A 144,179-nucleotide genomic window follows, 5' to 3' on the forward strand; every position below is an offset into this window, starting at 1 on the left:
CTTTGAATCCAAAAAAGTGTGCATTTGGGGTGACAAAAGGAAAATTGTTGGGACATATAGTGTCAAAGGATGGTGTGAAAATAGATCTTGAAAGATTAGTTTCCACTTAAAAGGTCCCTAAGCCAAAGAATGTGAAGGGAATAGAATCATTCTTTGGGCAAGTCAATTTTCTAAGAAGGTTTGTTGCAAATTTTTTGAAATTAGCAGACCTATTTCCAAAATGCTCAAGAAGGGAGCCACTATTAATTGGGATGGTGAACCTTCACAAGCTTTTTAGGACATTAAAATTGCTACAAAAATGCTCTAGTCCTTAGGACCCCAGATTACACTAAGCCAATCCACATTTTTTCTTTTGCATCCTTCCATACTATGGCAATAGTCTTATTATAGAAGAATGAGGAGGGATATGAACAACCAATTGCATTCTTTAGTAAGTCCTTATAGCCTACTAAACTAAAGTATGAAATCAATGAGAAATAGGCTTATGAATTGGTAAAATCTATAAAAGCCTTTAGGTCTTATCTGGAAGGTTCCATTGTCATTGCATTTGTACCTAGTGTAGTTGTAAAAGATATTTTCTCTCAACATGAGGTGTCAAATAGATGGTGAAAATGGATCAAAAGGATCCAAGAATTTAACATTGATATCCAAATCACAAAATTGGTAAGAGGTCAAGGGCTAGGAAAGCTTATGGCTCAGCACAACTTGGATGCCAATTAGATAAATGTAGTAGGAGATGACCTGAGATTAGACTTATGCAATATGGATCACTGTGAATGGTATAACAATGCTATATATTATTTATAACACATGGAGGCTCCTTCCCATTTGATAGAAAATGAGAAAATAAGTACAAAATTATAAGCCATCAAATACATCATTGTTAGGAATGCTTTGTGGTGGAGAAATTTTGAGGGGGTGCTATTGAAATGCGTTGATCAAGAGAATTCAAAAGAGATATTGAATGAAATGCATGCTGGAGTCTATAGAGGACATTATATGGCCAAAATTACTACCCACAAAGTGATGAGAGATGGATTTTTATGGCCTTCCCTTTTTAAAGATGCTCAAGTATTTATTAGAAAGTGTGATGATTGCCAAAGATTTGTAGGAAAATTAAAATTTTCAGTAAATGCTCCAATAAAACTAGTTGAGTTCCAAGCACCATTCCAGAAATGGGGGATGAATTTTATAGGATAAATCTATCCTAAGTCTAGCATTGGTCATTCATGAATTCTAGTAGCTACTGACTATTTTACTAAGTGGGTGGAGGCTATTCCAACAAGGAATGCTATTAGCAAGGTTGTGAATAGTTTTCTTCTCAATAATCCAAATCTTGAAATGATATTATTGAGGAATTCAAATATGGTATAAAAGGTCAACATCTTCCCCTTATCATCCACAAGGAAATTGACAAGTTAAATCCACAAATAAAAGCGTGTTAAAAGTCATTAAAAGTACTCTAGAAGATAACAAGAAGGCTTAGGATTCTAAATTTCAGTTAGAAATATGGGTTGACAAAGAAACTATGAAGAAAGCCATAGGTGTAGCACCTTTTGACATTTTATATGATATCTAGGCAAGGATTCCTCAGAACTAATTACATTCAAATGTATGATGAGGACATTATTGATGATATGTAGGAAAGGTTGGATGAGTTAGTAGGGCTAACTAAGACTAGGAAGGAAGCTTCTCTTAGGAACCAAAAATTGCAATTACAAGTCAAAGCACTCTGTGATAGAAGAGTAGTGAGCAACAAATTTGAAATTGAAGACCTAGTACTCATGTGGAATGCTAGGATTGAGGATAAGGGAAAGCATGGGAAATTTGATCCTATATGGTTAGGTACCTATCTAATTGAAACCACATGGGGAGAAGACTCCTATATTATTAAGGATCTATCAGACAATATTCTAGAATTTCTAGTTCATGGATAGTTCTTGAAGAAGTATTTTTACTAAAATACTTGTTTCTTCCATGAATAGTAGTCTAGGGTTTTTCCTACACATTTTGTGAATTCTTTGTGTCTCTTGTATAGCCCTTGTATATATCTTTCTTTGTGTTCTTGCTCTCTTAGAGTTGGCAAAGAATTTTTTGGGTCAAGATTATGGTCTACTCTTCCTAGGGATTCTTAGCCCTCGTATGAATTTTACATATTCACCATCCTCGAATAGAACCATTGTTGGTCATGTTTTTACCTTGTGTTTTCCTTATCATGTTTTCCTATGAATGCCCCTAGTTCTTATATGCAAGTTACAGTTTGGTATTTTCAAAATTGATTAACCCTAAGAAAAACCCTAATTAAGGAAATATTTGTACCCTAAGCAAGCCCTTTAGGTCATATGTTTCACTTTTTAAATCGAGCAGGAAAACCATTTTGAAATAAAATATATTTTTTAGGAGCCTTGTAAAGAATTTTCATCTTTGTTTCATAAGTCTCTTGAAATGTTCCTTACCATCATATCTTTTAAAGATCTATGGTAGTCACATTGTCCTTATAAAAATTTACATGAAATTTAATACACACAACATAGAGACCAAGGGAGTTCTACACATGGGACCTAGTAATATATGCTTGATCATCCACACTATCAAATCTTTCTAGGATCAACTGTGGTCACTATGTCACCACTAGAAAATGAAAAGTTTTTACTAGTAGTGACATGAAGACTTCTTGCAAAAGTGAAATGCAGTGGGACCAAACCTAAAGATGGGCATCAGCATTTAGGTCTATGATAAATGAGCTTCATTAGCATTATGGAACATTAGGAGTGTCAGGTGTAGTAAATAAAGTATCATTATGAGAACATGCTTATTTCACAATGCTAGATTTCTTTGAAGTATATGGTGGTCACTATGTCACCATAAGAAATTGTGAGAACTTTTCCTATAATTACATGGAGACCTTCCATGAAATAAGAAGGTGGTGGGACCTAATTTTAAAAGATGGAACCATAGAAATTACTCATCATAAATAACCTTGCTAACATGTCAAGATGACATTATGTCATACATCACATGGAAACACACTTAGAAAAGGATATGTGTTGGTTGGCACCATCAAATCTTCCTAGATCTATGATGGGTGCCATGTTTCTATGGAAACTTTCTTGACTTTTAGTGAATGCAACATGGAAACGAAAGGAAATTTAGAAGGACCAACCAAAATTGAAATAAAATACTCATGAAATGTACATCTTCAAATCAAAGATTCATGAATTATGGTCACTATGTCACATGCATGAGTTGCTCGATTTTTATGCATAATGACATAGCGAGAGTGTGACACATGTCCTCAAGCACTAGTGGCTCTAGAATAGGTTTCCAATAGTGGAAGGAAAGGCTTATATGGAGAAATTTGATTGTTTGACTACCAACCTAGCTAATTGAAATTGAGTCATCAACAATCTTACTCCTGGATTGAATCAAATTTTTTGAAATCGATAGTTTACTTTCAAATTTAGAAGGTGATGACACCATGTGTTCCTTACAGTCCATTTATGGAAATTAAAGCTCCCTGTGCAAAGTGGAACCATAAATATATTGCAGGATTTCACTAAGTTATTCTTTATGCCAACAAATTTTAGAATTCCAGAGAGCTAAGAGCTATTGAAGAATTCTTCCTTGTGTGATTGAATTGTGAAAGAATTTCCAGTATCCACAGTGTGTTGAAGACTTGTAGTCAAAGAGCGACAAACATCCAAGTAAGTATCTAAAAATCCATTAGATAGTAAAGAATTCTAGTAGTTAGCATCATTAGTAGGTATGCCTCCAAAGAAATGTTTTTGGGGAAAGGTAGATTATGCAAGTAGAAATATCCATGATGAATTTCTTGAACAATTTCCTAAATCCATGATTGAGTTAGCCCATATTAAAAAGTTAATTCCTATGAACCCTAGGCTCAAAATTGTAGATGGCTTGTATGACAAAGGGAATTAGATTAGGGATGCTACCACTTCCAAAATAGGGATTTTTCTTTTTAAGAAGTGGTTTTTAGAAAGAAAACTATTTTCTCTCTATGGGAATATCTAGAATTTTGATTTGGGAAAACTAATGTTCCCTGGTGTTTTCATGGATACTAACCTACTCATAGCCATTGATAAGAATTATGACCCAGTAGTTAGGATAGTAAGAAGGTTAGATGGGGAGTGCCTAATAGGCATAAGTGCTAAAGAAGTTCAAAAGATTTTTGGATTGGAGCCACTCTCAAATTACCATGAGACCATTGAGTTGCCAGGATTAGAAAAGAAATACTTATCTAAGAGGGATAAGGTTAGGCAAGGTGCACTAAGGGTACACTTAGGTTCAATTGGAAATTTTCCAATGGTCACAAAATCTACTAAAGAGCCCTTTAAAAAGGAATTTTTCACTTATAGGGCCATAGAAATATATATGACTTTGTGTGGGGTTTTTGGCAAGGATGAACATAATTTTATGCCAATAAAATTTATGTATATGATGACTCAAATTTCTTCTTTTGGTGTGGATATTATTTTTTATTTTGTATCCTATATAGCAGAAGAGATCCACATAGGATTAGTTGGAATTGAAAAAGACAAGGTGGAAAATAATTTTGGCCATTATTTTCCATTAATACAAATGTTCTTGTTTAAGGGGGTAACATATTTTGAAAAGGAGATGGTCTTGAAGTAGGAGCATGAAGGAGAAGATTTTCTAGTCTAGTCGTGGAGTGTAGACATGTCCAAGGATGTAGAGGAGGCTAGTTTTGTCAGATTTCATAGGTATTTTGCATCTAGGTTAAGGTGCCTCATATTAAGGGACAATCGTAGAATCCCCAAAGTGCCAATGGATTTTATCAGGCCTATGGATAATCCTTCTGATTTGAAAGTGTCCCACAATTGTGCTAATATCATACCTGACTTTATTTCTACAGTCTTTAGGGTATATGGTTTTCAAGGGACTCCTCATGTATTGCCCTTCCAAGTACCTCTTAAGGTAGGGATAGTTGAAATGCTATGTCAAATAGGTGGGATGGAAGAGACTTAGTTGGTGGGTAGGTCTGAGGCTCACTTTTCTCCACTTGTACCATAGCTCACCATTTTGTTATCACTAAGGGTGGTTGGGTATTTTTGTATAAATTTTTGGATCAATAGAGGATGGTTTTATCTCACCCCTATTTTTGTGATAATAAAGGATTTTTTTATATGTTTAGATGAAGACCTAAAGTTGGCTCAAAAAACCATGAAACCTACTTCCCTCAAGCTATAATAAGGAATGAGATCTCTCTACAAGAGCAGGAAATTAAAAAAGGAAAAGTGGATAGTTTACTTTAGAGTTTTTATTCATTAATGTTTTTTATAATAACTATAAGCCTCTAAGGATGCAAAAATAGAGCCAAATATGTTGAATAAACTAATGACCACTTTTCCTAAAATTATGGAGGTCATGAATGAAATGAAGCAATTCTTTATTAATTCTTTTCCTAAAAAGGCTAGAGAAGTTATGAGGAGGTTATCATTTACTCCTATAGTGAGATTAGGGTAGTTAATTATTAAAAAGAGACCTAGTTATAGTGTGATTCAAAATAACAAGGCCAATATAGATAAGGGGAAAAAATAATGGGATCAGTGAATGTTGTCCTTGAGGAGAGACTAGATGAGCCCACGCCCAAGAGGCAAAGAGTGGAAAAAGAACAAGAACCTCAAATTAAGGAATATTCACCCACATAGTCCCCATTATAAATAGGAGATGAAAATATCACTAGGGAGCAAGTGGAACAATTTGGATTCCAAGGGAGAGTCTTCATTACTGTAATAGAATTAGGGGAAGGAAATCCTCAAGAACCTCTAATGCCAAGTGTTGAGTTAATAGTGGCAAACTATAAAGGATAGGAGTTGGACCCTATGATGGAATAGGCCATCAATGAATTTATCTATGATGATAATTTTGTCAAATCTAGAGCCTTTTACCAATTTTCCTGGAGGAAAAACATTGAAATGTTTGAAGAAAGATGTAATAATTTGAAAATGGAGCATCTAACAATGGAGGAGGTAGATTTTCAAAATCAAATAAAAGAAGAGATGATGCAAGAATTCAAGAGCTTAACCCCTTAAGAAGAGAGACAAATGATAAAAGAATCTAGGGTTTTTTTACTACCTAATTGGGATATTGCAAATGCTACGATTTTCAATTCTATTGCAAATAAATTGAGTACAGAGGAAAAGGGAAAGAAATAATTGAAAGGTGCTAAGTTTAGTGAGGATAATGATGCATTTTTCATTTGGTCAATGAGAAAATGATTTAGGGCTAGCTCTTCCTAGGTTGATGACATTGGCTTGACTAATAACCTAATTGTAAAGAGAGTCAAAGAAACTATCACTAAAGAGGAGACAAAGCTTGGTGTTGGATCAGCCAACCTCACCTTAGCCATGGCCCAAAGAGACAAGAGAGAAAGACTAGATTTGGAAGAAAAGTATGAGAAAGTTTTGGTTGCATACAATAAAGAAGTTCAAAAGAGGATTGAACTTGAGAATAAAGTTATGGGATGATATAGTAGGCCAAGAATCACATATCCTCACCCAGCATTGGAGCATTTTAAATCCACTCCTCTTATATAAATCATAGATACACCACAAAGGCCATAGTATTATACTATGAAAGACTTTGAAGAAGAAGAGAGTAAGTTGTGGGCAAATCATGTAGAATTAGAAGTTCAATATGAGGATAGGTTGAGGGGAGCTATCATGAATTTAGTAAATAAAAATGATTTTCCATCCTTCTATGACCAGCTCACAAAGGTATTAAATACATGGGAAGAGCTAAAAGTAGGCGATGTTGCTCTTAAGCCAATTGTCAACAAATGGATTAGAAGAAATAAATATGTTACTCTTCTATGTTTTTCTATTATTTTTTCATCTCATGGGCATATAGAGAAAGTTTATGATTTAAGAAATGATATGTCAAATTTTGATGATGAATGAGTTGCATTGCAAAGGAGAATCATAGGCTATCTTGACAAGTATAAGAGTGTCAATTTTGAATTGTTTCCACATGTTATAGACAAAAAGGATAAGCTGAAATATAAAGATGAATGGGCCCCAAATAAACAAGCCCAAAATCCCCTTCAAAATAATCAATGAAATAAACTCTATGAGGTGTAGCATGAAATGAAGCACCAGAATCTAAAACCTATAAATCACCAACACTTTCTAAAGATAGAAGCAAAGCATCCTCTTCAGATTTGTTAACTACCACATTTGCCTCCTTGTCTCCATTTGGTTTATCTCCTTCATTTTTCTTTCAAGTCCAAAAATATTTCTTTTTATGCCTTCATTTCCCATAGTACCAATAGTCATTTGGTCCTCTCAATTGAGACCTCCTCCCTTTTGAATTTCCTCTTGATTTCCCATGATTTATGGAATTACTTCCTCTCTCAGTCATTTTGCCTCAACTTTGTACATTCAAAACACTTCCTGATGTAGATCCACCTGAGGATTTCCTACAAGTTTCCTCACTCAAAATAACACCAATCACATCATCATATTTTAGGGTACTAGACCCAAGAATAGAATTACTCACAGCCATTACCAAGCGATTCTAGCTTTCAGGCAAAGAACACAAAATCAAGAGAGCGCTAATTTCTTCATCAAAATTGATACCAATAGAAGATAACTGACTATTAATAGTATTAAACTCATTTAAATGATCTACAATAGATCCACCTTCTATCATTTCCATATTAAATAAATGCTTCATTAGAAATACCTTGTTTGAAGTGGAGCACTTTTCATATAGTTTTGCTAGGGTTTATATCAACTCTTTTATTGTCTTTTTTTTTTTTTTAATATTAAATGAAACCAATTGTGCCAAGCATAATCAAATACTTCCAAGTGCATTTCTATCCAAGAGATCCCAATCATCATTTGACATAGATCCTCAATTCTAGGTTTTTCCTTCCAACGACTTCCACAAATCCTTCTGATAAAGATAGTCTTCCATTGTATCTTCCGGCGCTAAAATTTCTACCTACTATACCTATCAACCCTTAGCTTACCCTTGTCTAACATTTCTCCCACTCAACCATGAGACTTCCACTCAATCGTGAGACTTTCTTGCAAAGGATAACTAAGAAAACAACCTTGCTCTAATACCACTTGTTAGGATTAAACCATAGATAGAAATAGCAATTACATGAAAATATAAACAATATCATAAAATAATAGATCACACAAAAAAGAACACAAGACACCAAGATTTAATGTGGTTCACCCAATCCTTGGTCTACATCCACCAAATAACAAGTTTGATATTATTACAATGCAGTGATTACAACCTAATTACAATTTGTAATTCCTTACAAATCAATACTGCCACAAGAACCAATTTTTTCATCACCACACTTAAAAATTCCCTAACCCTAAGCCATTTTATACAAGTATTTTTTCCACTTTAGGGTTACAACATGTCAGCCATAAATTGGTGAATACTAGCCACAACTTTAGTGGTGAATTGATAAATAGTAACAAATTTTTTTTTGGGTAATGCCCTAAACCTCAAAGAATTTATGAAGTATGTATAGTACTTCCCTATTCAATCACTAAAAACTAACAATGCTCTAGCTCAATTGTTTCCTTCTCATTTGTGTTCATTTCTACTCCTCCCTCAATAGTGTCATTATGATCATCTTCTTCATCATCCTTCACTTCAATGGGTGTTTGTTTTCCTTCCTTAACTATAGTCAACCCATAAGTGAGTCTCCATATGTGTGTGGAATTCTTGACTATGTCCTCAATATTGTTTTGCAAAATGTTGAAGGCTTTGTATTTAAGTGTAAACCTAACTGCATACTTCTTTACAACCTAATCAATTTGTGCCTTAGTAAGTTCAGGCATCACTTGGGCATGTGGTCTCCCTAATTTGTCTTTCCAAGTTTAGACAAGAGTGCATTTTTTTCTCAACAATGTCACATAAATTCATTGGCATTGAGTTGGAAATCTCTAGTAGAGTTGTCTTGAATTTTTCCATCATAGCATATATGGCTTCTTCCACATGATTTTTTTCTAATTTAACTAAATTATCAAAATCAACATGTGTAAATCCTAATAAGTCTACATTATTCTTAACATTTTCACATAAATTTTCTAAGTTTGAAAGAGGATTATGACTCACCACCCTAAATTGGTTGATTTCATCTAGCTCTGTTTTCTCTTCATTAGACTTGGCTTGTGCCACATACTTCCTTCTTGGCCTTTTTGGCACTTGACCTCCTTGTTCTATTGGTTTGGACTTTTCTTTGGCCTTTTGAGCTATTGCATGTGTACTGGCCCTTGTAGTAGGTGTAGTGGGATTGGCCTAACTTGTCTTAGCTACCTTTTTAGCTTTAGTTACTAGTTGGAACTTAGCCTTCCTCTTGTTTGTCTCGACAGGAGTAGGTGCTTCCTTGAATTCTTCTCCCTCAGAACCTTCAGTTATTTTAGTCTCTTCATCTTCTTGCTAATATTTACCCATACCCTATGTTAATGCAAGAGGTGCTTGTGCTTGGGTTTCTTCTTCCTCTTCATCCTCTTCTTCTTCTTCTTCTTCCTCTTCCTCATCACCCTCTCCAAATTTAGCTTTCAACTTCTTAACCATCTTCTCCTTTTTCTTCAGAATAGAGGCAATCTTCAATTCCATTATGTTTTTGGATTTAGTTATTTCATAATTTATAAATATCTTTGCACTTTCATTTACCTCTTCTAATAGTAAAGTAGTAATGGTTGCAGAGGCTTTATCCACATTTATTTCATAACCTAAGGGTCTCAACCATCTCGACCTTGGTGTAGCAGTTTGTAAAAAAGTGTAGTCGGCATCCACAAGAAAATATACATCATCATAGTGTTTCTTTACTAGCAACACAGGTATTTTAAACCTTTTCTTCATTGACTATTTGAAATCTTCAAAGTAGCTATTCATTACAGATTCAAAGTTCTCACCTAACTATTCAATATATTCACCAATCTACATTGCTAATGACCTATTGGTTTTCCATGCAACTATTCCAAATGTTGGAAAAGTGTTTTGCACATAAAAGAATATGCATATTAATATGGAACCAAATTTTCGTTGTGCACTCCTTGTCTTTTTAATTGCTCCAAGGTTCTCCATCAATTTTTGTAATTGTAGGTCTGTTAGATCATATTATGATCTTTCTTAACAATTTTATATCCAACATCCATAGCTATACAAGGCACACTATTCAATCTACTAGATTGATAGAACTTATGTGATATAACCCTTATAGCAAAGTCTATTAGAGGATTAGTGATTGTGTCAATTTTCATGCCTCTCTTGTTCAATACAGCTCCAATATTTTTCTCAATTACCTCATTTGAATCACTTCTCATTGTCTTAGGCCAATCTAGGGTTGGGTAACTAGTAACCATATGGATTATCCTCCTATTTATCTTGAAAGATCCATTATCCAGCCATAGTGAACCATCATGAATTTGGCTAAGCACTATCCTAATCCTCTTTGTCCTAAACCCATTTGGAAAATCTAGGGCTCATGTTAATCCCTTTTTCTCTACAATTTTGAATTCTTCCTTCAGTACACTATTATCATAGAGTTTTTTGTGTGCTTCTCTAATTTCCATATCCCTAATGCTACCAATCTTATAGTTATAGGATTTTCTTACATCTTGTACCATCAAAATGTTCGATGGAATCATTGACAATGCACCAGAAGGGTCTTTCTTATAAGAACTATTAAGAATAGCTTTGAAAATTGGCTGCTTAACTATTTTACTCACAAATTGAACATTCAAAACTTCCTTTCCTCTACATTCTTCAAACTTGATGCCATAATAAGAAACTAGGGTTTACAAAAATTTTAACTGCATAGCTTGACTATTGATAAATATTGTATAAAATTTGATGAAATGGAGTAGGATTGCTGCTAAAATCTTCTACAACTAATTTGGATGTATTTCTAGATTTCCTTTTGCTCTTCTCACTCTTTCTCAAATTAGAAATGATGAGAAAATGATCTAAAAATGATCAAATACCTTTTGAAAACCTTGCAATTAATGTTGAATGCTTACATAGCTATAAGCTTGACATAAACCAACTTTAGGCTCATTGAACAACCATTAACATTTCTATCATTCGACAATCATTATGAGCTCAACATCAACTTAACCAATCTATTAGCTCGATATCTTCTAGCATTCCACTTGGCACATACAAAAAAAAATTCATGCTCAATAGTAACATGAAAAAATTAGAGATTTATCTTGGATTCATACTAACATCTCGCATATTTATTCATCCTAATGTAACATTTTTAGTACTAAATCCTTTGGAACTAATATATGATATAACCTTTGAATGTTAGTCCCACATACCTCTTGACTACCTAGTTTGCAGAGGTGTGATCACTTGACCAATTTGGTGAAGTGATCCCTTCTCCATTTGATGTGCTAATATCATCTTTCTTTTTCCATGTCTTATTTATCTCATCTTTGATGTGTTAAACATATACCTTGCCTTTTCCTTTATCAAATTCACAACTTGACACTTTTGATCTTGTTGGACAATATTTACTTATGTAACTAGTCTTCAAATAGCTAAAACATGTGGTTTGACTCAACCAACTTTGGTAGTTATCACTAAAGTGTGTCCTAATACAATTCTTAGGAATATTTCCATATTCTTGACAATAATGATAGTTATATCTTGTGTTATAATCCTTGTTGTAAGAGTTTCCATTGTTCCTTATACCTTTATTTTCATGTTTGATGACTGCATGGGTTTGGTTCTACACTCAAAATCTCTATGTCCATACTTTTGACAATTGTAGCAATATCCTTCAAATCTCTATGTGTTCATGGTCTTGGTTCTGCATTCATGTGCTTGATGACCTTTCTTTTTACACTTATGGCAGTGAACCATGTGCTTAGGCTCGATATTCTATTTTGTAGTCTTTCTTCTGCATACATTAGTAGTATGTCCTTTCTTACCAAAATTATGACAAGTAGGTTTGGAGTTATTACCTTTGTTGTTCCTTTCTTCTGCACTTTTGAATGATTCTCCTTCTTCAATTTTTGTGAATCCCAATCTATATGTATTATTATTGGACCTAATGGATCTCAAAAATTACTCAAAGTATTTGATGGCTTCATTTGTTTTGTTAAAACTTTTAGTAGATTCTTTTTCCCTCTTTAGGTCACTTTGTAATTGCTTATTCTAAAATTTTAATGTAGTTATCCCTATGTACTTGACATTCAATTCATAGTTGGCATTCATCATTTGACTTAGAGTATCCAATTGCATGTTGGAAATCCTAGTTAGCTCTATTGACTTCTCTTTTAGTCTATTGCTTAGAGTTCTTTTGTCTTCTTCAATCATGGCTTTGTATTCCATAGCTTTCTTCTTTTATTCAATCACCTCACATAGCAGTCTGGCTTGTGATTCTTGTTGTAACTTGAGATTTCTAATTTCCTCAATGTGGATTCTATTCCTTTCCATCAGATCTACAACTATTGCATCAAATTCATTTGATTCTCTATCTACAAATAGCTTGGTAGTGTCAATCTCTTTGAATTTTGTGTCATTCTCTATGATAGTAATTTCTTTCCTTCACTTGAAAGACTTCTTTAGTTTTTCTCTTGCTTCATCTAGTTGATGTAGAAAAAGTTGTATCTCAATTCCTTGATTCTCAATAATCTTTCCCCACTTCTACACTTCCATTTCGTGATCTTTCCTCAAAGATACAAAGCTTTCTTTCAGAGAACAAGGCTTTGATACCAATTATTAGAATTATAATAGGAAATATACACTTCTAAAGAAGGAAGGGGTAAATTAGTAGTTTAAACTAAGACCCATAAAAATTTCACCACACATCCATTCCATGCATTCAATGAGTAAACTAAAACAACATGTAAATCATGTAAATCTAATGCAATCACACATATATGACAACATATATGATTACCTAGAAACCCTCTAATGAGAAGGTAAAAACAGGGGTGGGCTGACACCCACAAATCTTCACTATTATAGTAATAAAGTGTGTCCAATGAATGTTACAATGTTTTGGTCATAAAACATGATCTACCCCATTAAAGGCTCACAAACACTATTAGGTCTCACCTTGTTAGAGGATTTCAACACCTTGTTCGAAGTGTGCTTGGTTAAAGGACTTTAACTTACAATTAAGTAAGCACCCTATTAGAGGATTTCATATAGCTTTTTAGGACTACTCTATTAAGAGATTTTGATTTAAATCACTATTAAAATGTCTCAGCATTGATCTTGTGGTAAGCACTTGATTGTGTGATAACAGATCACCTCTAAAATGATGTATCTTTGATACTTCTTAATCTAGTTTCTCTTTTTTGTATCCTTTTCTTTCCTCTATTCTACTCTAACTAATTCTGCAATGCAATCTCACTTCATAAGTTCTAAGCCATGATGAATGTTGTGTTTGTTCATGCAAACTATTCTCTTCACTCCTTCAACATTCTTAGAAAGTTTAGCATTTTTCCTCCTTAAGAAGACTTTAGTGACTTAGGGTTAGGTACAAATCTATGATTGAGATTCATCCAATTTTTCACTTAATCCTTCCCATTTTCTAACTGGATACATGTAATTGAATAGGGAATTCAACTATAGATTCATCCTTACCTTCAAAATATAAAAAATCAATCTTGAGTTGGCTCAAAAATGGTTTACATAGTTGTTTGTGCATTTACAAACAATTATGTCAAAATTGTTTCACTTGGCATTTGAAGTCTCTGATGCTCAACATTCACTAATCTTTATACTCTAACTCAACATGTATAATGGTCATCATCCACTATTTAATCTACTTCTAAATCACTCGTCACTTGAGTGACTCGACACATGAGTGGCTTGGTACTCACTATGACTCAACATGCTCTATAATATTCATGTTGTGCTTAACATGTACTACTTGTTTGGCATGAACTAAGTAAGTAACTTAAGTTTTGACACTCATTTCTCAAAACCAATCTAAGATCAATATGTAAACCTTAAACAAAGTTAGGTCATAGTAGAGCTCACTTAAAAAGAGTAAAATTTTTGAGTTTCTTGTCCTAGGTGGTTTTTTTTTCCTTTACAAGGTTTCTATGTTAAAAGTTTTGGTGTCAAATGTATGATTATTGTTTTGTTGCAAGTTGATTTATATGTTATGTTCATTTTACTACAACTCAATAACAACTCATTTACTGGTTAATAATAGTTAAGTTTTATTACTATCAATTGGTTACAATAAACCAATGATTACAACATTTGACATAAAAAGATTGAGTGATTTAATTGTGAATTTGAATGTGTACACTGAGTGATTTCTTTCGATGATTATGAAGTTATTTTGGTATTGATATTGTTTGAAGGGCCTATAAGACAATTGAACATAATTGATTCATTTTCCCTCTTAGCTATCTAAGAAATTATCATATCATTATTAAGCATAATATGGAGAGATAAAATCTTTAAGACTTGCTAATGATATTTGGAATGCTTTACATTAAATATTTAAAGGTGATGAACATGATAAGAAGGCTAGATTGAAATTATGGATATGTATATTAGAAATAGGTAATACTAAGAGTTGGGGGGTTTTAATCAATATTTTACAAACATTATCCAAAAACTAGATATTGTTAATTGCCTTTTAACTTGCATATGAAAGTAAACCAAGAATATTGAACAATAAGAATAGCCATGTGCAAAGAGAACTCATAAAACCATATTTTGTTAACTGGTAAAACCTTTTCCAAGGGAAAACCTTGGTGGATATGACACCCATTAAATGACCACTAAACAAAAGTATCATGTTAAGGATGTTGACCCTGCTAGGAGTCTATTACATACATATAGTGTCTTGGTCCTTATTAGAGGACTAGGCCCTATTAAAAGTTTTAACTTTATTAGGAGTTGTCCCAACTTTATTAGGAGTTCATATATAAAATTGAAAAATGTATGCAAGATGATCCCACTACCCAAACTCACAATTATACAATGCAATCCTTTATACAAAAGAGATAGATATAAAAAAATCTCTTTACAATGTTGATTACTTCAATAACTGATCTTTCCTTTTCTTCTCTTTGCATACCTCTAGTCACACATTATAATTTACATCAATATAATTTTCATATGATTTTTCATATCACTTATCATATTTACATGTTCACACTTTACTTCACATATTACAAACTTTCCTTTACACCTTTACATTTTACAAGATCGGTCTAGTCAGCCTTCAAGCATTCACACACTTGGAAAAATAGAAAATTAATTCTTTCTCTCTTAGGGTTAAAATCTAGGATTTCATCCCTAATAATTTAAGTAATTATTTTGTAACCAAAATAATTCCTTAACCTATAATTCACACTTTTTTGTTATACTTTGTTCTGCATGTACACTACCTTTATTGGTTTTTTATTCATAACTCATTCTATACTAACCATAATGACTTATGCACATACATATGTCATCCTAAAAATGTAAAATATTTGTAACCAAATGCACATGTTCCAATGATAACTCTGTCATCCATACACATCAAAACTATCTCTACTCTCCTAGATAACTAGTACATACTTAGACAATTTTCCATGTCTAACTATGGAATCTTGATCTATAAATAGTGCCTTCTTTATACAAGGTATATGTCTCCATAAATGACAACATTGAGATTATACCAACTAATCCTACTTAACCATATTGCTAGTAATCTCCCCCTTTGGCATTAATTACAACATATGGGAAAATTGGCTAAGTACCAAAATATTGTTAAAAACGTTTCTTCAAAATTTGGTCATTACATTTATAACCATCTCTTCTTATATCTCCTATTAAAATCTTTTTCATATTTACACCTTTTCTATAAACATCACACATTTTATACAATTTTCCTATATTCCTTCTCATTTTACATCAATGATAAAGGTGTCAAAATTTATATAGAACTCAAAACTATAGGTCTTTATCTCTACATTTAGGTGGATATGTATGAAATGTAGTCATCAAGACTTTCTTTCAAATTCTTCAGGTTCTTCTCCCATGTGTCCTTTAATCCCTTAGAAATAGTGAGTAAAGCTCACAAGCCATAAGGTGCAATTTCTATTACATTTAAGTCTAAATATACAAATATTTTAAAGGATGTCTTTATTTTTAGACAATCCTCTACTTGCTACTTGAGTGTACTAATATTCAATGATAAATTTTCTCTTAGAAATGAAAACCTCTTTGCTATCCTTTCTCTATTTAATTATATGAGAGTTGTCTCATCATAATTCTTTCTTATCATACCTTCAATGTCTTCAATTTTGATGCTTGGCAATTGAAGATGATCTACTAATGCTTTTACTTCATCATGCTTCCTATGCAGCTCATCATCACTATCCTTTATGAAATTAAATAACATAGCACATTTGGCATACAATGTCTTCCCTTCTTTCTTACATCTCCTTATCTGCTTGATTCATGTATCAAGAAATCCTAGATCATTCTTAATGTTTTGAGCATCATGCTTGACTTGGGCTTGGATAGATAAAATACCTCACATGCTAGTGAATTCAACATCAAATGCTTGAATCACTACCTTTGATCTATCCTCTAGATCTAGTTCTAACATTCTCACCATAAGTGTGCTTTATAACTTTTTAGTTATATCCATATGAGTTTTTTGTTCATATTTATTATCTTTCTTAGAGATGATATCATCTATGTTTTATTATCATCATCTAATCCTATTTATGTTGTAATGGTAAGGGGTATCCTAGATGAGCTAGGTATACTTAGCTTCTTTTCTTCTTAGTTTCCTAATTTTCTTCCTCCTCTTTAATTTTCTTCTCTTCTTCTTCTTTTTCTTTTCTTTTTAGATATTTTTATTCTTTCTTCTTTTTCTCTTCTTCTTCTTCTTCCTTCTTCTTCTTCTCACCCTCTTCTTTCTATACCTCTAATTCTACAATAAAATCTACATATTTGGGAATGTTGGAATGATTCAATAAGTCTTTCTATAATTTTTCCTTTACATCAAGTATTTAAGAATAGGAGTATCCATTCTAAATCCACACATTCATCACATATTAAGTGGCCTCTTAGAAAAAATCTTATGATAGACTTAGCTATCTATCCTTGGTGATCACATCTTTCCCACATTCCATTCTCTCCACTAAATGAAAAGCTTAGAACATGAAAATATTTTAAAATGAAAATATGAATGGCTAGGAGTATTTGAATCTCTTTTTATGTTTAATTTCATTACTTATTCCTCATCATGTGTTCATGATGGAATACATTTACCAAATACTACAACAAAGTCATCATTAAAACATGTTACTAACTATATTGGAGGGCAATTGAAGCATCATTCCATGACCTTGTATTTCAGTGACCCAAGAATAAATTTCTTTGATAGACATTGGGATAAATCAATAATAGCCTTTGATGTGTTTTTCTCATATTTGACCTTGTTTGATGATTTCAACCAATATATATGGCCCTTGTTTTATGCATAATTAGGCAAGGAAGGTGATTCAATGAGTGTAATGTCAAGTGTTTGAATAGTCAATCTTGGCCATTTACTTGTCATTTAACTTACTCAAACTAAAACAATCCATTCATCTTCCTTTTGAACTCAGGATCCATCCTAGCGATAAGGATCAAAGAATAGATCTATTCATGTCAAAAAAAATAAAACCTGCTTCAAAGGCAAAACCACTTTGGATATGTATATCATACAAACATTATTGATATGTGCTCCATAGTATATCTAAATTCCTTCTTTAGTTTACTTTATAAATAAAGTAACCTATCCAATTTAAAATTAATTAGCAACATGTACCCATGAAATAGTTGTAATGATTAAAGTCATCACAATCTCCTTTCTTAAAAACACTTAAATCTCCATTATTTGATGAATTTAACAAAAATCAGTCAGGTCCAAAAGTAGGCCCCACTTTAAAAAATCAAATTCAAACACCTGATATCTTGGAGATGTCCTAAGTGATCTTTCTAAACTGATTGAATTTACTTTGATCGCTCATTCATCATTTATAACTCATTTACACCTTTTTGGGAACTATGATTTTTTAGCCAAGAAGTGTCTAAACCAGCCTTAAAAACTAATAAAATTGAACAACATGACCCTAATACTTGGTAAAAATATGTTGTGTTACACACTCTTTCACCCCATCATATTTTATCTATTAATGCAATTCTAGTCAAAAGTTATTAATTCTCAAAGTCACCTCCTCCAAACTACCCTATATTCAAACATGTTAGAAACATAAAAGTGCATTTAGTTTTTCCCTTGAAAAAAGGACAAATAGTCACTTGTGGGTATAAAATCTAGGACATTGGTTTATTGTCACATCGAAAGTATAAGTCTACAATTTAGGCTCATGAAGAATAAGTAGGCCAATTTGGAAAGTGTGCAAAGTTTTCCTTTAAGAATTAGAAAACTGGGTATAGTGATAAATAAAGTTTTTTACAAATGGAAAGGACCTTGGAAACTGTATAGATAGATTCATCAAAAATCACAAACTAGAATACAATGATACAAGAGGTTTGGCTCATATTTCATGGATTCAGAGTTATAATGTCCCAAATGGGCCTTCCATTCATTCTACACATTAAATAACCAAAAAAAACTTAGAAATTACATTTGGAATTGTGTTTGAAAACTAGTCAAATAGATTCATCATAAGATAAAATCTAAAACTTAAAACATCTCTGGCCCCTAGAATGAAATTCAAAAATAATTCTATCAATAGGGTCAACTAGCTCAAAATTATAACTTGTCAAATAGGGCTTTCCAAAATTCTAAACAAAATGCATTAACATGGCAACATTGAACAACTAACTTTGTGGGGTTCAAAACCTGGTCAAAACATATCAAAACAACTTGAAATTTGAAACATTGGTTTTTTGATATTATTACTAGACACTCCCAAAGTGGTGACTCATGATACTTAATTGGCTGAAAAATATTCAAATACAAACTAGGCTTTCTATCACTTTTTGGCATTTGGGCATAATCCAAATTTGTGAAATGCTTAAAATGACACTTCACATAATCGTTTAGAATGACAACTTGTCATTATAAAACAAATGCATATGCTAAAATAAATTTGTGGAAAAACTATATCATAGGACTCAAAATAAAAGTTGGGTACATATGCATGAAAAACTCTTATATGGATCTATTTAGCAAAGATTCTCAACATGTTACTCAAAATCAACTTGCAATTTTGAGTCCCATTAGTGGTTCTTTCTAGGGATGCATATCCCTTATGGACATGGAAATAATTCAAATCTCTTGAAGAAGTAGACCACTCTAAAATTTCTCTTGAATAACTTTATTAAAAGCAAGAAAACTAATTCTAACTATACAAATGATGACCTCGGGCCACCGAAACTTCAACAAAACTTCTTACCTCTATCATAAAGCTGATTTTCATTTCTTTCTTCCTTAGGAAAGCTAAAAGTATCACTCTCATCAATTTTACCAAAAACATTAGCATTCTTAATTATCTCACTTGGAAAAAAAAAAATCATTCTTCTCACTTTCATAGTGGACATACAAAATAGACACAACTTCAACATAATGTTCATTATGAAGGTATAAATCAACATGTTCATAAAAATTAGAAATACAATGAATATTTTCTTCATTGAAAATCTCATACATGTTATCTAGCTGAAAAGAGAAGGACTCATACTCAACTTGATGAGGAAAATCACACGTACCTTGAATTTGTATATCTTTATGTGTAATCAAATGAAATCTAAGCAATCAATTAGATTTTCATTCACAAATATCATCCATATCAAAGCCTAAGAGAACTTCAAGGTTTTCCAATGTGTCTTCACAATCAAACAACTAATTAGTATTCATATGAGATAATTCACCCTTAAACTTATCATAAGGTATTGGATAACCCTCAATAATAATTTCAATAAATACTACATCATCAAGTTCACATATGCAACATGCTCATCAACATTATTGTCACATCTAGAAGGCAAGCAATCTGATTTCTCATAGCAATATGATAATGTGTCACCATTGAAATCTAGTTCAACCAAATTTGAAACTTCAATGTGTTCCTCAAAAAGTGGGTTAATCACTCCATGTAATACTCCTTTATAAACATTTTCACAAATAATGGGTTGATCATTATCACAATAATCATCATATAAAACATTATTAGACACTTTAAACTCATTACCCATTCTATCTTTTTAATATATAAAGAAAAAGAAGAACTACATGAAGATTCATTTTGTATTTCATCATCAAATATATAGTGTCCATATCCATGTTCTTTTCATTATCTTGTTTAGGATAATCTATATGCAAAGACCATTATTCATCCTTAAACTCATCACCATATGCTACAACTTCATCATTCAATACAGACCCACTTACCAACTTTTCATTCTAATGTTCAGATTTAAATTTATAAGAAACACATTTACTTATTATTTCTTTATCTTCACATTTTGAAGAAAAATCACTCACAAGATCTTCACAATCAAATTGATTTGTATGATGTAAAATTTGAAACTCATTTTCATTTTCAAATTTGGAAAAAAGGCCCATACATTCACTTATAAATGAACATTCACTTTCACCATTTCTTTCTTCTTCCCATGTTTCATCTACCTCATATGAGGACACATCAACACCATACTATTCATCTCTCTTATTTGCATAATAAGCTTCAACACTTCTTCATTTGACTATGAAATATGTGTTGCAACTTCATGATTAGCAACATTATCAACATAATCAACATGATATTAGATCTTTTCTTGAAGAAACTATAGATTTAGATATCTTCAACATTAGAAACTCTTACATAGCACTTCACACAACTAGTGAGTCATTTAAAATTTTCTTCTACCCTTCTCTAAGAAAACAACCAAGCTCCAACCTGCTTCCTTCCTATTGTTACTTGATCACAAAATACCTCATAACATGCACTGGTATAGAGATATTAAATTAGAGTTACCACTCATACATAGTGAGAATGAACCTTGAAGAACTTGAAACAAGATACAAGATGCTCCAAAAGTACAACAAGTAAAGAAAATCTAATCTCATAACATTCTTGGAATTTGATAATCTTGAAAAGGTTTAGACATCACAATTGTTGACTCTTAGATCTACACCAACACTTTGCACATAGCTAAATTGATTGATGATGAACTTACTTTGATTTTAGTACACAATTTACATCCAACTCTCAAAGCTACTCCTACCATAGATAAGGAAAATCCCTAGTAGAGTCACCAATTTTTGTTGGCTCTTGATTTAACAATTTTTGAATAACCCAATGATAATAATGAATATCTCTAGGGTGTAGCTGATTTTCATGTTCAACACACCTATTTAGACATAGAGGCCAGCTATAAGGCTAAACTCCTTCTCTTTCTTCAAGCTTTGTAAGACCTAGGTGAGTAGACCTTAGATTATATTATGTGACAAGTGTAAAAACCATATATTTGAATCTATATAAAGTATATGAAAACCCCAAGTTATTCTATACTTATGCAATAATTAAGGCATTAAACAACTAATAAGATGACCAATGCATTCAAAAGCTAAGTGAGGGTTAACCTTTTTAGCTCTTCAAAATGAAAGGAAAAATACATTGATTATAAATGGATATCAACATAGCCCACAAATGAAGTAATAAGAAAAAATGGTTGATCCTTTAACTAATCAATGCCTTATCTATTGGAAATTATATAAATGACAAACATATGTCAAGGATATCAATGTTATATCACATACATCAAGATATCATATCTATCCATTCACCTTGTGAATCAGACATCTGTGCTCAAAATGAATCTCATACTGATAATATCCTTCTCATGAAACCTGTGACCCTATTAGGATAAGTAAGCATTTACTTGATTCCTTAAATCAAGAAAAAATCCTATCAATACATTAAACTTTAAGGAGTTGCAACTGGATTTAATCTCTTTATTCATGAGCCAAAAAACATTGTAGAACACATAGATAGAGACAAGAATCAAAGTGAAACTAAAAATACTTTACTATTATTTACTCATTTCCTTAAAAAAAAATATTAAAGATGCATGAAAACAAATCATGAAATAACTAATAGATTAGAACTTTCACTAAAAATGCCATTAGTGCTTCTCATACAAGATAAAATACTAAGGACATGGAAGCACAACTGAGCTCTTCTGAATAGACTAGAACCAACCAACCCAATAAAAGAGAAAAGAAAAGAATAACTATGTAATGCCCTGCTAGGGAACCCAAAAGAAATTAACCTAAAGTTTAACTAAGTTTGCCAAACATTTTTTTAAAGATAAAGATAATAAGAAACAAAAAATAATATAGTAGATAATTAAGCATTTTTAATTATTACTAGTGGCATATGATATAATTTTATACTATTTAAATGGATTTGTACTTGTGATTATTCTTTGATGTGGTTATGTTGTGTATTGGATTTAGTATTAAATAAACTTTTACATATGATTCAACATCAAAAAACCTTAAGAGATGTAATTGATTTATGATGTTTTTATGTATGTGAGTTATTGCTTCCATTGTATTATATATATTATTTTTTATTATCTTTTAGAGGAAAAATATGTTTGAAAAAATTAGTGAAACTATAGGTTAATTTCTTTTGGGTTCTCTAACGAGGCATTGCATCTAGTATTAGAGCCCAAGTTTCTACATTGGGAGCTTTGGGTATATTGGAACGCTACTAGTATCTTTTGCAACTTGAACAATTTAGACTTTAGACTTGACTCTTGAAACACAAAACAAGAAGAAACTTGTATGACTATTGAGTTGTATTTTAGACACATTTTCTTGTGATTGAGCTTTAAGGTGGTATGCCTTTGTTGACCTTGTGAGCATTTTTGTTGTTCTTGCTTGGGTATTTTTAGTGGAGTCTTATCCTCCTATAGGGGGAAAGGGTCCAATGGGACCCACATAGTGAGTGCTTTAGTTTTATCTTTCTTGTATGATTTTAGGAGTAAGCCTAAGTCTAGGGGGAGTGGATGCAATGCCTCGCCCTAGTTTAGTTTCATCTTTCTTATAGGCTTCCAAGACTAAGCCTAAGTCTAGTGGGAGTAGATGTAATGCCTACCCCTAGTTGACTTTTCTTGTCATATTGTCATATTCTTTTAGGCCTATTCTATGGTTATGTTTTATGATTAGCGGCACTTGATTACATGATTTGATTAAATTTTATTTCACACTTAGTTGATTTATGTGATGAATTACTTATTTATTTCATGTGTTTAGGATTAATTTGATGATTCATTTAGTGATTTTAGCTATTTCATGATGTTGGTTAGAGGAATGATTTATATGTAGCTTCTATGGTTACTTACCCCATACTTGCATGTGTATGGTGTATTTCTTTGTTTTACTTTATGGTCTTGATGTTCCTATTATGCTTTAGGGAAAGAGTCATAGTCACCTACTAGTCAAGATCTACATGATGTACCACTTATCACCATTCCTATTTAGTTTAGAAAATATGTGTATGTACATGCTTGGATTTTATGTATATTGCAAGTACCAAGGATTGACTTCTTTGAATTGCTAGGATGAGCGTACCCTATCGCAATATCTCAATGGTATAAGTGGGGAGACAATTCTTGAGTCCAAATCTTGACCTAAACTAATTGTCCTAGAAAGTAGGACAAGTATCTAAGTTGTTTACCTATCCCAATTCATCAAGTGATGTGAACTTGTGATTTTAACCTAGGAGTTTGATTATGTTTTTTTGTCTTTAGTTGAGTTGTTATTTTTAGTCTTGTGGGCCTGTTGTAATTTGTGTTATAATTAAATCAAGTTAAAAGGGTATTTAATTATTTAAATTAATGGAAAGTTTATAAAGAAAATTCAATATTCAATTATATATAATTAACTAAGAAATTAATTAAATAAAGGAATTAAATTTAAAGATTTTATTAAAGTTTTAATTTTGGCTTATTTATTTATTTAATTTAATACTGATTTATTTAGGAGTTTTATTTTAATTAATAAACTCTAAATAATATTATTAGTTAAATTAAAAAATTATATTTAAAACATCTCATGATTTAATAAGAGAGAGAAAACATTAATTTAATAAAGTTATTTTAATTAAATTACCAAACATTGTGCATGAAATTAAAATATAATAAAATAATAAAGGAAAAGGGTTTTCACCTGATTACAAAATCAAAGCCTTGATTTGGGGGAAAAACTCTTTATCAGGAAATTAGAGTTGATTTCTCCACACAGAGGTTTGGAGGAGCTAATTTTTGAAGATGGTTTTTGAGAGAGAAGAAATTTTTTGCATGTTTTATATGTTTGTTATTTAGCATTAGATCTAGGTAGGATTTCATGAGTTTTTTGTAGTAGCTCTTGCATTGAAAATATTCATCTTCTTCATGTCTATTGTGTTTTTGTTTTCAAAATTCCTTTTTGTTGAAACCCTTGTATGTGATTTTATCATTCTTCATTTGAGAAACCTTTGTATATGAATTGAGAATCTGAAACCCTTGTTGTGATTCTATTATTTTTCATTTCCAAATCATCTGTAAACAAATGAAGATTGAAACCCTTGTGTATGAATTTGATTACTCTTCATTTTCAAAAAAAAACTTTTTAAATAAATTGAAATTAGAAACCCTTGTTTGCTATTTTGGAGATTCATCTTTGGAATTGTTAAAATTGGGATGAAGGTTTGGAAAAGATATCAAGATTTGACTTGTAAAATTGGATTAGTTATACATAATTTTTCTATCAAATATGTATTGGAAATTTATTGAATTTTTTTAATAAAATAATACAATTACCAAAGTAATTGGTGATTGCATTATTAAATAGTAAGAAAATTAACCAAATATTAGAGGGAGCCTAGTTTATGAATAGTTTTGTTTCATATAAAAAAATTAAAATTTTTAATTTAATTGTGAGTGGGAGGTGGGCCACCATACCCCACCTCCCCTTCTCTCCTATTTTCCTCCATGTCCAAGATGGGTTTTGCTGCTATGCATGAAATACAATCTGTTGTGGCAACAAAAGGTACTATTGTTGGTGCATCAATACTCTGTTGCAACAATTTGTAGGTAGGTCGATGGGCCTTTAAACATGTTAAGTATAATTTTTAAAAAAAAAATTAAAGTTGTTAATTAATAAATATTTTATAGATAGTTTTTAATATATTTAAATTTATTAAATTTTAAATAATTTAATAAATGTTTTTATCATAGTTATTGTTAATTAATTTAATTAATATAATTTATTAATTATAATAATATTATTGGTGATTATTATTTTATTAATAGATAATTACATAATAATAATTTAATAATTTTTGGTTGAATTTTAATAATATTTAATTGAAGTCTTTAATTAATTAATTATTAAAATGTATTTGTATAGTAAATTGTGATTTGTGAATTAGGGAAAAGTTGGTAAAATTGGGTTTTGCTTGATGGGACAATTTTATATGAAAATGATTATTGTACTAGGGAAATGTTACTATTTGAAAACCTTGGTAAATATTATACTTTGTAAAGATAAAAATTGTTATGTATATGTTTATTAAATCTTTTGTTTTAATAATGTATTGAACTATAAAACAATGTTTAAACAACTTTATATGAATTGTTGAATCATCTAAGATTCTAGTGAACTTAGAAACCTTAATGTACATGGCAACTAGAGAAATGGAAACTAAAACACTGATTGAGATTGAAAATATTATCAACTATAATATTTGGAAATGAAAAGGAAAACTTGGAAACCTTTAGTGAAAATTGAAATTTAGTGTTTTCAAAACCTAATGAATTATGAAACCTACTTTTGTATGTACTTTATGTGATGTGTGATTTATGGATGTTGTGTTTTGGGGTTGACTTAGTTCTTTGACCAGCTAGAATATTTACTAGAGGCTTGGGGAGTTTGTTCTATGGTAATGTTATGTATTCGATCTTTTATACCTAGCCATTGTGATATAGTCACATGTCTTGTATGATGAGTTTGATCTATTGGTTGTTATTGCTTTCCAATTTTTTTGTGTGGAACTAAGGTGAATGGTGTGACTTTTCTATTATAACCTTTGAGTCTTTGATCAGTTGTCTTTGGATTGCTTTCAAGTTGCTTGTATAGAACTGAGGTGATCATGCGATTTCATGGGTTGGTATATATGTACTTGATTTTGGATTAGTTCTATTAGGATTATTGTATTGATGAAATCTATGATTTTGATCAGTGATATTTCATTACTTTCTAGCTACTTGTTTAGAATTTATGTGTGGTTTATGGTCAAATGAGACCTTCTACTTTTGCTGAGCTTAGGGTAGATTATTTTTATGTAATGTTGGGAAGTGGCTTGCAATGGAGGTTAGAGCCCTAAAGAGGTTTCCTAAGTAACCCACTGTAGGTTTTTTTAATATGTGATAACATTTCATTAAATGGGTAAACTACTAGGGTAAACTACTAGGGTAAACTTAGAGTTGACTCATTAGTATGCCTTGTTTGTATGAAAGGATACTAATGCTACATAGCAACAATAGAGGGTTAGAGTCTGATGAGGGTACCAGCGTAACCTTAGAGTTGGCTCATGCGATGACACTTGCCCACTTAGTAGATTTCCTACGTGTCTATGTTGCCTCTAGAATTAGATGATACTTGTGTCTTGGTACCCTTTGAGGTAGTTTTCTTTTAGGTGTTTCCTTAACCTAAATGTTGGTTTTGACTTGTGTTTGATATTTGTATGGGACTTGACTTTATCTCCTTAGTGTGGCAAGAGTGGGTCCTTTAGATTCCATGAGCTCACGAAGTTGTGAATTTTTCTTTTACCATTCAGATCTAACCATTGGATGTCATTGCTAGATGTACCTATTTAGTTGATCCTTTCTTTCTAATCTTATAATCCTTTTGGATGGTTATATGTTGTTATATTGTACTTGATTTGTCATAGATCATATGAGATGATATTGTACTTGATTTGTCATAGATCATATTGTACTATATTTGATCTTATCATATGTTATGACTTGTATAATGTGTTGGTGTTTTGAAACTACTGAACAAAAAAATGCTCAATATCAAATTGATATTTCTCACACAACCTAAGGATTAGCCAATTCTTATTAAAAATTACATGTGCAAACCACTTGCACCTAACTTCAACAAAACCAAGGATGGTTTTCTACTCTTTAGGCTTTGTAAAACTAGGTTGGGTATACCCAAGAGATGATTCAAAGCTAGAAGCTACTCTATGAGAATTATTATAGTTTCATTTTGATTCTCATCTCATATCCTCAAATACATGTATGATTCTGACATTTTGAATAAACACATCCCATTGAGTAGATTTGGTCAAAATTCTTCTATAGATTTGCAAGTGTTCTCAGCAATAGTGGCTAATTAACGCTAAAACATTCCATGAAAACAAGTGTTGACCATCTTTTGAAATCTTAAAGAAAATTAAATTAAAGCTGGTTGTGATTTTAGGTTTGATTTTTCTTCATAGTATACCTATCAATAGACTAAATTGATTTTGATCAGTGCCTATTCCATCGAGATTCAACGTCTACTCCAATTTGTAGATTTAATCTATTGCCTTACAACAAATATTATCAACAATTCTCACTAAAGTTCATTCTTATAGACATCCTTTCTATTACCATGAAAATCCCATCAAATTCATCAAGAGCATTTACTTAATTCATTAAATTAATAGCAATAATGAATTGACATACAACCTAAATGAATTGCATTCAATTGAGCAAGCTTGACTAACACAATCTCAAAATAACCAGGTAACAACAAAGGAGAAAAAATTCAATAAAAACTGATACGGGAACAACACAAAATTTGTATTAATTTTCCTTCAGAATTGTATACAATTGCAGTAAACTCAAAATGACCTTAGAAAGAGACACAAAGATCATTCCATATTGATGCATTCTTAGAAAATATGTAGAGAAAATACATTATAAATATTTTTCTCACAGACTGGACTGAAAACATCCTAAGTATAATATTAAAACACATTTAAAATAGGACCATTCTCTAGCCCTGGAATCTCACTTATATAATGTGAGATGTAACAAGCTTGAGGCATAGAGAACTGATAGGTGTCTATTACAAGAGATATTTACAAAAAGAAAAAATTGTGATTAATAAAAATATTTGTACATCAGACATTCCTTTTGTGGGTCCTTTTCTGTTACATCTTTTTATATTGTTGATTTCCTGATTGGTTGCTATTCTAAATCCTCGACATATGCAGCTACTAGAATTTCCAGTGATGTGTTAGGCTTTGATTCATCTAGCTTCATCTCCACTCTAGCATTTTCATTCATATCATCATGTGTTACCAAGGTGATAGTTACTCCTGATTCTATGTTTGTTACGTCATCTAACTGATCCATTACATCTTTAGCATAAGATGACTACCCTTCTTCTTTTCAAGGTGATGATGGAAGTGGATTGATGATTTGTGATTCATCTTCATGCATTTCATCATCATCACTTTCAACCTCTTCTAGTTGCTCACTAGAAGCAATATCCACAATCCACTTGTCATAAAGTGCATCATCTAGCCAGTCAAAATGCAGAACATCTTGTTGTTTCTTGATAACATATTCTACTTCCTTGTCAATATAAAAAAATTCTTGTTTCAAATAATCAAACAATATTTGGGCTTTCACTATCTCCTTGGTTGTGGTAGCTCACCATGCATGCCTTATTTCATTGATAATTTTATTCATCCTTAGACAAAATAAATCATCAAGTTCCTTAGCCCATTCATCTTTTTTTTTTCAAATTATTTCTTCTATCTAGGACATTAGGAAACAAACTAAAGTTTTAGCTGCTATATTTGTTCAAATAGCCAACTATTATTCTCTATAGATGAATTCTCTTATTATAAAAATAAAAAAGATCAGAAACAATATCAAAAGTCTTTTCAATTTGATCATATGAGACTTTTATGACAGAATACCATAAAAATGTTATTTCTTTCCTCCTTACCCACTTATTCACAATAGCCTTCAGAGCCTCATCACTTGCTTTCAGTTCTTCCCAAATGCTTATCACTTTGGACAACTGATCATAAACTAATGGCCATTCAATTTTTTCCCTCAAATATGTGAGAGCCTTTCTTAATTTATCTTCATATTTTACATTCAACTCTACATGTAAGGCCCACAACTTTCCCTTTTCTTCTTCAATGTTTTCAGCAATGTAATATTGTGGCCTCTATGGGGTATCTAGCATCTCTATAAGAGGAGCAGATTTAAAAGGCTCCACTAGGGGATGGGGATATGTTATTATTGGTCTTGTAGATCTCCTCATCACTTTATTCTTAGGTTCAATCCTCTATTGAAATTCTTTATTGTCAGCTTCAAAAATTGTTTCAAACTTACTTTGTAACTCAAACATGGCCGACTCTTCCTTTTTAGTAGTGGCCAAAACAAATTGAGACGAGTCTAGGTATCAACCACTCTTCTTACAACTATGTTTCCCATAAAAATAGAATCATCTAGTTTTGATGATGTGGCTCTTGAACCCTTCCTTAAAGACCATATAACTAGAGTAGCTTGGTCTTCACTGAATGCAGTACTTATGAATTCCTTCTCGTTTGGATCCTTGATGTCCAACTTATTTGAAATAGAATTAAAAATCAATGCATCTACAATATCCCAATTGGGTAACAATAAATTTTTTGAAGCCTTTACCATTTGCCTCCCCTATTCAAGGGTTAATTTTTGGAAATATTGAATCAATTTTTCCTTTATTTGATTTTTAAGCGCTCCCTCCTCTAGCTCAGGATGCTCTGTCCTCAACTTATTGCATATTTCTTCAAATTTTATCATGGTAGCTCTCCATGCAAATTAGGAGAAAGCCCTAGATTTAACAACATTATCATCTAATAAAAAATGTTGACTTGCTTGTTCCAACATAGGGTCTAATTCCCTACCTCTTTCATCTACAACTATCAACTCAAAACTTGGCATGCAGGCTCCTGGGGATCTCCTTCATCTATTTTTTATTGTGTAACAAAAACTACCCCTTGGGATCCCAATTGTTCAATTTGTTCTTCAGTAAGATGCTCCTCCTCAATTCTCATAGGGGTCTATGAGGGTGAATATTCCTCAACATGAGAATCCTCTTCTCTTATTATCTTTCACCTTTTAAGGGAGGGCTCAGGAGGCCTATCTTCCAAGACATCACTAGTGGACTCAATTATTTGTTTGCCTTTGTCCACAGTGGTCTTTTTATTTTCAATAATAGTATACCTTGGTCTTTTCTAGATAGTGAATTGACCTACCCCTATATTGGGAGTAAAACCAAATATTCTCATTACTTCCCTAGCCTTATCTAGGTAAAATCTAATAAAGAATTACTTTTTTTCATTCTTTGTTTCCATTATTTCAGGAAAAGTATTCATAATTTTATTTATCTTATCTACATTTGTAACTGCATTGTCCAAAGGACTATAATTTGCATCAAAATAATGAATGAAATCAAATACTTTGGAGAAGACTCTCCACTTTTCCTTTCTAATCTCTTACTCATGTAAGGAGTATTCATTCCTTATTAGATCTTCAAGAAAATGGAATTCATGCTCAATTTTACCAAGCTTAATTTTGTGTCTCAAAGCCAAATGATAAAATCCCTCAGAATCACAAAAACAAGGGTGAACAATAGCCATCTTATAAGTATCCAAAATATTTTTCAGAGAAAGCCAACCCCCTTTTGTGATAAAAAAATGATAGGGCACTATACAAGTGGGGAAGATTGACCCTCTTGATCTTTTTGAAAAAAATGTTTCCTCCACTCCTCCCAACTGCCACAAAAACTCACTTACTCCTACCTTCAAGGGCACTTGGTAAGGTAGTACATGAGAACTCTCTTTAAAATCATAAATTCTAAACATAGTAGAAACATAGTATGTAATGATATCTCCCCAATTGTGCGAAACTTTCAAACCACTAGGACTATCCATAGGCCTAATGAGATTCAGTAGTGCGTTGGGGATTCTCGGATTGTCACTCAATATGAGGCATCTCAACTTGGAAGCAAAATACCTATCAAACCTGACAAAGCTAGCACTCTTTGCATCCCAAGTAATATCTACACTCCATAATTGGACTAGTAGTGCTTCTCCATTTTCTTCTCTATTTAATTCCATTTCTTTACCAAAATATGTACCTCCCTTAAACAAAAACATGTGCATCAACAAAGAATAATGGCCAAAAGTTTTTTCCACCTTGCCCTTAGCAATCCCCATTAGTCCATTGTGAATGTCCTCAGCTAAGTAAGAAGCAAAATAAAAAATTATGTCAACACCAAAAGATGAAATTTGAGTAACCATATACATGAAATCCATAAGCATAAACTCCTCTTCATCTCTCCCAAAGGCTTTGCACAGGGTCCAATGTATCTCTACAACCCTAGTATTGAAGTATGCCCCTTTGAAAGGTTCCCTAGAAGCTACTATTATTTATGGTAAAGTTCCTATTTTACCTATATGTTCCTTCAATGCACCTTGCCTAATGGTATCTTTCTTGGACATGTATTCCTTTTCTATCCCTTTCAAATCAATGGGCACATGATAATCAATTAGAGGCCCTAAACCAAAAACTTCCCTAATTTCATTTGGGCTGAATGTAATTAGTACCTAACCATCAATTCTTCATACTACTCTAATGGCTTGGTCATAGTTCTTTGCCATAGCTTCAAGAAGATCATAATCCATAAAAACACTAAGAACCACTAGTTTCCCTAAATCAAAGTTCTAGTTATTGGCATGTGGGGCAAAAAGGTTCCTCTCTAAAAACCATTTCTTAAAAAAATCCAAACTAGTTTGAGAGGTATTAGCATCCCAAACCTAATTCCCTTTGTCATATAATCCATCTTCTATTCTCAACCTAGGGTTTGACGAAGTAAGCTTTTTAACTTGTACAGTTTCAATAGTGGAATTAGGGAGGAACTCAAGTAAATCATCATGGACATTCATATCCAAATAATTCTCCTGACCAAAAAATACCTTCTTTGGAGGCAATTTTTTATTGTAATTTATAGAACTAAGACACTATAGAGATTATAGTATAATTACTTACTTGAGTCTTGGCTCATTTCTTTCTGTAATCCTACAATATCTTTGTCAATAATGCAATTCTACTTCACGCTCTTGTCAAACTTAACACAATCTTCTCAATAATGGCTTTTGGTTAGGAAAAGGCTTGAAATCTTTGTTCATGTGAGATGGAACTGAGAAAATCTTCTATATTATACTCTATTTTTCTTCTGCATGCAAAGATTTCATTCCTCATAAATGCATAGAGTGGTACCACCTTCTACGTTCAAATTTACACCGTTGATTTTTGAAAAATCCTACAATTTGAGGATGCAGGAAATGATGACTCATGTTCCACTTGAAATGTTGGTAGTCAACCCAATGAAATTTTTCCAGGTGTATAGTTCCTTCATTGTTGGCATTTCAGTCTAGACCCAATGATGACTAAGGACACTTGTCATTGAGTCACTACCTTGCTATACATAAAGAGTAAGCCCCTTGCTATAGTGAGGTAGCGATGATCATTGATTCTACATTGATCATGCGGAGGACATTTGATGTATTACTTAAGAGAAATATGGTGGTCCCTTAGTCGCCATGTCACTATACATATCATTCAAGCAACTTACCATAGTGAGATAGCGATGATTGTAAATTTGAAATTGATCTAAGGGTGAGGAAACTACATGACATGCATAAGATGTGGTGGGTCGCCTGGTCACTATGTTGCATAGAGTAAAAGGTGCATATCTTTCCATGGCAAGGTAGTGACAATCATTGATCTAAGCTTGATCAAACGATCATAATCTTTCATATGTTTTATGAATGGGGTGTGGGTCCAGATTGTTGATGATGTGAGAAAACCCTATGTAGCTAGCATATAAATCCATACTTTAATCCTAATCATATTGTCATGTTGCTTAGGTCCCACCATGTGTTTTTTTCTTAGCTAGGCACTTTGTCACTACAGTGAGATGCATAACTTTCATAATAGTGACATAGCAACCTCCAGTGCCTTCACTTTTCCTGATGCATACATGTATCCCACTAGATGCCATCATGTCCAAAAATCTATATAACTAATATCTAATTGAGCATGTTTCTAGGACCCACCTTCTAAAAATGTTTCTACAGTATTACTTTCTATCAAGGTGTTATGTCGCTAATGCTGAAGATCACAAATTTCCCAACAGTGACATCATAACCAATAAAAAAAAATTGATTTCTACTAATGCCTTTTGTACTTCACTGCTCTAATCCCTTTTCCAATTCTGATAGGTCTGACATGAAAAATGTGACCAAATACTTTTGACATAATACAATATCTTATCACTAAAATTCCATTTTACAACACTGCCCTTCAAATTTTTGGTATTCACTATGTCGCATAGGGCAACATACTTGCATCTTTTGATAGTGACAATGTGACTATCGTTTATCTTACATTGACCAAACGACATACATTAAGAAGGAAAAAGGTCATACGGGGGCATGGAAGCTTTGAAATTCTCAACGAATATTCATATTTTTAAAAAAAGGTTTGCACCCAAATGACATTAAAAACAAAATGACTATAAAAATGACAACCTTTTCCAAAATTTTTGACCTTTGTTGGTTGAAATTGTGACCAAGATCCCTTAATCTTCTACAGTTGTGCCATACCATGGATAGTAGAATTGACCAACCTTTGTCGAAATGTGTGACCCTTGTTGGTCAAAATTGTGACCAATACCCCTTAATTTTCTACGATGGTACCATACATTCGATGAAAAAGGGAGGACATGTTTGTCTAAATTGAGACCAATGCTTGGTAAAAATTTAGATAGGCTGTGCCAATTATTGCAAAAGCTTTGCTCTCATAGGAGCCTTCTAAATTGCACAAAATTTGATTCTAAAACATAATTGCATAGTGTGAGCCTCATGGTATCATGCACATTTCTACCTCCACACCATTTTTTCATTCATCACATGATTTATTTCATACAAAACAATGGGAAGGAGGAAGAAATGTGCATGATATCCTAAGTCTCCACTAAGCATTTATGATTTACAATCAAATTTTGTGCAGTTTAAAAGGCTCATATGAGAGAAAAGCTTTTGCAATAATTGGCACAACCTGTTTATTAGACCAAATCCTCTTAAAGAAGAATTTGTAATTGCAATAAAAGAAGTTGAGTTTGGATGCATCAAGCACATTTAAAATCTTTTTTTTGGGACTATATTTTCTTACACTCTAAAATGAAAGCACTTCAGAAATAATCAACATTTATTTTATCCAATGTTTGTAACATAATGTGCCCACCACTTCTTAAAAAAATACAAACTAGTTTGAGAGGTATTAGCATCCCAGACCCAATTCCCTTTGTCATATAATCCATCTGCTATTCTCAACCTAGGGTTTGATGAAGTAAGCTTTTTAACTTGTATAGTTTCAATAGTGGATTTAGGGAGCAACTCAAGCAAATCATCGTGGACATTCCTATCCAAATAATTCTCTTGACCAAAAAATACCTTCTTTGGAGGCATTTTTTATTGTAATTTATAGAACTAAGACACTATAGAGATTATAGTATAATTACTTACTTGAGTCTTGACTCGTTCCTTTCTATAATCCTACAATATCTTTGTCAATAATGGAATTCTATTTCACGCTCTTGTCAAACTTAACACAATCTTCTCAATAATGGCTTCCGCTCAGGAAAAGGCTTGAAATCTTTGTTTGTGTTAGATGGAACTAAGAAAATATTCTGTATTATACTCTATTTTTATTTTGCATGCAAATCTTTCATTCCTCATTAATGCACTGAGTGGCACCACCTTCTATGTTCAAATTTACACCATTGATTTTTGAAAAATCCTACGATTGAGGGATGCAGGCAAAGATGTCTCATGTTCCACTTGACATGTTGGCAGTTAACCCAATGAGATTTTATGGATTACTTAAGAGAAATATGGTGATGATTGTAGATTTGAAATTGATCTGAGGGTGAGGAAACTACATGACATGCATAAGATGTGGTGGGTCCCCTAGTCGCTATGTTACATAGAGTAAAAGGTGTACATCTTTCCATAGCAAGGTAGTGACAATCATTGATCCAAGCTTATTCAAACAATCAGAATCTTTCATATGTTTTATGAATGGGGCATGGGTCTAGATTGTTGATGATGTGAGAAAACCTTATGTAGCTAGCGTATAAATCCATAATTTAATCATAATCACATTGCCATGTTGCTTGGGTCCCACCATGTGTTTGTTTCCCAACTAGGTGCTTTGTCACTAACGGTGACATGCATAACTTTCATGATAGAGATATAGCAACCTCTAGTGCCTTCACTTTTCTTGATGCATACGTGTATCCCACTAGATTCCACTGTGTCCAAAAAACTATATAACTAATATCAAATAGAGAAGGTTTCTGGGATGCACCTTCTAAAAATGTTGCCATAGTATTACTTTCTGTCAAGGTGCTATGTTGCTAATGGCAAAGATCACAAATTTCTTGACAGTGACAAAGAAACCTCTGGTATCTTATCAAAACTCATCATTGGAAAGATAAGGGCAAGTGAAGTCATAATCACCCTCATTAATGCTTCTACCATAACAATAAAACTATGCACATCCACCATGCAACTTGGGAATTTTATGGTAATCAAAAAAATTTAAAATGACTGTCGTTGATATTTTCTATGAATGTGGCATGTCACTAATGGCAAGGTGCACAAATTTCTTGATAGCAACATGGTGACCAATTGGAAAACTTTTATTTCTACTAACACCATTTGTACTTCACTATTCTAATCCCTTTTTCGATTCTGACAGGTCTAACATGAAAAATGTGACCAAATACTTCTGATATAATATAATCTCTGATCACCACAACTCCATTTTACGGCACCACCCTTCAAATTTTTGGAAGTCACTATGTCACATAGGGTAACATACTTGCATCTTTTGATAGTGGTAATGTTACTGTCATTGATCTTGTGTTGATTGAATGACATACATTAAGAAAGAAAAAGGTCATACAAGGGCACAAGATATTTGAACTTCTCAAGGAATATTCATATATATTTTTAAAAGGTTCGCACCCAAATGACATTTTTAAAAAAAAATGATACCTAGGTTTTAGCAAGGGTTTTCAAAGGTTTTTTAAGAGAAGAAATAAAAAATGCTAGTTTCTAATAATGGAGTCAATTTTTATTTTTTGTACCTAGATTGGGGAAATTTTATCTTACAAAAAATTAGACCAATAGTGGCTCTATTTGCGAAAATTGAATTTTATGGATTCAAATGAGGGCTCAGAATTTTTGGTAGAAGCAAACCACAAAGTAGACAAACTTAAAAATAACAACTCTGAGAGAGCCACAACCAAAGGGGAAAAAAAAAAAATAGGAAACTAAAAATAGACCAAAGAATTTACAACAATGTACATAAAAACCCTAAACTACTATTCATGAAAAACAAGTATTTTAGTAGAAATACCTCTTCAAGAACTGTCCATAAACTAGCAGTTCAAGAATATTGTCTGATAAATCCTTCAGGATATATGAGTCTTCTCCCCATCTACTTTCAATCAAATAAGGACCTAACCATATGGGATCAAACTTCCCGTGTTTTCTTTTATCTTCAATTATGGCATTTCTCATGAGGACTAAATCTCCATTTTCAAATTTTCTACTTACTGTCATTTTGTCATGTAATGTCTTAACCTGTAGTTGCAACTTTTGATTCTTAAAAGATGTTTCTCTTCTTGTTTCTATTAACTCTACAAGCTCATCTAGTCTTTCTTACATATCATCTGTAATATCTTCATCATAAAATTGGATGTAATTGTAGAGTCCCATTAAGTTATTTTGAGGCATCCTTTCTTGAATTCCATATACCAGATCAAAAGGGGCTACTCCAATGGCTTTCTTCACAGTCACTCTGTTAGCCCATATTGCTAGTTGCAACTTGGAATCCCATGCCTTCTTGTTATCATCCAAGGTCCTCTTGATGACCTTTAATAGAATTTTATTTGTGGATTTAGCCTATCCATTTCCTTGTGGATTATATGGTGAGGATGTTGATCTGGTGATTTCATATTTGTCATAGAATTTTATGAATTCCTCATACCTAAAGCACTTTGCATTATCTATTACAATTTTCTGAGGACAACCAAACCTAGAAATAATGTTATTTAACAAAAAGATGTTGACAACTTTACTAGTTTCATTTCTTGTAGGGATAGCTTCCACCCACTTTGTGAAGTAATTATTAGCAACTAAAATCTAGGAATAGCTAGTACTAGATTTAGGAGAAATCTCACCTATGAAATCCATACCCCATTGTTGAAAAGGTGCTTGAACCTCAACTGGCTTCAAGGGAATATTACCTAAGAATTTTAATTTTTCAGCAAGTCTTTGACAAGCATCACATTTCCTAACCATGATTTTAGAATCTTTAAAAAGGGATGGCCACTAGAATCTAGCTCTCATCACCTTGTGTCTAGTGGTTTTGGCCATATAATGTCCCCCACACAATCCATCATGCATTTCACTTAGGACTTCTTTACCCTTTTCTTGATCAACACATTTAAGTAATATTCCCTCAAAATTCCTTCACCACAAGCTACCTTTGATAATTATGCATCTAATGGGTTGTAATTTAGTGCTCCTTTTCTCATTCTCAGTCAAATGAGGTGGAGCTTCCATATTTTGTAGATAGTGGATAACATTAGCATACCAGTCATAGCGATCCATGTCACATTCTAAGGTCATTTGTCATCATATTTATCTGATTAGCATCCAAATTAGATTAAGCCATGATTTTAGCTAAACCTTGATCTCTTACTAGTTTTTTTAATCTATATCTCCATGTTAAACTCTTGGATCCTATTGATCCATCTACACCTTCTTCTTGATACTTCTTGTTGAGAAAAATATCCTTTACAACAACATTGGGCACAAATGCAATGACAATAGCACCTACCAAATAGCATCTAAAAACCTTAACAACCTTTACTAAATCTTAAGCTTGTTTCTCATTTATTTCATATTTTAATTCAGTAGGCTATAGTGACTTACTGAAGAAAGCAATGGATTGTTCATATCCTTCCTCATTCTTTTACAATAAAACAACAACTACAATGTGGAAAGATGCAAAAGAAAATATGTGCATTGGCTTGGTCTAGTCAGGGGTCCTAAGGACTGGAGCATTCTTTATAGTAATCTTAATATCTTGAAATGCCTATGAAGGTTCACCATCCCAATTAATAGTAGCCCCTTTCTTAAGCATTTTAAAAATAGGTCTACTGACTCAGAAAAATTTGTAACAAGCCTCCTTAGAAAGTTAACTTGCCCAAAGAAAGATTGGATTCCTTTAGCATTCTTTGTCTTAGGGACTTTATCAATGGTTGCTACTCTTTTAGGATCTATTTTCACTCCATCCTTTGATACTATATGTCCCAATAACTTGCCTTCAGTTACCCTAGACACACACTTCTTAGGGTTTAATGACACTCCATATTCTAATGCTTTAATAAAAAAAATTCCCAAATGCCTATAGTGGTCCTTAGCCCTTTCAAAATAGGTATTTTGATCATCTTGGTACATAACCATAAACTTATTTATGTACTCATGGAAAGCCACATCCATGGCTCTTTGAAAAGTGGCACTAGCATTAATCAGTCCAAAAGGTATTCTAACATATACATAAGTTCCCCAAGGATTTGTAAATGTTGTCTTGAACTACTCACCTTCTTTCACTAGGACCTAGTTATATCTTGAGAATCCATCCATCATAGACATAAGTTCAGATCCTATTACCTGTAGCAACATAGCTTCCATATTTGGTAACCCATAATTATTTTTTAGGGAAGCAATGTTCAAATTTTTGAAATCTACACACAGTTTAGTATCTCCATTCTTTTTCCTAATAGGTACTAAATTAGAGACCCAAATAGAATGTCTGATAGGTTTAATTATTCCCCCATCCCTTAACTTGATTAGTTCCTCTTGCATTTTAGGGGCTAGAGTGGGATTAACTAGTCTCTATTTATGCTTAAAGGTTTTTACATTATCCTTCAAAGGTATGATATGTTGAAAGAGATCTTCTCTATAAGCCTTTAAATCATCATATGAGTAAGAAAAGACAAGTCTATATTTTCTCAACAGGTCAATCAGAGGTTTTCTAATTTTAGCTAACAAATTCTAGCCAATGTAAGTTTTCTTAAGGGCCTCAGTGGTACCCAAATTTATCTCTTCTAGCTCTTGAGGTTTACAGTCTTTAGCACTAGGCCTTACCCTATCTTGGTTATCAAACATGTTCTCCAAAACAACCAAACCTTTAGGTACTTTATTCATTTTTAACTGTATAATCTCTTGACCAAAAATTGTTTCCTTCCCATCTATGGTTTGAACCAAATCACTATAGTCCAACTCTTGTCCATGGTATTTGTCTTCATTTAGCAAGAAATTCACAATGTCTTTGTCATCTTCAAAGACTTTCCAATGCACAATATTGTCAGGTATTGATGGCCTATTATGAAATTCAATTTTTGATATTCCTACAAATGATATCTCCTGGAGTTTAATTGCTACATTTGCTAATAAGTCATCCATCTTATTCTGAGTTCTATCTCTCCATGATATACCAAATGCATCAAAAAATTAAATCTATTCCCAAACAACATTTCTATATTATTTCAACCTTCTATTCTTAGAATCATATGTTTCCTTTATCTGTGAGATAATCAATTTAGAATCACCTATAACATGCAACCTCTTGATCTGGTGGTAGGTAGCAACTTTCAACCCTAACAACAAGGCTTCATACTCAGCTATATTATTAGTACATGAAAAATTCAAGGTAAAAGAATATCTAAAAGTGTTTTTCTCTGGAGAAACAAAAAATACCCCTACCCTTGCACCTTCTTTAGAACTAGCCCCATCAAAGAACATTGTCCATAATATTGGTGAGTCCATACAACACTTGACTTCATGTTTAATAACAATAGGCAATTTCTCAACTTCTTGAATAATGAATTCAGCTCTAAATGCATTGACACCAGTATCTAAAAAGAAAGTAGCATCTTTTTCAATTTCTTCACCCAAGATATGACTAACCCTTGTCTCTCTTTCTACTTTAATAGCCTTATCACCTATGTGAAAATTTGCATAAGTTAAGTCACATTGTAGGCTACCTCCCATAGCAACACTCCATTTTTCTAGAAAGCAACATTCCATAGTGTCGAGGTATATCAACTACAAGGATTGACATGGTCAACTCTACCTCAAGATATGTAGCTAGCTTAAATGGAAAAGCATTTATGGTACCTATGATTGGGACTTCTCTAGCATCCATACCTCTACTATTGGAATAAATTATTGGAAAGAATGCTTCTAAGAGGGGACAGGGGGGGGGTGAATCAGAAGTACTAGCCTTTTAACTATTTCAAATCCTTAATAACATATTTTTGAAATGAACATGCATGCATATAAATATTAAGCAATCATAAGAAACCAATATGCATCACCACATAACACTTAAGATTTGGTAACCCAGAAATAAGAAGGTAAAATTGGGGTGGGCATGATACCCAAAAAATCACTACAGTAATAATGTTTGACCACTTCTGATGGTCTACCCTATTAAAGGCATGCCCTGTCAAAGGCTTTACATTGTATCAATAGTTACCTAATTAAAGGATTTACAAACACTTTACATGAAGTGTCACCCTGTCAAAGGATTTAGTCACCTAGTTAAAGTATCTATAAAATAGCTGCTAAGCTAACCTATCATCATAGGATTTCCTTTCTAATACAATGACTAAAGAGTATTAGGTATAATAAACCTGATGGCTTACAATCCTTCGATTGCTGAATACAGGCACTTGATTTGCTCTTTCTGATCTTGATCCTCTATGATTTGATTCTCTTTTCTCTGATATTAGTCTTCCTTATACACCCTTTTTTTTGCTCTACTTATTAAATGTGATTTCATCTTCCTTATAAAGACACTCGAAGACTTAGGGTTAGGTATGGATCTACGATCCATATTTAATCTTTGATTTTTGCTTATTCCTTGTACATCTCTTATTGGTTGCATGTCTTCTCCATTTTTCTTATTGGCTAGAAGTAGATTGCATATGAAATATAAATGATTTGATCTTATCACTTAAATCTTTTGAGATTTTTCTTATGTCAGCTATGAAAATGGTTTACATCTAAGTTTGTGAAGTTTCAAACTCATATGCCAATTCTGAGTTACTCAGCACTTACTGCTTTCTGATGCTCAATACCTTCTATAACTCGACTTCTATATATGCTCCTATCTTGCTCGGCATTGTTTAAGACTTGGCACCTGAATAATTCTTGGTACTTAGATCATTCTTGGCACCTATACTCACTCGACACTTGATCTTCACTCAGCACCTAAAAACTGCTTGGCACCTAAAGATCACTCGGCACCTGATCAATTTCCTAACTTGACACATGCTGTGGCTCAGCATATATAGTGTACTCAGCTTCAATGTGGAAAGTGATTAAGTGTGTTGGCACTCAAGTGTCAAAACCATTTTTAGACTAACAAACTCCTCCTTTTGACATGAGTGTCAAAAACACTTAACTAAGCAATATTTATCTGATCTTATGAGTACATTTTCTGATCTGCTTGGTATGTATATTTTTCTAATCTGCTTGGTATTTATATAGAGGTTTATCAAAAATTTGTAACTTACAATATATACCTCAAAATTATTATAACTCTTATAACTCCCCTTGAGTTGATCATGCCAATGTCTTGTGCTGTTATGCCTAATGTTCTCTTTAATATATCTTCACAATATTATCTCCCCCTTAGAGTATTATCTCCCCCTTTTTGATACTTATGTCAAAGGGTCCTAAATAGTAATGCCATGTTTGGCCAAAAATGTCTTGTTTACCTCAAGGAGTATTTGGAGAGTTGCATCCCAATTATTTAAGGCAATATCCAATGAATTTTGTTGAATTGTAAGCTCTGTTGCGAGATCAACCAATCCTTCATGTGTAGAAATATTGGGATCCTTCTTCAATACTATTTCTACATACATTTTCTCCTTGTGCAATACTTCTAAGTGAGGAGTAATGGAGGCTTGAATTTGCATCAACTTTTCTTTGATAGTGGCCTCTTCTGCTAATAATGCAGCTAATTCCCTTTGAGTTTGTAATGTATGAGCAAATTGCTTTTCACTCTATGCAAGATCTTAGGGTAGTTGTGTGCTGGAGAGTTTTAATTTACTCTCAAGGTTCAAAATTTTCTGATTTATTTTATGTGTGAACCTAGAAAAATCACACAATTTGCTGTAAAGGGAAAATATGTTCCCTAATACACTTTTTACATTTTCCAATTTCTTGGCTAGGTCAACCTATCCCAAAATTATGTTATTAGCTATTTTCTGGTTGACTTTTCCTATACACTTCTTTTCTGACCATTCCAATAGTTTTACATTAGTATCATGGTCTTCATTATTTACTTGGTCAACAATATCAGATAATTGCTCAAGTATTGGCCTGTTTGCATCTAGAGGTTGAAGACTGAAAGCATCCATGAATATATCTTTTATTTCATTCAGTGTCTGCTTGTATTTGTAGTCTTTTCTCATTGCCTCTTGTCTCCTCCTCTTAACCAATGCACTCTATATTTCATTCATCTTTTTTTCATTTAGAGTGATTAAATCATAATAGGGTATTTTGATTTCTTCATCAAGCTTAGGAATACAATAATGGATGGTCCTGGCTACCCTTGTAGAACTTGAACTTGGTGTATTGACATGTAAGGTTATCTTTTTAGTACTCTACTCATGACTGGGTTTGGAGGGAGTTGTTGTTTTTGGTAATTCAATCAAAGTTTGTATTGTAGACTACTCTTTATTTTGAGTTTCTTCCTTATCCTCTTCTTCTTTCTTGTCTTCTTCTTGTTGTGTCACTGCTACTGGAGGAGTACTCACTATCTGAACTATGGTCCTTGTGATTACCTTTATTGTTGCACTCGGCTCTTGATGAGTTTGAGTGACTAATCTTGGTGGTGATGGAGGTGGTAGAAATTTAAGCCCACTAGTTTGAATGGTTTGAAGTGGTTGTTGTGATGGCACCTTGAATTCTTTGAGTTTATCTACTAACTTTTGAAGATTGTCCACACTGACCAATATGGGACTTAGACACAATTGTGCTTGTAGAGTTGTTTGGTCAAGGATCTTAGTAAGATCTTTTGCAGTTAATGGATTGATGTTTTGACATGTAGTGTCAACAACATCCTTAATCTTTATGATTTCTGCAAGTGTGGTAGGTGAGTGAGGCGAGCTAGGAGGTGAAAGATGTGTGCCTTGCACACTTTTTTGTTCATCAGTTCCTTTTTGTTCATCTTTTCTTTCCTCCTCTCTTTCTTTCTTATTTCCTCTTCTTCAACCTTTTTCTCTTCTCTCCTCTTCCTTCTTTCTGCAGGTTTAGCAACAACTTCCTCTTTGTATATCTCTTCAAGAACATCTTCAAATGTCTTGTACAATTTTCCAAACTCTTGTTATTCTCTGCACAACTTCTTCAATTTTGTTTTGCAGGATGGAGAATGACCTATATTTAGGTGTAAACCTTTTTTTATGCCTTTTGACTGCTTGAGTTACCTATTCTTTTGTTAAATCAAGTAGTAGGTTTGCTAGGGATGATTCCCTCATCTCTTTCTCCATCATTAGGTAGAAATGCCATCTTTCTCCTATAGTTTTAGACAATTCCTTTAGCAATTGTCCATCTAGTTCAAGAGGTGTATACTTGAATTGTTCCATTAATGCATAGATTGATTCTTCTATGCTATTTTGTTCCTCTTTATTGAACTTATTGAAATCAATCTTTTTCATTTCATTTAAGTCTCCATTCCTAATCTTCTTACATAATATATCAATTGATGATTTAGGAGGACTTACCTCTTTAGTCTGATCTTCTTCATCAGTATCAGGTTGGGCCACATATCTTTTCCTTTTCTTTGGCTCTTCCTGCTCCTTTGTGTTTTTTTTCTTTGTGGCTTCCTCTTTAGCCTTTTGGGTAGAGGCCCTTGTTGTAGCTCTGGTTGTTGTCTTCTTTAGCATTTGCATGGTAGCTTTCTTTGGTGAGGGCTAAGAAGCAGGAGGTGTCTTTGTTTTCCTTTTGTTGACTCTGCCTCTGATGGGTGCTTCCTTGGTTTTTGTTTCCTTGACACTCTCATCTTTCTTTTCACCTTGACTTTGAGGCAATTCAAGTGGCTCTTGTTCTGGCTCACCTACTTCTTCTCCTTCACTAATCTTTTCTTCTTCACTTGCTACACTTGATTCTTTGACACAAAATTTCTTCTTTATCTTCTTTACCAGCTTGTCCTTTTTCTTTACTGCTGAGGCTATCTTGAGTTCTGTAACAACTCTTGAATTTACAGTGTCAGATGTTCCAAATGCCTTGGCAGTTTTGTCCATTTCCTCTACAAGTAAAGTTGTGATGGCTACAGAAGCTTGGTCAACATCAAGCTCATATCCTAATGGTCTAATCCATCTTGTTCTAGGAAGGACTGCTTGAATGTAGGTGTAATCAATATCAACAAGAAAACATATGTCATTTATATACTTTTCTACCAGTGAGACTACTATTCTCAATCTATTCTTCATTGCATTTTTGAAATATTCAAAATAGATAGACATTTGATCATCAAAGCTATCTCCCATTTGTGCAATGAAATCATTAATTTGATCAACAATTGTTTTATTTTGACTCTAGTTGACTTTTCCAAATGAAGGGAATTCCTTCATTACATAGAAGAACATAAAAACCAACACTGAACCAAATTTGCACTATGCTCCCTTGGATTTTCTAATAGCTCCAAGATTTTCATTGATCTGTTGCAACAAGAGTTCTGCAAGATCATAAGTGTGATCTTTGTTAACAAGTTTATTTGCCACATCTACTGCTATGCAAGGTACACTATTTAACCTGCTGGATTGGTAAAAATTATGTGATATGATCCTTATAGTAAAATGTAAAAGGGGATCAATTATGGTGTCTATAGTCATGCCTCTATTGTTCCACTTTTCTCCTGTGTTTTTCTCAATTGTTTTCTTCTTTTCGCTTCTCAAGGTCTTTGGCCAATCTAGGGTTGGAAAGCCAGTAACCCTATGAACCATCTTCTTAGTAATCTTAGCTTGCCCTTGTTCTAACTAGAATGATCCATCATGGATTCTGTTGAGTATAATGCCTATCCACTTGTTTTTGAATACGATTGGAAAAACTAGGGCTTTAGTTAAACCCTTCTTTTCTATGATAGAAAACTCATCTTTCAAAATACCATTATCACAGAGTTTTTCATAGGCATTAAAGATTTCCAAATCTCCTATGACTCCTATTTTACAATTATATTATTTTCGCACGTCCTAAACCATAACAACTTTTTTAGGGATGGTGGATAGGGCACTAGCGGGATTGTTTTTGTATGCAACCTCTGGCATAGGTCTAAACTCAAGTTGCTTAACTTCATTGCTGACAAGTTGAATCTCATGGCTCATTTTCTCTTGGGTCATTTTTGAGCTTGACGACATTTATATCTAAACTAGTGTTTTAATGATTTAAAGAAAAACTTCTCAAACTGTAAAACTCAACACTTGAATGAAATACCTATATAGATACTTAGATCACTTGGGTAGGTGCTGAATTGCTGCAAATCACTGGTTGAAATCTTGAAAATTGCTCAAATGTTCTCAAAGTAATTGCTCTTCATTTGAATGACTCAAGAATGAATCAAATTTTATTTTTAAACGATAGAAGAAACTTTTTCATTTAATGCATTTTAGTACCTACACCTATCAATCAACTTCCAAATGTTTTTTAACTCAGCATCCACTCAGTAGCTATGATTACTCAGCATCTACTTACTTTGTTGATAACTAGGCACCCAAAGAAAGTTTACTTGGCATCTAAAGATGACGTGGCATCATTGTTCGAATTTTAGTCTTAGCATCTTATCTTATGCTTAATTCTTCTTTTCAGTGCTTCTTTGTCTTGGGACTAATGTATGATATAACTTTGTATATCAATCCCATATATCTCCCTTATGCTTAGTTTGATGAAGTGTGATCACTTGACTGGTTAGGTGAAGTGGTCCCTTTGCTTGATGTACTGCATTCATCTTTCTTCTTCCAAGTCTTATTCATTTGTCCTCTTATGACATCAATCTTTTATTTTCCTTTGTTGGCTTCAGTATTTGGTGCTTTGGACCTTGTAGGATAGTTCTTGCTAGTATGACCAGTTTTCAAGCAACTGCAGCATGTGGTTTGGCTCAACCATCTTTTATAGTTTCTTTTGAAATGTGTTCTTATGTACATTCAGTACATAAGAACATTTTTCTTCCAGTTTGTTTGCAAGATTTATTTTGTCATCTTCCATCATGACTCTATCCTCAACTACTCTTTTCTTTTGTTCAGTGATTTCACATAACATTATGGCCTGTGATTCATGTTCCATCTTGAGAGATCTTATCTCATTTGCTTGAGCTTTGTTTTTCTCCATCAGTTCTGCTATTGTTGCATCAAATTCCTTAGTGTCTCCATTTTCAAAAACTTGTGTGGTATCAATCTCCTTGTAGTGTATGTCATTTTCAGCTATGGCTATCTCCTTTCTTCTTTTAAAATATTTTCTTAATTCCACTCTAGTTTCCTCTACCTTCTATAGAATGAGATACACATCTATCACCTAGTTTTCAATGATCTTTCCAAGTTTGAAAACTTCCATCCTTAGATCTTTTCCTCCAAGTTGTTAAGCTTTTTTTGAGAGAAACTCAGCTCTGATACCAATTGTTGGAATAAATTATTGGAAAGAATGCTTCTGAGAGGGGGGGGGAGGTGGTGAATTAGAAGTACTAGCCTTTTAACTATTTCAAATCCTTAATAACATATTTTTGAAACAAACATGCATGCATATAAATATTAAGCAATCATAAGAAACCAATATGCATCACCACATAACACTTAAGATTTGGTAACCGAGAAACCCTCCATAAATAAGAAGGTAAAACTAGGGTGGGAATGATACCCACAAAATCACTACAGTAATAATGTTTGACCAGTTCTGATGGTCTGCCCTGTTAAAGGCTTTCCCTGTCAAAGGATTTACACTATATCAATAGTGACCTGATTAAAGGATTTACAAACACTTTACATGAAGTGTCACCCTATCAAAGGATTTAGTCACCTAGTTAAAGGATCTATAAAATAGTTGCTAAGCTAACCTATCATCATAGGATTTCCTTTATAATACAATGAGTAAAGAGTATTAGGTATAATAAACCTAATGGCTTGCAATCCTTCGATTGTTGAATATAGACACTTGATCTGCTCTTTCTGATCTTGATCCTCTATGATCTGATTCTCTTTTCTTTGATATTAGTCTTCCTTATACACCCTTTTTTTTGCTCTACTTATTCAATGTGATTTCATCTTCCTTATAATGACACTCAAAGACTTAGGGTTAGGTATGGATCTGCGATCCATATTTAATCTCTGATTTTTGCTTATTCCTTGGACATTTCTTATTGGTTGCATGCCTTCTCCATTTTTCTTATTGGTTGCATGTAGATTGCATAGGAAATATAAATGATTTGATCTTATCACTTAAATCTTCCAAGATTTGTCTTATGTTAGCTATGAAAATGGTTTACATCTGAGTTTGTGAAGTTTCAAACTCATATGCTGATTCTGAGTTACTCGACACTTATTGCTTCTTGATGCTCGACACCTTTGTAACTCAGCTTCTGTATATGTTCCTATCTTGCTCGGCATCATTTAAGACTCAGCACCTGAATAATGTTTGGTACTTAGATCATGCTCAACACCTGTACTCACTCGGCACCTAATCTTCACTCGACACTTGAAGACTGCTTGGCACCTAAAGATCACTTAGCACCCGATGAATTTCTTGACTCAGCACATGCTTTGTCTCGGCATATACAATGTACTTGGCTTCAATGTGGAAAGTGGTTAAGTGTGTTGGAACTCAAGTGTCAAAACCATTTTTAGACTAACATCTACATCTACCTTGTTTAGTGTCTACTTTCAACCCTAAGGCTTCCATTACTTTGAAAGGCAGTATTAGAAGCTCCTGAGTCTATTATTCAATTTTTTAGGTTCTTTCTTTTTATAATTAGATTGACAAAAAATGGGTCAATATGTTCTATGTATGCTATTGATGAGTCATCCAAGAATGTTTGGAGAATGTGGGACATGATACCACTATCTTCTATTACTAAGGGGGTCTATTGGGTAGCATTTTGTTCTACATTGTTATTACTATTTCCTATCCCTCCCAACCATGAAAAGGCTTTACTCTTATGCTCTTCAATTCTAAATAATTTAGACAAGGGTAGCTTAAAAATAATTTGTGACAACATGGATATCATGTCAATAGGATTAAACACAATGGTTTTCACAATCATACCTAGAGTAGGGACCTTCTGAGTAGCAGGGATTGCTATTTGCTTGGCATTATCAAATCCTGATCCCTTCGCTTGCACAATTTCTTTTTCTGTCTCATTTACTTGGAATTGCACTTTCTTCTTGGGTGCCCACTTCTTAGTTTTAATATCTTTAACCTTGCCTAGCTCTACACTAGCCTTCTTTTCTTCATCTTTCATCCTATGGTGATATCTTTTATGAATATACCAGAAGGCTTCCCAATATCATTATTAACTATTATGTTTCTCAAGTTGTAATTGCTATTTACTTGGGAGATCATTTCTATAGTGATCCTATCAATTTCCTTTTTAGAATGCATTCTTAAACTTACATGACCAACTTCAAAAGATGTAACACATACTTGATCTTTGTCATAGCCTTCATTGTCTTAGAAAACTTGTTGATGATGTAACTAATAAGAAATTTTCTTATTCTCTAGATCACTTTCTATTTCTTCCAAATCTGAATCAACACAATCACTACACATGCTTACCATATTAGAGCTTACATCATCATGGCTCTTTTCTTCTTCCTCCTCCTTAGTTTGTAAACTATGATAAGAAGCAAATGATTGAGCAACTACACAATATTCTACAAAGTGAGGTGATTGACAAATAATACACCATGGCACGTTATCATTCATATTTACTAAACTTCTTTGTAGAGGATCTAGTGTACCCTTATCTTTTACATTTTGGGTCTAATTTAGGATTGGCTTTCCATCCTTCCATTGGGTGGTATAAGGGTAATTCTGCATTCTAGGTTGTCTATTGAAATTACTATTATTCACAAGGGTTTTCTCAACAAAATTTGGCTTATGGGTATTAAAACTAGTAGGATTCATCTTTTTTAGCAATTCCAATACTTGACCTATTGTGGGTTCTTCTGGCTTCTTTCCTACAAGAGTTTTATCAACCTCTCTTTTATTGTTATTCTTGGGATTGAACAACTTTGGATCATCTCTCCTACCTAGTTTTCCAGATGCTTTCCTATTATTCTCAATATTCACTACAACCTTATAAGCATCCCTTAAAGTTTTTGGATCCTTATCCCTCAACTGGTAAGCCATTTTGCTACCAAAAGCATTAAAATATGTTGTGAGACAAACATCATCATTCGACCTCATAACCTGAAACAATTTGTACATACCTTTCTAGAATCATACATTGAAATCAAATGCAAAATCTTTAGGATTCTTCTTGATATTGTTGAATTCATTTAACATGAATCTAGCATTAGAGCTATCTCCATATTGTTCTTTGAATAATTTCTCTAAATCACTCCATGAACTAATGCTATCATCAGGTAACTTTCTAAACCAATCCCTTGCATTCTTAGTTAGGGAATGAACAAACAATTTCATTACCACATCCTCATGTTCAACTTCATAGTCATTCAACATATCTATGAAAATTCTCAAATGTTCTTCACCAGTAACAACATTATTTCCACAAAACTTAACTACTTTATCTCTTAAATCAAAAGATATGGGATGTGGGGCACTAGGAATACCTACAAATGATATATTTCTATACTTTTCCTTACATATAGGTTTCTTCTAAAAACTAGGAATATTTGAGGTGCTCGCTACATTTTCTTCATTAAGGAGAGCACTTTGGGATTATTGAGATTGAACAATAGGGGCTTGTGTATTAATGGTGGATGACAAGGCAAGGGTAGATTGAGATATTTCTTAAACTAAAACTACTGGTCTACAAGTAGGTACACTAACAAAAGCTGGGGTGGACAAATTTGTCCATGAGGCTAATGCAGAATTAGACTTAATAAACTAAATTTTTCTCCTAGTTTCTATAGCTTGAGCCTCATTCTCTACCTTCTCAAGTTCCTTTGCAAGATTTTCCTTCTCCTTTCTTGCCTTCTCTAGATCTAGATCTAATTTTGACATGAAAGGTTTTAAGGATTTTCTTGGTAGAGCTTGAGGCTCATTTATTTGAATCCCTATGGCTTTGCCCTTTCCCTTATCTATAGCTTTCACACTAGGTTTCACAAGATCTACTTGGACAGGCTTGTAGGCTTGGACCTGAGTAAAAAATGTTCTTGCTTTTGAATCGGGAGTTTTTTTTGTTCCTACTTCTTAGCTCTTAGATTGCCTACATTGCCAAAGACATTAGCATGTAGGGTTGTCATTCTTTCTTCTAACTTTTTATTTTGTTCCTTTAAGGAAACCATCCTTCGAAGTAGATTATCTCTTTTCACTATAGCATCTAAGGTGGCTTTCTCTTTTTCCTTTTCTAAACAAATGCACTTAGCTTCTTCCTCAACAACCCATTTCTTGAGAAATCCTATCTCTGATTGTACTTTTATAGGCTCTACAGAAGTAGCTTCTGAATTAGCAAGGTCATCCAAATCTATAAGATTGGGTACAATATATGGGACTATTTTAGGATTAGAAGGATCTCCAAATGAACTCTTGAGTCCTAACCTATGATGCATTTTAGCTATGAGATCTAGTCTATAGGATATATTCCCTACTAATGACATGTCCTTATCTTGATATGTTCTTTCATCTAGTATTGGGGTACTAAATATCCCTCCTAGGAGTTTTGTGGCTTCTGATTCAGAATAGAGTGAAGAAGACTCACTCCTTATCACTGGTTGATACTGGGAGCTAACTGATACACTACCACTGGGTTTCTAGGTGGGATTTGAATCTACCCTTTTCTTATTTAGGTTTTTCTTACCACATTTAGGTAAGTTAGTATATATTGGTACTTCAGGATTAGCTCTTGTGTAAGCTCTTGTGTTTTTTCTATTGTTAGCCATTTTACTATATATCAAATAAGAACTAGCTTCAAAACCATGACTAAGTCACCACCCTTTTCTTAGGAAAATACACAATTACAATTATTCCTAACTTCAAAAAAAACACAAATTAAAATGGAAATATCTAACACAGATGGGGCCAATCACTGAGATTATAAAACTACAACTCTTGCTTGTTAGATAAGACACTTGGAAAGGTTGGATACATCAGTGTATCTCTATTGTATTTGGGGTTTTTCTTTCTTTCTTTTTAAATTCTCAAGGTTTATCACTAAAACACCTCCCTTTATAACCATGAGAAATACTAAACAATCTAACACACACATACACAACAAGACCAAAGAAACTATAGTACTTTTCACAGATGTGTTGGACAACTCCCTAGTAGAGTCACCATTTTGTTGGTGTTTTAAAACTATTGAACAACAAAATGCTCAATACCAAATTGATATTCCTCACACAACCTAAGGATTAACCAATTCTTATTAAAAATTACATGTGCAAACCACTTAGACCTAACTTCAACAAAACCAAGGATGGTTTTCTACTGTTTAAGCTCTACAAAACTAGGGTGTGTATACCTAGGGAATGATTCAAGGTTGGAAGCTATTGTATGAGAATTATTTTAGTTTCATTCTGATTCTCATCTCATATCCTCAAATACATGCATGATTCTAACATTTTGAATAAAGACATCCCATAAAGCAGATTTGGTCAAAATTCTTCTATAGATTTGCAAGTGTTTCTAGCAATAGTGGCTAACTAAGGCTAAAACATTCCATGAAAAAAAGTGTTGTCTATCTATTGAAATCTTCAAGAAAATTAAATTAAAGCTGATTGTGATTTTATATTTGATGCTTCTTTATAGTATACCTATTTGTAGACTGAATTGATTTTGACCAATTCCTATTCCATTGGGATTCAGAGTCTACTCCAATTTGTAGATCTAATCTATTTCCTTACAACAAATATTATCAGCAATTCTTACTGAAGTTCATTCTTATGAACATCCATTCTATTACAATTACAATCCCATATAATTAATCAAAATAATTTACTTAACTCATTCAATTAATAGAAGTAATGAATTGACATACAACCTAAATGAATTGCATTCAATTGAGTGAGCTTTACTCACACAATCTCAAAAATAACTAGGTAATAGCAAAGGAGACAAAATTCAACAAAAACTAATATGAGGATAGCTCAAAATTTGAATTAATTTTCTTGAAAATTGTATATGATTGTAGTAAACTCATAATGACCCTAGAAAGAGACACAAAGATCATTCCATATTGATTTATTCTCAAAAAATATGCAGAGAAAATACATTATAAAGTTTTTGCTCAAAGATTGGACCAAAAACATCCTAAGTATAATATTAAAATGCATTAGAAATTGGACCATTCTCTAGCCTTGCAATCTCACTTATATAATGTGAGATGCAACAAGCTTCAGTCATAGAGAACTGACAGGTGTCTATTACAAGAGATATTTACATACACCTATCACAAAAAGACAAAATTTTGATTAACAGAAAGATTTGTACATTAGACATTCCTTTTGTGGGTCCTTTTTTGTTACATCCTTTTATATTCTTAAATTTTTTATTGGCTACTATTCTAAATCCTCAGCATATACAGCTATTAGACTTGTCAGTGATGTGTCAAGCTCTGACTCATGCAACTTCACCTCCTCTCTAGCATTTTCACTCATACCATCATGTGTTACCAAGGTGATAGTTACTCTTGATTATATGTTTTTTGTGTCATCTAATTGATCCATTGCATCTTTAGCATGAGATGATTGTCCTTCTTCTTTTTGAGGTGATAATGGAAGTGGATTGATGATTTATAATTCATCTTCATGCATTTCATCATCATCACTTTCAACTTCTTCTAGTTGCTCACTAGAAGCAATATCCACCATCCACTTGTCATAAAGTGCATTATCTGGCTAGTCAAAATGTAGAATATCCTATTGTTTCTTGATAACATATTCTGCTTCCCTGTCAATATAAACAAATTTTTGTTTCAAAGATTCAAAGAATATTCAGGCTTTCACTATCTCCTTGGTTGTGGTAGCCCATCATGCATTCCCTGTTTCATTGATAATTTTATTCATCCTTAGACAAAATAAATCATCACGTTCCTTAGCCCATTCATTTTTGGTTTTCAAATTATTTCTTCTATCTAGGGCATGAGGAAACAAACTAAACTTTTGGCTCCTATATTTGTTCAAATAGCCAACTATTATTCTCTGTAGATGAATTCTCCTACTATAAAAATTAGGAAGATTAGAAACAATTTCAAAAGTCTTTTCAATTTGATCATATGAGACTTTTGTGATAGAATAACATAAAAGAATTATTTCTTTCCTCCTTCCTACCCACTTATTCACAATAGGCTTCAGAGCCTCATCACTTGCTTTTAGTTCTTCCCAAATGCTTATCACTAATTATAAACTAATGGCCATTCAATTTTGACCCCCAAATATGTGAGAGACTTTCTCAATTTGTCTTCATATTTTACATTCAAATCTACATGTAAGGCCCACAACTTGCTCTTTTCTTCTTCAAAGTCTTCAATAGTGTAATATTGTGGCCTCTGTAAGGTATCTAGCATCTTTATAAGAGGAGTGGATTTCAAAGGATCCATTAGGGGACAGGGATATGTTATTCTTGGTCTTGTAGATCTCCCCATCACTTTATTCTCAAGTTCAATCCTCTTTTGAACTTCCTTATTGTAAGCTTCCAAAATTGTTTCATACTTACTTTGCAACTCAACTGTGGCACTTTCTTCCTTTTTAGTAGTGGCCAAAACAAATTAAGATGAATATGCACTCTAGTGTGCAACCTGCACATGAGAGGTATCAGACACTCTTCTTACAACTATGTTTCCCATCAAACCAAAATCATTTGGTTGTGATGAGATGGCTCTTGATCATTTCCTTAAAGACCATATAACTAGAGTAGCCTGGTCTTCACTGAATGTAGTACCTATGAGTTCCTTCTTATTTGGATCCTAGAAATCCAACTTATTTGAAATAGAATTAAAAACCAATGCATCTACAATATCCTAATTGGGTAACAATAAAATGTTTGAAGCCATTACCATTTGCCTCCCCTCTTCAGGGGTTGTTTTTTGGAACTCTTGAATCATTTGTTCCTTTATTTGATATTGTAGGGCTGCCTCCTCTAGCTCAAGATGCTATATCCTCAACTTATTGCATCTTTTTTTTAAAATTTTCTCATGTTAGCTCTCCATGCAAATTAACAGAAAGCCCTAGATTTAACAAAATTATCATTTGATAAAAATTGTTGACTTGCTTGTTCCAAGATAGGGTCTAATTCCCTACCTTTGTAATCTACAATTGTCAACTCAAAACTTGGCACTGAAGGCTCCTGGGGATCTCCTTCATTTATTTCTAATTATGTAACAAAAACTGCCCCTTGGTATCCCAATTATTCAATTTGTTCTTCAGTAAGTTGTTCCTCCTCAATTCTCATAGGGGTCTGTGAGGGTGAATATTCCTCAACATGAGGATCTCTTCCCTTATTATCTTTTACATTTTAAGGGAGGGCTCAAGAGGCCTCTCTTCCAAGACATCACTACTGGACTCAGTTATTTGTTTTCCTTCATCCACAATGGTCCTTTTATTTTGAATAATACTATACCTTGGCCTTTTCTAGATAGTGAATTGACCTATCCCTATATTGAGAGCAAAGCCAATCTTCTCATTACTTCCTTTGCCTTATCTAGGTAAAATCCACTAAAGAATTGGTTCTTTTCATACATTATTTCTATTATTTTAGGAAAAATATTCATAAGTTTATTTATCTTATCTACATTTGTAACTGCATTGTCCAAAGGACTATAATCTACATCAAAATAATGAATGAAATCCAATACTTTGGAGAAGACTCTCCACTTTTCCTCCTTCTTACCCACTTATTGACAATAGCCTTCAGAGCCTCATCACTTGCTTTCAATTCTTCCCAAATGCTTATCACTCTGGCCAATTGATCATAAACTAATGATCATTCAATTTTTTCCCCCAAATATGTGAGAGCCTTTCTAAATTTATCTTCATATTTTACATTCAACTCTACATGTAAGGCCCACAGCTTGCTCTTTTCTTCTTCAAAGTTTTCAGCAGTGTAATATTGTGGCCCCTATGGGGTATCTAGCATCTTTATAAGAGGAGCAGATTTAAAAGGCTCCACTAGGGGATGGGGATATGTTATTCTTGGTCTTGTAGATCTCCTCATCACTTTATTCTTAAGTTCAATCCTCTATTGAACTTCTTTATTGTAAGCTTCCAAAATTATTTCATACTTACTTTGTAACTCAAACATGGCCCATTCTTCCTTTTTAGCAGTGGCCAAAACAAATTGAGACAAATCTAGGTATCAACCACTCTTCTTACAACTATGTTTCCCATCAAACTAGAATCATTTGTTTTTGATGAGGTGGCTCTTGACCCCTTTCTTAAAGACCATATAACCAGAGTAGCTTGGTCTTCACTGAATGCAGTACCTGTGACTTCCTTCTAGTTTGGATCTTGGAAATCTAACTTATTTGAAATAGAATTAAAAATCAATGCATCCATAATATCCCAATTGGGTAAAAATAAAATGTTTGAAGCCTTTACCATTTGCCTCCTCTCTTCAAGGGTTAAGATTTAGAAATCCTGAATCATTTTTTCCTTTATATGATTTTGTAGGGCTGACTCCTCTAGCTTAGGATGCTTTGTCCTCAACTTATTGCATCTTTCTTCAAATTTTCTCATGTTAGCTCTCCATGAAAATTGGAAGAAAGCCCTAGATTTAACAAAATTATCATCTGATAAAAATGTTGACTTGCTTGTTCCAACAAAGGGTCTGATTCCCTACCTCTTTAATCTATAACTATCAACTCAAAACTTAGCATGGAGGCTCGTAGGGATCTCCTTCATCTATTGTTGATTGTATAACAAAAACTATCCCTTGGGATCCCAATTGTTCAATTTTTTCTTCAGTAAGTTGTTCCTCCTCAATTCTCATAGGGATCTATGAGGATGAATATTCCTCAACATGAGGATCCTCTTCTCTTATTATCTTTCACCTTTTAAGGGAGGGATTAGGAGGCCTCTCTTCCAAGACATCACTAGTGGACTCAATTATTTGTTTGCCTTTGTCCATAGTGGTCTTTTTATTTTGAATAACAGTATACCCTAGCCTTTTCTGGACAATTAATTAACCTACCCCTATATTGGGAGTAACACCCAATCTTCTCATTACTTCCCTTTCCTTATCTGGGTAAAATATAATAAAGAATTGCTTCTTTTCATTTTTTGTTTCCATTATTTCAGGAAAAGTATTTATAATTTTATTTATCATATCTACATTTGTAAGTGCATTGTCCAAAGGACTATAATCTGCATCAAAATAATGAATGAAATCCAATACTTTGGAGAAGACTCTCCTCTTTTCCTTTCTAGTCTCCTACTCTTGCAAGGAGTATTCATTCCTTATTATATCTTCAAGAAAATAGAATTCATGCTCGATTTTACCAAGCTTAATTTTGTGTCTCAGAGCCAAATGATAAAATCCCTCAGAATTAAAAAAAAAAGGGTGAGAAATAGCCATCTTATAAGGATCCAAAATCTTGTTCACAGAAAGCCAACCCCCTTTTGTGATAACAAAATGATAGGCCACTATACAAGTGGGGAAGATTGACCCTCTTGATCTTTTTAACAAAAATGTTTCCTCCACTCCTTTGAACTGCGACAAAAACTCACTTACTCCTACCTTCAAGGGAACTTGGTAAGGTAGTACATGAGGGCTCCCTTTAAAACCATAAATTCTAAACATATTAGAAATAAATTATGGGATGATATCTCCCCAATTGTGCAAAAATTTCAAACCACTGGGATTATCCATAGGCCTAATGAGATTCATTAGTGCCTTGGGGATTTTGGGATTGTCACTCAATATAAGGCATCTCAACTTAGAAGCAAAATACCTATCAAACTTGACAAAGCTAGCATTCTCTACATCCCAAGTCATATGTACACTCCATAATTGGACTAGTAGTGCTTCTCCATTTTCTTCTCTATTTAATTTCTTTACCAAAATATGTAATTCCCTTAAACAAAAACATGTTCATCAACAAAGAATAATGGCAAAAAGTTTTTTCCACCTTGCCCTTAGCAATCCCAATTAGTCCATTGTGAATTTTTCCCTTGGCAAAATAAAAAATTATGTCAACACCAAAAGATGAAATTTGAGTAACCTTCTACATGAAATCCATAGGCATAACCCCTCTTCATCTCTCCCAAAAACTTTGCGCAAGGTCCAATATATCTCTACAGCCCTATTATTGAAGTATGCCCTTTTGAAAGGTTCCCTGTAAGCTACTATTATTGATGGAAAAGTTCCTATTTTACCTATATCTGCCTTTAGTGCACCTTGCCTAATAGTATCTTTCTTGCACATGTATTCATTTTCTAGCCCTTTTAAATCAATGGGCACATGATAATCAATGAAAGGCCCTAAACCAAAAACTTCCCTAATTTCATCTGGGCTGAATGTAATTAGCACCTGACCATTAGTTCTTCTTACCACTCTAATGGCTTGCTTATAGTTCTTTGCCATAGCTTCAAGAAGATCATAATCCATAAAAACACTAAGAATGACTAGTTTCCCTAAATCAAAGTTCTAGATATTGGCATGTGGGGCAAAAAGGTTTCTCTCTAAAAACCATTTCTTAAACAAATCCAAACTACTTTGAGAGGTATTAGCATCCCAAACCAAATTCCCTTTGTCATATAATCCATCTGCTATTCTCAACCTAGGGTTTGAAAAAGTAAGCTTTTTAACTTGAAAGTTTCAATAGTGGAATTAGGGAGCAACTCAAGCATATCATCGTGGACTTTCCTATCCAAATAATTCTCTTGAAAAAAAAATACCTTCTTTAGAGGCATTTTTTATTGTAATTTATAGAACTAAGACACTATAGAGATTATAGTATAATTACTTAGTTGAGTCTTGGCTCGTTCCTTTCTATAATCCTACAATATCTTTGTCAATAATGGAATTCTGCTTCACGCTCTTGTCAAACTTAACACAATCTTCTCAATAATGGCTTCTAGTTAGGAAAAGGCCTAAAATCTTTGTTTGTGTGAGATGGAACTGAGAAAATATTTTTTATTATACTCTATTTTTGTTCTGCACGCAAATATTTCATTCCTCATAAATGGACAAAGTGGCACCACCTTCTACATTCAAATTTACACCGTTGATTTTTGAAAAATCTTACGATCCAAGGATGCAAGCAAGGATGACTCATGTTCCACTTGAAATGTTGGTAGTCAACCCAATGACATTTTACCATGTGTATAGTTCCTTCATTGTTGGCATTTTAGTCTAGACCCACTGATGACTGAGGACACCTGTGATTGAGTCGCTACCTTGCTATACATAAAGAGTGAGCACCTTGCTATCGTGAGGTAGAGATGATCCTTGATTCTACATTGATCATGTGGAGGACATTTTGATGTATCACTTACAAGAAATATGGTGGTCCCTTAGTCTCTATGTTGCTATACACATCATTCAAGCAACTTACCATAGCGAGATAGTGATGATTGTAAATTTTAAATTGATCTAAAGGTGAGGAAACTACATGACATGCATAAGATGTGGTGAGTCCCCTAGTCATTATGTTGCATAGAGTAAAAGGTGCATATCTTTCCATAGCAAGATAGTGAGAATTTTTGATCCAAGCTTGGTCGAATGATCATAATCTTTCATATGTTTTATGAATGGGGTGTGGGTCCAGATTGTTGATGACATGAGAAAACCCTATGTAGCTGGCATATAAATCCATACTTTAATCCTAATCACATTTCCATGTTGCTTGCATCCCATCATGTGTTTTTTTCCCAGCAGGGCACTTTGTCACTAATAGTGAGATGCATAACTTTCACGATAGTGATATAGCAACCTCCGGTGCCTTCACTTTTCCCGATGCATACGTATATCCCACTAGATGCCTCTGTGTCCAAAAAACTATATTACTAATATCTGATAGAGCATGTTTCTGGGATCCACCTTCTAAAAATTTTCATGCAGTATTACTTTCTGTCAAGGCACTATGTCATTAACAGTGAAGATCAAAAATTTCCCAATAGTGACATGGTGACCAATCGAAAAAAAAAAAATTCTACTAATGCCTTCTGTACTTCACTATTCTGATCCCTTTCCCAATTCTGATAGGTCTGACATGAAAAATGTGATCAAATACTTCTGACATAATACAATATCTGATCACTACAACTCCATTTTATGACACCACCCTTCAAATTTTTGGCATTCGCTATGTTGCATAGGGTAACATACTTGCATCTTTTGATAGTGACAATGTGACTATCATTTATCTTGCATTGATCAGATGACATACATTAAGAAGGAAAAAGGTCAAATGGGGGCACAGAAGATTTGAACTTCTCAAGGAATATTCATATTTTTTTAAAAGGTTTGCACCCAAATGACATTAAAAACAAAATGATACCTAGGGTTTAGCAAGGGTTTTCAAAGGTTTTTTAAGACAAGAATTTAGAAACCCTAGTTTCTAATAATGGAGTCAATTTTGATTTTTTGTACCTAGATTGGGGAAATTTTATCTTGCAAAAAATTAGACCAACATAATGGATGATAAAACATTTCTAATTATTGCTAAGTGGCATCTTACACTAGTAAATTTAGCCCTAAATTTTGACGAGAAAAGTTCAAGATTTTGACCAGAGTTGGTCGAATAGATGACTAAAACTATCGTCAATCTTTTTTAGTTGATTTTTCATCACAATGATTATTCATTGAAATTTTAACTTTAAAAAGGTCAACTTACTGATGAGAGGTTCGTCGACTTTCTTAGTCCAACCTAAACACCTATTTCCTCATTTGCATCCATTACTGGTAAAAATTTTGACCAACACACCTTGACCTTTTTGATGGTGAAGCCAAACCTTTGACTATGAAAATGACCAACCCTTGTCAAAATTTGTGACCTTTGTTGGTCTAAATTGTGATAAAGACCCCTTAATCTTCTACAGTTGTGCCATACCATGGATAGTAGAATTGACCAACCTTTGTCAAAATGTGTGACCCTTGTTGGTCAAAATTGTGACCAATACCCCTTAATTTTCTATGGTGGTACCATACATTTGATGAAAAAGGGAGGACATGTTTGTCTAAATTGAGACCAATGCTTGGTAGAAATTTAGATATGCTATGCCAATTATTGCAAAAGCTTTTCTCTCATAGGAGCCTTCTAAACTGCACAAAATTTGATTCTAAAGCATAATTTCTCAGTGTGAGACTTAGGGTATCATGCACATTTCTACCTCCACACCATTGTTTCATTCATCACATGATTTATTTCATACAAAACAATGGGAAGGAGGAAGAAATGTGCATGATATCCTAAGTCTCTACTAAGCAATTATGATTTACAATCAAATTTTGTGCAATTTAAAAGGTTCCTCTAAGAGCATAGCTTTTGCAATAATTGGCACAGCCCATCTATCAGACCAAATCCTCTCAAAGACTGATTTGTAATTGCAATAAAGGAATTTGAGTTTAGACACATCAAGCACATTTCAAATCTTTTTCTTGGGACTGTATTTTCTTACACTCTAAAATGAAAGCAATTCAGAAATAATCAACATTTATTTTATCCAATATTTGTAACATAATGTTACCACCTTATGAAAAAGGAATGGATTTTTTCACATGATCTTAGGAGATCATGTGAATAAATATTTTGAAAATAAAATAAAATGTAATGGTCTATATTGATATGCTCAAAGAAGTCACCATTATCAAGGATCAAATTCATAAGCAATCCATAATGAAGTTAGAGTATAAATCATTGTTATCACAATTTGAAGGCCCCATATTTGGTGAAAAAATGTACAAGCCAAAAAGAAATTCCAACTTACCTAAGCTACTGGGCATTAAGGAGTTCCTAGCTACTAAAAGAATGATACAAATGAAAAGCAAATCCCAGCCTAATGATGCCAAACCTCTAATCTAATAGAGAGGAATTAAACATCAAACAAATGTTCCATTGAAAGTCTGACCATATCATGTAACATGCCCAAAAAATAAAAACTTCAATGAGATTTAACTATTTTATTATATATGAAATTGCTTACAATTTCTCAAAAGAACCACCGTATGAAGTGTTGCATTCAGAGATGATTGTTATATAATGTGCAAGGCACATCTCCTCTATCCTTGGTGAAGTTACCTCCAAAATCATCGCACAAGGAGAAAACAATCTTACTTCAAAAATAAAATAATAATTTATCTATTAAAAATTTGTCCATAGTATTAACTCTACCTTCCAGATTTGTTTTAAAATCTTGAAGTCTAGAAAAAATTGCAAATTTTAGTTACCTTTGTAAGCACTCACAAACATTATTAAGTCATAAATTATAGCTTGGAATGCAAAAAAAGATTTTAAACTAAAAATGTTTAGATGAGGATATCAAATGAAAAGTAGTGAATTTGTAATATTGAGAAAACAAAAAGCAGGAATCACATTTGTGTACCTTACATCCATAATTCCTTGCCAATAGATCTAAAGCATGATGATAGGTACTTCTTATGTTGGCATCACAATCATCAAACTACTATAACTCACACACAAATAAAATGCAAATCAATGGTCCAATGAACAAGAACCAGGAATAAAGTGATATGATTGTGGCAGCTAATCAATAATGTTCTAATTTTGTCCTTCCCATAGAAGAAAACATAATTCCTTCTAAGTTTCTTACATCTGTTAATAAAAATGGCAAGTAATTAAAAAGTGATAATTAGAAAACTAAAAATTCATGTTACCTTTGTGTACTTTGCAAGCTTGAGATCCCCAACAAAATTGTTTGTTTGCAACAAGGGTAGGTTTAATTGAGGCTGAAAAATCACAGATGGTACAAGGAAAGAATTACAATTTTTAGATTTTAAAAAAACCTGCATGGCAGATTTAAGGTTAACTATCCCCATTTAATAAGTAGCACAACAAAACACTGAAAAAATCTTTTAAACCCATCAAATTTAGAGCACCTCTAGAATATCAAACACCATTCAAAAATTAGAGAACCCATATTAGAAAGCTGAGTAAATGTTTGCATTCTTCAAACTAAAAATCACCACAAGCAATATCCTAAGTAGTCGATCCTAGTTTTGGTCTAGATTTAGATTTGGGCATTTGGCAAAATGTTTTGGGTTGATTCCCTATTCCCCAGGAATATATAGACATTTTTAAGTATTTATGTGTGTGTATGTATGTATGTATGTATGTATGTATGTATGTATATTCATAGAATCCATACATGTAATATGTCAATGCTTATTCACCATTAGTTCAAAACTTCAAACTTCAACCATATAATGATAATAATAAGTTAAAAGAATGGTTCTCATTAAATGATAAATTCATAACTATCAATATATGATTATATTATATTCATGCTTTAAACAAAATTCAATGTCATTACATGATGAAAATTTGAGTCATGGGCCATAATTCAATGTTCCATATTTAGAAATCAAAATAGTAAGCTTAATATCTCATTCCATATTCTACTTCATTTTCTTATCGGAATCAAGGTGAATATTTGGTTCCACTTCAGCTTCATTTGAACCAATAGCTATGGCACTTGCCATGCCATGTGGCAAAAAATATTAAAAAGGTCTATTGGTGTAAATAAGTATTTACTTATTACACTTACTTAAGTTTACTTAGGTTAATGCATTATTTTTCATTATTTTATTATTTATTCTAGGTCAGATACTTAGGAGTTTGTGTACTCTCATGAGTTACACAACTCTAATTATGCACATGGTGTCTACAACACAAGATTTCACATCATTCACTAAGTTGTCATGATGACAACACAGTTATCCACACTCCTCATTTAGCACATGTTGTCTACACCACAGATTTGTGTGCTACACCATTGTAGGCTTATTCTCACATCATCACACTTAATCTCATGCTTAATGGAGGATAACCCATATCTGGTGGACATGTGCCTAGTTGTATAACTTATCATGATGCTGACTTCTATGCATTCTAGAAGCTCTCTTGAAGCCTTTATATACAGGCACTCCTAGTGTACTCTCAAGCTGGCATATTGAATGAATATCATCATTCTGATCATACTCTCTCTATTTTGGTCTACTATGTGCTTGTGTTGAGTTCTTCAGATCTTGGGTGAATTCTGGCCTAAGCATAATTCTTACATGGTATTAGAGCTCTAAGGGAGATTCTCTACACATAGCCATTCAAGACCATTCATGTTTCAACACCTCGACTCAAATTTGAAGGATCCATAGAAATTGGGAGCATCTAGAGCTAAATCTGACCTCACAATTGTGTTCAGAGCATCGATTCAATGATGATCAACTATAAATTTTCCTATGCTAGGTGAAAGTTGATCTTAAGGCAATAATTTTTTGCAAATTGGAACCCGAAGGCCCCAATTTGCAGTTCAGGTATGGTCAATTATGGATCTAATTAATTATTTTTCCAGATCTAAAATAATTTTGTTCTCTACAATTATTGGGTATTTTTGAAATTATTTTTTGAAATTTAATTCTAGGCAGAGAAATTATTTTTTGAAATTTAATTCAAGGCAGAGAAATTTTTTTTGCCAAACTGCGTAGTGACGCCCTGGCTTGGCTCTGTATTTGGTGGGATTTTATTTTTATTTTCACAAGATATTTAATAAATCGGCAAGCATTTTACTCTACAAATTTGGCCATACTAAACATTTCAGGTAATCAACTCCAAAAATCTAAATTTCACAACATTCCAGCAACTGGCAACCTTCTCGATGGCCCTAATTTCCTTCCACCCACCATGCAGGTAGTTTGTTTTACAATAATGGAGGTTTCCTTTTAAAGAAGTCTATAAACTTCTAACCGACAAATGTGGGATATTACCTTGGTAATCTAATGCCCACGAATATAAATTCAGCCTTGTATTTACAGTCATAGAAACCATTAGAGAGTCTAGAAATGGGAGCATTTTTGGAAATATTCTGGCCCATTAACATCAAATTCTAGCACTAATGATTGCAGGTGGTTCACATTTAAGATTCCAGCGCATGCCATGCAACATTCCTATGTAGTGACACCTAGCACCTACTGTTGAGAATAGTCTGGTGACAAAATTGAGACATTCACTAGCTGCTACTTTTCCCAACCCCCACAGAGCTCCCTCTAGCAACTATTTCTTCTTCCATGTGGTAGTTTATAAATCATTCATGTGCCCGCCATGCGGTAGGTAATAAACCCCACGCACCCACTTAATTAGCTAAACATATAGTATGAGTCAGTGTACCTATTAGTCAAATAAACATCTGACATGTGTACTACACCTACATAGTTAGACTTATCTAGTTAGCATCCGAGTACCCTAGCATGTAATCAATTTCTATAAAATTCCATACAGTATGGAAATTCTATGTCAACTGCCACATCACTGAGGGGACCCATTTTCACTGATGTCATCCTTTTTAGGAGCCCAAATTTGATAGTCATCTGACTATCATACCAAGCCAAATTAGAATTACTTTGACAGTCATATGCCCATCAAATTTAACCCCGTCATTCACTGATGCAACCCCTCTCTAGATTGATTTTGGTTTTTGCAGTATTATTTCGGGAGGCCATAACTCAAACATCTGGACTCCAAATTAGGTGCAACTATTTTTCAAATTAGGTAGAAATTTATAAAAAAATTAGCACTGCAGCTCTTTTCTAGTTTTGGTACATGGATTGTTCAGAAATTATGTTTTTTGGTGACTATACATGCATAATCCTACATTTTGCAACTTCAAATGCTCTGTATAGGAACATTTGGAGTCAAAAATAGGTTCCATTTTTTTTGAAACTATGTTATTTTTTGTCTACTTTCTAGATCTACTATCAAATTATAGGGTTGTGTGGACAAAAGTGTCACTTTGAGCAATAGGGCCTTTCTTTTCTTTGTATGCTTCAGAATTGTAGCACTTTGTAAAGTTTTAGATTTTTAATCTATTAAGAGGTTGTAACAAGAAAAATCAGAAGTTCATGAAGGCCAAAATTGGCAAGTGGCCCATTATAATCACACTACTAATAAAGTACCCAAAGCATCTATTTTGGTGGGGTTTGTTGATTTAGTGAAAAGGGGGGGTGTTCTTGGTGTTGTGTTCTCTCTTTTCTGCACTTTTCTTTCATTTTCTACATTATGGGCAACTTTAAGTTCCCTAAATTAACTCCTCATAACTATGCTATGTAGTCAATCAAAATGTGGTATCACTTAATGCATAATGAACTTTCACAATATGTAGATGGTACTTTCCCTAAACTAGTAGGCGATAAAGCATTAGAAAGTGATATTTCAGCTTGGGTGGCAATGGATAGGAAACCCCTAGGTGATATATGTTTGGGGATTGATGATAAGATCATGTATCAAATCATGAAGTCTTCTACATCTAAGGAAGCTTGAGATACCCTTGAAAGCCTATATGGTAAAGTGTCTGAAGAGGATGTTTTCAAAATCGAAGATGAGCTTGTCTCCTTAGATCCTAAGTCTTATGACTCCATACAGGATTTCATCGTTAAGGTGAATGAATTAAGGACAAAGCTTATTTATTGTGGGAGTTCTATCAAAGATGACAGAATAATTTATCTCATCCATAACAAGCTGCCATCAAAATATTCCACATTTGTATCTTCTTTTAACACCTCAAAGACTACCTTAGGGTCTACCTACAAGAAAGTCACTTTTGATGAATATTCCAAACTATTGGATGATGAAGAAAAGAAGTTAAACTCAATGGCGATTCTCAAATCACCTTAGTCTAATGCATTGGTGGCCAATAATGAGGGTTCACAAAATTCAGCTAGACAGTCTTCAAATAAAGGAAAGGGTAAGAAGAAGTGGAAGAAAAAATCTGAGGATGTAGAAAAGAAACACCACAAGGAAAGTCCTCAAATTCTAACAAGAAAGGGGACAACAGTAAGGAGAAGACGAAGTGTTCTTATTGCAAGAAATTAGGGCATGAAGAGCATGAGTGTTATCTTAAAAAGATTGATGAATTGACCAACATCATGAAGAAACATAATGTTCCATTTCCTAATGCTTATAAGGAGAAATGGTCATCTTCAGATTCAAAGGGAAAAGGGCAAGAATTCATAGAAAATTCAAACTCTTCAAAGGAATGGATATTTGACTCAAGTGTCTCATATCATATGGGTTCTTCAAAGGAGGATTTTGCTTCATTGAATCACTCAAAGGAACCACACATGGAAATAAAAAATGGAGAGTTTCAAGATTTTCTCTATGTTCAAAATCTAAGTTCAAATCTCCTTTCAATCTACCAAATCACTCACCTTGGAGATGGACATAGAGTTGAGTTCCTTCTAGACTGAGTAAAGGTGCACAGTCTTAAAGATGATTCCTTGGTTGCAGTGGGGAAAGTGAATCATAACAAGAGGTTGTACTCTTTCTCTCATTTTGTACCCAAGTCTCCTTCAAAGGCCTTGTTATCACAATCCAATTCAAACATGCAATTATGGCATCAGCGGTATGGTCGTCTTGACTTCTGCTACCTTCAGCAACTTTGTACAAACTAAATGGTAAAAGGTCTACCTCAAATCAACTTTCCCAAAGGTGAATGTTTAATAGATTTAGTGGATGTGCATTTAGAGGGGAAGTTACAAAGAGGGAATTTTTCAAGAGAACCAAGTGTCCTATAGATGGTTCACATGGTATTAGTAGGTCCTTTTGCATTTAGCCAAGGTCAATACATACTTACCTTTGCTGATGACTTTTCAACATTCACTTGGGTCTACTTTTTTCATAACAAGAATGAAGTGTTGGACAAGTTTCTAGACTTCAAGACTCATGTAGAACAAAAATCTAGGAAGGCCATCACAATACTCCTAATGTATAATGGAAGCATGTATGTGAACAAAAGACTTAAGGACTTTTGTAGACTTGAGGGAATTGATCTTCAGACTCCATCAACATTTAGTCGACATAGGACAGATGTTGCAACTTTGAGGATCCACACTCTTAAGTCTATGAAAAGTTACATGATTCATGTCAATTCTCTAGATCCATCATTAGAAGATAAAATAATCTTTAGTGCCACTCACATTCTTAATTGTTCTCCTCATCCAGCCTTAGATGGAAAAACTCCTTTTGAGACATGGTGCAAAAGAAAACCTATTGTGACACACTTCAGAGTCTTTGGTTGTCTTGGATGGGAAAAGGTATCTTCTAAGGGATGCAAGGAATAGTCACCTTAGCCTTGTACTTTCATTGGTTATGAAGATGATGTGAAGGCATACAAACTTCTAGATCCTAAGACACATCAAATTTTTGTGGAGAAGGATGTTTACTTTGAGGAAAGTTCACCAAGCTTTTCCTTTAGTCCTCTTTTCACATCATACAATATGGAAATTGATAGTGACACCAGTGATAGTACTTCAATAGATTCAAAAATGCGGGGTTCTATTGATAGTTTTAGTGAGAGGTCACTTCATCAGTTTAGTCTGCATGCATACATAACCACAGTGATAGGTCCAACACAACAAGGTACATCCAGTCTTCCAGATACAGGTTTAGTGACAGATTTGGTGGACAATATTGATGATCTACCTCTTCTTCTTGATGCAGAATTATGTTCTTCAGTTTTCATGAGGGCTCCATCTAACTCTCTTGCTCATTCTCTACATGATTGATCCTTATAGGTTGAAGTGATTATGGATACTTATGATTAGCAGTTATAGTAGGGTTCTTCATCAGTTACAAAGATAGACAATTCTTTGGGATAGGTTCTTTAGCCAATTGAGTAGGTTTCAGAGACATCACTTATCCATGGGATTCTTTCCATGCATAGTGGAAGCGTCTCATTTGTACATTTGGCATTTTTTCTTCCTAAGGGGAGGAACACTATTCTATAATCTTGGATCAACTTCTTCATCAGAGTAGTCATTTTTCAACATTCTTCTCTGGGGGGAGGAGCCTATCCTATCTCTCTTCCTCTTCTCATCATTCTCTTATGTATATACTAGATGTATGTCATAATGGGTGGGTCTTGATTACTCCATCCATCCATGCATCCCTATTTATCTCTCTTTTTGGGGGAGGGTTTTTCCCATGAGGTTTTCCCTCTTTCTCCATTTTATGAGAGATTGCATATCATTATGTACATGGGTACCCAACATGGCCTAGTAGCTGAGACCCATCCTACATTGCATCCTATATTTTGTAAGCTTAAGGGCATTCCCCTAAGTTTCACTTAAGGGGGGGTGTTGGTGTAAATAAGTATTTATTTATTACACTTACTTAAGTTTACTTAGGTTAATGCATTATTTTGCATTATTTTATTATTTATTTTAGGTGAGACACTTAGGAGTTTGTGTACTCTCATGAGTTACACAACTCTAATTATGGACATGGTGTCTACAACATAGGAGTTTGCATCATTCACTGAGTTGTCATGATGACAACATAGTAACCACACTTCTCATTTAGCACATGTTGTCTACACCATTGATTTGTGTGCTACACCATTGTAAGCTTATTCTCACATCATCACACTTAATCATGTGCTTAATGGAGAATAACCCATATCTAGTGGACAAGTGCCTAGCTGTATGATTTATCATGATGCTAACTTCTATGCATTCTAGAAGCTCTCTTGAGGCCTTTATATATAGGCACTCCTAGTGTACTCTCAAGCTGACATATTGAATGAATACCATCATCATGATCATTCTCTCTCTATTTTGGTCTACTGTGTGCTTGTGTTGAATTTTTTGTTTCTTGGGTGAATTTTGGCCTAAGCCAAATTCTTACAAAGTCAAAGTGCACCCCCTTTTCCTTGACCAAACATCTGGATTCCCATGGATCCTCTCAAATTCCATCTGGATCCCAACAAGATACTAGAATGGAATCTAGATTCTCTACGAATTCCCTAATGAGTGATTCATAAAGAATCTGGACTCCACTCTAGAATCTTGTTAGGATCCAAGAAGTATCTGAGTGGGATCCAATGTTTTTTGGAGGGATTTGGTATCTAAGTCAATATAACTCTTCAACCAAGAACACCAACTAGATAGGGTGGACATGTCATCACTGAAACTAGCACCTTAAAGAGGGATTTTTTCCTCTAAACAACAAATCTAGAACTCCCCAAGCTCATTCCAGCATTATAACATGAAGTTATCAAGTCATCTACAAGAAAAGAGAGCTCAAACTCAAATATATAATGTAACAACATCCAAATAATTAACTTAAATTACCAAATTCCTTGGCAAGAGCATCTAGGACATAATATTAAAACATAACCAATCACTAATCCTATTAGCTTTTTCCTACCACCAAGCTTAGAGCATAGTAACTTTGTGGATAGAATCAAAGAAAAACAATGCCATACATATGGATAACAAAGATTGATTCAATTACCTCCCCATGTATATTTTTGTCTACATACAAGGACCAAAATATATCAGTGACCTCACCAAATCTCCACTATGAATCTAAAGGCAAAGATAAGACCTTTTTCCTAAGATAGAATTAACTAAGACAAATAAGAACACTACAAATTTAGAGCTTATATTAACAGAAAACACTACATTTTCTTTGTTCCATACATAAGAAAAGAGGCTGGGTATATAGAGGCTCACAAAGTATTTGGAGTGAGTAATATGATAAAAATGTTGGAAGGAATTCCAATGGATATGAGAGAGATGCAATGAACAACATGGTATATGAAGCAAATGTGAGGCACAAAGATCCAATCTATGCCTCTGCTGGAATTGTGTGGAACATCTACCAATAGATTACCAAGTTGCAGGTAGAAAAGGCCAGTCTACAAGTAAAAAGAATCTCCAATTATCATTGAGTATTTGGAAAATACATTGGGCATTTTTATCAATAATTAGTTAATATGGCTACAAGGTTGATATGAACTGAATAGCCATTTTAGGAAGAGATTTTGAATGTTTAAAAACTTTTTAAAAAGTTGCTCAAAAGTTGTCAAGCAACTTTTTGACCAACTTTGCATTTTTGTGCATTATAATGCCCCTAGTGACCAAACTTGGTCTAAGACTTTATTTTGTGATCCCTAATGGATCTAAACATGAAAATAATGAAAAATTACCATGCTAACACCTATTTGTAAGATATGGGATCATTTATGACCAATAGCTAGCCAGGATACTATAAATTGCCAATCCTAGAACTATGGTCTTACAATGTGATCCAAAGACAAAACTAATGTTCCTAAGCATGGTTAGAGGCCATAATGACCTTAATGAACTCCTTGATTACATGATGGTGGAGTGGGTGCTCCTACACAAAGGATTTTTGGTTGTCATTATAGCATAGCCAAATATCTACTTCAGATTGGCATTAGTTTAGAGTATAGCTCATCTAAATCCTTCTTCAAATTTTGCATGTCTAATCACACAAGGTCCACATGGAGAAAGTAATCTCTAGAAGTTAATGAACCTTGATCTTACTTATCTCCATACTCTCAATAGAAGATGGCAGAAAAATTGATAGCAAAGATGTAGCAACAAAGGGATGATTTGGAGAAACATTATGAGTGGATATAGGCTATAAGCATGAATCCAGATTAGAATGTCACATAATATCATATAAACAACAAAAACACCATAAACTTGTAATCATACCATCATGATCATACCATCGTATCATCATATACTTCATGTTCAACATCAAAATAATAAAATCTTGAATGATAAATTGTAAAATCAAGTTCAAGTAAAGGGAATAGAGCCTATATAACCATATTTGTTTGTCATACCCTTTTTGCAATGAACTCAAAAATTATACAAATTAAACAAGTATGAACTATAAGAGACTAAGAAAGAAGGAAAAGGTGTTACCTCACCAAGATGATAGTAATAATGAGACAAAGAACCTTGAAGACTAAATCCAAGGAGACTAGAAATATAATTCATTAATTTAAAGAATATTAAATACTACATGAACCCAATGTTAATTATAAGGGAACTACAAGTAAAATAATGAAAGAATATGACATACCTTAACATACATGTCATTTCTACATTGGATAAACCATTCATAACCTTCAAGTTCACCAACAACAATACAATAGCAAGAAGAGTTGTTCTAGAGCCTTCATATAGGGACTCATGTGCCTTCTCAAGTATAGGTACATCAAGCTCTGCATCAACATCATCATCATCATCGTCATCTTGATCATCATGATCATCTTGATCTTCATCATTGTGGTCTTCTTCCATGGTATCATTACATTCTACTTCAATATTCACACCTCCATTTTCCCTCATTTGGAAATCCACATTCTCTAAATTGTCATGATCCATAGCATGAAACTCGGGGACATTGACTTATATGAAAATGATGACCTTATATTAACCATGACCATGATTTCATCATCAAATCATGTCTTATGTATTTTATAAATTATTAAAATACATACCAATGGATGATATTCATTTCCCCCTTCAATGTGACCATGTTTCCTACAATGTTGCTCAAATTTTTTGATTAGATATCTTTGATTCTTTAAGCCCTTACACATTTTGCAAGGACAATAACATTTTCCATCACCTTTTCTTTCTAAGTTAGACTAAAATCTAGCAATTTTCTCCCTTTTTTTTTGTCTATTGATATTGTTAGACATGGTCATTCTTGAATGGAATGACTCATTGGTGGAAGAAGGATGATTTGTTTGCAACCTAAAGATGGAGTAGTAAGAGGAAGACACATATAGAAATGAATACTAAAGAAAGAAAAATAGAAAGAGGTATACATAGAGAGATAGATTGATAAAGAGATAAAGAATTATAAAAAATGAAAAGAAAAAAATACTTAGTTGACCTTCCATAACTCTACCTCTACATATTGCACTTGCTACATGCAAGCACTTCCTGAGAAAATGGGCAGCACCAGCCAAGAAGGGAATAGGAGAGTCCATTTGGCTCAAGAGGAGGATGAAAAAAGTGACCAAAGGGCAAGAGGAAATGCTGATGTAGAGAGAGGAGAGTCTCTAATATTCAATAGAACCCTATTGAAGACTTTCACAAAGCAAGAACCTCCCCAAAGAAAGACATTATTTAGAACTCTCTACAAGGTAAGAGGTAAGGTCTCCAAAGTTATTGTAGATTCTAGTTCAACTGATAATAAAGCCTCAATAGAAATGGTAGAGGAGCTTGGATTGAAGAAGTTGCCTCATCCTAACCCTTATAAGGTTTCATGGCTAAATAAGGAGTAGTAGGTCATAGTAAATGAGCAAGTTCATGCTCAATTTCAAATAGGGGAGTACAAAAACAAGATTGTCTGTAATGTTGCAAAAATGGATGCTTGCCACCTATTGTTAGGTAGGCCTTGGAAATTTGATTTCAATTCTAAGCATGATGGAAGGATCAATGTTTACATCATCTCCAAAAATGGGAAGGAATACACCATGAGACCATTGCCAGAAGATAGGAAGGAGAACCAGTATGCATCTAGTGTGATGATGGCTAGAGAGAAGGAGTTTTTTTGAGACCTTCAAGGTGAAAAACACCCCTTTCTTTGCCATAGTAGTAAAGATAGAACTTGGAGAAAAAGGAAAGGAAGGCAAATCCAATAAAAGGATTGTGGGACCCAAGGAAGTAAGGCAACTATTAGACAAGTGCAAACAAGTAATTTTAGATTGTACCGAGGGAAAATACACCAAACTCATGATGAGGAAGATGGGACCCTTCAAAATTTTGTAAAAATTATGGCAAAAATGCATATAAACTTGAACTACCTAATAAAATTGGTTTATCTAACATTTTTAATGTTTATGATTTGTATCCCTATAAGGGAACTACTGACTATGATACAGGTCAAATGGATGGGGTGGAGGTGACTGTGATAAGGAATTTCAATTAACCATTTGTTCACTATTGAACATCAAAATTTCATAAGCTTGTGATTCTGCTAAAACATGATTCTATTCTATAGATAATTATCCACAACAAAATGACTAACCTCCTTAGAAGAAGAATCCTCATTGCTAGAATCTTTTGTTGGTAGCTTCCTTGCAATGGCAAGATTTTTGGTTATGGGATGCTTCACCTTTATCTATAGAGAATTAACAAAAAAACGAGTACCATAAAGTCAAAAAATATGTTATATTATCAATATGATCTCAAAAAGAAACAAAATAACTAGCATTCTTCAGATCTGGTATTTTTTTCAACATAAATGTTCTAGTTCTCTCATTTAAAATCTCAGTTTTGCAAGTACACACCAATCAAAACAAGATTGATATACCAAGAAATTTTAAGCATTTACACTTTTTTAATGACCTAAACATTTTATGTTTCAATTATTATTACCTACATATAGCCTTTGTTTGAATTCTTGAAAACATTTTGCCTAATTTTCCATATTTGGCCTAGTTGAGCAAGTGTCCCTAAAGCCAAATTGTGATCTAAGTTTGCCAAGTGTCTTAGAAGAAGAAAAAGACCCTAGGAGAGTGGGTTCCACTTGGGAAGGTAGAGAGCCACATTTGGTAGGGCTTAGTGAAATTTGTTTCCATCTTGCAATGGGTTTGGGTGCTTTAGTTGTGTTTGATTTTGGGGTTTGTTAACAAAAATTGTTGTTTAAGGCTTGGAACTTTTCTTACTTTTGTTCAAAACTTTTTTCAGAGGGTTTTTCTTTTGTGTCCATGTTCTTGCTCAAATCTTAAAGCTATCTAACATATCTAGTAATCTTTGAGAAGCATTGCACATGCTTTTATATATATCTTCAGCTTGGTTTTTTGATTAGTGAGAGAGTGCATGCATAACTCCTATGAGAGAAGAAGAGTGTTGCGAATATATGAAAATGATGTTCACAATCAATGATAAATAAGAGTTGTAATATTTTTTAAACAAGAAAGGAGGTCTTAATATATATTTCTAAAAATCTTGGGGTTTATGGGCTAAGTATTAGTTTTCCATAATCCTGTTTTTAATTTAGGTGCTAGATGAGATATATAGTGTTTTCCAATAAACTGAATGCATATTAAGTTAGCTATATAGAAGTTAGCATTGATTAGAAAATGAGATGATGTGCTAGATATTGTTGCTAGTGTGCAAAGGTCTATTTTAAAAAGTGTGTTCTGATTTGGTATGCAAAGGGTATGCATTGGCAGCAAGAGAATGTACCTCTTTGATCTATTTGTGTTAGGCTGATGGTGTCTTCTCAGTCTAAATTTTGAGGGATATATATTTTTGTTTCACAAATGAAAACTACTAATTCAGTACCTATGCTGAGGTATTGTGGCATCAAATATATTGGAACTATACATCCCTCAACCAAAGAGATAATGAGGATGAGTACTATGTGATAATTTAATCTTGTATGTTTCAGAAGTAAAATTGAAGTGCTTAAAAATGGGATAATTTATAAAGCTTCTTAAAAGAGAGATGGAAAAAAGAGTTAGGATTAATAAATAGATTATCTTTGAATTTTTTTATTTAATTCTATTGACACTTTCAATAAAGATGTTTTCTTTACAAATGATCTTTGATGAAATTTCAATGGCAAACTAGTCAAAAAGTTTAGGGAAAGAAGTTGGTAATTCATCCAACTCATTTAGAAACTATGAAATATGTAATTCCTTGCCCCTTATTATGAACATATTGGAATAAAAATTTTCAAATTAGTCAAAGGACTGGGCTTTAGTTTCTTGTTCATCTCAATTGCATTTTTCTTCAAACCCACCTCCTTATGTTAATTAATAGAGCAAGTCAAACTCATAGTTGAAGGCTATGTATCAATTGGAAATGAGTACTTGGACAATAGAGTTATATAAGCTCATTTGAAATCATTTTGAGGGGTTGGAGTTCCCAGTGTATGAAATATTGACTAATAAAGAAAATTGTTACATTAAAAAACTATCACAATGATCTTGCAACTCAAAACTCTATATTCTAATGGACTGAAATGAGTGGTTTGATTACATGGTTTGATGAATCATTCTAAGTAATTTCTTAGTGCATCAATTAAATTCCTATTTTATGTTTTGGTACTTGTAAATAATTTTTTTATTCTTGGCTAGTTCACTAGCCTAGGTAGAGTAGTTATCATAGAAATTACTCTAATTTGATTTCTAATTGTTGGAACACAACAACCTTTAGAAATCTATTAGGGAACTATAAATAAATTGGGGTCAATATGAAATGGTCTTCTATTTTTGGAATCAATCCCTAGGTGGATTCTGGCATACCTGATAAGGTGACTTGATGGTTATAGGGTTTAGATAGAGGAGTGGTTTGATTGGTTTGTGCCAATCAAGGATTGGAGTATGTATAGAAATATCTAAAGGTATAGTTTCCAAGAACTAAGAAGGATTTGAATCTTTTTGTGTTCCTTTTGAATCTTTGTAAGGCCCATCAACAAGTAAAGTCTTAAAACCCTTGTAAGTAGGCTATTTTATAGGAATGAGTTGTACAGAAGGGTTGAAGAACTAAAACCTTGAAAATATTCAAGCTCTCTAAAACCATAACTTAATTGGTATCTTCTTGAGTTTTTTTGGAAATATTTTCAAAATGGAAAATTTGGAGGCATAATTAGGGCAAAAGGCTACTAGCCCTAAAATAAGGGTTTGAGGAGATCGGTAAGAAACCATGGAATTTTGCGAGAAAGAACACTTTGAACCTAATGAAATAGATTTGTATGGGATCCCTCCATCCTACTACAACAATAGTGAAGTCCTTGCTGAGTTGAATAAATCTTGATGCTTTGAGTCTTGCATCTTGTTAAAATGGAATATTGAAGTAGGAAATTGGTAGAGATATCCTTGGAAAGAATAGGAGGATTGAGTAAAGAATTATCCTAGTGTGGGGTCTTGGAGTAAACCCTAAGAAGGTTTATTGGTGAGCCTTGTGAGGTCCTAGTAGAGGTTAATTAGTATCTTCTTACCATTACAAAAAGTTGACAACTATAAACTTCCAACAACATTCCATACATTTTTTTTTGCCATAATTCGTAGTTGTCAAACTATTTTTGTAAAAAGAGAAGAAATCTGTCTATTTAGCAAGAGAAGAGAGTTAACCAATTTACTTCATTTCTTTACATTATTTATAAAGATTGTAACTTCCAAATATATATATATATACATTTTACATATATATATGTATGTATGTATGTATGTATGTATGTATGTATGTATGTATGTATGTATGTATGTATGTATGTATGTGTGTACATATATATATGTATGTGTATATATATATATATGTATGTATTTATATAAATATATATATATATATATATATGTATGCATACATATATATATATATATATATATATATATCTATACACACACACACACACACACACATATATATATATGTATATGTATATGTATACATATATATATCTATGTGTGTGTATATATATATATATATATAATATGTATACATACATATATGTATATGTATACATATATATATGTATATACATATATAATATGTATACATACATATATGTATATATATATATATGTATACATATATATATATACATAATATATATATATGTATATGTATACATACATACATACATATATATATATGTGTGTGTATACATGTATACATATATATAGATATATACATGTATATACATATATATACATATATATATATATATATCTATACATATATATGTATATACATATATATATATACATATACATATATATACATACATATATACATATACATATATATATATACATATATATATATACATATACATATATATATACATATAAATACATATACATGTACATACATATATATGTATATATATATATATGTGTAAATATATATCTATATATATATATGTGTGTGAGATTTTTAATTTCTTAAGCTTTAATTTTGATGCTTTATGTGAACTCTACTTTGTAGATTCTCAAATATGATAATAAAAGCATTCAAATTCGATATGTTCTTCAATCTTTTATTGAAGCTTTCAATATTTAGCTCATAGCTACTAGAGGCTTTGGAGGTCTTTGAGCTCCCATTTCTATCTTTTGCTATTTTAAACCTTACGAAGATAGTGCAAATGTATACACTTCAGAGAAGTTGATGGAGGTCATCTAAATTATCAAATTCCTATTAAAATGGAGTTCAATTTATTACGATATAAGGTAGTTGACTTCATGTGAAAAATGCATCTATGATGACAATAAAATACTTAAGAAGAATTCATTACAAGCACTAATATAAGAAAGAGTAAATCTCATATCTACTACAAATTATACTTACTAAATAGTGCAAAGACAATTCTTCTATAAATTGGGCTTTACATAGAGCAAGCTTTTGAATAAAAGAAATCACTACATGTGTAGGCTTAAGGATTGAGGTTTGTATGAATTGTCTATTTCCTCTAGTATTGAACTTTGAAACAAGGAATCACCCTTTGGCCTAAAATATACACCAAGCATCATGCACTTCTTGAATTTAACATAGAGTCTAGTAGAGGAGAAGAACTACAAAGGAAAATAATAATTCCATATTAATTGCATAATACTTACTACCTAGCATAGAGGAAGCTCTTCTGGAAAAGTTCCAAAAACCTTAATTAAAACTTTGTGAATGGCTCATTTCCTACTACATAGACTCCTTCAAAGTTAAAAGGTAATCAGCCAAGTTGATTTGATAAAATGCACCATCGATTATGTACAAATAAATATAAGCCTAAGATTCAATGTAAAATATATACAAAATCCAATATAACTCCTATTAATTTAATAAATATACTTACCCATTAGTGCAGACACAAATTCTTAAATAAAGGGCTAATACATCATAAAATTCCTTAGAGTATCTAGAGACATTAGTGAACTCGATGAGTTTTGTGCAAATGATCTCTTCTACTATGTGGTATTCTTTGGAAATAAGGTTTGACATCAAAAGATGCACCTAAAGTTAATGGAAGAACTATAAATGTCTAGGAATTAACTAGTTTTTCTCCTAAACCATGGATTTTGGTATTATTTTGGTCAGCCTCTCTTAGTTTATGTCTCAACTTACAAACCCTCCTATTTAGGTCCTCATAACTAGGGCTTCCTAAAACTATGTCTTCTCCCAATAAATGATTTTTTAAACAAGAAGGTATCATCAGAGAAGTCTTCCCCAAATCAAAGATGAAAAGAACAATGTAAACAATCAAATTATTTTTCAAATTTTGTTGCTTAGCAAACTACCCATTCTCATCCTTGTAAAATAGAATTTTTTTTTCTATTTTAAACTCACCTATTCACCTATTCATTGCTACAATGTATGCTCAAATGATAGCTGATAGCTTGAGTTTAGGGCTGCAGTAGATGCTCACAAGGTATCCAAATGCTCCAATGAAATGCTCAAAGGATGTAGAATGCTAGAAATCCTCAAATGAAATCCATGAATGATGCTTGAAATGCTCATCATATGCTCTAATTAAATGCTCAACTAACATTTTCCGAAATGTTCAAAATGCTCAAATCATATGCTCAAGTGAAATGCTCAACTAACATTTGCCATTTTTTTAAAATCTTTATGTTACTGTGGTGGTCGCAATTATGACCAACATGAGCATGTATTAAAATAATAATAAAAGTTTCCTTTATAATGATCACCGACCAAGAAATTTATATTTGATGGTCAAATTTTAAGGTGGAAATTTAGGGTTAAATGTACTAGTGTTATATAATTATGTATTGTTTAAATGGATTTGTACTTGTGATTATTCTTTGATGTGGTTATGTTGTGTATTGGATTTAGTACTAAATAGAATTTCACATGTGATTTAATGTCACAAAACCTTAAGAGATGTAATCTATTTATGATGGTTGGATGTATGGGAGTTATTACTTCTTTTGTATTATATATGTTGTTTTTTATTATCTTTCAAAGAAGAAAATATTTGACAAACCTAGTGAAAATTTACATTAATTTCTTTTGGGTTTCATGGTGGGGCATTAAAAAGTAGAAGAGGAAGAATTCCAAAATCTGATATAGAAATACTAGTTGTCCACTAGGAAATCTTCCATCTACTACTTGCAAAACATCTCCCCTCTTCCATCTTCCAACTAAAAATAAAATCTGATCTCCCCAAAGGAATCAAAAAAATTTCCACCATTTTGAGCCAAAATACCTACCAAAAGGTTTGATGTAGATTGGTAGGGAGTATAGATGAAAAAACAAGCACTAGTGGTGGAGCATTATTTCTTGGACGAAGACTGGTTTCTTGGTTGAGCAAGAAATAGGACTATATATCTCAAAGTATAGATGAGGCATAGTATATTGCAGTAGAAAATAATTCTAATCAAGTTATGTGGATGAAACAAATGTTAAAGGATATTGGGATTGAGTTTATAGAACCTATTATCATTTCCTATAATAGCACAAGTACAATAAGTATGTCTAAGAATCGAGTTTTACATTCTAAGACAAAGCACATATTCATAAAGTATCATGTTTTTGAAGAGAAGGCAACATAGAAAGAAATAAGATTAGAGTATGTAAGAGCTAAAGATTAGATTGTAGGTATCTTTACAAAACCTTTGCCTAAAGATACTTTTGAGTACCTAAGAGGTATGCTAGGGGTTATGCCCCTACCTACTTTAGAGTAGTTGATGCAAGGTGTACATTAGTCTAGTGGTACAAAGCACTATCATTATACTAGACTAAACATTGAAGCTTCCTATATGGGGGAGTATATAATATGTACTAAGTCATGAAGGACTCTTGGTAATTGGTTCTTAGTGTTGAATAGTGTCTTTGGATACTCAAGTTGGTTGATGATTTGAGTAGCTGATTAGCAATTGTTATGTAACAATTGGTATTGTGATTTACACCTTTGACATTGATGTTAATGGGGGAGATAATCTACATGGAAAATATATTAAGTAATATACATAAGAAATGAGATGGGAAACACCTATTGAGATGGCAATAGGGAAGAGTTATCTCTTTACGGAGATTTAGAAAGATTCATATAAGTGCATAGAAGAATATGTAAGTGCATAGAAGGAAGTGTAAGTGTGCAGATGTAGGAATAAAGTATTGTAAGTTGTATACTATGAATAACTACTACCAATACTAAAATAAGATGAAGAATAGTATAGTGTTCCAAAAGGTTTCAGATTGATGAAGAGGATTTGAGAAGATGCTCCAGTAGTAGAGTATAGTTTGGTATTCTTGGAACTTAGATATTTTTCATCTATGTTGTCATAAATACCAAAGGGGGAGATTATTAGCATGAATTTTGATTATACTAAATTGGGGAAGTACCCTAATCATTGAAGAGTATTGTTATGTTGCATTCATGAATGTATTTGTCTTTGATGTCAACATAGCAATAATTTTGTGAAGATTGGGAGAATAGTAGTCAGTAATCTTAGTATGTGCAAAAGCTAATGAAGTTTCATATGATGCATAGTTGAGGACATTCTTCTAAGGTTTTCCTAATGACATGGTTTAAAGGACTAATTCTAAATTGATGTTGTATAGAAGTTACACTTATTTTACTAGACGCAGTGTAGAAATAGTATTAGAAGCAATAGCCCACCAAGATAAGTGAGAGGGGGGTTAAATAAATTATCTTATAGTTAAAAAATTTATCCTCTTTAAAAAAACTTAACCATTCAACCAAAGTAAACAACAAGAATAATAAAATTCATATAGACAATTGCACTAGATATGTTGACTAGGGAAACCCTTGATCAGAGGGAAAACCCCGATGGAAATGATGCCCACAAGATGATGTACTAATATAAATATTCATTATTAGAGGATGGACCCTATTAGAATTATATTACAACACTTAGGATGTAGATTTTGTGTTAGTATACATTGAATCCCTATTAGGAGATTCCAGCCCTATTAGGAGTTGTAGTATAATGTGTGCAAGAAGAACCCACTACCCAAATATATTTCAACTACAAGAAGAGCTCACTACTCAAACATACAATTTAATATTATGTTCTTCCTTCCTTTTTTCTTTGAACTGAACAAAATACTTTCAAACCTTTTAGACCAAGTCACAAATCTTAGATCCAAATATAAAACCTCAAATTACTCAGCAAAACCTCAACAATGAAGTTTCCTTCACTTCTGCACTACTCTGCTCAACTTTGCATTTTTCTCTCCCTCTTCTTACAATATCTCTACATAAATATAATTCATTTCATACTTGATAAATTAAAATGTCCTTCCTTTATACTAAGTCCTCAAAAAAATTCCCTAAGTCAGCTATTAGATCTTCTCAATTAATTATTATAGGACCACATTAAGATCACACTACACTTAGCTATAACATAAATCTTTTGCCTTGCAACTTAAATAAATTTTTGTATATGAAATATTATGATGATAAAAATTAGCCACATCACCATCAACATGTCTTCTTAATGTCTTCAACCTTGATTCTCAGAATATCAACTATGCTAAGAGATATAACAAGTTTACAAGAACATGCCTCTGTAAACTCTATCTCAGAATAGACATCACAAATACTTACATAACTTCTTCTAGACTTATCCTTTCTTTTTCCAATGGTAACTTCATATACCATATACTAAGAAGTATCTCCCATAACCTTAAATTATTATAATACTCAACTAACCATCTATACAAACTTGATCTTTCAGTTGTTCTTTTGTCAGATACCATAGAAAACTACTATGTTGACATCAATGAAAAACTTAGTCATGAATGTAACATATCAGCATAGTAACATATCTACAATACTCCCCCATAGGAATATCATTAGCATTCATCCTTGTAATGATCTCACCCATTGACATTTATGGCAACATAGATGGAAAACACCTAGTTCCAAGATTACCAACAAAAGACTTGTCTCAAATTCTCTTCATCAATCATTCTACCACATTGATATACCTCAATGTGCTCTCTAATAGACTATTCTTCTATGTTATATTTATGTCAGACATACTATAATCATGCCAAAATTCTTTAATTGTCATGCATACTACTTTACCATGTTTTTTTTCATGCCAAACATCTCCCGCATTGACATCAATGTCAAAGATTTCAACAACCAACTTTATTGCATCAAACTTTGCAACAACTAATTCCTACCTAGCTTGAGTGCAAAAATAAATTATTAAAAAAAAAATCTAATAAGAGTCCTAGATGAATCTATTCATCATGGATACTCCCCCATATAGGAAGCATTGACATTCAATCCAGACAAAAATGGTGCTCTATTAAACTAGACTGATGTACTCTTGCATCTTTTACTCTGATGTGGGAAGGGGCATAACCCCAAGCATATGTTGAAAATACTATAAAGTCTCTTTGGGAAGATGCTTAGTGAATATATCTACAATCTACTCTTTAGTGCTCACATACTCCAATCTGATTTCCTTTTCTACAACTTTCTCTCAACATATGAAACTTAATAGAAATGTGCTTGGTCTTAGGATGCAATTCTAGATTCCTAGACATATTTACCATGCTTGTGTTTTCACAATGTGTGACAATAGGTTTATTGATTTATATTCATATGTCCTTTAGCATCTTCTTCATCCAAATGACTTGATTGTAATTAATTTTTTTTGCAACATACTTTGTTTCTATTGTACTTTGTGATGTACAATCCTGCTACTTGCTTAACCAAGAAATCAATCATCCTCCAAGAAAGAAGGCTCCACCACTGGTGATTTTTTTGTCATCCATACTTCCTACCCAATCTACATCAATATAAGCACTTAGAGTGAAATTATTAGATCTATCATACCACAATCTAAACTTCGATGTTCTTTTTAAATACCTATATATCCTTTTGTAATAATTTGCATTAGGACAAAATTCACCTAAGACCAAGGAAATCAAACGCAAACACAATAGTAGACTAAAGAGAGTATGATTAGAATTATTGTATATCCATTCAATATTCTTTTATGAAATTACACTAGGAATGCCTATATATAAAGGCCTCTAGAGAGCTTCTAGAATGCATAGAAGTCAACAACATGATGAGTCATACAACTAGGCACATGTCCAATAGATATGGGTTATCCTCCATTAAGAATGAGAGTAAGTATGATGATGAGAGGATAAGTATACAATGGTGTAGTATGCAAAATAATGTGGTAGACAACATGTGCTAAAATAGGAGTGTGAATAACTGTGTTGTCTACATGACAGCTTAGTGAATGATGCAAACTCTAGTGTTGTAGACACCATGTGCTAAATTAGAGTTTCATACTTCTATGTTGTCAACATGGAAACTCATGAGACTACACAAAATCTTAAGTGTCTCACCTAAATAACTAATAAAATAATGCATTAACCTAAGTAAACATATGTAAAGTGTAAATAGTAAATACTTATTTACACCAACATCCCCCCTTAAGTGCAACTTAGGGGAATGCGCTTAAGTTCACAAAATCTAGGATGAAATGCATGATGGGTCCTAGCTACTAGGCCATGTTAGGTACCCATGTACACTGTTGGTCTGACTTTTTCTGCAGTAAAAATTTTTCAGTTAAACCATAGAAAGGTCAGGTGATCTATGTCTAAATGAAGTATAAGGTTTTGGATAAACCATCTGTGAGAAATATTCGCCTTGTAAGCCTTACATTCATCTCTATTTATAAAAGGTCGGGCGCGAAAATTTTCAAAATTCAAAAGAAGCGAATATGCTTCCGTATTCCTTTTCCTCTCTCCCGGGTTACCTTTCTTACTGTTTGTCCCAACCGTCAGATCTGATTAGATCTACCACTGGCATTATCTCGCTATTGAAAGTTGCATGCTCATTAAGTATAGCGAGATAGCGAGTGTCGAGTTTTTTAAGCGGTGGGACCATGAAGTGAACGTGCAGCGATCGAAGATTTGCTATTTAATTGCTTTATTGTGCAGGTACACTTAGCAATTTGCCGTAAAAAGGGGGAAAAGGACCCACTAGAATATCTGACATCAGAGCTGAAATGTTGATATTTTTCCGGAAGTACCGCCACCTCGCTATCGGAAAATTCAGGCACTTCATCGTTAGCGAAGTAGCGAGGCCACGTGAAAATCTTAAAATGATGACATTGCATCTTTCTTGTGTCATAATTACACCAGGTGGCATGACCTGTCATAAATACTGTTGTCAGAATCAGTTTTAATTAAACAGAAGTAATTACCAGGTACCCCCTTGCTTTTTCCGGCACAGAATCCTTTAAAGTGCCGAAGCTCGCTACCTCGCTATCGGAAAATTGAGGTGCTTCACCGTTAGCGAGTTAGCGAGGCCCCGTAAAGTGGTAAAAGATCGGCAAGATCTATGATGACGTGTAATGACAGGTGACTGATAAAATTTGACATGTGCTAGCTATGCAGAGATCCGATTCTCATTAATGCCTACCTGACTAAATGTACAAGAAATCTGGAACGTCAGTTTGAAGTGAATCAACGGAGCTCACTATCTCGTTATGAAGAGTTGCAAGGAAGATAATTATAGCGACATAGCGAGATCGGCCCACCGCCTTCTTTCTTAAGAAGCCCTGTAGCGTATCTTTCGATCATTTCTTGATCCGATCAACGGTTGTCGCCGCCTCGTTATGGCAAGGTGCTTGTTCTTTATGCATAACGAAGTAGCGACATGCAGACACGTGTTCTCCGTCGTCAGTGGGTTTAAAGGTAAGCGCCATCAAAAGAAAGAATTATGTACATGGCAAGCTCTCATTGGGTAATATGACTGACATGGCAAGTGTAACTCCTAGTTGTTCTCTTTGTACCGCATGATCGTAGGATCTTTGAAGATCAACGGCACAGTTTTAAATTAAAAATGTAGTGCCACTCTCTGTATTAATTAGACAAGAAAGCTTCATTCGTGAGAAAAAATAGAGTATAATACAGAGAGATTGCATCAGTTTCATTTCACGCGAGAAAAGATTTGAAGCCATTCCTGTGCAGAAGCTATTACTGAAAGAAAAGCGTGCCAAGGTTGATAAGAAATTGTCAAGTTATCTGTTCGCTGAAATTTTGCAGGAATTCAAAGGAAAATTGAGACAGAATTCAAGTAAGTAAAACTGCCATCATCTTTGTGAGCTTTTAAGTTTTAAAGAGGATAGCTCAAGATGCCTCCTAAGAAGGGATTTACAGGAGCAGTAAACTACCTGGATAGAAATGTGCATGATGATTTGCTTGAGTTACTTCCTGAGTCCACTATAGAAACGGTGCAAGTTAAGAGGTTGACCTCACTCAATCCTAGGCTTAGGGTAGCTGATGGATTGTATGATAAGGGTAATTGGGTCCGGGATGCTCAAACTGCTCAGACTGGTTTGAGTTTATTCAAGAAATGGTTTGCAGAGAGAAAGTTATATGCCCCTCATGCCAACATTTGGAATTTTGATCTTGGGAAGCTTGTTGTTCCTAGCATGTTTATGGATTTTGACCTGCTTGAAGCCATAGAAAAAAACTATGACCAAGCCACTAAGGTAGTGAGGAGAATAGATGGTGAGGCTTTAGTTACCATCAGTCCCGAGGAGATTAGGAAGGTATTCAGTCTGGGACCCCTCACCATGTATCATGTGCCCATTAATCTGACAGATTTAGAAAAGGAATATATATCCAAGAGGGATGTAGTTAGACAGGGTGCACTGAAAGCCCACATAGGCCGAATTGGAGGCCTCCCAACCATAACATCATCTTCTAAAGAGCCCTTCAAGAAATCATGTTTTAATGCCAGGGCAGTCGAGATATATAGAACCTTGTGCAAAGTCTTCGGAGAGGGCGAAGAAGATTTTATTCCGGTGAGCTTCATGTATATGATCACCCAAATCTCTTCTTTTGGTGTGGAAATAATTTTTGATTTTGCATCTTACTTGGCAAATGAGATCCATCATGGATTGGTGGGGATTGCACAGGGCAAGGTGGAAAAGGTTTGGGGTCAGTATTCCTTACTGATGCATATGTTTCTTTTTAAAGGGGCCACTTATTTTGGTAAAGAAATGGTTTTAAATAGAGAACAAGAAGGGGAAGCATTACCAGTCCAATTATGGAGTGCAGACATGACCTGGGAAGCAGAAAATGCTAGCTTCGTCAGATTTGATAGGCACTTTGCCTCCAAACTAAGGTGCCTCTTATTGAGTGATAATCCCAGAATCCCTAAGGCATTAATGCACCTTATCAGGCCTATGGACAAAACCCACAATCTAAAGGTTTCACATAATTGGGGAGATATTATCCCATATTCAGTCTCAACGGTCATCAGGGTCTATGGTTTCAAAGGAACACCCCATGTGTTACCCTATCAGGTACCCTTGAAGGTAGGGATAGCTGAATTTTTGTGGCAGTTGGGAGGAGTGGAGGAGGCCTTTTTGCACAAAAGGGGGACAGGATCAATTTTTCCTACTTGTACTATAGCCCACCAATTTGTGATAACTAAAGAAGGGTGGGCCTTTCTCCATAAATTTTTGGATCAATACAAAATGGCAGTGTCTCACTCTCGTTTTTGTGATACAGAAGGTTTCTTTAACTCTGCCCTTAGATTGAGAATCAAGCTGCGTCCAGTTCAGCATGAATTCTATTTTCCAGAAGATGTAATAAGAAATGAATATTCTCTCCATGAGCAAGAAATAAAGAAAGAAAAATGGAGAGTCTATTCAAAAGTTTTGGAATTCATTAATTGTTTTGATAAAAATTTTAGTCCTCTTAGTAATGCTGCAAACAATGCAGATAAAGTACATAAGCTCATGAGTAATTTCTCTGAGATAATGGAGGTAATGAATGAGAAGAAACAACATTTTATTAATTCTTTTCCAGATAAAGCCAGAGAAATTATGAGAAAATTGGGTTTCACTCCCAATATTGGAGTAGGTCCACTGGTGGTATGGAAGAAAACAGGATATACTATTGTCCGACAGCAGGTGCCCGTTGTGCATAAAGAAAAACAGATTGTTGGATCTTCCAGCACTGTCCTAGAAGAAAGACCCCCTGAACCTTCCCCCAAAAGAAGAAGAATAATAAGGGAGGAAGAATCCCCTGATGAAAGTGGCTCACCTTCTCAAACCCCAATGAGAGTGGAGGAAGAACAACTCACCAATGAGCAATTTGAACAAATGGGGTCACAAGGAGAAATTTTTGTTACACAAGCAGAGATTGATGAAGGCAACCCTCAGGAAACCCCTGTACCAAGTTTTGAATTAACTACAGCAGATTTCAGAGGAAGGGAATTGGACCCTGTTTTGGAACAAGCCAGTCAGCATTTTTTGTCTGATAACAATTTTGTAAGATCTAGAGCTTTCCATCAGTTTGCGTGGAGAGTAAACATGCACATTTTTGAGCAAAGGTGCAATAATGTGAGAACAGAACATCTAGAAATGGATGAGACTTCCATTCAAAATACAATAAAGGAACAAATGGTTCAAGAGTTCCAAAATATAACCCCTGATGAGGGAAGACAGATGGTAAAAAATGCTAATGTTTTATTATTGCCCAATTGGGACATTGCTGACGCATTAGTTTTTAATTCTGTTTCAAATAATTTAGGACTCCAGGATCCGAATAAAGAGGAATTCTTGGGTACAGCATTCAGCAATGATCAAGCTGCCCTTGTTATGTGGTCCCTGAGAAGAGGATCCAGAGTTACTTCATCACAGCCTGATGACTCAGGATTGACAGGGAGTATCATTGTAAGAAGAGTTGCTGACACTTCAAATGTACAGGCAGCCCACATGAATGTGGATTATTCTAAATTTGCCCTGGCTACTGCAGAAAGAGAAGAGAGGGAAATGATGGATATGCATAATAAATATGAAGTAGTGGTGGAAGCCTATAATCAAGAGGTGAAGAGGAGAATTGAGTTAGAAAATAGGATATCTCAACTGGAAAAGGTACTTGGAAAGAGAAAAGTGGGAGAATCTAGTACATTGAGAATTGCATATCCCCCACAGTCATCTGTGGGATTAACCCCTATTATTGAGATACCTGACACCCCTGAAAGACCCCAATTCTATACTGCAGAGGAATTTGAAGCAGAAAAAACCAAATTACATGAGTGGCAGATAGAATTTAGAAATCAGCAGGAAGAAAAATGGAAGCAGGGTGTGACATACTTGAGGGATAAAATACAATGGTCAGATTTTTATGACCAGCTAACCAGGATTGTAACCCTCATAGATGAGTTAAATAAAGGAAAGAATGGACTAGACTCCCTTGCACAGAAGTGGAGACAGAGGAATAATGATGTCACGATTGTTTGTATCTCTGCAGTTCAAATGCCTTACCATCAGGTTGAAAGAATTTTTGATTTATTAAATCAATTAGATAACTTTGAAAATAAAAGAGATTCTTTACAGAGGAAATTGACACTCTGTTTTTCAAGATATCTTGCTAAAAAATTCACCCTATTCCCTTGTGCCTTAGAAACTGTTGATACAGTAAAAGAAAAGGACAAATGGAAAAAGGAAATGGATGAATTATTTGATAACAGAATAACAAACATCATCAGTGAGACTGGCTGTTGGTTTTGGGCGAAGACAAATGAAGAGCTGGTAAAGATACAATTGTATTATGCTGATATAAGAAAAGAATTCGATGAATTAGAAGATAATGCCAATTCTTTAATAAAGATACAAAGAGAAACCCTAAGTTTTGATTGGCCAGATGATGATACTTTCAACATATGGAAAGATCAGTTTAGTGAACAGATGTCAGGAGAAGATGACGAGGAAGATGTAAGAGTAATAGTTACTCTTGTAGTCAACAATGATGACATAGAAAATCCCCAGGTTAAAGTGATTTTGCATGCAACAGAAGATGATACATCACTTGCAGACCTTATGGATATGTACTCTGAAGATGAGGAATGATTGCGAGAACAGACCATAACAACCAAGAAGCATAACAAGAAGGGACCTGCCAAGAAATGCTGTTGTAATCAACCTTTCTGTTATTCTTGTTTTTTGTTTTTCAAAAGAAGGACACCTGTCACCTACTGTAGCCTGAAGCTTGTTGCATCTCACATTATTTAAGTGAGATCCCAAGGCTAAAGAGTGGTCCAAATTTGGTTTTCACTAAGTGTTGTGCTTAGTTCTTTTTTGGTCCAAACATTTTTGGAAAGAAATTTATAGTATGCTTTTTCTGTCAAAATCTCTGAGAGATGGATGAATGTAAAAAGAACTGTGCTTCTTCTCTGAAGGTTTTTCTGGGTTTTTTGTAAAGGATATATCATTTTCAAAGGAAATGAATACAAGTTATGAACTGTCCCCATATCTGTTCTTCTTTGAATTTTGTCTCCTTTTTAATACTGAGTTACCTTGATGTTGTGTGAGTAAAAGCTTATGCAATTGATTGCAATTTAGTAAGATTGTACATCCATTTGTTATTGCTGTTAATTCAATGGATTAAGTAAAGGCTTTGATAAATGTGATGAGGTTGCTTGGGTGTTAATAAGGATTCTTGAATGATAAATTCTGGTAAGAATTGCTGATGAAAATTTGTTGCAAGGCAACAAATTAGATCTAAGAATTTACTTGACTCTGAATTCCCAATGGATTAGGCACTGATCGAGAGTATTTCAGCCAAAAGAGAAGTATATTATAACTAGCTTTTTCAAAATACATCATAAAATCAATTTTCATTTATCTTTCCTGTAAGATTTTCAAAGTTGGCCAGCACTTGCCTGCCTAGATTGTTTTAGCTTCATTTAGCCATTGTTGTTGGAAACATCTGCAGAGCTATAGAAGATTTCTTGGCCATATCTGTTTGAAGGGATGCGTTTGTCTGATTATTTACTTATATGTTTAAAGATTTAGAGATGAGAATCAAAATGAAACTAAGAATAATTCCCATACAATTATTCCATCTTTGAACCATCCCCGAGTGCACCCGCCCTGGTTTTACAGAGCCAAAAGAGTAGAAAACCGTCTAAGGTTTTATGGAAGTTGGGTCCTAATACTTTGCATATGCAAGTGATAATGAGAATTGGCTATTCTTTAGGTTGTGTATGTACTGATATCTAGGTACTAAGCCTTTTTTCGCCTAGTAGTTTTAGTACTAGTAACATCAAAATAAAACACCAACATACATAATGCAATACAATCTCTCATAAAGTGTAGAAAGAGAGAAAACCTCATGGGAAAAACTCTCCCCCAAGAAAAGAGATGAAAAAACTAGATGCATAGATGGATGGAGTAATTTGGACCCCCGCATTATGACATATATCAAGTACATGCAAAGGAGAAAAATGAGAAGAGTAAGAGAGATAGGATAGGCTTCCCCCCCAAAGAATAATGTTGAGCAGTGACTAGTCTAATGTAGAATTCAATCCAAGACTATAGAATAGTGTTCCTCTCCTTTGGAAGAAGCAATACCATAGGTACAAGTGAAATGCTTCCTCTATGTATGGAAAGAACCCCAATGATCATTAATGCCTCTAAAACCTATTCAAATATTCCTATGAAGGATAAATGGAGAACTTGTCCCAAAGAACATATTATCTCTTCAACTGATAAAGAGACCTCCTACAATTTTTATACATAAGTATCCATAATCACATCAACCTGTGAAGATCAATCATGTAGAGAATGGACATGAGGGTCAGAGTGAACCCTCACAACAACTATAGAATAATCTCCTCCATCAAAGAGAATATGTATATCATCAATGATGTTGGCCCCCAAATGCACTATGTGTGACTCCACAAACAAGCCTAAAATATCTACTATGTAATCATCCCCTATTGCTCGAGCTAGAAGACTGGGTGTACCCTACTTTGCTAGACCTATCACCATGGCAATATATGCATTTGGAATATGCTAATGTCATGGCCTCTTGCTGCAACTATCAATATAACCCCATGTATCTAGATCTATTAAAGAACTATCATTGGTGTCACTATCAGTTTCCACAATGTATGATGTGCAGAGAGGAGGGGATGATAAGCTAGGTGAGCTTTCCTTAAAGTGTACATCCTTCTCCACAAAGATCTCATGTGTCTCAGGATCCATAAGTATATATGCCTTTACACTATCTTCATATCCAATGAAAGTAAAAGGCCTAGGTGGTTGTGCATTGCATCCCCTAGAAGATATGTTTGTACATGTAAGACAACTAAAGACTCTAAAGTGTGTCACATCTAGTTTTCTACCACACCATACCTCAAAAGGAGTCTTTCCATCCAAGGTAGGATGAGGAGACCTATTAAGCATGTGATTGGCATTGTTGATTACTTTGACTTCAAGTGATGGATCAAGAGACTTGGCTTGTATCATGCAACTTCCCATTGACTTAAGAATTAGAATCCTCAATGATGCAATATCTATCTTGTGTAGACTAAATGCTGGTGGATTTTGAAGATTAAATCTCTCAAGTTTGTGAAAGTCCTTAAGTCTTTTGTTCGCATATCTATTTTAATTTTCCATCCTTAGAACTTTGATGGATTTCCTTGATTTCTATTCAACATGAGTCTTGAAGGCTAGAAACTTGTCCAACACTTCATTCTTATGATAAAGAAAGTAGACCCAAGTATACCTTGAAAAGTCATCAATGAAAGTAAGTATGTAGTGACCCTGGCAGACTGACGTCACTACAAAAGGACCTACTAATACCATGTGAACCAACTAAAGAACAATTGGTGCTCTTGAATGCTTCCCTTTATGTAACTTCATGCATATCCACCAAATCTATTGAATAGTCACCTTGGGAAAAGTTGATTGTAGGTAGACCTTTGACCATATGTTTTGAGAAAAGCTACTGAAGATAGTGGAAGGCAAGATGACCAAACCGCTCATGCCATAATTGAATTTGAGAATTGGATTGATTCAACAAGGCTTGTGAAGGAGACTTGGGCACAAAGTGGGAGAAGGAATACAACTTTTTGTCATGATTAACTTTCCCCACTGTAACCACTAAATCATCTTTTAAATTGTGCACTTTTACTGAGTCGAGAAGGAACTCAACTTTATGACCATATCCAAGGTGAGTGATTTGGTAAATTGAGAGGAGATTACAACTTAGGTTTGGAACATAGAGAACATCTTTGAACTCTCCATTTTCCATCTCTGTGTTTCCTTTCCCTTCAACTTTCATTGTTGTATCATCTCCCACAAAGATGTACCATACCTTTGACTACTTCAATGAAGAAAAATCCTCCTTTGAAGAACCCATATGACATGAGGCACCTAAGTCAAGAATCCATTCCTTTGAAGAATTTGAATTTGCCATGAGTTCTTGCCCTTTTCCCTTTGAATTTGAAGAAGACCCTTTCTCCTTGTAAGAATCAAGTAGTGGAACATTATGTTTCATCATGATGTTGTTCAACTCATCAATCTTTTTATGATGACACTCATGTTCTTCATGACCCAATTTCTTGCAATAAGCACACTTTTTCTTGTCCTTATTATTTTCGCCCTTCTTATTTAAATTTGAGGAAGACATGCCTTGCTGATTTGATTGTGGTGTTGCCTTTTCTACATCCTCTGATTTATTAGCCTTCCATTTCTTATTCTTGCCCTTTCCATTATTTGAAGATTGACCAGCTGAATGTTGAGAACCCTCATTATTTTCTATGAATTCCTTAGACTTTAGCGAGTTGAGAATCCCCATTGATTTCAACTTCTTTTCTTCTTTATCCAATAGATCAGCATAATCATCAAAAGATAGTTTTTGATATGCAACCCCTAAAGTAGTCTTTAAGGTATTATAAGTAGAAACAAATGTTAAGTACTTAGATGGAAGCTTCTTATGAATGAGATAGATCAATTTGTCATCTTCAATAGGACTCTCACAATTAGTAAGCTTTTTCCTTAGTTCATTCACCTTATTGATGAAATCCTATATAGAATCAAATGACATAGGATATAAGGAGACAAGCTCATCTTCAATTTTGAAAAAATCCTCTTTAGACACTTTACCATATAGGTTTTGGAGGGTATCCCAAGCTTCCTTGGATGTATGAGACTTCTAAATCTAATACATGATCTTCTCATCAACCCCCAAACAAATATCACCTAGGGCTTTCCTATCCATTATTTTCCAATCAGTCATTTCATCGATAGATACTTGATCACTTGTTGGTTTAGGAAGAGTACTATCTACATATTGAAAAACTCCTTTATGCATTAAATGACACCACATTTTAATAGCCCATGTAGCATAGTTATGTGGAGTTAATTTTGGAAACTTAAAATGTCCCATGATGCATAAAATGAAAGAAAACTACATAAAAAGAGGAACACAACACCAAGAACACCCCCCCCCCCCCCCCCCCCAACAAAATGCTTTGGGAACTTTATATGTAGTGCAATTCAAATGGCCACTTGCCAATTTTGGCCTTCGTGGGCTTCTAATTTTGGTTTTTACAACCTCCTTATGGAGTTCAAAACTAGAAAATTACACTTTATCTCAGATATAAAATAATTCTGAAGATATATCAAAGTATTACAATACAAAAAAGGACCTAATTCTAAAAGTGACACTTTTTCCCACACAACCATATAATTTGATTGTAGATCTAGAAAGTAGATGAAAAATAACATACTTTCAAAAAAAATAGAACCTATTTTTGTTTTAGATGAGCCTATCTGGAGCATTTGAAGTTACAAAATGTAGGATTAGATAGGTACCATTTTCAAAAGATGTAATTTATGACAAATTCATGCACCAAAACCAAAAATGAACTACACCACTAAAAAAGTTTAGGAAATTCTACCCATTTTAAAAAAATTGCACCTGATTTCGAGTGTAGATGACTGAGATATGGCCTCCCAAAGTCAGACTAAAAAATCAAAAATCAATCTGGAGAGGGGTTGCATTAGCAAAATATGGGGTTAAATTTGATGGACATATGGCCGTCACAATAGTTCTATTTTTCCCTTGACTGACAGATAGATGGGCATCAAATTTAGGCTCAAGAATTTGATGATGTAAATGACTCCAAGCCTTATGATGATGTCAGCATAACATCATGATGATGTCACCTTGTGCAAATAGTATGGACTAGGATGGTGTGTTCAGCTATCATGGTGTATGGAGCTAACTATGCATGTGTAAATTGGTGAGGGAGTAGATGATGTGGGTGTCTACTGTCGATTACATGGAAGGTGGATGGAATTCCAATTGTCAACAAATAGTTTGTTGCCGCATGTCTGGGATGGATTATTGTACTACTACACCATGTGGATTCCACATGAGTAGGGTTTTTGTGTTGTGTAGAGGACATAGTGGGAGTGGATTTGTTTGTTAGTTTTCATTTTTTGAGTGTCGGTAATGTACTATGACTATTGAATTTTGGTGGGTTTAATCCCACATGGGCCATGGGAAAGCCCTTCATAGTATTTAAAATGTGAAGGCCACTGGGCCTAAAATAAAAGGCTAGTGTAAGGTGAGCCTTTAACTAGTGAGCTTGATAGCTAGATTTGGTAAAAGCCATTAGAATTTGAGCGTTCACTCTATCGGTTGGTTTTTTTGCCAAATTTGGCTAGTGGAAGTGTACTCATTGCCCTAAAAATTATATAATGCCGACCAAATAAATAAATTCCATAGAATATTCCTCCAAAATTGTAGGGCTGAGGTGTCATTGCCCACTTTTGCAAAAAAAATCTCTACTAGCTTGACTAGGCAAAAAAATATTTGAAAATAGAAACTTGAAAAAATAATGTAGAGATTTGAAATTCAGATTTGAAACAATTGAAATGTGTAGATTGAATAGATCATACCCATTTGCAAATTGGTGACTTCAGGTGCCAGTTTGCAAAAAATTTTTGCTTCATGATCAACTTTATCCTAGCATAGGAAAATTTATAGTTGATCTTCATCGAATCAATATTTTGGATGTAATGGCTAGGTCCAATTTGGCTCTAGATGCTCCCAATTTCTATAGATTCTCCATATTTGGGTCGAGGTGTTAAAGCATGAATGGTCTTGAATGCCTGTGTGTAGAGAATTTCCTCAAGATTTGATACCATGTAAGAATTATCCTTATGGTAGAATTCACCCAAGACCAAGGAACTCAAACACAAGCACAACAATAGACCAAAGAGAGTATGTAAGGATGGCAATATATCCATTCAATATTCCATTATGAAAGTACACTAGGAGTGCCTATATATAAAGGCCTCTAGAGAGCTTCTAGAATGCATAGAAGTTAGCAACATGATAAGTCATACAACTAGGCACATGTCCACTAGATATGGGTTATCCTCCATTAAGCACAGGAGTAAGTGTGATGATGAGAGGATAAGCCTATAATGGTGTAGCATGCAAAATAATGGGGTAGACAACATGTGCTAAAATGGGAGTGCAAATAACTATGTTGTCTACATGAAAACTCAGTGAATGATGCAAACTTCAGTGTTGTAGACACCATGTGCTAAATTAGAGTTGCATACTTTTGTTTTGTCAACATGACAACTCATGAGAGTACACAAACTCCTAAGTGTCTCACCTAAATAAATGATAAAATAATGCATTAACCTAAGTAAACTTAAGTAAAGTGTAAATAGTAAATACTTATTTACACCAACACCTTTTGACTATTCCATAATATGCTTCTCTGCGATCAATTTGGGATCTTGTAACAATTCTAGCTACATTTGCTATATCTGGCCTTGTGTAAGTTAGATATTGTAATCCTCTAATCATAGATTTATAATTGTTCTACTCAATAGTAGTTGTCTCATCCTTTGTAGATAACTTATGTCCAATTACTGTAGGTGTTCCAATAGGTCTGCATGATTCCAAACCAAACCTTTTTAGTAAATCCTTCAAGTACTTAGTTTGAGAAATAAAGATTCCTTCTTTATTCTATACAACTTGCAATTCTAGAAAATATTTCATCTCTCCTATCATACTCATTTCAAATTCTTTCTTCATCTCCTCAACAAAATTTTTAGTTTCTTCATCATTTCCTCCAAATATGATATCATCAACAAATATTACCAAAATCATCAAACTATCATCAATTTATTTCCAATATAGATTACTTTTTTCCATACCTTTTCTATATCCAAGTTTTGTCAAAAAAATTTCCAACCTTGCATATGATGTTTTGGATACTTGCTTCAATCCATAGAATGCTTTCCTTAATCTGTGAACTATGTCCTTGTCATCTGTCAAAGGTCATCATTCAAGTTTCTCAATGTACACTTCTTGAAGTTCTCCATTCAAAAATGTTGACTTCACATCCATTTGATATATTTTGAATTTCTTCTATGTTTCATAGGCTAAGAATAATCTTACTACTCCTATTCTAGCCAATAGAGCATAAGTCTCCTCATAATATATCCCTTCTTGCTATGAGTAACGTTTATATACCAATCTTGCTTTGTTTCTTGCAACTTCACCTTGTTTATTCATTTATTTTTTGAATACCCATTTAGTTCCTATCACATTCTTGTCTGTTGGTCTAGGGACAAATTCCCATGTTTCATTCTTTACTATATGATCCAATTCTTCTTTAATGGCTTATTTCTAGTAATCATCTTTACATGCCTCATCTTCATTCTTAGGCTCAAATTGAGATATCAAGCATAGTTCTTCATTTACTCTACTTCTTGTCATCACACCTTTGTCTTTGCTTCCAATGTTCTTCTCGGATGGATGATTCTTTATCATATTCTTTCCTAAAGTAGGAGATTCTATTTTAACTCTTGGCTCTAATGAAGGTTCCAAGCTTTTTTCCTATCTTGGATTTCTTCATTCTACAAATTATTGTTAGTCTCAAGAAATATCTCATCATTCCTTTGCTTAGTAACAACATCATCATCTGAATTATAATAAACTATTCTCTCTTGTATCCTTAATTTTTCCTCAATTCTAACATTTTCACTTTCCATAATAGTCTTAGTTCTCCATTTATAACATCTATAAGAATTTATTTTAAATGAATAACCAAGAAACGTACCTTCATCACTTCTAGCATCAAACTTACCAATATCATCATCTCTTTTGATATAACACTTACTCCTAAAATTTTTAAAATACTTAACTATAGGTGAGTGATCAAATCATAATTCATAAAGGGGTCTTATTTGTGTCTTTCCTAACTTACACTCAATTCATAGTGTAGACTAGTGTATTCACAATTTCTCTCCAAAACATCTTGGATACATTATTCTTTGCTAACATAGCTCTTGCAGCTTCTATAACTAACATAGCTCTTGCAGCTATCTTTTAATTCCATTTTCTTCACAAAATATGTTAAACTCACTTGAAGTAAATTCTCCTCCTCTATCTAATCTTAAACATTTGATATTGATACTAGATTCATTCTCAACCCTATTCTTGAATATCTTAAACTTATCAAATACCTTACATTTCTCTTTAAGAAATGCAACCCACATCATTCTAGAAAAATCATCAACTAGAATCATGAAATACTTTTCACCATAGAATCCTTTATTCTTTGTAGGACTATTGAGATATTTGTGTACAATCTCCAACTTTTTTATAGTGGTAAACTTCTTGCCTGGAAAAGAAGTTTTGTTATGCTTAGCCAAAACACGTTCCTTGAAATTGTGTTAGTAGGCTTTACAATCTTCAAAAAATATCTAACTACAAATATTCTACTAGTCTTCACAATACTATCAAAGTTTATATGAAAAATTCTCTTATATCATAACAAACTATGATCTACCTTTGCCACCAAACATGTCATTTCAATTAGATTCAACTGAAATACATTACCTCTAGATTTGGTTCTTGTTCCGATTACCTTTCATCTTTGTCTTTGATCATGCATGTATTTATTGTTAACTACAACTTATAACCTTTCTCTACTAATTGTTTAACACTCAAAACATTTTGCTTTAAACCATCAACAAACTATACATCCTTAGTGTTAGTTTTACCATCAAGAGTTATAGATCCAGAACCTTTAACTTGACATGATGCATTGTTTCCAACTCTAACAATGCCTCCATCCTGACTTTTGAAGTTAAAAAACTTGTTCATGTCACAAGACATATGATGTAAAAAACCACTTTCAATTATCCAATTAGATTTCTTCTCAACTTGTGATACCATAGCTACCATTTTGAAATTCTTTAATTTTCACAAATCCAATTTCATCATCACTAGCACTTACTGCTTGTTCATCAGAATCATAATCTTCATTTTCATATAAATACTCTCTATCTTTTTTAGGTTTTTAATTTCCCTTATACTATTTCTATCTTTTAGGACACTTAGATGCATAATGACCACATTCATCACAATCCACTTGATCCTCTTAGTTATATCAATGGACTATGTATTCTAACAAAACTCTCCTCTCATCACTTTTTCTCTATCCTCACACTTTCTCTCCTTTCTTTCTCCACTATCTCTCTCGTCATACTTTCTCTCTCCTCACACTTTCTCTCTCCTCACACTCTCTCCCTCTTCTTACTTTCTCTCTTCACTTTCTCTCCCTCCTCATACTTTTTCTCTTGTTGAACTCTCTATCTCTCTTCACTCTCTTTCATGACTTCTCTCTCCTTTCTTTCTCTCTCATCACTTTCTCTCTCCTCACACTTTCTCTCTCCTTGAACTCTCTCTATGTTCACTTTTTCTCTCTCCTCACAATTTTTCTCTCCTTGAACTCTCTCTCATCACTTTCTCTCTTCACTTTCTCTCCCTCCTCATACTTTTTCTCTTGTTGAACTCTCTATCTCTCTTCACTCTCTTTCATCACTTCTCTCTCCTTTCTTTCTCTCTCATCACTTTCTCTCTCCTCACACTTTCTCTCTCCTTGAACTCTCTCTATGTTCACTTTTTCTCTCTCCTCACAATTTTTCTCTCCTTGAACTCTCTCTCATCACTTTCTCTCTCTCCTCACACTTTCTCTCTCCTTGAACTCCCTCTCACACATCACTTTCTCTCTCCTTGAACTCTCTCTCTCTACTTTCTCTCTCATCACTTCTCTCTCCTCTCACTTTCTCTCCCTTCTCATTTCTTTCTCCTTACTATCTCTCCTTGACCTCTCTCTCTCATCACTTTCTATCTCTCCTCACTCTCTCTTTGTCTTCTTACTTTCTCTCTCATCACTTTTGTAATATTAATTTACCATTAAGTTCCCCTTATATTCTTGTAATACTAAGTTAACATTTAGTTTGCATGTCATAGTCGTAGATGACATCTCATGATTAGCCTCAAGATTAGGGATAGGGAAAGGGTTAGGGACATGATTAGGGACATGTACAAGATTAGACATAGGGATAGTGATAGGGACAAGGATAGGGAAAGGGATAAGGAAAGGCTTAGGCTTAGGCTTAGTGACATTGATAGTATCAGGCTTAAGGATAGGGACCACCTATTGATGTATCATCTATCCACCCTTGTGTTCCTAATATGTCGACTATATTCTAGTTTTTGACAATAGAGACTGTTAGATTTAGATTAGCTATTGAGAGGTCTCAAAAACATTTATATAGAGTTATATGTTAGTAGATTTTGACTATTCTTGAGGATCTTACTAATAGACTTAGATCATAATCTACATTTACACCATAGTTTGTAGATAGGATTTTTGTTGAGCTTAGAGAAAAGATCTTGGTTTTTATATCCTTAGACTAGGTTGAGAACTTTGTTTCTAAGGAGATTGTCAAATGAGAGGTCTTCCCATTTTATGAAGGGAAGGCCAAGGTTAGCAAATATTAGGTTACTATATGTGTTGTGCCACTGATTGCTTGTATGATATACCTATTAGAATATATAGTCCCTTGATATGACTTGGAGAGGGGGGAAAATAGTTATACAACTATGATAGCAATAATTAACTTTAAACAATCATAACCATCTGAGTAATGTTAAATGAAACTACAAAAAGATACTCATACGTAATTAACACTAGATGTATTAACTAAGGAAACCCTTGATTAGAGGGAAAACCTCATTAGGGATGGTACACAAAGCATGATGTACTAATATAAATATTCCTTATTAGAGGATAGACCCTATTAGGAGTTTGTTACAAAATTAGTACATATGATTCCCTATTAGGAGACTTTGAATCCTTGTTAGGAGATTCCAACCCTATTATGAGTTGTGCCAACCCTATAACTAGACCCACTTCCCAAATAACTTCAAGGTTAAGATCAAAGAACCCACTATCCAAATGAAATATGTATTATTTCTTGCAGAATAATAGAACTAAAATGTACTTCCTTCCACTATCTCTATCCTATCAACTAAGCTTTTATGCTCCTTCATTTCTTGAAACCATATCTCATACTGCACATCCAATAATCCCTTGGATCACATACACACATTTAGTAAGAATTCTACTCCTTCTCATACTGTGCACTAATACTTCACATTCCACATTATTCGCTTCCTCAAGATACATTACAAATAAGGAAAATAACTCTCCTTTATATCATATCTTCATAATAATTTTTTCAGTCAGCCTTGAGGATTTCCCAATTAATTAAAATAAGATAATTAATTAATTTATAATTACAACAACATTGTTGGCTCATAGTCTATACAAAATTTCACACATGTGAAACCATATCTTGTGCAAACATTAGCATCATCACATGACTATACTCTATCACTATATAATTGCAAATCTCTTCATTACATCTTAGATGAAAGAAAGTGATAGATCATCAGAACTATGTTTTCCAATGCTCTATTTTAGCACTACTTCTAGTACATGAAGTGGAACTTCTATACACCATTGAATTAGAATTATTCCTCTTAACCACATCATCAGTAAAACCTTGGGAACATGTCCTCCACTATGGATCATCTGAAACTTCCTCAACTTCTATGTATCATAAGATTATTGACTGCTATTCTTCTTTTCTTTATAGAATTACTGGTATCTTGACATCAATGATAAATACAATCATTAATGCAACATATCAATACTCTCCAATGCTTAGGATACTCCCCCAATATAGTATCATTAGCATTCATACTAACAATCTCCCCTCTTTGCATTGATGAAAACATAGGTGAAAAAAAAATCAAAGTTCCAAGAATACCAAATTATACCCTATTGTTGTTGTCATTGGCATCTTCTCAGATCCTCTTAATCAATTTGAAATCTTCTAGCTACTGTCATGAGTTTTTTATGGTAAACAACTTCCAACACTTTTCTACTTGCATATCTTTCCCATAGAGATATTCTTCTATGCACTTACATATTCTTTTGCACATTGACATATTCTTTTGCGCACTAACATATTCTTCTGTGCACTTACATGAGTCTTTCTAAATCTCTCTAAAGAGACAACACTCCCCCATTGACATCTTAACAAGTTCTTCTATCACATATTCTCTCCCCCATTGACATCAATGCCAAACATATCAATGCAAGTACATAATATACTTCTTCCAACTATTTCAATCAGCTCAAGTGTCCAAAGACACTATTTAGTACAAAATACCACAATACCAAGAGTTCTTAATGACTTAGTACACACCAAATACTCCCCCATACAGGAAGTATCAACATTTAGTCCAATCTAACCACAGTGCTATGTACCATAAGACTGATGCACTTCTTGCATCATCTACTCTAAAGTAGGTAGGAGCATAACCCCTAGCATACATCTTAGGTACTCAAAAGTATCTTTAGGAAAATTCTTTATAAAGGTATTTGCAATCTAATCTTTAGTACTTACATACTCCAACCATATTTTCTTTTTAGCTACCTTATCTCTCAAAACATTTTACTTTATGGTTATGTGCTTTTCCTTAGAATGCAATACTAGATTCTTAGGAATACTATAGTTGTGTTATCACAGTAAATGATAATAGGTTATGTAAACTCAATCCCAATATCCTTTGACATTTGTTTCATCCACATAACTTGATTACAGTTATTTTCTACTGCAACATGATCTACCTCATATGTACTCTAAGATATATAATCCATTTTCTTTCTCAACCAAGAAACCTATTTTCCTCCAAGAAAAAATGTTCCACCACTGATGATCTTTCTGTCATCCATACTGCATGCCCAATCTACATTAGTATATGCGCACAAAGTGAAGTCACCTTATCTATCATCCCAAATTCTATAATTAGATATACCCTTCAAATATCTAAATATCCTCTTTACTGCTACATAATGGTATTCTTTAGGATCAGCTTGAAATCTTGCTACAATCCCATCTACATTAGCTATATCTCATTTTGTGTGAGTTAGATATTGCAATCTTCCAATTATAGATCTATATTTTTTCTACTCAACTATAGGTGTTTCATCTTTACTAGATAACTTATGACCAGTTATCATGGGTGTACCAACAAGTTTGCAACTTTCTAAATCAAATCTTTTCAACAAGTCTTTCAGATACTTGGTTTGTGAAATAAATATCTTATCTTGACTTTGTACAATCTACAATCCTAGGAAAAACTTCATTTCTCCTATCATGCTCATTTCAAATTTATTTTTGATTTCTTTAGAAAACTTATCACTTTCTTTATCACTTCCTTAAAATATTATCTCATCCAAAAATGTTACAATGATAAATAAACCATCATCATTTTTCCCCAAATACAAATTAACATATGTTGTACCTTTAATCAATCCAAGCTCAAACAAATACCTATCCAACCTGACATACCAGGTTCTACGTGCTTTCTTCAAACCATATAGTGCTTTCTTCAGTCTAAAAATTATTTTTCTCCTATGAGAGGGAATCCATTAGGTTGTTCAATGTAGACTTCTTCTTTAAGTTCTCCATTCAAAAAAGTTGATTTGACATCCATCTGATAAACTTTGAAATTCTTGCTTGTTACATAAGCCAAGAACATTCTTATTGCTTCCATTCTCTCTATAGGTGTATATGTCTCTTTATAATCTATGTCTTGTTGTTGTGGGTAACCTTACAAGTATAGCCTTCTTTCTCACAATTTCTCTTTTCTCATTCATCTTACTTCTAAATACCCACTTTATTCCTATTAAATTCTTGTCTTTAGGTCTAGGAACCAATTCCCATGTACCATTTTTTATTATCTGATCCAGTTCTTCCTTCATTTCTTGCATCTAGTAATCATCCTTACATGCCTCATCTATTCTTTTAGGTTCTACTTGAGAAATTAGACACAATTCCTCATTCACTCTATTTCTTTTCATCATAACCTTATCCTTTCTCCCATTTATCTTCTCTAGAGGGTGATTCTTTTTCATGTTTCTACTAGAAGTAGGAGTGTATATCTAAATTCCTATCTCTTCTCTAGGTTCAAATCTATGTTCTTCTCTATGTTCAATAGATAAATCATTCTACAATTTATTGTTAATCTCAAAAAGAATTTCAGCATTTTGTCTAACAATTCTAGAATTATCCTCTTCTTCATCAGAATTATAATCTACAATATTTTCTTTAGTACTAACCTTTTCATCAATCCTTACATTTGTGCACTTTACTATTATCTTAGTTCTATAGATAAAATATCTATATGCTTTACTTTTCAATGAGTAAACAAGAAACTATTAGCCATGTTTTCCCTCCCACCAAAATATAGAGTTATCTTGCCAAACATGTCCAATGGTCATATATTCAAACACCCAAATGATCAAATAAAAGATATATTTGAAACTTTGTCTTATCATTTATTATCCTAAGTCTCAAGATTTTTTATGTTTTATCCCCTTAGAAACTCAAGTCACAACCATGTGACTATCCTTCATCTCCTAGTCACTGTAGTCTATGGCTTAACCATTAGGAGAGGTGTGAATGTGTGACATGGCTTTCCCAGTGGTTGGTGTGGCTTCACAGCTTAAAAGGTTAGCATCTAGTTATAAGTGGTGACATAGCAACATCTCTTCATTGCTTGGTTGCAAAGAGTTTAGTGTAAACCATGGTCAAGATGGAAAAGCCATGAATCACCTTGTGTATGTGGTTGTTGGGGTTAGTGATGAGTTAAAGAGTTAAATTGCAAGGCAATAATAACATGAAGTAAAAATAACTTGGGTGAAGTGGTAGTTTCTGATTGGTCAAGGAGCTAACTATGTAGGAAGGGTTTGAGCTATATTCTTGATTGTTAGATATAAAGAAATCAATGCATATCGCTATATCATTATGGAAAATTGTACGTTTATTTTATATGGTGAGATAAAAATGATGTAGCGCATGTCTTGGTAGGCCCAAGTGAAGAGAGTAAATGGTGGTTAGGTCCATTTTTTGCACAATCACGAGCATTTCATATTAACTCAAGATCCATTCTATGACAATGTGAATGGTATGTAATGGTTAAGTTCATAAATCCATCAAGTCACAATAATCATTGGAAAATGTTGAAGACAAGCAATGAAGCAACAATAGATAGTTGGTCATGGTTTCACAACTAATAACTCCTAATGAAGAAAGGTGGTGGTGAATTTGCAATCACAGGTGGTCAAACATGAAATATAAGTTGAATGCTAATAGGGTGGTGGAATGATAAAGGATGATTGGTCCACATGGTAAGGCCTGAAGATTGACTCTATTTGACTGATGACACAATCAATTTTGCATATTAATAATAAAGGAAAAAACTCTTTGATGGTATATTTGATCTTTTTAAAAAAAAATTTAACCAATTTATTGTTCTCTGTGCTTGATAAATGTAAAGGAACACTGCGTCACCATCTAGTGATCCATCTAATCAGTTAGAACATTAATGGCTATCATTTTTATCTTCTTAGGGATCTATTTGGTAAAGAAGTCATTTTCTTGCATCTGGATGTGTGCCATGATTAGATCTTTTCTACATCTACAGTGACTATTCTCTAAAATTTTAAATGCACTTGTTGAGTTTTTCCTTAGAGTAGAATCTATTTGAGTTATTCTTGCACTATAAAAGTAGATTCCATAACCCTTCTTAGGGTCAATCTTTTCTCTAATTTTTTAGTCTTGTATGTTTATGCTCCACTACTTTAATTTCCTTTTTCCTCTAAATCAATATAGTCCTCTATTGTATCTCTTCTTTTCCACTAATATACTATGCAATACTTTCTTGCCTTGTGTTAATGTATTATCTTCATTTATCAACTTTATGATCATATCTACTTAGGTTTTGAATGATATAAAGTGAAGTTTCTTCCCTATAGAATTGTTTTGTTTTCTAATCTACATATGGTTTTTGGATTAAGCAAGGATTCAACTATTATACTTTGAGGCTGTATGGGTGAACTATGCATTTTTGGGAAAAGATAAGGTTGAACATAATATTTGGTGTATCGCCTCCTCTTAGATTAGATTGGGTAGTTTGATTTCATGAATTCTTTCTCCCTTTCCCTCTCAAGAAATAGTTAGGTTCATTCCAATAGTAAGGAAACTGACCTTCTCCAAAGACTCAATCTCAAGTTGTAAAGTACCATACTTTTGAGATTGTTTCTATGTTATACGAGGCTGCCTTTAGTTAAAAATTTAGGCAAGGGTGCAAGATTTTGTGTCAATAGTTTTTGGCATGCATAGTGGGACTAACACTTAAAGCTTTATAAGTTCACTAGTGTTAAGGAAGAAAAGTTCTTATACATGCTAAGAAGATAGTGTTGCTCTTAGTATTTTCAGGCCTTTAAGAGGTTCATTTTCAAATACTTGGTGACTCTATCCTACAATATATCTAGTTTCTAGACTGAGTTATTGTGGCTCATGCCCAAAGCTCATACAAGAGCATCTTCTAGAGGTAATTTTCATTAAACCAAGCTTCCATTTCAAACCCTAAAAAAAAGAGAAATAGATTGTCTCTATCACTAGTTAGGAGTGCAATAGTAGCATATACACCTGTAATATCTCTTTTTACTCCTTCTATTGATAGATCACAACCTAGATTGTCATTTTTTCATATAAATAGGTCATTATTCCATATGGCTCAGCCTAGAGAGCATGCATTTTCCACCTTTAATGGTGGGAGCCCTCTACTTCTGGCTCAAAGACATGATATTCCAGTGTTAGCTCTCAAAAGTATACTTGATTTTATTGGTGAAACTTCCATCTCCCCTCTGGAACATATTCAAGAGATTTTAAATGTCTATAATATACATGGTATTATAGAGGATGATGTTGCTATTAGACTTCTAGCTTCATCCTTGAAAGGAAAAGCATTACAATGGTATAGAGGTTTTCCTCATAATTCTATTGTTGATTGGGATAGGTTAGGAGCAAAGTTTTGTAAGAATTTTGAGGAAAAAAGTGATTACCTATCACTTTTAGAGAAGATAACAACCATCAAGAGAGCACCCCATGAATATATCATAGATTTTAATTATAGATTTCAAAAGACATGGGATAGTATCCTCCAATCATCAATATATTGTAGCCCCTATCCCTACTTTCTCTATAATTTAGTCTTTTGTTGTGGCCCTAATAACTTCCACATATTCTAATGGAGTTGATAAGATTGAGGCCATGATGTAAAATATGGACAAGAAGTTATAGGATCAAGAAAAGAAGATGGAGAACAAGAGTGTAGTGATGTAAAAACTAGAGTAATGAGTTGGTGACTATGAAGAGGCAACAAGCTCAAAATAATAAGCCCCCCCCCCCAAACTTTAGTATCAAGATCCCATATATAATAGACCTCCAAACTAGAGTCATGTCCCCTAAAATTAGAATAGACGTATAAACAACACCCATACTATGAATACCAACACGAATAGGGCTTTAGTCCCACTGAATAATCTTGGTCAGGATCAAGATTTCTACTCTTCTTGTAACTACTCCTATGGATATTATATGTATCGAATGGTAGAGTCTTATTTGGCATTAACTACACAAGAACAAGTAGTAGATCAGCAACACAATGCTAATTAAATTACTGAGGCTTCTCATCTACAATGGTAGGGTGACTTTTCTTTCATGAACTATCATTTGGAGGAACATTACCATGATAATCATGATGCCATAGCTCACAACACTAGAAGTAAAAGAAGAGCTATTGAAGATGCTACATCTTCCTCACCTAATTAAGTTTCAACTTCAGATATAACTCCTCACATGCTAGTGACAAATTCACAATCTAATGGTATGCCTCAGGAGAGACAAGATATGAGCAATAAGAAGTCTACTGAATTGTAGACTTCTCAAATTCATCCACTACTCCATATAGTTCCTAAAGCATCAGCCAAAATAGTTGGTGTTCCTTCCTTCAATGTGGTAGATCAAATGAAAAAGACTAATACCAATATCTCTATATGAGATGTTGTTTCTACTATACCATCATAGAAGAAGCTACTACAACAAGAGATAAAGAACATAGAAGTGAAAGATCAACCACCAAGAGAGGAGAATGCAACAAGCTTGATCTAGCCAATGAAAAAAGGAGAAAAAAGTAAGAAAATAAGGCCTCCTCCTTTCTATTTCTCTTTAATCATAGAAGATAAATTAATCCATAATTGTATGCACTAGATTCAGGGAATAGTAGCTCTATAATGCCTAAATGTGTAGCTGGCCTCATGGGTATAAAATATGATCCAATGGTTAGAGATGTGCTCCAATTAGATGGAACCTTTTTCAAGATTGTAGGAGTCTTAAAAAATGTAGAAATGGCATTACATGCCTACCTTGGTTGTACTATTCACAAGACATATCAGTAGCTAAGGACAAACCATATTCTACCATCTATCTTTCCAGAGACTTTACTACACAAATAGATGACTATATTTCATATGATTGGCCTTATATATTTTTTAGAACAAGGTATGGAACAAAACCTTCCATAAGATAAGAACCTTTGACTCTCAATCATATAGAAGCATACACCCCTAGTCCCATCAACATGAATTGCACTATCTTTGAAGGAGAGGATGGAGACATAACACATGAGCCTACCACTTCTTTGGTAGAGGTTCCTAACTTTCTTTTATATGGATGGGTCACTACTTATTAGTTTGATCTAGTACAAGAATCTCTAGAGATAGGCCTTCGAACATATTGTAGATCAAAAAAGGATGCTCCTATTCCTAAAATCATAAAAGGTAAAGAAGATATTCATGGATTGTGGAGCATGTTCTTTGATGGCTCAAGAAATGAAAATGGCTTAGGGCATAGTGTTTCTCATTTCCCCTAAATTGGAGATATGTTATTTCTCTTATCGACTCCAATTCAACTGCACTAATAATGTAGTAGAGTATGAAGCTCAGATCTAGGGTCTCCAAGTTGCACAAAAGAGATGCATCAAGTCCTTGAAGGTATTTGGAGATAGTGAGTTGGTTGTTAATCAAGTAAGAAGCCATAATTTTACAAAGAACAACATTCTCAATTCATACAAGAATAGGGTTTTGAATTTTCTTGAGCACTTCCAAGCATCCAATATCAAGATTATCCTGAGGAAAAAAAAAAAAACTTGCTAACAAGCTTGCAAAAATTGGTGCTTCTTATGATATACTAGAGCAAGTTGCTATGAAAGGGAGCAATAGATTAGAATTGTTATAAGGCCTATTATTTCTGATAATTGCACAAATTGGTAGGTTTTTGACTATGATGTGTAGATTGTCAATTTCTTGTAGAATGAAGTAGAGTTCTCTACTAAAAATCAATCTAAGCTCCAAAGTTAGTATGGAGACCAGATTTTGAACCTAAAATCCAACAAGTTACCTAAAGGTCTAGTCACCTTGGAGGATATTTTCAACTCTAATGATCAAATAAAGGGCAAGAATTCAAATCTAATTGCAAGAAAATATGATCATATGCCTATCAACATTGCTAATTTAAGGACTCTTAACTTGGGAAAGTTATGAACTAATATGGAACAAGAGGTCTTCATTAAATTATGTCACAAATTCAATGATTTTATTTCATGGACATACAAAGAATTAAAAGGTTTTGATCCAAAATTATCTTAGCACACCATAGATTTAGATGATAATTCCAAGCCTATTAGGTAGAAGTAGAGGCAAACTAACCTTAAGATCAAACTATTAATAAAAAAAGAATCATCAAGGCTCATAGAGGCCAACATTATTTTCCCTATCAAGAACTCCTCATGGGTGGTTGACCTTATTCCTATTAGGAAGAAGAGTGGAGAGATTAGACTATGTGTAGACTTTAGAGACCTTAATAGGGCTTCTCTTAAAGATCACCATCCTTTTCCCTCCATGGAACAAGTCATATCCAAGGTTAGTGGTTCAAAAAAAAATTCTTTCTTAGACAGTTTATTGGGGTATAATCAAGTGTTAGTTCAAGATTCTGATAAATATAATATTTCTTTCACCACTAAGTGGGGCACCTATGCCTATTGTAAAATGCCTTTTGTACTAACCAATGTAGGTGTCACATTTCAGAAGACAATTGAGATGGCCTTCAAGGGTATGTTGGAAAAAATTGTACTAGTATATTTGGATGATATAACTATCTTTTCAAATCATGTGATAGATCACTTTGATCATTTGAGATAAGCATTTTAAAGATGCAGAGAGTACGATATGTCCTTAAACCCTAAGAAGTGTGTATTTTCTACTGACCAAGGAAAATTCTTATTGCATATTGTGTTAAGAAATGGGTTTAAAATAGAATTAGAGAGGGTAGGAGAAATTCTTTCTCTCCCACTTGCCACCAATAAGAAAAGAATGCAGACTTTCCTTGGTAGGATCAACTTCATAAGGAGATTCATGCCCCATCTTGCTTTTGTGGTAAAGCCTCTCATGGTTATGTTAAAGAAGAGCCTAGTGTTCACTTGGACCAAAGAGGGAAAGGCTAATTTTGAATAAATCAAGTAGTCAATTGCATCAATACCTACTCTTGTCAATCCCAAATTTGACAGAGATTGCATCCTCTACTCCCTTAGAGGAAATACAAGAATTTTAGGTGTTCTTACACAGCTAAATGATTATAATTTAAGATACAATTATGTAGAGAAACATGTCCTTACTATTGCGAGAGCTCTCACAAAATTTAGACATCTCCTATCTTACAACAAAGTCTAACTTTTAATCCCACATGCAAGTGTAAAATATTTCCTCTTCAACAAGGATATCAATGAAAAGAGAGTTGTATGGATTACTGGATTCATGGAATATGAGATAGATATCAATATCACTAAGTTAGTAAGAGGGAAGGGACTATGTGAGAAGATGGTTTCATCTTTTGAGATGCATGGAGAAGCTACCCTTTTAATCCAAAATGAACAACTAGTAGAGAATGAAGATCAGATTAATTGGTTACAGGACATGATTTCCTTCTTGACAGAAGGAAGTTGCTCTTAAGACTTAGATAGAGCCAAGGGGAGATAGTTTAGATTGTAGGCTATTCCCTATGTCTTGGTGGATGGAGTATTATTCAGAAAGGATTTTGATGGAGTCCTACTCAGATGTATATAGACAAATCAAGCTAGTAAGATACTAAGGGAATTTCATGATGGCCCTGTTGGTGGCCATTTCTTAGCCAAAGTCACTGCAATGAAGATAATGAGTATTGGCTATTATTGGTCCACTTAATGGCCAAACCTATTTCTTAGGAAATCAAAGATTGGTTGCCCTTCCTCTCCATCCCATTCAAGTTGACCAACCTTTTGCCCAATGGGGTTTGGATTTTATTGATCCAATAAATCCACCCTCTAGTACTAGTCATAAATAGATCTTGGCAGCCACAGACTATTTCACAAGATGGACTAAGGCAATGGCTTTGAAGGATGCAACAAAGTCCTCAATAGTTGAATTCCTTGATGGAATTGTAGGGTAAAGCACAAACCTATGCCACCTTTTATAAAGGAAAAGTGATATCAAAATTTAAACTCTTCAACTTTAACGACATAAAAGTGGCATTTGCATTTAGAATTTGAAGATGATGTAAACTAATGAAATGTGTAAAATTGGATAAAGTTTATGTTTGTAATTTTTTTTTTAAATTGAGTGAAAATTTTATTTATTTTTGAATTTTTAAAGTCTATTTTTAAATTTTTTTTAAATATTGAAAATATAGAGTTTTTTTTCCTGTCAAACAAATATATGCAAATGTTCATATTTTAGTCTAATTTTGGAATATGTTAGATTTGACATGTATACCTAGTGTACCAAAAAATAAAAATTCAAATTTGACTAATATTTTTCAAGTTATAACTGGTCAAAGTCAAAGTTATCAAAAATTGACAAATTTTTCTCCCGTCAAACTATTTCCATCAAATCTACATTTTTTTAAAACAAATTACATATTCTTGAAGAAGACTCTCTCCTCTAGTGTAGCATTAAAAAATAATAATTTTCGAACATGATTTACTATATTTCTCCTATTTTTGAATAGACATCTTCCTAAATTTTAAAATACCTACTTCTAATATTTTCAAATTACAACATATTATCAGTAATAAAAATAATAAAAAATTTATATGATTATAATTGTGACTCCGAGACCTACAAAAGGATATTTTTAGTTTTTAAAAAAACTTCAATTTAATAGGTCAAATTGGCCTTCAAATTGAGATGTTTACAAAAGTTCTTATTTTTGCTTGTGTGGCTGCCACCTAGGATGCCACATAGGGAGTCACAACTTAAACAGTTTTGGTCGTAACACTTTCAGCCAAACTTGTTCCAGCCAAAACCCCCATCGACCAATTAAATTGCATGCAGTTAATGTGTCTATTTCATATAAAATAAAGTTTATTTTTCCTTTTTTTTAAAATAAATATACAAAATAGAAAAAAATGGAAGAGCATTTTCGGAAGATAATTAATTTTGAAGCCATTTTTAGCAACTATTTCATAGATTTAATCAAAATTGCAAAGGATCAAATATTTTGAAGGTATTTTTTCCCATCTACTTATTTTTATTTTTATGTATTCTATATTGAAGCATTAGCTAGTATTTAGTGAAATCTAATTTATTTTTTCTATAGATTAAAGTATTCAATGGGCAATAAATGGAAAAGATCAAGGAAATATGATAGAATAAGACATGATAAAATGAAAGGTCATACAAAACGTAACCAAAACCAACCTACTAAAATTCCTAAATAGGATGAGATTCATGAAGAAAATAAAAGTAATGAAGAGGAAGAAATTGGTAGTTCTACTGATAGAGACAAATTATAAGGCATAAAAAATTTGATGGATTTGGATGAGGAACTACTTTTTGACCAAATTCCATCTAAAGATATAATAAATGATAACACTATTAGAAAGAACTATTAGAACATGTGGGATGAATATTTCAAGGATAAAAGTATATTTGGACAGGCACAATTATTTGTCAAGTTATTTAGGAGAAAAGATATAAGACCCATTTTGGAGTTGTTAGGTGTTGATAATAGGAAAAGCCATGTGCATATTATTAATAAAAAAATAGTTGAAAACTTGCAAAATGCTTATAACACAATTGACAACACAACTCAAGAAGGTGATTTGAGTAATGCACATAGAGCATTGATGACTACTATATCTAGTAGAAAATTGACACATAGAAAATAGGTATGTGCAATTTCTAATTTACTACATATATCTAGAAGAACTATCCAGAGATACATCAAGAGGAGAAATATGCTAGATGATAACATTGAGAATAACTAGGTGAATATTTGTAGAGTTCCTCAAAAAGATAGAATTTACGAAGATGTAAAAAGACAAGTTGTTGAATTTTGGACCACACATTCTCATATTTCTTCCAACAAATGTGATACTATACAAATTAAACATCAATAGATAGGGGCCAAAATTGAACATCCAAAACATTTCATAAATATAACTCAAAGTGAATTATTTCAAACATTCAAACAAGAATTTTCAAATGTCAAAATATGTTAGAAAATATTTGAGAGTTTGCGTCCTTCCTTTGTACACATAAATAAGATGCATGAAACTTGTTGTTGAAATCATGTTGAATTTAGTCTACACTTGCAATCATATAAAATAGTTATGGTAGTACTTGATCCTAGTTTGGTCATCCCTAGCAGTACAAGACAATTTGTGAAGTCCATATTATGTAATAAATTAGAAGATTCAGATGAATTCAAAGTACAATGCATCAAAATTTAGTGTGAAGATTGTGGAGATTTATGCAAATTTTCTAAAATGAAAATCAAGAATATTAATGAATCCACACCAATTTCATGAATGGGATATGAATATGAGACATACCAAAATAAGATAGGAGATGAATCCATGAGACATATCAAAATAAGATAGGAGACGAATCTAGAAAAATTATATTGAAAGAGAGTGAATTGTGTTATGATGAGTTTATGACCAAGTTTCATGCATTGATATATCCACATATCCAACATTGTCATGGTGCACGATGGCAAGCTAAATAGTTTTGTGATTCCAAAAATTGTTTTCCACCTAGTTGTATACTTTCAATTTTTTTTTTTTTTGAGAATTATACATTTGCACCTCAAATAGTGCTTCAAGGGCAATATTATCATTTTGAACAAGTTGCAATATTTATGCAAGTGACCTATAGACATGTACAACTTGAGGTGGATTAGATAGAAAGGTTTGGATGAAAATGAATGCATCATCATCAAAGAGGTTCATTTCTATATTAGTGATGATAGAGTTCATGATAGGAGTTATGTAGCTCATTGTTTTGCAATGTTCTTTGAAGATCTTAGAAATTGTGGAATGAATGTTTTAGAGCACTAGATTTGGTCTGATGGATGTGTAGGTTAGTATACATGAACTTACACAAATTTTTAAGCTTTATTTTAACTTATATTTATTTGGACATGCCTATTTCAATTTGATACATATACATAGATAATTATAGATACTTATCATGTTTCATGTTCATAGGATTATTCAAATATGCAAAAGCATTTAATTGGCTAGCAATGCAACATGCTAGAATCAATGTTAGGTTTTTATGAAATTTCTTTGAAAGTGGATACGAAAAAGGGGAGCATGATGGAGCAGGAGCATGTATAAATCGTGTGCTTTGACAACATGAACTTGGAGGTAAATATATGCATTTTTAATGTGCATGTTTAATACTAGAGTAGCATATATTTTAAATTATATATATATATATGCATATTGTATGTACATATAGGGAATACGATAGAGAGTGAAAATCAAATTGTTGAATGGTGAAAAATTTATTTTGCTACTCAAGATACTGAATACAATAAGCGTTACTTTTGGGAAGTGAAAGGTGAACTTAGTTATTTTTATTTTTAATGTATTTTTCAAATCAAGTTGATTTTTTTATTATGCCGAGAGGCATATACAATGGGAGAAACAATTCCCAGCACAAAGAATATTCCAAGGAATAATCCGTGTAAGAAAAAAATATTTGGTGAGAGTTGCAAACGAAATAATAGCTGGCCAAAATAATAGGCCCGAAATAGTGGGGCCTGAAAAAGTAGGGCCCAAAAAAGTAGGGCCCAAAAAAAATAGGGCCCAAAAAAGTAGGGCTCGAAAAAATACGGGCGAAATAATTTCAATATGATTTTTTTTTTTTGTTAAATATAATTTTGCATGCAAATTCATACTTATTTTTTGTGGGGAGTGGGGGAATTTGAAACAAATTCGTGGAATGTGAAGAGACGTCTATTGGGGGATATGAGGAGCCTCTCAGAAGTTATAAAACCAAGGCTCATCATTTCATTTTCATTTTATGTTTTTACAAGAAGGAAGAAGTGGAGGTTATTGGAGGATTAGATTGGAGTTTTTGAATATAAGCAGATTGAAATTTTGGAGTAACATTTTTGTAGGTGAGATTTCTATTTTTTATTTACATTCTCATTTAGATTTAGATGCAGATGTAAATTGAAATTCAAAATTAGTTATAATATTCTACTTTGATTTAGATTTCAATTTTAATTAATTTCATTTAGATTTAGAATTCTGTTCATAACTATTTAGGCTTGCATTTAATAGTTTAGTCTTGCATGTTTGACTTAAATTTAGATTTGTATTCAAAATCTATTTGATTTATATATTTTATATTACTTTTCATTTACATATTTTAAAAGTGCATGTTTCAAATTACTTTTATATTTGCATGTTTCAGATTAGTTTTACATTTTCATATTTCAAAATAGTTTTGGTTTGCATGTTTTAGATTTGAATGTTTCACAATAGTTTTACATTTGCATGTTTCTAAGTATTTATATTTTCATGTTTCAAAGCATAATTTTATCATTAATCTGGATGAGAATGCCACCATATCAATACAATTTATAGTTTATTAAAGTTAATGATTTATTTAAAGTAGATAAATCATATATTTAATATATATTTTAACATTATTGAATTATAAAATAAAATAAAATTTCTAAAATAATAGCTAGCCAAATAGATGTCGAAATAATACAACCTGAAAAAATAAGGCCAAAAAAATAGAATGCAAGAAAATAGGGCTGAAATAACTTAATTAAAATTTTAAATATAAAACATTTTCTTTTTGTTAAATATATTTTTGCATGCACATTCATGCTTATTTTTTGTGAGGAGTGGGGGAATTTGAAACAAATTCATGGAATGTCAAAAGACATCTATTGGGGGATATGAGGGTTCTCTCATAAATTATAAAACAAATGGTCCTCATTTCATTTTCATTTTGTGTTTTTGCAGGGAGGAAGAGATGGAGATTATTGGAGCAATTAGAGTTTTATAACAGGAGTAGATTAAAGTTTCATATAGTTTAGCCTTGTATGTTTGATTTAGATTTAGGATTCAAAAAAAAATTGATTTAGATATTTGATAATACATTTCTTTTTTAGATTTTTAATGTGCATGTTTCAATTTAGTTTTACATTTGCATGTTTTACATTAGTTTTAGATTTGCATATTTCAAAATACTTTTGGTTTCCATGTTTATATTTGTATGTTTCATAATAGTTTTATATTTGCATGTTTCAAAATATTTATATTTTTAATGTTTAATAATTAAATTTAATCGTTGATGCGGACAAGAAGGTCACCTTATCAATAAAACTTGTATTTTATTAAAGTTAGTGATTAATTTAAAATAAATGAATCATATATTTAGTTTATATTGTCATTATTTAATTAGATTATATATGTGGCTACTAAATATATTAATTAAGAAAGAAAATCATAAGTCTAAATAGATTCCTTAATGATAGGGAGATTTATTGATTAAAATTCTTAATCATTGCAATAAAAATTGCATTAGCATTATTAAAAATTCAACAATATATAATGTTCTCACATCATCATGGAGAAATAATTTTCATAAAATTGACTCTTATATATTCTTTCACACTTTTAACATCATCTAAATTGTTGTGTTTGGACTTATAACTTCCCTTTCATGAATTAATTTTTCCACTATTTGAGTCATTTGTATAACATATATCCCAAATTTGACCATAGTTGTACTCCAAATACTCCAACACTATACCTAAATCTCATACTTCCCTTAACCTTGTCCCTTATTTTAGCATAACATTAAACCACTTATTAACCCTAACCATAACACTAAGTGTCATATAAATGAAATTGTAAACCTTGGATGCTAACTATAACTCTTACTCTATATATGATTGTACTAATCATTTAGTATATTATATACCTTAGCCTAACCCTATATGTATAAGTATCTAGAAATAATTTTTGTTTTTAAGTGATAATATGTATATACACACACCCAGAGAGAGAGAGAGAGAGAGAGAGAGAGAGCATATATGTAGACAAGAAGGAGCTCATATTATGTTTCTTATAGAGGCATGTTTTATGTAGAGAGAGAAAAAGAGATTATGAGGTCTATCTAGAGAGTAGGCACAAAGAGAGTTAGGGTTAGGGTTAGGTTTAAAATTAGAGTTAGAGTTGGGATTAGGGTTAGGGTTAGAATTAGGGTTAGAAATATAGTTAGGATTAGAGATAGAGTTAGGGTTAGGGTAAGGGTAAGAATTAGGGCTAAGGTTAGAATTAGGGTTACAAATATAGTTAGGGTTAGGGTTAAGGTTAGAATAAGAGTTAGGGTTAGGGTTAGAGATAGAGTTAGAATTAGAGTTAGAATAAGGGTTGGAGTTAGAGTTAGAGTTAGAGTTAGGGTTATATTTAGGGTTAGAATTAAGGTTAGGATTAGAATTAGTGTTAGAGTTATGGTTATGGTTAGTGTTAGGGTTATAGTTAGGGTTAGAGCTAGAATTGGGGTTAGGGTTAGAATTAGGGTTAGAGTTAGGGTTATATATGTTCAGGTTAAGATTAGGGGTAGAATTAGAGTTACAATTAGAGTTAGAGTTAGAATTAGGGTTAGGGTTACAATTAGGGTTAAAAATATAATTAGGGCTACATATTGAGTTAGAGCTAGAGTTAGGGTAAGGGTAATAATTAGGGTTAGGGCTAGAATTAGGGTTACAAATAAAGTTAGGGTTAGGGTTAGGGTTAGATTTAGAGGTAGGATTTGAGCTAGATTTAGAGATAGAATTAGAATTAGAACAAGAGTTGGAGTTAGAGGTAGGGTTAGAATTAGGGCTAGAATTATGGTTAGCATAAGGGTTATGGTTAGAGCTAGGGTTAGCATTACGGTTAGGGTTATAATTAGTGTTAGTTTTAGTGTTAGTGTTAGTGTTAGTGTTAGGGTTATAATTGGGACTAGAATTGAATCTAGGGTTAGGGTTAGGGTTAGGGTTAGAATTAGAGTTAGAGTTAGGGATCAAGTTAGAGTTAAAGTTGGAGATAGAGTTGGGGTTGGGGTTAGGGTTAGAGTTAGGGATCATCATGGAGAAATAATTTTCATCAAATTAACTCTTATATATTCTTTCACACTTTTAACATCATCTCAATTGTTGTGTTCGGACTTATAACTTCCCTTTCATGAATTAATTTTTCCACTATTTGAGTCATTTGTATAACATATATCCCAAATTTGACCATAGTTGTACTCCAAATACTCCAACACTACACCTAAATCTCACACTTCCCTTAACCCTGTCCCTTATTTTAGTGTAACATTTAACCACTTATTAACCCTAACCATAACAGTAAGTGTCATATAAATGAAATTGTAAACCTTGGATCCTAACTATAACTCTTACTCTATATATGATTGTACAAATCATTTAGTAAATTATATACCTTAGCCTAACCCTATATGTACAAGTATCTAGAAATAATATTTCTTTTTATAAGTGATAATATGTTTATACACACACCTAGAGAGAGAGAGAGAGAGAGAGAGAGAGAGAGAGAGAGAGAGAGAGAGAGAGAGAGAGAGAGAGAGAGAGAGAGAGAGAGCATATATGTAGACAAGAAGGAGCTCATATTATGTTTCTTATAGAGGCATGTTTTATTTAGAGAGAGAGAAAAAGAGATTATGAGGTGTATCTAAAGAGTAGGCACAAAGAGAGTTAGGGTTAGGGTTAGGTTTAAAATTAGAGTTAGAGTTGGGATTAGGGTTAGGGTTAGAATTAGGGTTAGAAATATAGTTAGGATTAGAGATAGAGTTAGGGTTAGGTTAAGGGTAAGAATTAGGGTGAGGATTAGAATTAGGGTTACAAATATAGTTAGGGTTAGTGTTAGGGTTAGAATAAGAGTTAGGGTTAGGGTTAGAGATAGAGTTAGAATTAGAGTTAGAATAAGGGTTGGAGTTAGAGTTAGAGTTAGAGTTAGGGTTATATTTAGGGTTAGAATTAAGGTTAGGATTAGAATTAGTGTTAGAGTTAGGGTTATGGTTAGTGTTAGGGTTATGGTTAGGGTTAGCATTACGGTTAGGGTTAGGGTTAGTGTTAGGGTTATGGTTAGGATTAACATTAGGGTTAGGGTTACAATTAGAGTAAGAGTTAAAATTAGAGGTACTGTTAGTGTTACTATTAGTGTTAGTATAAGAGTTAGAGTTAGAATTAGAGTTAGAGTTAGGGTTCAAGTTAGAGTTAGAGTTAAAATTAGAGATCAAATTGTGATTAGGGTTAAATTAGGGTTAGGGTTAAAGTTACCTTATTAGATTTAGGGTTAGGGTAAGAGTTAGGGCTAGGATTAGGATTAGAATTAGGGTTAGTGTTAGAGTTAGGGCTAGGATTAGGATTAGAATTAGGGTTAGTGTTAGAGTTAGAGTTATATATAGTGTTACGGTCAGGATTAGGGGTAGGTTTATAGTCAAAGTTAGGGTGAGGGTTAATATTGGGGTTAGGGTTACAAAAAGAGTCAAAGTTAGAGTTAGGGTTAGAATTAGAGGTAGGGTTAGAATCAAGGATAAAGTTAGAGTTTGAGTTAGGGTTAGAGTTAGAGTAAGAGTTAGATTTAGGGTAAGAATTAGGGTTAGGATTAGAATTAGCATTAGAGTTAGAGCTAGGGTTAGAATTATGGTTAGGGTTAGGGTTAGGGTAATAATTAGAGTTAGAGTTATAGTTAGGGTTAGAGTTAGGAACAAAGTTATAGTTAGGGTTAGAATTAGGTTAGGGTTAGAGCTAGAATTGGGGTTACGGTTAGAATTAGGGTTATATAGGTTTGGGTTAAGATTAGGGGTAGAATTAGAGTTACAATTAGAGTTAGAGTTAGAATTAGGGTTACAGATTGAGTTAGAGCTAGAGTTAGGGTAAGGGTAATAATTAGGGTTAGGGCTAGAATTAGGGTTACAAATAAAGTTAGGGTTAGGGTTAGGGTTAGATTTAAAGGTAGGATTTGGGCTAGATTTAGAGATAGAATTAGAATTAGAACAAGAGTTGGAGTTAGAGGTAGGGTTAGAATTAGGGCTAGGATTATGGTTAGCATAAGGGTTATGGTTAGAGTTAGGGTTAGCATTAGGGTTAGGGTTATAATTAGTGTTAGTTTTAGTGTTAGTGTTAGTGTTAGTGTTAGTGTTAGTGTTAGGGTTATAATTGGGGCTAGAATTGAGGCTAGGGCTAGGGTTAGGGTTAGGGTTAGAATTAGAGTTAGAGTTAGAGATCAAGTTAGAGTTAAAGTTGGAGATAGAGTTGGGGTTAGGGTTAGATTTAGGGTTAGGGCTGGAGTTAGGGTTAGATTTAGGGTTAGATTTAGGTTTAGAGTTGGAGTTAGGGTTAGAATTAGGATTGGGTTTATGATTAGAATTAGGGTTAGGATTATAGTTAGAGTTACATATAGTGTTAAGGTTAGTATTAGCATTATATATAGTGTTAGGATTAGGATTATGAGTATGATTAGGGTTAGAGTTAGTGTTAGAGTTAGGGTTACTGTTAGGGTTACAATTAGAGTTAGAGTTATAATTATAGTGAGGGTTAGAGTTAGAGTTAGATTTAGGGTTAGAATTAGGGGTAGGGGTAGGGTTAGGGTTAGAGATAGAGTTGGAGTTAGGGTTAGGGTTAGAGTTAGAATATGGGTTTAAATTAGGGTTAGATTTAGAGTTAGAAGTAGAGTTAGGATTAGAATTATAGTAAGGCTTAGGGTTAGCGCTAGAATTAGGGTTAGGGTTAAAATTTGCATTAGATTTAGGATTATAAAGGGTTAAGGTTAGGGTTAAGGGGAGAATTGAATTTAGAGATAGAGTTAGAGTTAGAGTCAGAGTTAGGGTTAGGGTTAAACTTAGATATATATACTTATATATACTTATATATACTCATATATATATATATATAAACAAATAAATCAATACTAATTTTGTCAAAAATAAAAAATTAGAATATATATATATATATAATATTAAAATTATTATCATATCGACGGCGACTGCTACTACCTTATATATATATATATATATATATATATATATATATATATATATATATATATATATGTCAAGAGTCATCCTTCTCGAGGCACCTATTTTAATTCAAATCATATCCAACACAAAAAAACCATTATGATTTAAATTAAAATTGGTGCCTCGAGAAGGATGACTCTCAGCATTTTATATATATATATATATATATATATATATATATATATATATAAGCTAGTTAAATATTTATTTTGAAATATGACACTTATTTTTTGTATTTTTAATAGATATAGATCAATCTAATCCTTACAATTGTCAAACAATTCCTAGTATTAGAAGTTTACATCAAGTGATGACTACAGGAAGCCATAAACCTCCATTAATTAAAGAGAGAAAACATATTTTTGTGATGACTGCATTAAGGACAATCTAGTGAGTGCATGTCAAAATATTGTGAATGGATATGTTTCACATTGGGATTTGAAGGAGATAGTTAAAAAACCTCATTTTGAAGATGCTAACATTGACATTGACATATTGAACTGATTATGAGCTCATTTCTGATTTAGTTATGGTAGGTTTCTGTGCATATATACATATATATAAATTAATATACATGTATATTCATTTTAAAATTAATTTATATTTATCTATATTTTTATATACATGTAGGAGACATTTTTGCAGTTCAAGCCTTACTAGATAATGCATAAAATGTGGACTATTATCTTTTAAGATGCACAAAAGAAAAACACAAGTTGCTAGAAGGAACTATAGATGCTGATCAATAGTCATATCCAATTGGATCAGTTGTTATTGAAGGAACATATTATCAACAAACAAAGGTAACTGATAGTCGTATTAAATTTATTGAATACAAGCCTAGAGGAAAGGTTTTACATTACAGTAACCATGTTATAGAAACCAAATTACAATTTGGAGCAATACAAAGAAGAGGACGTCGTGGAAATCAAAAGTAGAAACTATCTATTGAAGAACATGAAAGACTTCAAGAGATAATAAAAACTAGAGAGGATCTTAATAATACATTGTTTGTGGAGCTCTAGTTTACCTATGTACTTATTGTGGAGCTCTAGTTCAGCTATATCTATATAGCTCTTATACTTTCACATTTAATGTTGACATGATATTTGTTTTATAAATTTGTATACATTGGATCATTTATCTTGGATATGCAAAATTAGACATGTTTTTTAATTTTTATTTAAATTTGACATGGATATCTCATTTAAGAAAACCTCTTAGGACCTCCCCTTAAGATAACCTCTTAGGAACTCCCCTTAAGACCACCTATTAGGACATCGCCTTAGTACCACCTTTTACCTGACCTCTCCTTAAGACAACCCCTTTAGTATTTGTATGTATTTATATACATTATTTATGTTTTCTTACATGTTTTTGTTAATATTGTTATGTATTTATGTACATATAATATTTATATGTTCTTATATGATACATTCTTTATGTAACTTGTATATAATCTTTATGTTCTTATATGTATTAACTTTTATTAATTAAATGTTGTAACATGCATTCTTTAGGTCATACTCTTTATATGTTCTTACATGTATATGTTATATTCTATGTTACATATTACATGTTATATTTTATTAACTAAATGTTGTTAATTATAGTTAATTAAGACATGTCATTAAATATAGTTAATTATACTTAGATTAGGGCATTACAAATAGTAACATATACATAAACATGAATATTGAAACCATATACATGTCTACATTTAACATGAACATATTTACATACATCTATGAAATAAAATATACATTCTTTATGTTTGTATAAAATCTAAGTTATGTTCTTATATGTATTTACTTTTATTAATTAAATGTTGTAACATGCATTCTTTAGGTCATAGTCTTTATATGTTCTTATGTACATGTATATGTTATATTTTTACCTATGAATTAATCTAGACATTCTTATAACATATTAAGTTTACGATCTCCCCTTAAGACATGTCATTAAATATAGTTAATTAGACTTAGATTAAGACATTAAGATGAATAACATATACATGTAAACTTGAATATTGAAAACATGAATATAAGGCATTAAGATGAATAACACATACATAAACATAAAAGATTAAGACATTAAAACATCAATAACATACATGTACATATATTGATGCAGGAGCATCTAGAGGTATAAGGGAAATCCTGTGTCATCCAAAAAAATGTACGTAGACTCAGTTTCTATTTCATATGTTTTCATTTTTGGATACCCATTTGGGTCAAATAAAGGTTCCAACTCTCACAGTTCCACTATTAGTGTTTTGGGTTAGAGTTTTTAATCACCTTGGGATACATGTAAATGCTAGAAAAATAGGAGTATGTAATTAAGCCATCATTTTGGTGAACTAGAAGGTGTAAATTGGTTAGAAGATTATCATTGTAATTTAGAGCATTTCAGAAAAAGAATCAGCTCAAAAGGCCCCACGGTTTGAAAGTTATCGTAGTTTTTTAGTTTCTAGAGACATCCTAAGAATGCTTCAAAGTTAGGTTAGGGGCATTAAATGACCTCAAATAGAGCCAAAAATGGGGGATGAGAAAAGCTGGTCTATAAGGCTATAGAGAACTTTGAGAGCTTTTTAGAAATGTAAACGGTTCGTCAATCGGAGCTACGCTTCAAAAGTTATGCCTCCCAAAAGTTCAGTTACCATTTTTAGATTCTTCTAATTTTGTGCCGACTTCTAATGCGACTTCTAGAGCCTTCTATTTAGTCAGTGGATTCCTACTAGCACTTTCTAGAATGTATTCCTAATCCTTAACCCTCCGAGGTCTATTTAAGAACATTTTTGGCATTGTAAAAGGTAGTGAGGAGTGGAGTTTGAGAGAAGGTACTGGGAGAAGAATTTATCTCCAGATTTATGCTATTGTAAGCCCATAGAGAATGTTTTAGAGTTTGTTTCTCTGCACTAAGTGTACTAGCATATTTGTATAGTTAATAAAATTTTCCCTTTATTTTTGTGTCCATTCTATGCTAGGGTTGTGTCCCCATCAAGTGGTATTAGAGCTAGTTTTCCTGAGTGTGTAGACAGAGCACCGATTGTGAGGAAATTTGCACCAGGACTGTGTGGTTGTGGGTTTGAATTAAGAAGATGTCTCCACAAAGAAAGCATGGTGGAAGGGCTGGAGCTATTAATCTTGAGGAGGTTAGAGCCCTCCAAAGGTAGGTACAAGCATTGCAAGAGGAACTCCGTAGAGGAACAAATGCTACTGCAGGTGACGAAAGTGAGGATGACAATGAAGAAGAAGAAATTGGACTAGAAGGGGAATTTGAGGGGGAAGTTCTGAATCAAACAGAGGAAAGGCCTTTTAGGGCCATTACTAATTTTGGAAAAATACCTACAATTGATGTGGGTGTATTTTTAGGAAATGTGAAACCAGATGAGTTGATCGACTAGAACAATGAACTGGAAGAGTACTTTGAGTATGAGGATATGAGGGATCCAGATAGCGTTAAGTTTTCAAAGGCCAAACTGAAAGGCCATGCCAAAATATGGTGGCAAGATGTTTAATTGGAAAGAAATAGAAGAGGAAAGGAGAAAATCAAAAGGTGGGATCGTATGGTGGACAAACTAAAGAAGTAGTTCATTCCTGGTGACTATGAGCTTGATTTGTTTCAGCAGATGCATGGGTTAAAACAAGCAGGAAAATCAGTCCAAGAATATACAGAGGAGTTTTATCAACTTTTGATTAGAGTAGGGCATGCAGAAGCAAATAATGAGAAGGTTTCTCATTATATCAGTGGGTTGCGACTTAGCATCCAGGAGGAATTAAGTTTGGTAAGAATGACCAGCATTGAAGAGGCATACCATTTTTTCCTATGATTTGAAGAAAAGCTAAATAAGAGGTTTGAAGGGAGACAAAGAGGGAATGGTCAAGGAGGAAGGGGTAGTCATAGGTCATCTGGAGGCTGAAATGAAACCCAAAAGAAAAATGAAGATGTGGGTACTAGTAGGAACCAGAGGAATGAGGGTTTCAACCGCTCTCATCATCAAGAGTTTGGAAATTAGAGAGGAAGATGTAGAGGAAATGGAAAAGGAAGAGGAGGTTTCTATGGTACCTATTTCCATTGTAATGAAGAAGGTCATCATGCCTTTGAATGCCCTTAATGAAAAGGAAGGACAAATAGGAGAGCTAAGGGTCAAGCTAGGGTTGCTCATGTGGATGAGGATACACAATCATCACATTCAGAGGATGTAGAAAGAGGAGAGACTTTAGTAAATGAAAGGGTCCTACTAATTGGCAAGATTGAACCAGGACAAAGGAGGATTTTATTCTGTACTAGGTGCAAGTGTGAGGATAAATGTTGTGATGTCATCATTGATGGTGGTAGCACTGATAACTTGGTACTAGAGGAGATGGTCTCTAAGCTGAAGCTCAAGAGGGAGAAACACCCCAAGCCCTATTGGATTGCCTGGGTGAAAGATGATCATAAGGTCCTGGTAAGTGAACAATGTTTAGTGAAATTCAAAATTGGGAGTTACCATGATGAAGTTCTCTGTGTTGCTATTCAAATGGATATTTGCCATCTATTGTTGTGTACACCATGGCAGTTTGATAGGCATGCAATACATGATGGTCATGCAAACACATACTCTCTAACAAAGGATGGAGTTTGCCACAAATTGAAGCCCATGAAAAAGGAAGGCAAAAAGGTATGTAGCAGTGCTAGGATTTTCTTGTTGATGGAAGGAAGTTTTTAGATGGCATGAAACATCAGTGTATGTGCTATGCTTTGATCCTTGGGAAAGATAAAGAAGGTAGTAGTGAAATACTACTTGAAGTTTAAAATTTACTAGGTGAGTTTGGAGATATCATCACTAATAATTTTCTAGAAGGATTGTCACTAGTAAGTTAAATAAGTCATCAGATAGATTTAGTTCCAGGAGCTAGTTTGCCTAACAAGGCTGCTCATAAGATGACTCTTACTGAAACTGGGGAGCTAAATAGATAGGTTCAGGAGCTATTGAAGAAGGGCTTGATTTGGGACAGCCTGAGTCCATGTACAGTACCTACAATACTAGCACCAAAGAAGGATGGGGAGTGGAGGATGTGTACAAACTCTTGAGCTATAAATAGGATAACCATCAAGTATCGGTTTCTTTTGCCAAGAATGGATGATTTTATGGCCTACTTCAGTGGAGCTCAGTACTTCACAAAGATAGATCTCAAGAGTGGCTATCATCAGATATAGATATGAGAAGGAGATGAGTGGAAAAAAGACTTCAAGACCAAGGAGGGTCTTTATGAGTGGTCAGTCATGCCCTTTGGATTGATGAACGCCCCAAGCACCTTCATGTGGCTTATGAATGAGGTACTTAAGAAGTTCTTTTGAAAATTTGTTATTGTCTATTTGGATGATATTTTAATTTTCAGCAAGACTTTGGAAGAACATTTATTACATATTTGTAGTGTCCTTGAAAGGTTAAGGGAAGAGAAACTATTAATTAATTTGAAGAAGTGTATCTTTTCAAAAAGGGAGTTAGTCTACTTGGGGTTTGTTATATGACCTAAAGGTCTCAAAATGGATCCAGAGAAGGTAAAAGCCATCTTGGAATGGCCTACTCCAAGGTTTGCTACTGAGGTAAGATCATTTCATGGTTTGGTTAGTTTTTACAGGTAGTTCATTAAGCATTTCAGTGGCATATGTGCACCCCTAACTGACACAATAAGAGGGGATAGAAAAGAGTTCAAATGGACTACAACAGCTAGGAGAAGTTTTGAAATGCTGAAGAGGAAGGTGACAGAACAACCTATGTTGGCACTTCCAAATTTTAGAAAGGTGTTTGAGGTGGATTGTGATACTAGTGGCAGTGCTATTGGGGCAATATTAAGCCAAGAAGGTAAGCCTATTGCATATTTTAGTGAAAAATTGAATGATGCAAAAAAGAAATATTATGTTTATGATCAAGAGTTCTATGCAATAGTTCAAGCCTTAAAGAAATGGAGGCATTATTTATTGCCAAAGGAATTTGTTTTATATACTAATACCAGGCATTATAGTACCTAAATAGCCAAGGTAAATTGAACTAGAGGTATATGAAGTGGGTAGAGTTCTTGCAGAGCTATACATTTGTGTTAAAGCATAAAAGTGGAAAATCTAACAGGGTTGTAGATGCACTAATTAGGAGATAGTTATTGCTTACAGTAATGTAGGTTGAATTAGTTGGGTTTGATGAACTCAAGAATCTGTACCCTAAGGATCCAAATTTTGCTAAAGCATGGAAATCTTGTAAAGAACCTGTTGTTGTAGATAGAATGAAGTGGTTAGACTATCTAATTCAGGATGGTATGTTGTTCAAGGGCAGTCAATTATGCATTCCAAGGAGTTCCATGAGGGAAAATCTGATTAAGGAGAAACATAGTGGAGGGATGCCAAGACATTTTAGTCGAGATAAGACCATTGCCATTCTTAGAGAACATTATTTTTAGCCTCAGATTTCACAAGATGTGAAGAAGTTTGTATAGAGTTGTCAGATTTGTCAAGTTTCCAAGGGATTTAGTCACAATACTAGACTTTATTAGCCATTTCCTATTCCATCAAAGCCATGGGAGGACATAAGTATGGATTTTGTTCTTGGATTGCCAAGGACACAGAGGGGTAATGACTTAGTATTTGTGGGGCTTGAGAGGTTCTCAAAAATGGCACATTTCATTCCATGCCACAAAACTCATGATGCTATCCATATTGCAGAATTGTTTTTCAGAGAGGTGGTAAGACTACATGGTCTCCCAAGTAGTATAGTTTCTGACAGAGATACTAAATTTGTGGGGTATTTCTAGAGAACATTGTGGAAGAAGTTGAGAACAGACTTGAAATTCAATTCCACACATCACTCGTAGACTGATGGACAAACAGAAGTGGTAAACAGAAGTCTGGGGAATTTGCTGAGATGTTTAGTTGTGGATAAGCCCAAGGGATGGGATTTGATTCTACCACAAGTAGAGTTTTCTTACAATAACTCTGTAAATAGGAGTACTAGTAGATCGCCATTCCAAATTGTATATAGAAGTAGCTCAAGGACTACACCAGAATTGAGGAAGATAGAGCAAGGTGAGAGGACAAGAGTTGAAGCTGAAGAATTTTTTTAACATATCAAGCATCTACATGAGGAGGTTCATGCATACATTACCAAGATGAACCAACAGTGTAAAGCTAGGGCTGATCAAAGTAGAAGACATAAGGAATTCCAAGTAGGGGATCTAGTCATGGTACACTTAAGAAAAGAAAGATTTCCAACCGATACTTACAACAACCTAAAAATGAATAAATTTGGCCCATGCAAACTTTTGAAGAAACATGACTCAAGAAATGCATATGAAGTAGAGTTGCTAGATAAAATTCATATTTCTCCTATTTTCAACATTGCAGACTTAACAAAGTATCATGATGATGGTGCAAATGAGGAGTTGATATTAGAGCCATGTCCAATTCCTACTTCTAAGGAGGAGATAGAGGAGATTTTGGATAGTCATGTGGGTAGGAGTACTAGAAATAGGCAGTATGAAGAGTATATGGTCAAGTGGAAAGGACGGCTAATTGAGGACTCAACTTGGATACCAGTAGCTAAGGTTTCCCATTTGCGATTTTCTCTACCATTCATAAAGTGACAGGGTCACTTTTCAATCTACCCTAGGTGTTTGATGCAAGAGCATCCAGAGGTATAAGGGCAATCCTATGTCATCCAAACTAATGTACTTAGACTTAGTTTTTGTTTCATGTGTTTTCATTTCTAGATACCCATTTGGGTCAAATAAAATTTCCAACTCTCACAGTTCCACTATTGTGTTCTGGGTTAGAGTTTTTAATTACCTTGGGATATGTGTAAATGCCAAAAAAAAAGGAGTACATAATTGAGCCATCATTTTGGTGAACTAGAAGGTGTAAATTAGTCAGAAGATTTTCATTGTAATTTAGAGCATTCCAAAAAAAGAATCAGGTGAAAAGGCCCCACGGTTTGAAAGTTATCATAGTTTTTTAGTATCTGGAGACATCCTAAGAATGCTTCAAAGTCAAGTTAGGGGCATTAAATTTTTGGCATTATGATACATTTTTGTCATTAGTTACAACACTTATTGGATTCTGAATGCTTACCGAGCTCTCACCGGAAGCCAAGCTTTACCTAGTTCTCAGTGTTTACCGAGTAATCAAGGTGAACAAAGAAGTTAGTGTTTACCGAGTAATCAAGGTGAACAAAGAAGTCAGTGTTTACCGAGTAATCAAGGTGAACAAAGAAGTCAGTGTTTATCGAGTGATCAAGGTGAACAAAGCAGCCAGTGTTTACCGAGTGTTCAAGGTAAAGAAAGGAATCAGTTTTGACCGAGTGAAGATGTACTAAGATGTAACCGAGAACTTCATGATAACCGAGCTCCTGAGGTTATCAAGGAAATTAATTTTTACCGAGCTCAGACGGATATCAAGGAAACTAACTATCACCGAGTCACAAGGTTCTATCAAGTGTTTCCTTTGATCACCAAGCTACAGTTCAGATAGAAGTATTCACCGAGTGACATCTCTTCTACTGAGTCTCCAGTGGTTACCGAGTTCAGAACTACTCAAAGTGTTTAGTATGAACCGTGCCTTCACTTCTACCGAGTGCATGACGATGCCGAGTAACACAGTGGACGCCGAGTATCAGAAGGACACCGAGTCAGTTCAGTGAACCCGAGTTTTTACCTTGGGCCAACTTTGTATAGAGATTTGCACTTGTTGTTTTGACCGACCTTGCATGTATTGTTTAGCCGACCTTGCATGTATTGTTTATATGGATGGTATATATATGCAATGTATTGTATCATTCAAATATAGTTGTTATGGCAATGGTAATGAATGGAAATGTGAAAGTGTAAAAGTGTGAAAGAAATACATGCGTGTGAAAGTATGTGGGCTGAATTGTGAAGATATTCAGCAGGTCGAGTTTTGGAGTAGAAAAGTTTTATCTATCACATCAAGGTGAATCAAAGCATAGCGGATCTTATCAGCAATCAGTTGTAATCAGATCCACTGTTTCATTCTAACAGGTGAATCAGTTTTTGTAAATCTTTTAACAAGGTAGACTTAACAGTCTTTTGTAAATCTCCTAACAGAGTGCATACTTTATTGTATGTTTGGAAATCCTCTAACAAGGTGGATCTAGCAATCCTTTGTGCTCCTAACAGGGTAGATCACCAGAAGTGGTCATTGTAAGCCTTAACCAGACAACTTCATACTGCAGTAACAAAGCTTGTGGGTTTCATCCCCACCCCAGTTTTACTTTCTATTTGGAAGGTTTCTGGGTCACCAAATCTGTGTGTTCAAGTGTTGCAAATGATTTTGTTTCATGCTTACAGTAGGTTACTTGGATGAATGGTGAATATATCAGTATACAGTTTTATTGTTTGAAATTTTAGAAGTTACCGATTCACCCCTCCCCTCTCAGTAACTTGTCATATCTTGAATATTTCCAACAATTGGTATCAGAGCTATAAGGTTCTCAAGATAAAAGTTTCATAGCTTGAGCAAAGATCAAGGACAATGGAGATATTCAGACTTGACAAAACTATTGAGAATGAAAAGCTAGATCTGAAAATGGCCATGGCTCAACTCAATGAAGCAAAAGAGCATCTTTCACAATCATTGAAAAGAAGAAAAGAACTTGCAAAGCAAATGAATGACCATCAGTATGTTGAAGAAAAGATTGAAGATCTCTCCCATCAAATAGTTCAAATGAAGCTGACAAAGCAATCAAAGAACTCTTAGAAAAGAATGGATCTCTGCAGGAAGAAGTAAGAAAGCTCAAAAGGGAACAAGGAATCCAGTCCATCAGGCTATGTGAAATCTTGGAGCAAAGGAACAAGGCAGCTGAAGACTTAGAGGTAAGGAATAATCAATCCTCTCAGCTTGAAAATCTTGTAACTCAATTATCTAATGCAAATGAAGAAATTATGAATCTGAGATCTGAGAATGAGAATTTGAGAAATGACTTAATTACTGAAAGACAAATCAATGCAAGCTTACAAAGTGATCTAATCTCTGAAAAACAAGTCAATGAGAGAATGGTAAAATCTCAAAAGAACATGGATCAATTGAATCTGCAAAATGAAGAAAACTTTCATAAACAAAATGGTAAAGCAGGCCTTGGATACAAGGAAGAAGGTGAATCCTCCAAACAGGGTACTCAAAAGAATCAAAAACCTACTTGCAGCCACTGTGGTAAGTTAGGTCATACATCTAACGGATGTTGGAGCAATGGAAAAGGAAAATTTAATGGAAAGTGCTGCAATTGCAATCAGCATGGACACAAAGCCAATGAATGCAAAAAGAAACCAAAATTTGAAGGTAAATGTCACAAATGCCAAAAGCAAGGTCATAAGGCATCACAATGCAAATTCAAATCATTTAATCCAGCTGAACAACTTGTCAAAGCAATATTTGGTTGGGACTACAACACTTGGTGCAGATGTCATTATTGTGGAGAATATGGTCATACTGGCATAAACTGTGCAAGGCATCACCTAAGAAAAAGGGATACCACTGTAAGATGTTATACATGTACAGAACTTGGTCATATATCTAAAAACTGCATGAACATAAAGAAAGTCGAGGATGAAAAGAAAATCAAAGTGGAAAATATTCGGAAGCAAATGAAGCAGCAATGGATTTCTAAATCTACCGAGCCAGATAATTCAAGTGATGGAATGGTCACTCAAGAAGTGAGTGACTCTACCATTTCCAATTAAGACTCATCAGGATAAGATCGGGACTGTATCTACAAAGCAATATCCTAAGCAGTCCTAGAATGAAAATATGATCAAATCAGTATTTCAGATACATCAGGATCATGGTCGGTACATGACCTTACCAAGCTCAGTCGGGTGCAATAAGGCCTCTTTCACCAAGTTGCACTTACCGAGCATGGTTAGTTCTTCTCTTACCGAGTTAAGAGCGGTTTAACCTATTTTCTTTTGGTCACCGAGTTGCGAAGTTTAAGCTGAGCTAGCGGATGACAGCCTGTCGATCGCAGCTACCTCCGTACTGAACATTAATGGTGAATTTTTCATCAAAAGGGCAGATTTCAATCTCATTTTTCACCGCAAATTCGAGATTTACAAAAAGAGGGCTTTCAAGCGAATTCAAGTGAGTTGAAGAGATTTTCCAGTGAAGTATTCTTACGAAATCTTCTTACTCACCGAGCAGCAATGGCTTTCGCAAGTACCAGTAGCAGCAAGGTGAAGAAAGAATCTGAAATGCTTGTGAAGGGAACGAAATGGAAGGCACCGATGTTCAAGCTTGTTCCTGCCATCGCTGAATCACTCGACCCGCATGGAGCTCAATCACAGATTCCTCCAAAGGTACTTCTAATCAATGATATTTGTACTCATTTCAAGTGTACTATGCAAGAAATAGGGACACTAGATATGGATAGCACCCTAGCCGAGTTATGCGTGGATGGAACCCTAAAACCTGAGTTCAAACATTTGGAAACCAAAGGCTTAACCCATATCTCACATCTGCCAAGAAGTTTCCAAGTGAAATGGGTGAGGTATATCTTGAGTCAAGTACATAATGGTCAGTTGTGGTTGGAACAACCAGTTTTGATAACCAAGAAGATGATTCACAAAATCACGGGTCTCCCAATGCTCAGCAAAGCCAAAACCACCAAAACCCTAGGACGGAATGAGTTACAGAAGAAAACCCAAGCTGAATGGGATGGCAGAGGTTTAAAACTCAACAATGTTTCAGATATAGAACTGAAATTTGGTATTTATGTTATTGCATACAAACTGTATAGTTCCAGTAGGCTGAATAGTGTACCTTGCGAAGCTGTAGATTTGGCATATAAAATTGTAAAGAAAAATATGGAGTTTGACCTAGCTGATGTGCTATTAAAACAATTCAATAAAAACATGGAAATCATAAGGACTGCAAAGACAAACCCTTGTAAATTTGGTTCTTTGCTAGTTTGTTTATTTTTCTATGTACAGAAATTCTTTCCATCCAAAGGTACAGTTGTATGGAGGAAAGATACTCCAATTTTGTATCAAATAAATGAATTCATAGTAGAAATGGGTATGAATTTTGACAAAGTAATGGATAATTATTTTGAAGATTTCAAGGAAAGGATGAACAACAGATTTAGAATACCTCCAAAACTTGTTGAAGAGTATAAGGATGATGTCTGTTTCATGGTTGACTGTGAAGAGGTATACATACAGGCAGTTAGACCCGGAGTTGCATGGGTGAAACCTCTTCCATATGAGGTAAATATTGATGAAACAAGGGATATCATTGAAGCACTGGTAAATGAGCCAGTAGACCCAAGGCAACAAATTTTTGGTACTTATGATGAAGCAAAGGCCAAAATTGAACTGGAAATCAAAATTCCACAGGCCATCAGCAAAGGTAAGAGGAAAGTGGCCAAACTGAAAACTGAAATGAGTCCTCTTATGGTCACCGAGGGAAAAGGTGAAGATAAAGAAAGTGAAGAAGAAGAAGAAGGAGAAAAAGAGTCAGAAAAAGAGCAATTGGCAAAGAAGAAAGGCAAGGTAATCATTACCAAGCCCAAGAAGCAGCCTACTGTAGTATTCACTCGGAGAACGAGAAAAGGTATTCAGGAACCTGTATTGGTCAAACCTGCACCTACATTCGAGCAAAGGCTCAAATCATTGGAAGAAGGAGCTGGCATCGCAAATTTCAAGGCATTAAGATTTGAGACAAGGACTGATGCAGAGAAAATGCAAATTGAGGAACTGGTACTTAACAAAATGGGAAAATGGAAATACTCCCCGGACCAGATTGCTCCTCATATCTCTAAAGAACTACTGGAGAGAGTACAGCCAAGATGGGAATTAGCCACCAAGACAGTAAAAGATATATATGAGCAATCCCTGAAGAATCTTTGGCCTAGTCTCACTGGAGCAGAGGTAAAATCTGAATTGAAAACCTATGAAGATAAAATGATGATCAGATTCCACACTTGTTTGGTTTTGATCAAAGATATAGAGCATGTTGTAAATGATGCTACAAACATGTGGAAAAACATCTATCATCTACATAAGCCCAGTGTAGACCCAGTAGAAATAAAGGATGATGACAGCGGCAGTAGCAGTGATGAATCAGATAGCACTCCATCCATCACAGTTACACCAGGAGAGTTGCATGCAATGATGGAAGAGAAAGAGGAAGAAGACAAAGAGGAAGAAGCTGAAGAGGAAGATAAGGAGGATGATACGGTAAAAATTGCAGCAGCAGTTATTGCATCCCTTCCTCACTCCCCAGCCAAACCTATGACATCATCAAGGTTGGAGTCAGCTTCAGCAGGTTCATCTACACCAGATTTACCATCTACACCTACCATATCTCAGCTCCAGGTATCATCAGTAGAAGTGACTACCACTTCATCTACCGAGCTACATCCCTCTTCGACTACCGAGCTGCACCCCTTTTCATCTACTGAGTTAGCCTCCTTGACTCCATCATCATCAGTTGGTATTGCTGTAAGTTCTCAAATTTTGACAACTCAAATTTTTTCTACAATTTTGTCGCCATCTACTTCAGGCACAGTGAGCTCAGATACTATATTACCGAGTGTATCACCATTTTTGGCCAGCACTCAAATTTTTGACCCTGTACATACTTCTATTGGCACTCAAACCTCAAGCATCCCAGTTTTTACTGCTAGTCCTTCTGTCTCTACTATTGTGTCTATTCCAAAGGTCAAACCAGTCATCTTAGAAGTCAAACAAAAGCAACCATTAAGACTTATGATCACTGGAAAGGAAATTCCTGAAGACATTGACTTGGACACAGAGATAGTAATTCCAAAGATTGACTTTGATAATGCTACCATTGAAGAAATGAGGTATGCTAGTCAACTTATTAAGAAAAAGGCTACTCAGATGCAGTTAAGATCAGAAAGGGATAAGGAATATAGGATAATTGAGGAAGCCCGGAACATAATTACTGAGGCTATAGGTGTTGATGTTGATACTTCTCAACACATTTTGATTCAACTGGAAGAGGCAGTTAATAAATTCAATGAAGATGCCTCCGGACAAGAAAAGCTAATTGAGCGTGCAGAAAAGAAATTTGATAATAAGGTATTAGGGCACATTGCCCAGAACATTGCAATAAATCAGGTTGAATTAACCTCAGTTTTGGCAGATATGGAAAATTCTTTTAATAATGTAACATCTCTTTTTGCTAAGCTTTGTGATGTTACCGAGTACACTAAAGGAATAAGAGAGAAACTAAATAAAATTGATGAAGATCTAAAGGTAAGCGCACAGAACTTGAAGCTTGACCCCAGTTCAAGCTCATCTCATCACCTCAGAATCAAATTTTTGTCAGAGAAGCAGGCAGAGCTGTTGAGGGAAGAGGCAAGGATCCGATCTACATTGATAGATATCCAAAACATGATCCTTCCCATCATGGATTCAATGCAGAAGCATATTGCACATTCAAAGACATTAATCCATGATAATAACTTCTCCATTGCAGACCATGTGATTGAACTTTCGGCTAAAGTTCAAATAGCTCTTTCCACCTGCAAAATTTTGCAAGAGAATTGGGATAAGACTCTCCAGCTTATTCTCTAGGTACATTCAGAGTTCATCTCTCATTTTGGTGTTTCTATATAAGTATATATATTCTTTTATTCTTTGGCATTATTGTCAAAAAGGGGGAGATTATTGTTGGATATGTATACTATGAGTGAATAAGTGTTTTCAGAAAAATTGTACAAAGGAAGAGATATACAGCTCATGTAAATAATGTATGTACATTCTATGGGGGAGTTGTATATAACAAAGCTATTCTATGGGGGAGTTGTATATAACGAAGCTATGTATATTCAGAATCAGTCATCAGCATGTCAGATAAATTTTGTCTCATAAGTGTTTTTGTCACTAATGCCAAAGGGGGAGATTGTTGGCATTATGATACATTTTTGTCATTAGTTACAACACTTATTGGATTCTGAATGCTTACCGAGCTCTCACCGGAAGCCAAGCTTTACCTAGTTCTCAGTGTTTACTGAGTAATCAAGGTGAACAAAGAAGTCAGTGTTTACTGAGTAATCAAGGTGAACAAAAAAGTCAGTGTTTACCGAGTAATCAAGGTGAACAAAGAAGTCAGTGTTTATCGAGTGATCAAGGTGAACAAAGCAGCCAGTGTTTACCAAGTGTTCAAGGTAAATAAAGGAATAAGTTTTGACCGAGTGAAGATGTACTAAGATGTAACCGAGAACTTCATGATAACCGAGCTCCTGAGGTTATCAAGGAAATTAATTTTTACCGAGCTCAGACGGATATCAAGGAAACTAACTATCACCGAGTCACAAGGTTCTATCAAGTGTTTCCTTTGATCACCGAGCTACAGTTCAGATAGAAGTATTCACCGAGTGACATCTCTTCTACCGAGTCTCTAGTGGTTACCGAGTTCAGAACTACTCGAAGTGTTTAGTATGAACCGTGCCTTCACTTCTACCGAGTGCATGACGATGTCGAGTAACGCAGTGGACACTGAGTATCAGAAGGACACCGAGTCAGTTCAGTGAATCCGAGTTTTTACCTTGGGCCGACTTTGTGTAGAGATTTGCACTTGTTGTTTTGACCGACCTTGCATGTATTGTTTAGCCGACCTTGCATGTATTGTTTATATGGATGGTATATATATGCAATGTATTGTATCATTCAAATATAGTTGTTATGGCAATGGTAATGAATGGAAATGTGAAAGTGTAAAAGTGTGAAAGTGCGAAAGAAATACATGCGTGCGAAAGTATGTGGGCTAAATTGTGAAGATATTCAGCAGGTCAAGTTTTGGAGCAAAAAAGTTTTATCTATCACATCAAGGTGAATCAGAGCATAGCGGATCTTATCAGCAATCAGTTGTAATCAGATCCACTATTTCATTCTAACAGGTGAATCAATTTTTGTAAATCCTTTAACAAGGTAGACTTAACAGTCTTTTGTAAATCTCCTAACAGAGTGCATACTTTATTGTATGTTTGGAAATCCTCTAACAAGGTGGATCTAGCAATCCTTTGTGCTCCTAACAGGGAAGATCACCAGAAGTGGTCATTGTAAGCCTTAACCGGCCAACTTCATACTGCAGTAATGAAGCTTGTGGGTTTCATCCCCACCCCAGTTTTACTTTCTATTTGGAAGGTTTCTGGGTCACCAAATCTGTGTGTTCAAGTGTTGCAAATGATTTTGTTTCATGCTTACAGTAGGTTACTTGGATGAATGGTGAATATATCAGTATACAGTTTTATTGTTTGAAATTTTAGAAGTTACTGATTCACCCCTCCCCTCTCAGTAACTTGTCATATCTTGAATATTTCCAACAATAAATAACCTCAAACAGGGCCAAAAAATGGGGAATGAGTGAAGCTGGTCAATAGGGCTATAGAGCGCTTTGAGAGCTTTCTGAAAATGTAAACGGTTCATCAATCAGAGCTACGGTTCAAAAGTTATGCCTCCCAAAAGTTCGGTTACCATTTCTGGATTCTTCTAATTTTGTGCCAACTTCTAATGCAACTTCTAGAGCCTTCTATTTGGTCAGTGGATGCCTACTAGCACTTTCTAGAATGCATTCCTAATCCTTAACCCTCCAGGGTCTATTTAAGAACATTTCTGGCATTGTAAAAGGCAGTGAGGAGTGGAGTTTGAGAGAAGGTACTGGGAGAAGAATTTATCTCCAGATTTATGCTATTGTAAGCCCATAAGGCATGTCTTGGAGTCTGTATCTCTGCACTAAGTGTACTAGCATATTTTTACAGTTAATAAAATTTTTCCTTTCCTGTTGTGTCCATTCTGTGCTAGGGTTGTGTCCCCATCATATATCTAGAGAATAATGTACCCATATCAAATGTATAAAAATATCATGTATCAAATGTCTAGAAATAACATATATAAAACATCAAAGTCTCCATATAAACATGTATCTGGAAATAACATATCAAACATCAAAGTCTTCATATAAACATGTATCTAGAAATAACATATAAAACATCAAATTGTCCATATAAACATGTATTTGGAAATAACATATCAAACATCAAAGTCTCCATATAAACATGTATTTGAAAATAACATATAAAACATCAAAGTGTCCATATAAACATGTATCTAGAAATAATGTATAAAAAATCAAAGTGTCGATATAAACATGCATCTGGAAATAACATATAAAACATCAAAGTGTCCATATAAAATGTAAATCCAAAATATTATATCAAATGTCTCCAAAATAACATGTGTACATAAAATAAAAGGCCATGATCTAATCAGCTACATCCCCCCCCCTGATCTCAAATGTCCCCAAAAGGGTCTATCGGCTACATTTGAACCCTATGTCAAATGATAGTAGACCAAATTATGTATAGACAAATTATATCAAGATACACGTATATAAATCAAATATATATTTAAATTGTAACATACCTAAGACTCAAGACATGTAGGATCTGTTAGTGTCTGTAGATCAGCAAAACGTAACATATTATCACTCAGACCCTATAACACATACACAAAAACACACACATATATAAATTTAAACATATAGACATATTATTTACCATAATTAAAATAAATTTAAACATATAGTGATATTTTCCATAGCATCATGTAATGCTCTGCCGATCTGACTAATATCTGAATCATGTAATGAAAAAACACTATCAACGTCCAAGTCGATAGTGCGGCCCTAATCTGAATACATGGAGGTAAATAGACTAGGCTGTCTAATTATGAAATCCTAAGTAGGCAAGGTGCTATAGGGTCCTGATTAGTTGGGGCTGGTACTATAGCCTAGGCCTGTATAGCAGCAGGAGTAGTAGAAGGTGCAAGAATGTACTCCTACCTCTATGAACCCTCTGATCCTACTATACATGACAAAATATGACTAATCTGAGAGCTGATGTTACAAAGTGGAATCCCTATTACTGTAGATAATGTATATATGTATATAATGTATGAGGATATGAATGTGAAGCTACAAGACTAATAAATATCTAGAGATCTATAGGCACATGCATATATGTGTGTGTGTGTGTGTGTGTGTGTACAGACACAAATATAAACATACATGTGTATAAATTAAAATAATTAAAAGTTAAATTTACTTTGAAACACATGTACATATAAATACACAACTGTTATTCAATCATGTAATGTATGTATTTTAAAATAAATTATCTTGGAGACCATATCTAATGTATTTTAACATGCTCATGTGCAAATGTGAAAAATAAATATTTGTACATGTACATGTATATATGATAAAAAAATTAAAATTTCTTGATTAAATTATAACTAAGTGTACACATGTATATGCGATAAAAAAATAAAATTCTTGACTAAATTAGATTTTGATTTAACTACAGGGTTAAACAAATTTTCTAAATTTCATATAAATGTAAAGTTGTTTCTATGTTTCATATAAACGTACATTTTACCTAATGTTTTTCTACATTTCTACCTAATGCTTTTCTACATTTTTTCACTAATATTTTTTTTACATTTTTACCTAATGTTTTTCTAGACTTTTTAACTTATTTTTTAAACATTTTACCTAATGTTTTTCTATATTTTTAACTAATGTTTTTGTGCATTTTTAACTAATGTTTTTCTACATTTTTACCTAATGCTTTTCTACATTTTTTAACTAATTTTTTTTTACATTTTTACCTAATTTTTTTCTACATTTTTAACTAATGTTTTTCTACATTTTTACCTAGTGTTTGACTACATTCTTGCTTATGTTTTAAATAATTTACTAAAAAAATTTAAAAACAATTTAAATATATTAAAAAATTAACAAATCTAAATATTTCACTCATAAAATACGTAAAAAAAATTTAATTTAAGTACCATTAACATTTACTAATCAAAATACACATTAAAAAAAAATTAAATGAAAAAAAAAACCCACTAACCTATTATGGCTGAAACACCTAGACTGTTCTCTGAGAAGTTAAGAACTGTAATAGTCAAAATGTTAGCCGCAAAGGGTTTTTCAGTGCTTTTGTAAAACTCAATGTTTCGGCCAGAACCCTTTTGACAAGAGCTGTTCTGGCCGAAACAATACATGCCATGATTGTGCAAGAAAATGCCATGTATGTACGACTAGAAATGTTATGGCCAAAACATTTACGGCTAAAACTGTTTTGGCCAAAACCCTTGTTGATATCACCCAATGTGACATAGGTTTGTGCTTCCACCCTATAACAAGATTTGGTGTTCCCTCAACTATCATATTTGATAATGCCAAATATTTTATTGGAGCTCACATATGTTCTTAGCCTTTAGAATATGGGATATATTTGAGAACTTCCTCAAATTATTCTCCCCAAGGAAATGGCTTGGCTAAATCCTCTGATAAGAATCTCATTAGGATCATGAGGAGGAAAATTGAAGACAATAAGAGGAGTTGGCATGTCAAATTGAAGACAACTCTTTGGGATGATAAAATTACACCCAAGAGAGCAATTGAGAATTCACCTTTTATGCTAGTTTATGGAAGGGAGGCCAAGATTCCTATTTCTTTGGAATTACCCTCTCTTGAGCTAGCTCATCAATTGGAGTTAGATTAAAATGATCCCATGACAATCAGGTTATCAAAAATGATTGAATTAGAAGAAAAAGGACAATAGGCTATGCAAACTCTTAAGGTACATCAAGAGTAGGTCAAAAGGAGCTTTAACAAGAAGGCCAAGGCTAGAATTTTTAGAGAATGAGACCTTGTCCTCAAGTGAAATGCAAATAGAGCCAAACTAGGAAGGCACTCCAAGTTTGATGCTATCTAGAGTGGACCTTATGTGATCACTAGTTGTAAGCAGGCCAATGTCTTCTAGCTATCCAGCCCCAATGATGATGTCCTACCCATTCCAATTGATGTGATTTACCTCAAACCTTGCTTCTAGAGAGTGTTAGAGTTTTTTGTATATATTACGATAGTTTTTTAAGTTTTTAATAAGTGCACGAGCACATGTTGTTCTTCTAGAGATAAATTTTTTTTAGTTTTTAGTTTAGAGGAGGCAAAGTTATTTTGTTTCATAGTTGCAGAGGTCACAATTCTTCTGTATTTCTGGTTTTTCTTCGCAAAGAAATTTCTAGTTTTTTCTTGTGACTCTACAACCCAATAGATACTTAAAGGCCACTGGTCATCTACATAGCAAGCTAATATCCCCTCTAAGTCACATTGTTATCCATATTCTGCACCCCCCCCCCGCCCGCCCCCTCCTCCAACCCCTCAAAAATATTGAGTTTGCCTCCCAAACATGTCCAATGGTCATATATTCAAACACCCAAATGATCAAATAAAATATATATTTAAAAATTTGGCTGATCCTATATTATCCTAAGTCTCAATATTTTCTATGCGTTATCCCCTTAAGAACTCAAGTCATGACCAAGCAACTACCCTTCATTTTCCAATCACTATAGTCTATGGGTTAACCATTAGGAGAGGTGTGAATGTGAAAAAAGTCTTCTCAACAATCAATGTGGCTTCACGGCTTAAAAGGATAGCATCTAGTTATAAGTGGTGATGTAATGATATCTCTTCATTTCTAAGCCACAAAGAGTTTAGTATGAACCATGGCCAAGATGGTGAAGCTATGAATCACCTTGTGTGCATGGTCACTGGGGTCAATAATGAGTTAAAGAGTTAAGTTGCAAAGCAATGATAACATGAAGTACAAATGAATTAGTTGATGTGGTAGTTTCTCATTGGTTAAGGAGCTAACTATGAAGGAAGGGTCCTAGCTATATTCTTGATCCTTAGATCTAAAGAAATCAATGCATATCGCTATATCATTATAAAAAATTGTACACTCAATTTATACGGTGAGATAACGACAATGTGTCATGTGTCTCAGTGGACCTAGATGGAGAGCAACAGTGATAGTTAGGTCCATTTTTTGTATAGTTACAAGTATTTTATTCTATCAAGATCCATGTTGTGATGGTGTAAATGGTATGTGATAGTTAGGTTCAAAAATTTGCTAGACTAAAATAGTTAGTGGAAAATGTTGAAGACAAGTTGTGAAGTAGTGATAGAGAGTTGGTCATAGTTTTGCAAGTAGTAACTAGTAATGAAGAAAGGTGGTGGTGAAGCTATGATCACAAGTGGTCAAACATGAAACATAAGTTGAATTCTAGTAGGGTGGTGGAATGATAAAGGATGGTTGGTCCATATGGAAAGGCTTGAAGATTGACTCTAGTTGACTGATGACATGGCTGACTTGGCATATTGATAACAAATAAAACAACTCTTTGATGGTATATTCAATCTTTTCAATCTCCTTCAACCACTTTTATCATTCCCCATGACTAATAAAGTAAAAGAACACTCCATCACCTCCTTCTGATCCATCTAATCAGTTACAACATTAATGGTCATTATTTCTATCTTCTTAAGGCTCTATTTGGTGAAGAAGTCATTTTCTTGTATCTTGATGTGTGCCATGATTAGATCTTTTCTAGATTTGTAGTGACTATTCTCTACAATTTTGAATGTAGATGTTGAGTTTTTCCTTAGACTAGAAGCCATTTGAGTTATACTTACACAATAAAAGTAGATTTTGTAACCCTTCATAGGGTTCATCTTTCTCTAATTCTATAGTATTTTATGTTTATACTCTGCTACTATAATTGTGTTTTTCCTCTAAGTCAATATACGTTTGTTGTATCTCTTTTCTTCCATTAATATACTATGCAATACCTTCTTGCCTTGTGTTAATGTATTATCTTCATTTCTAATGCAGGAGCATCCAGAGGTATAAGGACAATCCTATGTCATCCAAAAAAATGTACTTAGACTTAGTTTTTGTTTCATGTGTTTTCATTTTTGGATACCCATTTGGGCCAAATAAAGGTTCCAACTCTCACAGTTCCACTATTAGTGTTTTTGGTTAGAGTTTTTAATCACCTTAGGATACGTGTAAATGTCGAAAAAATAGGAGTATGTAATTGAGCCATCATTTTGGTGAACTAGAAGGTTTAAATTGGCTAGATGAATGTAATTTTAATTTAGAGCATTCCAGAAAAAGAATCAGGTCAAAAGGCCCCACAGTTTGAAAGTTATTATAGTTTTTTGATTTCGGGAGACCTCCTAAGAATGCTTCAAAGTCAAGTTAGGGGCATTAAATGATCTCGAATAGGGCCAAAAAATGAGGGAAAAGCAAAGCTAGTATAAGCTATAGAGCACTTCGATATCTTTTCAAAAATGTAAACGGTTCATCAATCGGAGCTACGGTTCAAAAGTTATGCCTCCCAGAAGTTCAGTTACCATTTCTAGATTCTTCTAATTTTGTGCCAACTTCTAATGCGACTTCTAGAGCCTTCTATTTGGTCGATGGATGCTAACTAGAACTTTCTAGAATTTATTCCTAATCCTTAACCCTCTGGGGTCTATTTAAGAAAATTTCTAGCATTGTAAAAGGTAGTTCAAAGTGGAGTTTGAGAGAAGGTATTGGGAGAAGAAATTATCTCCAAATTTATGCTATTGTAAGCCCATAGGGCTTGTTTTGGAGTTTTTTTCTCTACACTAAGTGTACTAGCATATTTTCATAGTTAATAAAATTTTCTCTTTCCTATTGTGTCCATTCTGTGCTTGGGTCATGTCCCCATCAAGTGGTATCAGAGCTAGATTTCCTAAGTGTGTAGACAGAGTGCCAACTATGAGGCAGTTTGGACTAGGACTATGTGGTTGTTGGTTTGAGTTAAGAAGAAGCCTCCATGAAGAGAGTGTGGTGGAAGGGTTGGAGCTATTAATCCTAAGGAGTTTAGAGCCCTCCAAAGGCAGGTACAAGCGTTACAAGAGGAGCTCCATAGAGGAACAAATACTGCCATAGGCGATGAAAGTGAGGATGACAATGAAGAAGAAAAAATTGGACTAGAAGGGGAATTTGATGTGGAAGTTTTGAATCAGGCAAAGGAAAGACTTTTTAGGGCCATTACTAAGTTTGGGAAAAGACCTACAATTGATGTGGGTGTATTTTTAGGAAATTTGAAACTAGAAGAGTTGATCGAATGGATTAATGAATTGGAAGAATACTTTGAGTATGAGGATATCAGGGACCCAGATAGGGTTAAGTTTGCAAAGGCCAAACTGAAAGGACATGCCAAAATCTGGTGGCAAGAGGTTCAATTGGAAAGAAATAGAAGAGAAAAGGAGAAGATCACAAGGTGGGATCTTATGGTGGACAAATTGAAGAAGCAATTCATTTCTATTGATTATGAGCTTGATTTGTTTAAGAAGATGCATGAGTTAAAGCAAGCAAGAAAATTAGTCCAAGAATATACAGAGGAGTTTTACCGACTTCTGATTAGAGC

Source organism: Cupressus sempervirens, chromosome 11 (genome assembly GCF_028749045.1).
Source record: "Cupressus sempervirens isolate cs-2001-9-10 chromosome 11, ASM2874904v1, whole genome shotgun sequence".
Lineage (NCBI taxonomy): Eukaryota > Viridiplantae > Streptophyta > Pinopsida > Cupressales > Cupressaceae > Cupressus > Cupressus sempervirens.